The 131,666-nt window shown below is 41.2% G+C and overlaps 6 protein-coding genes, 1 long non-coding RNA gene, 2 other non-coding genes and 1 pseudogene across 13 annotated transcripts; 5 read left to right on the forward strand and 5 right to left on the reverse strand.

The window, feature by feature from the left end:
* Positions 1-1,354: 1,354 nt before the first annotated feature.
* LOC148349165 (Na(+)/citrate cotransporter-like) lies at positions 1,355-34,966 on the reverse strand. Its single transcript, XM_088321345.1, has 13 exons — positions 34,816-34,966; positions 22,128-22,256; positions 19,783-19,919; positions 17,440-17,657; positions 17,251-17,349; positions 15,911-16,070; positions 13,606-13,728; positions 12,667-12,879; positions 8,104-8,210; positions 6,231-6,352; positions 3,812-3,973; positions 2,566-2,703; positions 1,355-1,735 (listed from the first exon to the last, which is right to left on the reverse strand). Exons 1-13 carry the CDS (start codon positions 34,927-34,929, stop codon positions 1,607-1,609), a joined length of 1,851 nt encoding a protein of 616 aa, XP_088177471.1. The 5' UTR covers positions 34,930-34,966; the 3' UTR covers positions 1,355-1,606.
* A 2,404-nt stretch (positions 34,967-37,370) lies between these two features.
* nsrp1 (nuclear speckle splicing regulatory protein 1) lies at positions 37,371-46,129 on the forward strand. Its single transcript, XM_088321531.1, has 7 exons — positions 37,371-37,432; positions 39,848-39,938; positions 40,003-40,059; positions 40,124-40,252; positions 43,034-43,241; positions 43,549-43,651; positions 44,823-46,129. Exons 1-7 carry the CDS (start codon positions 37,413-37,415, stop codon positions 45,343-45,345), a joined length of 1,131 nt encoding a protein of 376 aa, XP_088177657.1. The 5' UTR covers positions 37,371-37,412; the 3' UTR covers positions 45,346-46,129.
* Positions 46,130-47,830: 1,701 nt separating this feature from the next.
* On the reverse strand, positions 47,831-48,630 carry LOC148349167 (uncharacterized). Its single transcript, XR_015847420.1, has 3 exons — positions 48,578-48,630; positions 48,335-48,386; positions 47,831-47,932 (listed from the first exon to the last, which is right to left on the reverse strand). It is a non-coding gene; the product is annotated as an uncharacterized LOC148349167 (long non-coding RNA).
* LOC148349168 (small nucleolar RNA SNORD65) lies at positions 48,007-48,078 on the reverse strand. Its single transcript, XR_015847475.1, has one exon. It is a non-coding gene; the product is annotated as a small nucleolar RNA SNORD65 (small nucleolar RNA).
* On the reverse strand, positions 48,470-48,541 carry LOC148349169 (small nucleolar RNA SNORD49). The gene has a single exon (XR_015847474.1). It is a non-coding gene; the product is annotated as a small nucleolar RNA SNORD49 (small nucleolar RNA).
* A 4,622-nt stretch (positions 48,631-53,252) lies between the features above and the next one.
* On the forward strand, positions 53,253-56,922 carry LOC148349170 (ras-related protein Rab-34-like). Of its 2 annotated transcripts, XM_088321673.1 has the most exons (10): positions 53,256-53,599; positions 53,766-53,857; positions 53,923-53,988; positions 55,442-55,543; positions 55,610-55,674; positions 55,732-55,783; positions 55,859-55,940; positions 56,003-56,093; positions 56,155-56,256; positions 56,321-56,922. In XM_088321673.1, exons 1-10 carry the CDS (start codon positions 53,552-53,554, stop codon positions 56,380-56,382), a joined length of 762 nt encoding a protein of 253 aa, XP_088177799.1. In that variant the 5' UTR covers positions 53,256-53,551; the 3' UTR covers positions 56,383-56,922. The 2 variants fall into 2 exon arrangements, with proteins under 2 accessions (XP_088177798.1, XP_088177799.1); XM_088321672.1 differs by having other exon boundaries at positions 53,253-53,599; positions 55,610-55,783.
* On the reverse strand, positions 53,635-77,684 carry supt6h (SPT6 homolog, histone chaperone and transcription elongation factor). 2 transcript variants are annotated; one of them, XM_088321671.1, is made up of 37 exons: positions 77,129-77,684; positions 71,076-71,186; positions 70,842-71,015; positions 70,697-70,764; positions 70,369-70,546; positions 68,263-68,344; positions 67,913-68,168; positions 67,599-67,700; positions 67,417-67,530; positions 66,998-67,087; positions 66,744-66,886; positions 66,528-66,673; positions 66,352-66,459; positions 65,990-66,270; positions 65,760-65,914; positions 65,489-65,684; positions 65,212-65,351; positions 64,889-65,006; positions 64,742-64,818; positions 64,439-64,574; positions 64,236-64,373; positions 63,893-64,060; positions 63,696-63,823; positions 63,418-63,625; positions 63,199-63,346; positions 62,810-62,952; positions 62,591-62,731; positions 62,325-62,520; positions 62,105-62,250; positions 61,946-62,038; positions 61,530-61,643; positions 61,299-61,423; positions 61,101-61,213; positions 60,024-60,107; positions 59,347-59,528; positions 59,021-59,250; positions 53,635-58,004 (listed from the first exon to the last, which is right to left on the reverse strand). In XM_088321671.1, the coding sequence occupies exons 2-37, from the start codon at positions 71,173-71,175 to the stop codon at positions 57,797-57,799; spliced, it is 5,229 nt and encodes a 1,742-aa protein (XP_088177797.1). In that variant the 5' UTR covers positions 71,176-71,186; positions 77,129-77,684; the 3' UTR covers positions 53,635-57,796. The 2 variants fall into 2 exon arrangements, with proteins under 2 accessions (XP_088177797.1, XP_088177796.1); XM_088321670.1 differs by lacking the exon at positions 77,129-77,684 and adding an exon at positions 71,789-71,910.
* sdf2 (stromal cell-derived factor 2) lies at positions 77,389-86,695 on the forward strand. The gene is made up of 3 exons (XM_088321674.1): positions 77,389-77,635; positions 82,015-82,211; positions 86,359-86,695. Exons 1-3 carry the CDS (start codon positions 77,452-77,454, stop codon positions 86,653-86,655), a joined length of 678 nt encoding a protein of 225 aa, XP_088177800.1. The 5' UTR covers positions 77,389-77,451; the 3' UTR covers positions 86,656-86,695.
* Positions 83,023-83,936, forward strand: LOC148349173 (peptide chain release factor 1-like, mitochondrial pseudogene; annotated as a pseudogene).
* Positions 86,696-98,030: 11,335 nt separating the features above from the next.
* On the forward strand, positions 98,031-109,693 carry LOC148349174 (interferon regulatory factor 1-like). Of its 3 annotated transcripts, none has more exons than XM_088321167.1 (9): positions 98,031-98,148; positions 98,471-98,565; positions 101,210-101,309; positions 101,371-101,535; positions 101,619-101,650; positions 103,744-103,972; positions 104,082-104,104; positions 104,180-104,270; positions 106,221-109,693. In XM_088321167.1, exons 2-9 carry the CDS (start codon positions 98,479-98,481, stop codon positions 106,379-106,381), a joined length of 888 nt encoding a protein of 295 aa, XP_088177293.1. In that variant the 5' UTR covers positions 98,031-98,148; positions 98,471-98,478; the 3' UTR covers positions 106,382-109,693. The 3 variants fall into 3 exon arrangements, with proteins under 3 accessions (XP_088177293.1, XP_088177294.1, XP_088177295.1); XM_088321168.1 differs by having other exon boundaries at positions 101,371-101,532; XM_088321169.1 differs by having other exon boundaries at positions 106,188-106,333.
* The last annotated feature ends 21,973 nt before the right edge of the window (positions 109,694-131,666 follow it).

Genomic DNA, 131,666 nt, shown 5'->3' on the forward strand with positions numbered 1-131,666 from the left:
GCAGTGGTTAGCACATTTCCTAAACATGTAAAAGTCCCCAATTTGAGACCGGGTGGAAGCATATGAGGGTGCTAATAGATATTTCTTAATAACTGAAAGCTTCATTTCAATGGTTATCATCTTCTGACTAAAAAAACATCCATTGTTTTCAAATAAATTTTTAAAACAATGCTACACAAGATAAGATCTGAAAAGAATATAATATTACTAAATAATGTCAAAACAAATCAATCTGTAATAAATGTATCCATACTTTGCCTGGGTCTACATTTAGATCAAAGGGACAGTGTGTGTTTGCAATAATCTGTGGTCTGTGCAGCCCTTTGTATCCCGATCCTGTCAGTTGCTCGCTGATTGCCCGCACTTGCGCTCACTCCTTCAGCCCCAGCTGCCACTCGTTTCCTAATTAAGCGCTTCCTTTTCGGTGACTCTTTGTCAGTCCGTCAGCGAACCTCAGCACATGCAAGGCAAGCACTTTTGACTCCGGCTCCCGTTTTGATTCCCACCTGTTCCTGCATCCTGCTTCCTGCTATCGATCCCCTGCCCCTGGCTTCCCGATCGTCTCCGGTTCCCTGACTTGTTTGCGATCCCCAACTGCGCTTTTGTTCTCTTATACCGGCTACCCAATTTGTTCCGATCCACGACCACACTTCGTTCTCCTGTCCCAGCTATCCGACTTTCTCCGATCACGCTCCTGTCACCGGCCGCGAGGGCTTCCAGTTCCACCTGCCCAGCGAGCACCAGATCGCTGTTTACTCCTCTCTCCCGGATCCCCCCCGATTCATTAATAGAGTGTTGTGTGAACATTACGCATTTGGGTCCCCTGTTTGTTCTGGGCGTGACTTTTTGAGACGCCTTGTGATTAAGGGCCAGGACAGGGATTCACATATTATGATTTTGTTTGATTTCCTTAGCATTTCACCTTACATCTCATCTCATCAGCTGTACCGCTTATCCTCATTAAGGTCGCGGGGGGGCTGGAGCCCATCCCAGCAATCATCGGGCAGTGGGCAGGGGACACCCTGAACTGGTTGCCAGCCAATCGCAGGGCACACGGGGACAGACAACTAACTCGCTCATTCACACCTAGGGACAATTTGGATCGGCCAATTCACCTGAAATGTATGTCTTTGGAATGTGGGAGGAAACCGGAGTGCCCGGAGGAAACCCACGCAAGCACGGGGAGAACATACAAACTCCGCACAGGAAGTCTGGAGCTGGATTTGAACCCACGCAGGAGGTTCCCATGACATGAACTGTGCCGCACATGCGCTAACCACTGCGCCGCCGTGCTGCTACTTGCTAATTCTTTTTCTAATAATCATAACAAATGATTGCTGGAACACCGCCGCCATTTTGTTGGAAAACTTTATTTGAAAGTCTTGTTAACATCCTACACATGTTTCATAATATACAACAGAGACAAATTCATATTTCAAACGACACCGATATAAAAACCTCAACGCTTGAATCGAAAACAACAATCACATGAATGCGTTAAATACAAAGGGAATAATATTACACGAAATACACTCTTTGCAATAAATACAAATGATAATTATTATTTGTATTGGAATAAAAACTTGGTCCGGGGGCAAGTTAGGAGCTAAGCAGGCGCGGTGACGTTGGCCCACTCGGGGAAAGAATCGAGAGAGAAAAGGATGCGACCCCAAGTGTTGATGGCCACGCTGATGCAAACGATGCCGATGATGTTCATGACCATGCCGGTTTTGGCCTGCGGGGGAGAATGAGCACAGCAGCCGCATTAGTCAGTAGGATGCTTACCATTAGCATAGTAGGCTAAACCAGGCATGCCGAACGTCCGGTCGTTTCTGAGAATTGAAGCATTTTATACATTTGACCATAAAGGATTTTATACAATTGAATACAAGTTACATTTATTGAGTTTAATGCTGTAGTTATTTACTGACTGTGCCTTTATTCAATGAGCAGTGAAAGAAAGGAATGGCGGAAACGGGGCGTAAGGCTGATAAGATAATCAGCAGATCTGACGACGCAGAAAGGCCCTGATGACGGAGGACGGCAGGCATTGTTTCGAGAAACGCTCGGTGCTGTTTTGAGTTTTCCAGACATCGCGGCGAGGTGGTGGAGCTCACGTTGGGCTTTATTGGCACGCCCATGAGAGGAGTCGGCACACCATCTTGCGGGAAGACATGGGCCGAGAGGAGAAGCGAGAGGACTTGAGAAGGCTTCCCGGAGACTCCGACGACACTAATTCAGCCATTTTCGACGGAGTACACTTAGTTAAATTGCTAATGAAATTAAATCTGCCCCCGAGTGGAAATGGCGGTTTCTTGTTCATCTTTTCCATCAAGAAACGAGCGCGCATTGTTGGGTGAATGTAGGTTGTGTTTGGTTAACAGATAACTAATTCGAAAAATTTGGTAAACGGTACATTTTGATATTTAATTCCCAACAGTATGACGAAAAAAGTAATCAAGTTAAAGTAACCCTACCCAACCCTGACTATTAGTTCTTAACATGGCAACAGAAAAGTGTGTTATTAGCGACCCGTATCGTAGCTAATTAGCATAGCAGACTCGCCATATCGGCTACTTTCAGGTAGCCGGAAGAGAAGACGATAGCGTTGGGGGGCGTGGCCACGGGTAGCATGAAGGCGAACGAGGCGCTCAGGGTGCACGGGATCATCACGTACAAAGGATTCATGTTGATGGACTGACTCTGCCGGAACAAAAACCACAGAAGAAGAAACAAGCCGTTAGCGCATCCATGCACAGAAAACCCTGGGATACGGCGTTTTCACCTTGCAGTGAAAATAAGAGGTTTTTCGGCCCCTCTTTGTGGCATTTGCCTCACTATACGAGATCAATTAGAAATCATGTCTCCATTGGTCGACGCCGTTTAAAATGCTGGTCTGCCATCGGTTTGTATCACAGCAACATGAAAATACTGATGAATACTGGCTTTTGGCTGAATGACTTCCCACAATGGCTTTCTCTCAATTTGTTCATCTCGTGTGATCCATAAAGAGTCTGCGATTCAAACCTGTATTTTTGTACTCTATTTATTAGCGATTGGTCCCAAGTTTTGCAGTGATGCTAAAAGGAGAAGCAATAACATGAAAACCATGGAAACGAAGCTTGTGATTTTTAGATTAGGCTTCCTCGAGTATTAGCTAGATGACTTAAGCTGACCCACTAGGTTGCTGTGACCTTTTCCGTCCATTAAGTCTTAAAATGGGTGACGTTGAGTTCCCCCTCCCACTGCATGGGTGGGCGGCTAAGACAGTATAAGACTAGGCACTTAAAAGAAACTAAAGTTAAAAAAAGGAAAAAGGAAAGAAAAGAAGGGTGTAAAAAGGAAAATGGGGAAAAAGGAAAAAAAGTAGAAGAGAAAGAAGCCAGAAAAAAAGTAGGGAAAGAAAAGCAATGACAAAAAAAGGGGAAAGGGAAAAAAGAAATAAAAGAAAAATAAGTAAAAGTCAAGAGAGACTTCTTGCACATCATTTTGAAAAACGCTCCCCAGATGTCTATTCAATCTTTTTGGCATCCAGTAAATAGTTAAAACGAAGCTTGCGATTATCAAGAAATATAAAGAAGACAGGTATCATTAACCAATCGACGATTTTAAGTACTATAAAAAAGAGAAGGAGATGATTAACACAAGGGAATCTTCAAGAGCATGATAATCCTCGCAGTTGAAAGGTTTCCTTTGTCTCCTCCACCCTCTGCATCCACCCGCTACTCCATTGTACCAACTGGAGTCACGTCACACCAAAGTTGAGTACAATTTGAATTTTTAAATCTTAATTGAAGTTTTTATTGGTTACCATGGATGCCAGGATTGGCAGGAGGAGCGTTGCCGTGGCGACATTGCTAGCGCACTCGGTGAATGTGGCGGTGAGGAGGCAGAGGACCACGGTGATGGCCCAGGGAGGGATGGAGTGAAGAGGCGTCATCTGGGAGCCCAACCAGCGAGACAGGCCTGATTCCTGACACAAGCACACCAAAAAAATCCTTAAATACAGTTGCACCTCTACATACAAGCTTAATTCGATCCAGGATCCTGCTCGTAACTCGAATTAATCATGTAACGGGCTATTTTTCCCGACGTGGAATAATAAAAAACTAATTCTAGACTTCACTTCTAGTGAACTCTAAATAGCTATATGAGACATATATACCTGATCACTAGAAACCCATTCAAAATAAGTAATTAAACATAAAAAATACCGCAATAGATACATTGTTCCCCGTTGGATTGTTGAACTACCCATGCCTTTGTCTAGTTAGGACTACATTTCCCCATTTTAAAGTATCATTTATTTACTTTTTTCTTGTTGATTATACCGTCTTGAAACAAGCCACAGACAGACTGCGCCCCCTAATTGACCATTCCCGGACCTGAAATCATTCAGGGTTATGTATTGATGAAATAATTTCCCATTATTAGTAAATGTGTCGTTTGGGGGAAATTCCTGCATACAGATTCAGCTCAATTTCCGCCCAACAATCCTAATGGGGTCCCATTGGCCCACCGTCACCAAGATCAGGAGACAGGTGCCACCTTTCCTGAAAAATTGAATCACGCCCAAGATGTGCGATTTTAAGCCAGTGTCACTGCCCCTTTAATAAGAAATGCCAACCAGAGTTCTTCCTCTCCTTGTTTAGTCTCGTCCTGCATTGCGGCTTTCCATTGACATGCTGTGCATACGCTGAAACCTTTCCAAGCAGGGCGATTCAACCCAAGACACTCAGCTTCTAAGGTGACGGGTTTAAACTGAACATCATACTGTTGGTTCTTGGGGAATTTTCTGTACAAAGAATCTAACATATTGATTAGCATCACAGCAGGAAACTTTTCATTTCTTTTTGGTTGTAACTTGACCATCTTACTGTTCGATTTTTTTCCCATCGACACAGAAGTGCCATTTCCGCGTTCCCAGCGATCTGCAACCCGTGACCGACAATCCCCGGATCGTGGGTGCAAGTCCTTCCCTCCTTCTAAATGAAACTGAGTAAAACGAACGCAATTGGGTCCCGTCTTCGTTCCTGGTCCGTGACAGCAGGACTTTTGAAGATACATAAGCACTTACCGTGCACTTAAAATTAAGGTTACTAAATGTAAACAATTTACGGCACCATTTTCTTCTGTTTCAGTTTTCATTCATCATTTTCATTAGCCCTCTTAGCTGAACTCACAACACTATCACTGCCTAGATGTCTTAAAAAGGACAAGGAGATTTGTCTCTGCCTCCCATTTTAATAATACGGAAATGCAAAAGGGAAGTGTCATTTAAGAGAGAATTCACACAACCATTTGCCACTTTTTCTGGATTTTATTCAACGAAAGCAGCAACTTCTTTCCACTCTGCCAGCACCATTCTAATCTTCTTGGTAGACGCCAGCTTTCCTGGTTCATCCTCTTACTCGCTGTTTTTTTTTTTTTTTTGCAACAATATAACTTCCCACAAAAACTATGGCAGCGAAGCGCTCCGTAAATCTTTCTGCGGCTTAGTGATCGGCACTCGCTGCTTCCTGATTGTACTCCTTGGCTTGGTCTATCACACTTCCTATATTCATCCAATGGTAGGATTGAGTTAGTAGAATATATTTTCCTTTGTTTTTTTTCCAAAAACAAAATGACTAGCACAATCCAAAACGACTTCTAGTACTGTATATAAGTACATCGCATACAAGCAACTCCCTAAAACTTCTTTGAACTAGCCAAATAAAAAAAAAAAATCAAAATATTAATTAGGCTTGTACCTAAACGTAGATAATTATTCAATTATGTAGTTAATACAAATTAATATAATGGTAAAAACCTTAAAATACAACATTTTTAAAACTTTTACTGTAACGTCTAGCAGCGCTTCAATGTCACTCGTACACCATTTTCATGTTCTGCATTCGTGTCCTTCTACAACTCGATCGTTCTTGTCGCTGTTTTCCACTTTTCCTTTCATAGCTAGCTTTCTTGGGATTCATTTTTATGAGTGAAAAATGGAAGTAAAACCAATTAAATCACAAAAAAATGAGATATGGTCCCTCTCACTAAATAGGTAGAAGAGCAGGGGATTATCGCCATCTACTGTTAAGGAGTGTAATTGACTGCTCGAATTGTCTTTATATAGCATTATTTTGCCAAGGGAAAGGCCTGCAACCCAATCTTGGATCCCGACCCACCAGTTGAGAAACACTGCTTTAGAGACTTTACATGTCCTGACCGAGCCGCTTCGCACTCACCTCGCTGCCTTTGGCCAAAGCGAATCCTCCGCCCAAGAGGAGGACGATGTTCCAAGGAATCTTTGCTTGTGCCACCTTCCATGTCATGAGTGGAGGGGCGGGGCCTTGGGACATCTGCGAATCTGATTGGACAGGAGTTCGATAGAGAGGAAGTTTATATTTTTGGTAATTTTCAGAATCAATTCAAATTTGAGTAGGGGTATTTGATAATAAACATCATTTTCAGAACAAAAGTATATATTTTGTTTAAAAATGTCATGATGATCTTGTTTTAAAGGAGCTGTATGGAATTGTGAACTTTGTGACTCTGCTGGCTTAAAGTCACGATTGCAGCCTTAGTCAGCTCGTTCATGATGCGCGTGCAAGTACATGCATTTCTTAGACGCGCTGGGATAAGCTCTTCTTTTTTTCGTCTTTCTTGGGGTAAGGTTTGGACTCAACTTAAAGAAAGCCAATTCTTACTTTCACCATTTTCGCGCTATACAAACAATAAACCGCTGGGACAAACATGACGAAAATCCCCCTACCCCCTTTCCTGTTTCCTGATGTGCTCTCCTTCTCAAACAGGGTTGCTAGAAGTAAACTATACAGATATGCACGATGACAAAATAATTAAAAAGGCTATTTGAACTGAGTTGGGCATTGTTAACACACACTGAAGGGAAAAGTTGCGATATTTAAATCAATAATTTTAAACGTTTTTAAAAAATTGGTCAGAATATTTGATTGAGGAAAATTATTTTAGAACCAAATATATACATATACGTATTTAATATTCATGATTCTTTTAAAATATTTATTGGTCTTTTTATTTTAATTACATACTAATCAGTACAGTATACACGATAAAAGACTTATTCATATCCATTATTTAAACAGCTTTGATTTATTTTATTAGGCCGTATTTTATTTATAAAACATCTTATATTTAAGAGAAAATACACAATTTTTTCAGAATATATGCATATATATATATATATATATATATATATATATATATATATATATATATATATATATATATATATATATATATATATATATATATATATGTAATTGAAGGGGCTGAAATGACAAAAAAAACGTCAAAGTAGAGCATTAACCTAAACACGCAGATTCTGTCTTGGTGTTAATTTAACAGTGCCCCTAGTGGACAAATTAAGTAGCACATTATCCTGTGATTTGTTTTAAAATATTTATATTTGGTATGTTTTAGAAAATAAATCTTATTCCCCCAAAATATATACTTTTTCATTATTCTCTTTATTCATATATTATATTATATATAACAAATTAGGGGTCACCAAGCTAAATACTGCTTTTTGGTACTGATTGACGCAAGGGGCAACCATTTTGATTTACATTATTAAAACAATAACTAACGTTATTACTTTGTTGTTACTATGTTATTACTATGTTATTACTAGGTTGCAATTAGTAGACGTTAACATCTAAAACATCATGTCAGTTAGCGATAAAATGCACTACAAAGGGCAGAGGTTGGTAGTAACAGAGTACATTTACTTCGTTACATTTACTTGACTAAGTTTTGGGAAATGTTGTACTTTCAGGAGTATGTTTAAATCCCCAGACTTATACTTGAGTAAATTTGTGAAGAAAAAAACTCTACTGCTTCATTAGGCAACATTGAAGTCGTTGCTTTGTTACTTAATAAATCACCTCCACGTAAGTACGCGTCTGTCCGTCTCTGCCAAGGCCAACTATTTTGACGCAGAACTCTGCCAGGCTCTACCATGTTTAACCAATCAAACGTAGCAGCCTCGTCACGTGACCATATTCAACTTCAGCAGGGATAATTTTGTTTACGGATGACACAGATGGAAAATGTCGCTTAGCAATAAGCGTAACTAACCTGTGTCCGAGGTTTGCCTCCAGCAGCAGAGATATTTGGGCGGCCGGGACGGCAAAATGAACAACAGGAAGGCCACGAAAAGGGCAACGGTGGCATCCGTCACAAACCTGAACAGAGGCCAAAATAGTTTCTTAACTTGTTCAATACCATAACGTATAAATATCTTTACGAAATAATTGCCCCTTATCGTAAAAATGTAAAAATATGATTTATTGCTATATTTAAAAAAACTATTAAAGGATTTGGTGCTGCTCATGGGTAAGTATCAAGCCTCTGGGAAAGGTTTCAATATGATAAATCACTGATTGATGGCAGGAGTGGCATTGATAAGATCTTTGTCCACACATCGAGGAAGCTCAATTCCTATATTTGGTGAACGAGTTGTCATGATGACTGATTAGGATCAGCTGTGGGCTACCTGATTGGTTCCCTGTCCTTTTTAAGCCCAGTTCTTTCTCCTGTTGTCAGTCTGTCAGCGAACCTCTGTTTCTACAAGGCAAGCGTTATGACTCGGTCCCGTTTTTTGCACCTGTTTTTCCACCCGTCCGTTCCTGATCTCCCCGTTTGACCTGTTTTTGACCCCGACCACATTTGCTCTCCCATCCCGGCTTACGACCCGTTTTTGATCCCGACCTCTTTTTGCTCTCCTGTCCCGGCTATCGACCGGATTTTTTCGTCCCTGACTCCGCCAACTCCCGCTCCGGAAGATTCGCTTCCGTATTCGAATCACGATCCGATCGCATAAGCGGCTTGCTTCCCACGTCGAACGAGCACCGGATCGCGGGCGCTGCCCTTCCTCTTTCTATCAATAAACTGGTGGTTAACGCTATGCATTTGGGTCCTGATTCCGTTCTGGTCGTGACATGAGTGTGTGTAGGCGGCCTCATACGGCAAGTAGGCGTAGTGAAGCTGTGTGGTGGGAGTCACGAGACATGGAGTCCATGGACAAAAACGAGCAGTTAACGCTTCAGCAGAGCTTTTTCCTCGTGCTGAGGTTTTGAGTTTTTCCTTGCCCGCATGACGGTTTAAGATCAGGGGATGGTGTCATTCTAACCTGTGCAGTCCTTTGAGACATCTTGTGATTAATGGCTATACAAATAAATGTGACTTGACTTGACATGACTAAGTCCCGTCGTCATTGTCTGGTCAAAGAGTGGTGACGTTACATAGACATCCGCTGGTAGACGGTCGCTCGAGGGAACACGACCGCCATGGTGACCGAAATCGTGGGAAAAGAAAGATAGAAAGAAAGATAAAAAAAAAGAAAGATAGAAAAAAAGATAGAAAGATAGAAAAAAGAAAGATAAAAAGATAGATAAAAAGAAAGAAAGAAAAATAAAAAGATAGAAATATAGAAAGAAAGACAGAAAGACAAAGATAGAAAGAAAGAAAGAAAGAAAGAAAGAAAGAAAGAAAGAAAGAAAGAAAGAAAGAAAGAAACCCACAAATGTGGCTATGTTTTCAGGAACGCCGTGTGCCACTGTTGTTTTTGGCCACGTGTCACCGAGGTCACCATCACTTCCTATTACAGCACAGCGCAAATATTGAAAGAAGTCACGCGTGCACACTGTGTTTTCGCCAAGTGCAGGTGAAAAGTCCTCTTATGTAAGCCTCTTCATGAATGGACATGAATGGGGGCCACTTTCGTCTGCTTTTGAGGTTCAAAGAGTTGGATGGACTGCAAGTGAGGCTTACTTAACCGTTTGCTTCCTGAATCCTAGAAAGTACACGATTAAGGCAAAATGAATTGAAAATAATTAACGTTGAAGATCGTTACATTAAGTCAAAAGTACAGGGGTGCCTCTACTTACGAATGTCTCTACATACGAAAGTTTCAGGTTACAAAGTACCTGAACGGGAAAATATTGCCTCAGGTCAAAAATACAGTACAGTACGTGATGTTCCTCGAGTTTCCCGAACGTAAACATACTGCCTATCGCTTCAAATCTGCCAAGTGCGCACGAGTGCTCCTAGCATCCGTCACGGTTCAAAGTTCAGGGACGAGGAGGGGGAGAGGTTCCGGCATGATGGCGAGGAGGAAGACGCAGCTATCGTTCAATCAGCCCAAATGAAAGACATTTTAGTAAAATTCCATGAAGTCTCGGAATATATGGAAAAGGATCACCCGGGAAACGTGTTGGCAAGTCGGGCTATCGTTCAATATGATGATGTTTGCCTCGCGCATTTAGGGCAGTTTGTCAAAAGCAGACGTCGTTGGATCAGTTTTTCAAGAAACGCGAGGTAAAAAGGTAAATAAATATTTTCCTTTAGTCTTTGTTTATGTTTATTGTGCGGTAATCTAATTGCAACATGTATTTGTTTTATGTTCTGATGCTCTTTTATGATTTCCTAAAAAAATAATGTACTTTTGCTGGGCAAGGAACGGATTAGCGCATTTATATCCGAAAAAAAGGCTCTAGTTGCGAAGTTTCCAGGTCATGTTGCTACTCCCAGAAGAAATTAAATTCGTTAATTCGATTATGTGAATGATTTTACAAATGTTGAATATGAGCACCGCCTGAGACACAAATCGGTACTACAGCTCCTGCTAAACACGCTAAAACGTATCTTCGGTAACAGTCTCCAGCAGATTACTATTTAGCAAGCTATCTAGCTGGCTTTTTATATTTTTTTGCATACTATCTACCTATTCCATCAATCTTTACCTTTTTTGCTAGTTATCAAGCTAAATTTTGCCACCTTTCTAGCTAGCTGGTGAGCTAGCTTTGTTTTAGCCTTTTATCTACCTATTTACTTGGCTTTTTTTCCGTACCTTCCAACATTTTTCTGCCCTGTTTTCTCCTGCCTGATACCTGTTGCCGACCTGTTTCCGGACCCGTTTCTGCCCTGCTCTTCTGTCCTGGCCATCGACCTGTTTTGCCCTGTTTCCTGCCTGATACCTGCTGCCGACCTCTTTTCTGGGCTCGTTACCGCCCTTGCTCTCCTGTCCCGGCTATCGACCAGATTTCCCGATGCTTACGACTATCCTTGCTCGACAAGGAAGTGCCACTTCCGCGTTCGTGCCATCAGCTACCCGTGTCCGACGATCATCGTATGGTGGAAGCAGGCACTGCTCTCTCTTTATCAATAAAACTGAGTAAAAAGAACGCTATTGGGTCCTGTCTCCGTTTCTGGCCTGTGACAGATACGGCTATGCTATCGGGAATAGCGACAAAAGAGTCGCTCGGTGTTGTTGGTTCAGCCGCTCTATTTGCTCTCCTCGTGATTCTTGGATCCTGTATCTAAAGTGGGCGTGGCTTAGCGCTCTCTGTCCAATACAGTAGAACCTCGGTTTTCGAACGCCTCTCAGTTCGGACAAATCGGTGTTCGACCAAAAATTTCGAGAAATTCTTGCTTCGCTGTTCGGTCAAAAAATCGGAGTTCGAACGCCGGTACGCTAGGGTGCGATGCTGAGCGGCGTACGGGTGTTTTAGCCCCTAATTATGCCTCCAAAGAAGGTCGGTGCAAGCAGGACAGGTGAAAAAAAAACAAGTTGTTCGTCCAACTATTGCCTTTAAGAAAGACATACTGGCTAAATATGAAAGAGGTGTACGAATTTCCGATCTTGCTAGTGAATACAGCATGGCTAAATCTACGATTAGTACGATAGTAAAGAATAAGGAGGCTGTGATATCGAGTGATGCGGCTAAGGAAGTTAGCGCTATAAGCAACTGCCGCAAGTTTTGGAAAAGGTTGAAAAACTTTTGATGATTTTTCTCTCCCCACCGTCCACCACAAAGGTAAGAAATCCTATTCATAATCCTTTTTTTATTTTTACACGTTCATGTCAGCGTAATCTTTCGTACGGAAGATTACGATAACGCGAACGTACAATTAGCTTGGGTTAGCTTCATGTTTATGTTCATGGTAAACATTCAGGGTGTTGGAACTGTCACAATCACATGTATTGGGAACACCTGTGCTCAGGTTTTGGCGCCAACAGCCAGGACAGCTGATTGGCGCACCCTGTACATTTAAATCCCCAGCTTCCTGTAACACTTTGTCTGATTGTACTCGTGCTACCTGTTGCCTTCAGCTCAGTAAGCCCGTACCTCTGACTCTTTGCCTGCTCCCTGTTTTCTTCTGACTGATCTCCGTTGCCGACCCGTTTCTGTAATCTGCCCTGCCCGTCTGACTCCTGAACTCTTTTCCGAACACTACGATTACGCCTGTCCGCGACCATTCCCGCCAAGCCTTCACCCGCCTGTCAAGTTCCGTCAATCCGCCAACCAACGGATCGAAGAATCCCACCTTGTCATATCCTTCCTTTCAATAAAACCAAGAAACGAGCGCAAGTGATCTCAGTCTTCCTTTCGTCCTGTCTGACAGCAACGGATTAAAACGATTTTACATTACTTTTAATGAGAATAACGATTTCGGTGATTGAACAAATCGGTTTTCGAACAGGGTTCTGGAACGGATTATGGTCGAGAACCGAGGTTCCACTGTATATAAATTGGTCTGAGGTTGACTGGTATGCTAACATGCTATTTAGAATATGTCCAGTGCTCCTAGTGGCCAAAACGAGAAAGTGTCTGCAAAAAATAAAACATTGCCGCTTACTCGGCATTGGCGTTGAAGGCCCGCGAGGCCCAGCCGTCCACGAAGCGCGGCTCCCTGGTGAACCACAGCGCCACCATGAGGAGGAAGAGCGCCAGCACGCTTCCTTCGCCGTAAGTCATTCCACCCAAGCGCCGATGCTCCTCTGCGATGGCGTCCCGTGCCGCTCGATCCTTCGCCGTTTGCCCGGATCCGCATGAAAACGTACCTCGGAGGCTGACAAGTATTGGGATAATATTGTCATGAATGAAGTTGAGTAAAAGTACCCTAGATGTAATATTAAATCAAAAATAAATTAGAAATAAAACAGATTTAGTATTAATCTCTCTATCCCTATCCCTATCGCTCTCTTTCTCCCTCTCCTCTCTCTCTCTCTTGAAACAAAGTGGAAAACTGGGTAGGGGGCAAAGAGAGAGAGAAATAGCGGGGGTGGAAGAAAGGATGAAGGAGGGACAGAGAGAGAGAGAGAGAGAAGAGAGAGAGAGAGAGAGAGAAAGTGAGAGACACAGAGAGGAAGGAGGAAGAGAAAGCAGAAAAGAGCTAGAGAGGCAGGATAGGTAAATAGAATTAGAGATCAAAATAGGGTGAGAATGAGAGACAAAAGGAAGGAGACAAAGTGTCAGTTGGAAAAGGAGGGAGAAAGAGTGTGTGAGTGAGTGAACGAACAAGAGAGAGAGAGAGAGAGAGAGAGAGAGAGAGAGAGAGAGAGAGAGAGAAGAGTGAGAGAGACAAACAGAGAGAAAGAGAGACAGACAGAGAAGAATGAATGAGATGAGACTGGTTCAGTGACATCTGGTGGAAATATTTAAAACTACAGCTCATTTTCCTCTTGCGCTTCTTTCACTGTTGTCTTGGGGGCCAGATTTAAACCATTGGTGGGCCTGATCTGGCCCGTGGGCCGCCCGTATGACACCACCTGTGGTATGGAGAGTAAATACTAACCCGCGTCCTACAAAGACCTGCTGCAGCAGAATCCAGGCCATGGTGAGCATCATCATCATGGTGGGAAAAGCGAAAAGGAACCAAGACGCCGAATTGATTACACCGCCGCTCCGAGGGAACAATCTGCAGACGCACAATTAAAGGTATTCCCGTTGAAAGTGTTTTTCAATTTAGTGTTTTTCCCCACAATTAAACAAATATGTTCGCAAAATATTCCACGCTCGAGGGACTCGAGAAAGTCGACCCATCTGGCTTGTTTTGTGGATCTGTGTGTCAGGACCAGAACGGAGACAGGACCCACTTGCGTTGCGTTTCTCACAAGTTTTATTGGAAGAAAGAGAAAGGGCTGCACCCAATGTTCCCTCTAAGCTGCCCGCATATTCTCTGCGCACAAGAAAATCTATCCAGCGCAGTTTTTCGAGAACCGGCTTCTTCGGCTCGGCTCACTAAAAGGAACCGGCTCTTTCGGGTCCTAAACGGCTCTTCGGGTTGTTTTTGCTTCTTTCATCCCAACATGACCAAATATTAAGTAAAATTATGCACAAAATGACTTAAAGGAAGGGGGGAATAGAACAAAAAAGAAAAAAAATACCAAAATGAAAAAGCAGTGAAAAGCTGAGGAAAAAACGAAACAAAAGGAAGAGAAAAAAGAAGGAAAAATTCAGAAAAAAGCCAGAAAAAAAAGAAAAGAAGGAAACAAAGGAAAAAAAGTAAATAAAGAACAAAAAGAAAAAAGTAACAGCTAGGAAAAAATAAACACAATGAGATTTTTTTAAAGGAATTAAAAAAAAATAGAAAAAACAGGGAAAAAGAAGAAAAAGTTTGTGTTGCATTCAAATAATTTCCAATTATATCTGTCATGTCCAGCATGGTCGCCGTGGCGACCGGCTGGCCCCGCCCCCCCGGGCACCGGCTTTTGCAGATCGTCTAATTTGCGTGTGTGCTTCTTAAAGGCGGGTTTTGGGGATTGCCGGTTCCTGGTTCATTGCGTTTTCTGTTCTGCATTAATCTGTTCTGTTTGACTTGAGGAAACCTGTGTTTGCCCGTTCTGAGTAAAAGCCTGTTTTGTGAGTATTCCTAGTCTGAGTTCCTGTTTGCCTGTAAGCCTGTTTTTGTTTTGTTTTGTCCCTGAGTTTTGGACAACTTTTATTTTGCTACATAAAAGTAACTGGTTGTTACGCGATTGAGTTCATCCTTCCTGCCTCCGATCTGGTCCGGTCCCCTGACAATATCAAGTCAATCTTGTTGCCAACATTGTACTTCCACTAAAAAATGTGATTAAATACAGTTGTGTATCGTGCAACCGACTAATTTTTTGGCATTGCCGGAAACTCAGCAAAATATAACTTGGTGTCAAGTTTTGGACATGTTTAATAATGACTTAGTTGCCACACTTGGGATTGCTGTTGCTCACTGTTGTTTCAAGCGTTGCTCACCAACTTAGTGTGAATGATCAGACCAGTGGGAAAAATTAGAGGGAACATTGGTTGCGCCCACGATCCGGTGATTGCTGGACGCGGGAAGCAGGTCTCTCTGAACGTGGAAGTGGATCTTCCGTGGCTCAAGATGGCGGTGTCGGGAACGGAAAAACGGGTCAGTAGCCGGGACAGGAGAGCAAAAAACGTGTTTGTGGTCGGAAGCGAGTCATAAGCCAGGAAAGAAGAGTAGACGTGGTTGGGGACAAAAATAAGTCAAAAGCCGGGACGGGAGAATAGACGTGGTCAGGATCAAAAACGGGTTGAAGCCGGGGGACAGACGGGAGCAAAAAACAGGTGGGAGTCAGGGTCGAAAAAGGCTTGCCCAGTGTTAACTGAGGTTCGCAGACGGACTGACAAAAGGGGACAGATAGGAGTGGGTTTAAATAGGGACAGGGAGCCAATCAGTGTCCGAGGCAGTTGGCGCCAAAGGAGCGGGCACAAGTGATTCACATCGGTAATCATGACGCAGTGATGTCATTGAAGGAACACAACCAATGTTGGAGTGACTAATCCGGAAGAACGGGAGACTTCCAACAAGGGCCGGCTTATGTCGAGGCGGAGTTTGGGCTGGCTGGATGAAAAATAATTTGAATATGTATCCGCCACTTGCACTATCCAACCTTACTTGTGCATTCATTCTCTGGTCAGAAATTTGGCCACATTCAGAGCAACAGATGAGGTGAGTTTTACCATCAGGTGGATTCTTCCCTCCTAAATATTAAGATAGTTTGGCCCACCACCACTCTTCTTATCATAAACAAAGTTTCAGAGACCAGTGCTTTGCTTAGGAGGATTTTGATGTTTTAGGACTCCGGCGGCATACTCACTGGCTCATCTGGCCCAGCAGAACCAAATTGGGTCCGGTTCCGGTTAGCGTAGCGATGCCGCCGATGCTAGCCGCGTAGCACACGCTAAGCAGCAGGCCTTTGCTCAGGCGCTTCCTTTCCTCGTCCAAGCCGTCGGCCTCCTCCGCTATCGGGGCGCCCGCTGGAGGTTGCGAAAATGTACACACCCGTGCCCCGTATGAGTACGTTTTTTGGGGGTTCCATTGCTCTCCTTTAGAGTAGAGCCTGGGATACAACACTAAACTGGTCTGGGGGTTGTTAAGTGAAATTGCGAGATGACGGGAATTAGGAACCTAGAAAAAAAAAAGAATGAAAGGAATAAAGGAAGGAAGGAAGGAGAGAAGGAGGCAAGGAGGGAAGGAGGGAAGGAAAGAAGAAGGGAAGGAAGGAAGGAGGGAAGGAGGGAAGGAGGGAAGGAAGGAAGGAGGGAAGGAGGTAAGGAAGGAAGGAGGGAAGGATGGAAGGAGGGAAAGAAATAAGAAAGAAAAAGAAAGAAAGAAAGGAAAAAGGAAAGAAAGAATGAAAGAATATAACAATTTAAGAATGTAAGAAAGAATGTAGGTAAGGATATAAGAAAGAAAGAAAGAAGGAAAGAAAGAAAGAAGGAAAGAAAGAAAGAAAGAGAAAGAAAGAGAGAAAGGAAAAGGGAAAGAAAGAATGAAAGAATATAATAATTTGACAAAGGAAGAAAGTTGGAGTTAGGGAGGGAGAAGAAAGAATAAAGTGGAAGGAAGGAATGTAGAAAGATAGACAGAAACGAAGGAAGAAAAGATGGAAACAACAAAGAAGAAAGAAAAAAAGAAAGAAAGAAAGAAAGAACAGAGAAATGTATAAGGAAAGAAAGAAAGAAAGAAAGAAAGAAAGAAACGAACAAACAAAAAAGACAAAAAAAAAACAGACAGAAAGAGACAAAGAAACAAAGGAGGAAAGCAAGAAAAAAAAGCAAGAAAAGTGGGAGTTGGGGAGTGATAAAATACCTTAAGCTGTGTGTGCTTTTGATGAATTTCCCCCAATTCTCTTTTAATTTCATTTAACGACAATGAAATCATTTTATTAACTGCACTTATGTGTTGTGGGTTAGCTTTATAGTTATTTTGTCACAGTCATAGACTCTCAGTCGGTAATGACACCATCTTGAGGTAAGTTATCCCCTTTTACTTTGCAACTTTTGACTTCTCGCAGGTGGTTTTAACCGCAAAAACCGAGGTATCTCTACACACCCATATCCTTCTCGATAACAATTTGGGAACATTTTTACAAAAGAACTCTGCTAGCACCTTGAACTAATATTCCCATTCCATCTCCCAAATTTGCTTTCTGACCTTTGGGCGGAGAAGGAGGTTTGTCCTGCGGCGGTGGCTTGACCGACGACATGGTAACATCTATTGTCGGAACTCCGTCTTCTTCTTCGCCGCTTTCTCCTGCAAAAAAAAACAACTTCCCGTTTAGTATTTCAATATTCGCCCACCATTGTCATAAAAACACCCCAAAAATCATCAGGGTTACTCTACCCGCTCTTCCGGAACCATCCTCCTCAGACGTCCGGACGACGAAGGCGCTCTGCTCTGCTGCGTCCCGGTCGGTCACCCTTTGCGCTTCCTTGCCGTCGTCATGGCGATGAAGCTGGTCCAGGACGGCGTGCACGATGGGGACCATCATGGCCGCCGTGGCCGTGTTGCTGATCCACATGGACAGGAACGCCGTCACTGCCATGAAGCCTAGCATTAGCCTGTCAACAAACAACATCGTAGAGTCAAAAAATGGACCATTATTGTTGTAATAAAGGGTCTTCTAATCAAATAACCCAGGGGGCGCCGTAGTTAGGTTCCAGGCAACGTGGCGTCACATGGCATCAGACATTCCACTATTCTCAAATATCATTTTTTGGACACAAAAATAAGATCTAAAGATAAAAACAAACTGTCACGAGTTAATGAGAAAGTCAATAAACCAGTAATAAGTAAATAATAATCGAAGTAGAAAGAAGTTGTTCCTTATCTGCCCTTTCTTCCTCTCTGTCAATCATCAAATCTCTCTCTCTCTGTTTCTGTCTCTCTTTTCTTTCTCCCCCTCTCTCTGTCTCTCTCTCTTTCCCTCTCTCTGTCTCTTTCTGTCTCTCCCTCTCTCACTCTCTGTCGCCGTCTCAGTTTCTCTCTCTCTTTCTCTCTCTCTTTCTCTCTCTTCGTCCCCCAGTCTCTCTCTTTCTGTGTGCATCCATCTTTCTCTGTATTCAATTGTCTGTCTTTCTCTTTGTCTCTTTTTTGGTTTCTCTTTCTCTTTCTCTCTTTCTGTGTCCATTTGTCTTTTTCTCTGTGTTTCTGTCTCTCTCTCTCTCTCTCTCTCTCTCTCTCTCTCTCTCTGTCTCTCTCTCTCTCTCTCTGTCTCTCACACCCTGTCTCCGTCTCTGTTTCTCTCTCTCCATCCCCCTATGTCTCTCTCTTTCTGTGTACATCCGTCTTTCTCTGTATTTAATTGTCTGTCTTTCTTGGTCTCTTTTTTTCTTTCTCTTTTTCTCTCTCTCTCTTTCTCTCTCTCTCTCTCTCTTTCTGTGTCCATTTGTCTTTTCCCCCTGTGTTTTTCTCTCTCTGTGTCTGTCTCTCTCTCTCTCTCTCTCATTATTTTTCCATCTGTCTATTTCTCGTTCTCTCTCTTCCTGTCTATTTCACTCTTTGTCTCTGTTTCTCTCTCTCTCTTTGTCTCTCTCTCTCTATTTATTTGTCCATCTGTCTATTTTTTTGTTCTCTCTCTTTCTGTCTATTTCACTCTTTGTCTCTGTTTCTCTCACTCTCTCTGTTGGTCTGTCTTTCTTGGTCTCACTTTGCCTCCTTCTTTGTCTCTTTCTGTCTGTCTCCATCCCTCAGTCTGAAAGAAAGAAAGAAATAACTAAAAGAAGAAAGAACTAAAAGAAGAAAGAACAGAGAGAGAGAGAGAGAGAGAGAGAGAGAGAGAGAGAGAGAGAGAGGGAGAGAGAGAGAGAGAGAGAGAGAGAGAGAGAGAGAGAGAGAGAGAGAGAGAGAGAGAATTTTTATACCGAAAATAATACTTTACTTGGCCTAAAAACACGGAAAAATCCCACAAACCTTTTATCGCCACCAAATGTCAAGGGTGGAACTAAACCTAAAACAAAGAAATTGTGTTTGCTTAATACTAACACAACTCATAAAAAACGTCAATGAATGGCCACGGATGCTCAAGTCCACTTTTAGAGACCCTCTACCCAACCCACTGCGATTGCAGCATAACTCAAAGAAGGGCAATATTTTTGAAACACAACTTTTTTTCATTTTCATAAGTTAGTACTATATAAAATCTTGACTACATTGGGTTTCCCATCATGATTGCGTCTCACATGTTGTGATTCTTAGAAAAGATCTAGATTTTTTTATCTATTGATTTGAACCCTGAAAATCTCATCTCATCTCATCAGCTGCACCGCTTATCCTCAGTAGGGCTGCGAGGTGCTGGAGCCCATCCCAGCAATCATCGGGCAGTGGGCAGAGGACACCCTGAACTGGTTGCCAGCCAATCGCAGGGCACATAGGGACAGACAACTCGCTCGCTCATTCACACCTAGGGACAATTTGGACCGGACAATCCACCTGAAATGCATGTTTTTGGAATGTGGGAGGAAACCGGAGTGCCCGGAGGAAACCCACGCAAGCACGGGGAGAACATACAAACTCCGCACAGTAAGTCCGGTAGCTGGATTTGAACCCACACAGGAGGTTCCCAAGACCCTAGAACTGTGCCGCACACGCGCTAACCACTGCGCCGCCGTGCTGCCCGAAAATGGAAATATATCACCAAATTCTTGGGGGGGGGCGACACTTTTGCAAGAGCGACAGCGTACTCACAAGGCGGGTCTCACGCCGACCACCAGTAGAACTTTGAGCGCGATGCGTTTGTGGAGGTTCCAGTGCTCCACGGCCACGGCCACCATCAGGCCTCCCACGAACAACATGTTGCTGTCTCGGAGGTACTGCATGCAAACCTGCGCCGGGAAAAAGGTTTCGCTATAGTCACGTTTTTGCACACTGCCACTTTAGTAGGGGGAGACCCTCGGAGTATGGGGACCCCGACTTGTGACGGTTTCACTTGACAGGGGGAGCGAAAGCATGGGAAATACAATAAGAGAGAGGGGGAGGGGGTGTGAAAGAGTATGAAGAGAGAGAAAGGAAGAAGGAAAGAAAGAAAGAAAGAAGGAAAGAAAGAAAGAAAGAGAGAAAGAAAGAAAGAAAGAAAGAAAGAAAGAAACAAACAAACAAACAAACAAACAAACAAACAAAGAGAAAACGAGTGTAAGGGAAAGAGAGCAAGATAGATGGGGGGAAAATGAGAGAAAAGAGTGTAGGAAATAGACAAAAAGAGAAAAAGAGTAAGCTAGCATAGAATGAAAGAAAGGTAAAGAAACAGAGGAAGAACTAGATCGTGTCGAACATGAGAAGACAGAGCCAAAGAGTGGAAAAGAAAGAGAGAGAGAAGAAAGAGGGAGGGAGAGAGAGAGAGAGAGAGAGAGAGAGAGAGAGAGAGAAAGAAAGAAAGAAAGAAAGAAAGAAAGAAAGAAAGAAAGAAAGAAAGAAAGAAAAAGAAAGAAAGAAAGAAAGAAAGAAAGAAAGAAACAAACAAACAAACAAACAAACAAACAAACAAAGAGAAAACGAGTGTAAGGGAAAGAGAGCAAGATAGATGGGGGGAAAATGAGGGAAAAGAGTGTAGGAAATAGACAAAAAGAGAAAAAGAGTAAGCTAGCATAGAATGAAAGAAAGGTAAAGAAACAGAGGAAGAACTAGATCGTGTCGAACATGAGAAGACAGAGCCAAAGAGTGGAAAAGAAAGAGAGAGAGAAGAAAGAGGGAGGGAGAGAGAGAGAGAGAGAGAGAGAGAGAGAAAGAAAGAAAGAAAGAAAGAAAGAAAGAAAAAAAGAAAGAAAGAAAGAAAGAAAGAAAGAAAGAAAGAAAGAAAGAAAGAAAGAAAAGAAACAAACCAACAAACAAACAAACAAACAAAGAAAAACGAGTGTAAGAGAAATAGAGCAATATAGATGGGGGGGAAAATGAGGGGAAAGAGTGAGAGAGGATAAAAAGAAAGAGAGGGAAAGAAACAGAGGAAGAAGTAGATAGTGAGGAATAAAATAAAAAAAGACAGAGCTAAAGAGTGGAACAGAAAGAGAGAGAGAGATGGGATAGACAAAGAGAGAGAAATAAAGAAAGAAAGAAAGAAAGAAAGAAAGAAAGAAAGAAAGAAACAAACAAACAAACAAACAAAGAAACAAACAAGCAAAGAAACAAACAAACAAAAAGAAAACGAGTGTAAGAGAAAGAGAGTAAGATAGAGGGGTGGAAGAATGAGGGGGGAGCGTGTGGGAAATAGACAAAAAGAGAAAAAGAGTAAGATAGCATAGAAAGAAAGAAAGAAACAAACAAACAAACAAAGAGAAAACGAGTGTAAGAGAAATAGAGCAAGATAGAGGCGATGTAAGAATGAGGGGAAAGAGTGTAGGAAATTGACAAAAAGACAAAATGAGTGAGAGAGGATAGAAAGAAAGAGAGGGGAAGAAACAGATGAAGAAGTAGATAGTATGGAATAAAAAGACAGAGCTAAAGAGTGGAAAAGAAAGAGAGAGAGAGAAGAAAGAGAGAGGGAAGAGAGAGAGAGAGAGAGAGAGAGAGAGAGAAAGAAAGAAAGAAGGAAAGAGAAAGAAAGAAACAAACAAACAAACAAACAAGCAAATAAACAAGCAAACAAACAAAGAGAAAACAAGTGTAAGAGAAATAGAGCAAGATAGAGGCGATGTAAGAATGAGGGGAAAGAGTGTAGGAAATAGACAAAAAGACAAAAAGAGTGAGAGAGGATAGAAAGAAAGAGAGGGGAAGAAACAGATGAAGAAGTAGATAGTGGGGAGTAAAAAAGACAGAGCTAAAGAGTGGAAAATAAAGAGAGAGAGAGGAGAAAGAGAAAGAGGGGAGAGAGAGAGCGAGAGAAAGAAAGAAAGAAAGAAAGAAAGAAAGAAAGAAAGAAAGAAAGAAAGAAAGAAAGAAACCAAGAAACCAAGAAACCAAGAAACCATCTAGCAATGTTGATTTTAGAAATATGCCCTTTGCTCTAATTAGTATCGAAAGGTTGCTACAGAAGAACCACCAAAAATAGTATTCACTAACAAAACTTCACAAGTTTATGACATTTAAGTGCAGGGTCTTACATCTTTGGACTGCATGATGCCCAGAACAGGAAACAAAATAGTTGGCAAAAGCGCTGTGACGGCCAGTGGGAGAACCTCGGTGCACCAGAACAGCGCCATCAACAGGATGACGTAGGCGCATGCAGCCTCCTGCGTACAAAAAATAAAGGGTTAGTTCAGTTCATTTCAAACATATGGCCCCCGGGCCAGATTGAGATATTCTCTGACTGAATACAAAAAACCCCTGTGACAGAAATTCCCCCCCTGTTTGCATTTTTCTATAGACTCAAGTGCCTTTACTCTTGTTGATTGAATTACTGGAGCCGACTGACAGAGTTTCCATTGAAATTACAGTGGAACCTCGGTTTTCGAACGCCTCTCAGTTCGAACAAATCGGAGTCCGACCAAAAATTTCGGAGTTCGAACACCGGTAATGCGTGAGTAAGTGCGCTAGCTTGCGATGCTGAGCAGCGTACGGGTGTTTTAGCCCCGAAGAAAGTCAGTGCAAGCAGCAAAGTTGCCACAGGTGAAAAAAGAAAAGTAGTGCGTACAACTATTGCATTTAAGAAAGAAATAATAGCAAAATATGAAAGAGCAATCATTTTCCTTCCTCCTCCATCCCTCTCCCCTCCGTCCACCTGCGCCTTCTGCTGACCACCACAAAGGTAAGAAATCCTATTCATAATTCTTTTCTTTATCCTTTTTTTTTATTTTTACACGTTCATGTTAGCGTAATCTTTCGTACGGAAGATTACGATAACGCGAACGTACGATTAGCCTGGGTTAGCTTTATGTTTACGTTAAACATTCAAGGTAAACATTCAGGGTGTTGGAACGGAGCCCAACATTGAGGGTGTTGGAACGGAGCCCCCTTTCCAATGAACCGCTCACCACTTGTTGTGGAGACCCGGGTGCTAAATGACTTGTAAACGACCTGATTTTTTTATTTTGACACGTTCATGTTAGCGTAATCTTTCGTACGGAAGATTACGATAGCGCGGACGTACGATTAGCCTGGGTTAGCGTTATGATTACGTTAAACATTCAAGGTAAACATTCAGGGTGTTGGAACGGATTAAAACGATTTACATTATTTTAAATGGGAAAAATGATTTCGGTGATCTAAAAAATCGTGTTTCGAACAGGGTTCTGGAACAGATTATGGTCGAGAACCGAGGTTCCACTGTAAATCATTTTATTGCTGTGTGTTTCCACTTGGGTGGATTCCACCCAGCTATAAAAGCTGAATGCATCTACCCCTTAGTCTCTATTTTCTCCTTCGGACGAGGAACCATACACCTCCCCCCCCTCAGGGTGCAAGCCCCACCATGCAAGATGGCTACCTAGCCTGTGGGCCCCCAAATGCTTACCGCCGCGTGCTAGGATCTGATTCAAATACTCAGCCTCATTCATCAAGGTAACCTGGGTATAAAACAAACAATACAGTATGGTGGATGGTTTTTGGTTAGCTGTTAAACTTAGCACAGATTTGTTAGGAACATTTCTCAAACAATACAGTATCCTGTGTTTCTCTAAGAGCTTACAATGTTGCCAGTTTTACTTAACTCTTTTTCCCACATGGTTTCTCCTTTGTTATTTTTAAGTAATAATCTCTACAAGATGACTCAATCCGTCCCGCCATACTTTTCTAAAAAAAGATGCTAGTCTCTAAGTCAGGGGTAAACTACGGCGTGAGGGCCAAAATGGGTCCAAATGTTATAACAATATATACATATAATCGTAAATACTACTAAAAATGTTTTCAGGTTCCAACTGTGTCCTCATCGTCCTTTTGTGTCTACAACAGAAATATTGCAAATTACACCAATAGTGATACTAAAAAAAAATACATCAATTATACTTGTACTGAAATACAAGAGAATTATAAATACTATAATGTAAAAAACTGCTAGAAAAATATTCCTACAAAAATACTACAACAAGAGGTTTACAACAGAAATACTGCAAGTTACACTTAGATTCTATGGAAATATCACAAAAATACTGCAAAAATAAGACTACAGTAACACTGTACAACAAAAATATTCCAGAAACACTGCAGATATCCAACAAACATTGTTATATGGAAATACTGCAAAATGCAACGGAGATAGTACAAAAATACTAAAAAAAATGGTACAACAGTAATAGTACAAAAATACTATTGTCATAAAACTACTGTAATAATACAAAAATATTATGAAAATACTGCACATATACAACAAAATTCTATTTTCGAAATACTACATAAATAATAAAAAAATACTACTATGGAAATACTATGTAAAGATTCTTCAGAAACACTACAAAAATAAAACTACAGTAACACTGTACTAGAAAAATACTACAGGTACACAACAAAGATTCTAATATGGAAATACAACAAAATACAACAGAGTTAGTACATAAATACTACTATAATACTGCTTAGGAAATACACCAATTATACTTTTACTGAAATACAAAAGAAAATACCAATACATAATACTATAATGTAAAAAAAACTGCAAGGAAAAATATTACTACAAAAATACTACTGCAAGAGGTTTACAACAGAAATACTGCAAGTTACACTTAGATTCTATGGAAATATCACAAAAATACTGCAAAAATAAGACTACAGTAACACTGTACAACAAAAATATTCCAGAAACACTGCAGATATCCAACAAACATTGTTATATGGAAATACTGCAAAATGCAACGGAGATAGTACAAAAATACTAAAAAAAATGGTACAACAGTAATAGTACAAAAATACTATTGTCATAAAACTACTGTAATAATACAAAAATATTATGAAAATACTGCACATATACAACAAAATTCTATTTTCGAAATACTACATAAATAATAAAAAAAATACTACTATGGAAATACTATGTAAAGATTCTTCAGAAACACTACAAAAATAAAACTACAGTAACACTGTACTAGAAAAATACTACAGGTACACAACAAAGATTCTAATATGGAAATACAACAAAATACAACAGAGTTAGTACATAAATACTACTATAATACTGCTTAGGAAATACACCAATTATACTTTTACTGAAATACAAAAGAAAATACCAATACATAATACTATAATGTAAAAAAAACTGCAAGGAAAAATATTACTACAAAAATACTACTGCAAGAGGTTTACAACAGAAATACTGCAAGTTACACTTAGATTCTATGGAAATATCACAAAAATACTGCAAAAATAAGACTACAGTAACACTGTACTGTACAACAAAAATACTCCAGAAACACTGCAGATATCCAACAAACATTGTTATATAGAAATACTGCAAAATACAACGGAGATAGTACAAAAATACTACTATAAAAAAAAATCAATACATAATACTATAATGTAAAAAACTGCTAGAAAAATATTCCTACAAAAATACTACTACAAGAGGTTTACAACAGAAATACTGCAAATTACACCTATATGCAATGGAAATATAACAAAAATACTACAAAAATAAGACTACAGTAACACTGTACTACAAAAATACTCCAGAAACACTACAGATATACAACAAACATTGTTATATGGAAATGCTACAAAATGCAACGGAGATAGTACAAAAATACGAAAAGAAAATAATGCAACAGTAATTGTACAAAAATACTATAATCATAAAACTACTGTAATAATACAAAAATATCATGAAAAATCTACACATATACAACAAAAATCTATTTTCGAAATACAACAAAAGTACTACAGAAATACTACGTAAAAAAATATTCAGAAACACTACAAAAGTACTACAAAAATAAAACTACAGTAACACTGTACTACAAAAATACTACAGAAATACCACAGATATACAACAAACATTCTAATATGGAAATACAACAAAATACAACAGAGATAGTAAAAAAATTCTACTATGATACTGCGTAGAAAATACATCGATTATACTTGTAATGAAATACAAAAGAAATACCAATACACAATACTATAATGTAAAAAACTGCTAGAAAAATATTCCTACAAAAATACTACTACAAGAGGTTTACAACAGAAATACTGCAGATATCCAACAAACATTGTTATATAGAAATACTGCAAAATGCAACGGAGATAGTACAAAAATCCTTAAAGAAAATAATACAACAGTAATAATACAAACATACTACACATATACAACAAAACAACAAAAGTACTACAGAAACACTAAAAAAAATTTACTCTGGAAATACTACATAAAAAAATCTTTCTAAAACACTACAAAAATAGTACACAAATAAAACTAGAGTAACACTACAAAAAATACAAAACTTCCATAAAAATCTGATTTCAGAAATACTAAAAAAAAACCTACAGTGATATTTCAAAAATTATATGACAAATGAAGTACTTAAAACAGGGAACTAATAAACTATTTTGCTCTAATTGTTTCAAAACCAATTTGCTAAAACAAATCTATTTTTAAAAAAGTACTATATGTCAGATGCGGCCCCCGACTCCAAATAGTCGCCCACCCCTGGAGTACAACATGAAATGAGTTCTAGTATGGAAGTGATAGGGCGCCCCAGATCTAATTTTGCCTAGGGCCTCATGCAGGTGCTGGCCAAATACTGAAAATTCATAGCTGACTCTCTTTGACTTATCCGGCCCGTCTAAGAACAGAATCTGAGTTTGACAACCCTGACTTATTTGTCGACGTCACTGTCGGATGGCGTGTGAGAGAAATCAGGTGTTTGGTGCCACGTTTGGACGGAAAATGTGACACTTTGTTGATTTAAACGCCGACCGGGAGACTTCTCGCTGTGATTTCGTCTTTATTTTTCTTTGATCACGTTGATAAAACAAGTCAAAGAGAGGACGAATCACGAGTTCGCCTCATACCTGTTAACCTCAGCGAGTCGCTCCCCTCATTAATGATTGCATTTCCCCTTATAAAACGCTAATAAACCTTACAAAGACCACGCGGTGCCTATTTACTCACAGCAAGACAAACAATGTAGACCAGGGGTCACCAACCTTTTTCAAGCGTCGAGCTACTTATTGTGACTAGTTAGCGCAACGGTCACCCAATTCATAAAACAGCAACTTAGCTAGATGGATTGCTAAATAGCTAAAAATTAGCTTGATAGTTGGCTAACTTGCATTGGCTCCCAGTTAGCCTTAGATGTGATTTCAAGGTTCTCTTAGTATTATACAAAATCATACATGGACTTGCTCCCTCTTATCTTTCAGATCTGATTTCCCCCTATGTCCCGGTCCGAAGCCTACGATCTGAGAGTGCCGGTCTTCTGGCAAAGAAGTGTTCTGCTGGTTCGAGAGGGTTCTCCACCCGGGCACCGGTGCTGTGGAATGCTCTTCCCCCTGAGATCCGATCTGCAACCTCAGTGGAAATGTTTAATTCTAAGCTTAAAACTCACTTCTACTCCATAGCATATGAATAACCTACTCTTCTCGTCGGCTGAAAAATAATCTGTGTAATATAGCGTAATAATCTGTGAAGCCCTTTGAGACTCTTCGTGATTTAGGGCTATACAAATAAAAATGACTTGACTTGACTTGACTAGAAAAGAAAACCGGTAAAAAACTAAAATAACACTAGATCGCTAGCCGAAAAAGAAAACTAAAAACAGAGCTAGATATAGTAGCTAGCTACAAAGGAGCAAAAATTAGCTGGATAACAATCAAAATACCGTAAATTCCGGACTATAAGCCGCTACTTTTTTCCCAAACGTTCAACTCTGCGGCTTATTCAGTGATGCGGCCAATTTATGTAAATTTTCTAACAGCGGCCAGCGGCGCTCGAACACAAAAGGTAAGATTTAGACCGGTGGAATATATGCGCCGAGGAAGACTGCAACTTCTTAGCTTGTGCACAAATTAAATTAGCGTAAACTTACCCTCATCATGCAAATTGCAAAAAGAAAGGCACATGACGCAGCTTTCAAGCTAAACGCAATCGAGCAGTCCGATAAAGAAGGAAACGGAGCTACTGCACGTAAACTTTACTTTACGAGCGTGTTGCTAGCGTGTTTTTGAATAAGAGAGCGTGGGACGACGTCTATATGACAAAGTCTCTTTCCCATACTGAAGGAAGATGACTTTGATGACGTCAGTTATAAGGAGGAAGATGAGGGCGGTTTACTGTGATTTCTACATGTACGGTATGTTTTTTTTAACAGACCCATTTACTGTGTTGCAAGTGTGTTGCTAGTAGCGTTTTGCTACCCTTCACAGGCACGGTTTGGGATGAAAGTTATAATATTATTATTAAAGCTTTGAAAACTCTCTCGGTGTACCGTCTTTCTTTGTAAATATGTGTAACCATGTATAATATGTATTTGCAACTGTATTTTTTTGTAATGTATTTATTTTAGAGACTTATTCTGATGTTTTCCCACGGGCGAATCAAAAAGAAGGGGCGAAAACAACGGGGGCTGTCGGGAAGTGGAGTAAAGGTGAGATGTGTTTGTGGACGCAGCGGACAATAGTGGATATATATTTTTCCCACCCTTACCTTTAGAATTATACATTTTTTTTCCTTGGATTATTTTCAACAGGACCCGGACTCTGCAGGTCTGCATCAAACCTTAAGTACCGGTATCATTTTCCGTTAATTTTGCCGGCTGTGGTTTTTGGACAGTGTACTTTATAATTAGTTACAATTGCGGGACTCAAAGTCGAGTTTGGGTTAATTTTGTGATTGTGTTACATGTTTTAATGTGGGCGCATGCGGCTTATATACAGGTGCGGCTTGTGTAAGTACAAAAGCGCTTATCCTCTTAAAATGTGGTGGGTGCGGCTTATAATCAGGTGCGCTCTATAGTCCGGAATTTACGGTAGTCAATTTTTTTTGTCATGATTTGGGGCACCTGCGGCTGCCTCGTTGGCGCCAACAGCCCTGGTCGCTGATTGGCTCCCTGCCACTTTTTAAACCCCCCGGCTCCCTGTTCCCAGTGTCAGATTGTTTGTGAACCTATGCTCCCAGCTAGGCAAGCTCCATACCTTCCGATATTTTCCTGTCCTGTTTTCTCCTGCCTGATACCTGTTGCCGACCTGTTTCTGGACCCGTTTCTGCCCTGCTCTTTCATCCCGACCATCGACCTGTTTTGCCCTGTTTCCCGCCTGATACCTGTTCCCGACCTCTTTTTTGGACTCAATACCCCCCTTGCTCTCCCGTCCTGGCTAGCGACCAGTATCCCTGCTGCCTACGATTATCCTCGCTCAACACGGAAGTGCCATTTCCGCGTTCCAGCCATCAGCCAACCGTGTCCGTCGATCATCGGATCGAGGAAGCAAGCACTGCTCTCTCTCTCTATATCAATAAAACTGAGTAAACGAACGCTACTGGGTCCTGTCTCCATTTCTGGCTTGTGAAATTTTTGCTTGATAGCTTGCTAAAAAAATGTCAAAATCCAGCTAGATAGCTTGCTAAATAGCTGAAAAGGTAGGAAGATACCTAGCTAAAAAGCGCAAAAGGTAGCCAGATAGCTAGCTAAATAGCATTCGCTTTATAAAACCCTTAGATTGGAATTTAATTTGTTGTATTTCCTGAAAAAAAATCAATAAAATGAATAAATAGATATGTTTAATACACAAATAGATTCTCATTCCACTAATTATCAATACTTGAATAGATTTTTTTCACATCTAGGGTAACCTACCTAAGTGCCTGTAAAAGATGGCGGTCATTTCTAAACTCTATCTTCCTTTTCTTGAGTGGACAAACCAACAAACACACAGACAAACACACAAATAAAAAAAACCTCAATCAAAACATGCTGAATCTAAAAAAACAAAAGTTCTGAGTCAGCTTTTTGGGCATTTTCACATCTAGGGTACCCTACCTGACTGCCTGTGAAAGATGGTGGTCATATCTAAACTCCATGCCCCTTTTCATGAGTGGACAGACAAACAAACAATCAAAACATGCTAAATCAACAAAACCAAAATTTCTGAGTCTCCTTTTTGGGCGTTTTTCACATCTAGAGTAACCTACATGGCTGCCTGTGAAAGATGATGGTCGTATCTAAACTCCTTAGCCCTTTTCTTGAGTGGACAGACAAACAATCAAAACATGCTGAATCAATAAAATCTACATATTGACAGACAGACTAACAAACAAACAAAGAAAAATACTGAGTCAACAAAACTAAATGTATTTTGGGTGTTTTTCACATCTAGAGTAACCTACCTCACTGCCTGCAAAAGATGGTGGTCTTATCTAAACTCCATGCCCCTTTTCATGAGTGGACATACAGACAAATTGACAAACAAAAAATCAAAACATGCTGAATCAACAAAACCAAAATTTCTGAGTCACCTTTTTGGGCGTTTTTCACATCTAGAGTAACCTACATGACTGCCTGTGAAAGATGATGGTCATATCTAAACTCTTTAGCCCTTTTCTTGAGTAGACGGACAAACAAACAATCAAAACATGCCGAGTCAACAAAACCTACATATTGACATACAGACTAGCAAACAAACAAAGAAAAACGCTGAGTCAACAAAACTAAACGTCTTTTGGGCGTTTTTCACATCTAGAGTAACCTACCTCTCTGCCTGCAAAAGATGGTGGTCTTATCTAAACTCCATGCCCCTTTTCATGAGTGGACATACAGACAAATAGACAAACAAAAAATCAAAACATGCTGAATCAACAAAACCAAAATTTCTGAGTCACCTTTTTGGGCGTTTTTCACATCTAGAGTAACCTACATGACTGCCTCTGAAAGATGATGGTCATATCTAAACTCTTTAGCCCTTTTCTTGAGTAGACGGACAAACAAACAATCAAAACATGCCGAGTCAACAAAACCTACATATTGACATACAGACTAACAAACAAAGAATGCTGAGTCAACAAAAATAAACGTCTTTTGGGCGTTTTTCACATCTAGAGTAACCTACTTCTCTGCCTGCAAAAGATGGTGGTCTTATCCGAACTCCTCCCCCTTTTCATATTAAGTGGGAAAACAACCAAATGTGTACATATATATATATTCTTAGATCCAGTTTTCCCACCTCTGATCAAGGGGATGGAAATGAAGACGAAGACGAAGTAGGAGAAATGAGATTGAACTTGAGGATGAAGATAAAAAAAATGAATAGATAATCAATGAAAATAATGCCGATGAAAAGAGGAGCGTGAGAAAGAAGTCAAAATGCCGCCAGGGGGTCGCAATAGCCCACTGAGCGCAAACACGCGTGTTTTTGCATGCACACGTGCAGGGAGGGGGGCTCCTACGTCCCAGGGAGCCCCCCTTACGTCGTAGGGGCCCCCCTCAGGTGGTGTAATGGGGAAGGTGAAGGTCGCTCTACTTGGACCCGATTTGTTTGCTCGTCAATCAGTGACAGAAGAGTTCAACAAGGGGAACTTTTTACATTTTCTTTTATTGACTTTTTCGGGCCACATTGAACCATTACACCAGGGGTCGGCAACCCAACGTTTTGAAAAAGCCATTACGGACCCAAAACCTAAAAACATATACGTCTGGTGCCGCAAAAAAAATGAAAAAGCCTTTTCAATTAAAAGAATAAAGGGATTTTTTTCTCTACATTTTTGAGAAATGGAAAACATTATGAATCTTTGTGTAATGTTTGTCCAGCTACAGAAAACGATCACCTCGACATATATAGGATAGCAGGTTTGGGTAGGGTTACTTTAACTGGATTACTTTCAATTACTTTTGGATTACTCCAATATAATAAAATGACTAAATTTGGGGGAGTAACGGAATACATGGAAGGGCAAAAATGATGTTGGCAAGCTGTTTGGATTTATTTTCATTTTGTTTCTGTCGCATTTTTTGCTAGTTTTGTCGGAGATCAAAGAGATCAAAGCCAGGAGAGAAAGCTTACCACGTGTTGTGAGTCATCATTTTATTCATATTTAGTTTCTTTTGTCTTTTATTAGCATATTTGGTATTGGAGTAATCCAAAAGTCATTGAAAGTAATCAAGTTAAAGTAACCCTACCCAACCCTGTAGGATAGTGCCATTATTAAGGTGGCCCAAGAGTTTGGAGTGGAAACTCACATAGTCTTAGTCAACTTTGTGACACAAGTACACACAAATATAATTTTTCATCCATTAAGTAATTCCTTGGACCACAGACAAGGGTCATAGGGAAATTAATTTTCATATCCTGAAGAGATTCTCCGCCAGAGCACATGATACTGGTTTCTTTTTTAGAAATTGAATCATTTTTCACCGACCAGCTTTGATCAACGGAAATACTTTTGAACAGTGTTGCAGTAGTAAAAATGATACCTTCATTACTTTAGTCCATTATTTTCCATTCCATTTTCCAGTGACTGGTCTCTAGTAAATCTCAAGGCACCACAAGTACTTAAAGAAAAAACTTTAAATTTTACTTAAATTTTACACAATTCTACTGTCCTCGATGTATCCCCTAAAATTAAAATGCCACAGGAAGAACCTTTATACATTAAAGCAGCCAACAAGATTCGAACACTGACTTTATCTGCTTTGTTGGTCATGTAATATCAACTAGGTGTCCATGCTGCTCTACCTAATATCAATGTAATCCATTTTAAAGGCCATTTAAGAATTAAAGGTGCAGTTCAGAAGAAATTACCGGGCCGCAACATGTCCCTGAAGCAGGGATGTCAAACCCAATTTAGTTCTGGTGCCAGATCCAGATTTTCTGTTCTCAGGTGGGCCATATCAGGTTTTGCGTTTTCCCTTGCCCTCATGCAGGTTTTAGATCAGGGGATGGTGTCTTAATAGTCTGTGGTTTGCAATAAATGTGCAGCACTTTGGGACTCCTTGTGTTTTAGGGCGTCACAAATAAACATGACTTGCCTTTTAAAGAATCAAAGTAATGTAATAAAAATAATATTAATTACACAATTATAAATTAATATTCATTAGCAAAATAGACAAAGCTTACATTTAGTTCATAAACTTCCAAAATATAATTAAAATATATTTTTGAAATTATTACATTTTAAAAGATTACAGGTCAAAATCATAAAATGTCAAACATTTGTTAAAAATATATGTATTTTAAAGTAAATTAATGTAACATAAATAATGTTGATCATGCAATTGTAAATATGTATTATTTGGCAAAATTATGGAACAAGTCACAGTTCTAAAACATTACACATTCCAAAATATTTAAGAAAAAATAAAAGAATGTAATAATAATAATAATAATAATAATGATAATGTTGAGGAGCTAAACATGCAAAGTTTGTATATAAATAATCAAGAAAAAAATAATGAAATATCACACATTCAAACACGTTTAAACAGATAAAGGTTATAAATGAATAAAGAGGAAAAAAATAATACAATGTCACACATTTATAAAAGAGATTTTAAATGAAATGGTATTTCTTATCTTTCCTAACATTATTTTTTAAATTTATTTTAATTTTTTGTTTGTTTCTTTATTACATGTTGTTTTACAGGTCAAATTGATAAAATATTAGACATTTTAAAATCAAAGATAAAACAATGTACCATTAATTTTAATTACATCATTATAAACACATATTGATTTGCAAAACAAGAAAAGCTTATAAATAAATAAAACAGTTGTAATAATTGAACAAGTAATTTAAAATATAAAAGGAATAAAAATAATTTCATGATAATAATAAATGTGATTATACAAAACAGATTAAGGTTATAAATAAATAAACGGGAAATAAAATATCAAACATTTAAAAAATACATGATAAATGAAAAATAATGGAAAAAATAATAATGTTGCTTATTTATCCTCATATATTAAAAAAAATATATAATCTTTATTGCATGTTTGTTTCTTTATTACAAGTCAAATTAATAAAATCTTACACAATTCAAAATACTAAAAATAAAAACAAAAAGTAATATTAGTTAATGACGCAATCAAAAATATGTATTCATTGCCAAAAAGGGCAAAGATTATACCGTATAAAAATAAAACAGTTCTAATGATTATACAAGTCAAAGTAATACAAAATTACACATTTTAAAAAATATATAAAAAGAATAAAATAATGTAATAATAATCATAAATGTTAATGAGCAAAACCTGCAACGTTTATAGACATATACACTGGAAAAACGAATATAAAAATAATATATTTATAGTATAAAATAACATTTTAAATAAAACGACTTAATGGAGAAGCTTATATATCCTAATATGGATCTTTTTTTATTTTTTATTGAATGTTTGTTTGTAAACAGTATTTAATCCATCCTAATATTTATTTTTCTTTCTTTTTTAATATATTACATTGTGCACAATGTAAACTATTTTTACAATGAAAAATGAACTGATATAGAATAAATAAAAACAGTATTAATTTAGAGAAATTATATGGAAGAAATATACAAAAATATACATTTTCCTTCTTTAAATCAAATAAATTCAAATTATATTTGTAAAGCAATTTAGAGCCAATAGTTGCCAATCAAAGTACTGCTGGATAAAAATTCTGTGTACAAAATGACAATAAAATCCTGTCTTTTTTTCTTTGTTTTCTTAAATAAACTCCCTTTGATATGTCATTAAAATTTCAAATGTTTTATTGTGTGACTTTTACTTCAGAGACAATTTTTTTAGGTTAATTCTAAAAATTCACAAAATTTTGGGGCTCAAAATTCCAATTTAAACAAAATCCAAGTGTTTAAATTTTTCGAATCTGTGTGCTTTTTTTGTGGAATCTAAAATGGAGAAAAAAAGCGACCCCGGAGAAGTTAAAGTTCTCACCTTGGTACTGAGAGCGAGGGGCATCAGAACCAGAGGTCCGAAAACCAGAACCAGGACACTCCGAAGACGCCAGAGCGCCCGGAACATCCGAACCCGAAGGGGAAGAACCGCCATCGATGAAGAAATCCGAGGATGGAGTGGCGACTTCCTACTTTTCTTTGACTCTGACGAGACCCTAAACGCGCTCCGGATATTAACCTGACTCGAAAGCACCCACCCCCCCTTGCTAAATCCTCCTTAAAGGGACAGTGTGTAATATTTGACCACCGGATGTCGCTGTGCTGCGGAAGGGGGTCTCGGACTCGCGGCCCTCGGGACGATAGTTTGGGGCCTTGGGGCCTTGCTATGAACATTAAAGGGAGTCAGTATTGCGTGGTGTAGTTTAACCATTAACGAGTGCTACAAAGCACAAAGAAAATAAAAGAAATTGAGACTCAAACTGACCACCTCGAGTGAAACCTTATTACTTTTGAAAAGAAGAAAAATAAATAGACAAAAAAGAAAGACAAAAGGAAACGATAAAGGTCATAATTATAATAAAAATAATAATAATAATAATAAATCTAAAATGCCAGGTCAAGTTATGTTTAATTGTGATGCCCTTAACCATGAGGGGTCTCAAGGGCCTACACAATCCTCAGATTATTGCAAACTACAGACTATTATGACACCATCCCCTGATCTAAAACCTACATGAGGGCAAGGGAAACCTCAAAAACCTCAACATGAGGAAAATGAAGAAACCTTGAGAAAGGACTGCACATCAGGTAATCCCCCTTCCAGGATGACCAGGCCAAAATGGAAGTTGCATTAAGAAACAACAAAAATAAAATAAAAAATAATAGAAGTATAATATAAAATAAATAAAAAAGGATACAAAAATACAGACAGACAGACAGACAGACAGACAGACAGACAGACAGACAGACAGACAGACAGACAGACAGACAGACAGACAGACAGACAGACAGACAGACAGACAGATAGATAGATAGATAGATAGATAGATAGATAGATACTTTATTTATCCCTGTAGGGAAATTCACACTTCCAGCAGTATCCTTGTGTTGAAAAATTAAATAATAAAATAAAGATATAGAATACAAAAATACCCAATATAACGTTTTGCTATAGAGTATTTAAATAAGGCTACGGAAAATACACACTGTAATGAAAATATGGTAATATGCAAATGTTGGCGTGGGGTTTAATGTGGGCTTTCACTCCCCCAGGTGGAGTTAAAGAGCCTCATGGCATGAGGAAGAAATGATCTCCTCAGTTATTGTCAACATAAAATATAGGTAATACTACCAAAAAACACTACAGATATACCACCAACATTCTTAGGAAATACTACAAAAACACAACTGCAATAATACCTAAAAAAATACTACTGATATACTACAAAAATTCTTCAATGGAAATACCACAAAAAAACTAGAGGAGTAAAACTAAAGTATTAATACAAAAACCTGGCTGCAGAAACACTTCACAAATACTTCTATGGAAATAATAGATAAGATAAAATGTTGTGTATTACTGTTTTTGAGTTTATATTCACAGCTGATTGAAGACACCACGTGTTACCTGAAAGCTAACGCGTTAAAAGCAATATTGTTAGGTAGTATCGTTAGCTTAGCTTCCTGTTTACCTGTATGTACTCGAAAGAGTCGTTGTTGTATTGGTAAGGGCATTTTTCGAGTAAAACTATCAAAAAGGTCATGCTTTTTTCATATTTAATTGACGTAGTCCGCTTAAAAAAATTGTCTTGAGAGTCTCTCAAATACGAATATCTCAGAAAGCGAATAAAATAAATAAATAAAGAATTAAAAGAAAGATGGGGGAAAAAAGAAACTAAAAGACAGAAACAAAGACAGAAGATTTAAGGGAAAAGAAAAAAAAGAAGCAAAAAAGAAAAGTAAAAAAGGTAAAAAGAGCAAAAAATAAAGAAAAAAACAGGTTCGAGGCAAGATGGCCGACAACACAATCAGCTCCTTTAGATAAGCCTCTTATTGTGTTTGACAAATGCAAATCTCCCGACCTACCAGTAATAAAAAAAACTTTTGTAAAATACTTTATGTATTTTTGCTTATTATCTACTGTAAATCAATGTTTTTTTGTTATTTTAAAAATCAGTTTATAGAATTGCAGTATTTGATCTGTGTCAGTATCGTACATTATGCCGGCAAATGTGAGGAGTAGCGACATCTAGTGGAACATAACAAGAAAACTGTACCCACCAATTCAACGTAAGTTTATCAACTAATTTAACTCATCAATTAAGACATGTTCTTTAAAAGTTTTCAAAGGTTTTTGTCAATGTACAAAGAAAATTACGTACTTGAAATAATTCACAAATCCTGCCTAAAACTAATGATTCACCGCTGCTCGCACTTTCACCATACATTAACGAACTTGTCATGTTGACCCAGAGCAAATTAAGGAGAAAATATTGTCACATTTTAAAGTTGATATAAATTTATCCATCATTATTTCTCACCGTTATCTAGGATTTTTTTTTTCAAATTCCCATTATCTTCATCATTGCACCCTTTTGTGTCGAATCTGCCGCGAGTTTATAATACATAAAAACAAAGATGGCGGCGCCCGCTAAACAGTAAGCCAGAGCAAAATGCTCACACATTTTTTATCAAAATCAAGGCTAATTTATAAATTAACAGTACAAGAATTATCTTGTTGATTATATAATATACTCTTACTTATATCTGTGGTGAAGCAGGTTGGCAATTTTACCCCCATGCCAATCCAGCTAACGCTAAATGCAAAGACGGAGCTCACATTGAATTGTTTGTTGTCATTTATATCAACGTTGTAAAACTTTTGTAAACGAGATTAGACATGGCACTCTAGAGTAAACATGAAATAAAGACTTTAAAGAGAAACACAACAAAAGTTTTTCGGTAGAAATAGGCAAAATATTTAAAACGTAGAGCTTTAGAGACTGGCTTAAGTAATAATTGTAGTGCAATGAAAGAATGGTGAATCGTAACAGTAGTGCAATAAAAAAGCGTAAAAACATTGAGCAGCAATAAAAATCCCCTAATAAGTTGCGAGATGTATATTTTCACAGTTTTGTGCAATCAACTTTGAGCAGCAATAACAAACTAAGTCACAAGCTATATTTTCACAGTTTTGTGCGCTTGTTTAGGGTGGTGATGGCCCTGGGGAAGAAGCTGTCTCCGAGCCTGTTTGTCCTTGTTTTAAAATCTTAAAGGGACATTGTGGGTCTTCAATTTTGAATTTTAACTGTCATCTTTGGCTTAATGCATAAAAAGGTCTGTTTGCATGCAGGTAATGGATCAGGATTCAGGTTTTTAGGCCAATACTAATAATCCGTTTACATGACTAGTGACATTGCATACATAGCATTTGGAAATAACCCAAGTTATTGTGAAAAAAAGTCATTGTTTTGGCATTTTACCTTTGACATTAAATATGATTTTATGATGTCACTGAACACAATCGATGAGAAGCTTGTACAATAGTTTCTTCCTCGTTCCAGAAATGTCCTTTGTTGCTGTGTTTCTTTTAAGGGTGCAGTTTTGGCATGAATGGATGTGTCCCCACAAATATCAAGCGATTATTGTTTTATCCCCACCGATACTTCGTCCCCACCAATATTGAGAATTTATCGCTTAGTCCCCACCAATCATATGTGATTACGGGACCTGTAGCGCCTACCAGGGGGCAAAAGGCTCAATGGTTAGGGTTCGTACGTAAAACCATAAAAAATCGTTGAATTTTAATGTTGTGTTGTCAAGGATTGGAAAGTGTTTGGATTTTGGGTAATGTGCTTGTAAATGCTTAAAAATGGTGCCATGTTTCTCCACAAGTCTGCTTAAAAATGACGCTGACATCGCTCTCTGGTGGGTTTGCTTTGCCAGTTCTTCTTAACTCGTGATTAATGGTAGGGCGCATTAGTTTGTATGGCATTGTCCTATGAAGCGTCGGCGCGCCCTAGAGGACAGGTGCATACTACACCTAAACATGGCACTATGAAAAGTGTATTACGTACAGGGTTGGGTAGGGTTACTTTAACTTGATTACCTTCAATGACTTTTGGATTACTCCAATACCAAATATGCTAATAAAAGACAAAAGAAACTAAATATAGATAAAATGATGACTCACAACACGTGGTAAGCTTTCTCTCCTGGCTTTGATCTCTTTGATCTCCGGCAAAACGAACATAAAATGCGAGAGAACCAAAATGAAAATAAATCCAAACAGCTTGCCAACATCATTTTTGCCGTTCCATGTATTCCGTTACTCCCCAAGCCTCCACAAAATGTAGTCATTTTATTCATATTTAGTTTCTTTTGTCTTTTATTAGCATATTTGGTATTGGAGTAATCCAAAAGTCATTGAAAGTAATCCAGTTAAAGTAACCCTACCCAACCTTGATTACGTATCAGTTTTGGAGATTTATTATGGACCATGCAAAGAAATGAGGTAGCGTTTCACAGTGTTAAATTCTATTGGAAATAACTTCCTGCAACTGAAAATGTAAGCTGCATTTTACTGTCATTTTTACCCAACACCTAATTGGGAAAAAATGGTTTTAAAAACAAATACATTCGGGATTTACTCCAGAACTAAAAATAATCTCATATGTTTATCACAGATATATTTGTGGCTCTGTCAAAATACATGATTCACACCAGATATCTGCTTTTAAAGGTAGTGGAGACATTTGGAAAGTTGGTTTTGAAAGTCCTTAAAAAGAGCTTGAATTTGGCCATGTAAAAGGTGTAGAAACCCTAAAAGAGGTGGTGCCTCGGTTAGGGAAGAGTTCTTTATAATGTTGATGGCTTTGCATGAATATTTTGTGACGTGTTGTTCATTTGGGGCTCTTTGTTTGCCATTCTTACCACTAAACTACGTTGAATTTTCAAAAGATGACTAGCTATCCGTTATGATGCTTTTCCCTTATGATTTTTAGTTGCAACATTTCCTCTGCTGTCGTTTACCTTTCGATTCATCTTATTGAAAATATCTTGCGCTTATTTAGGTACGGGCTCATCTTGCCGCAGAAGAAAAGCTTAATGAAGTCAACCCGTCTCCAGAAACTCAATGTTTTTGGGGATGACTCCGATGACGAGGTAATCCGATCAATCCCCAAAAATTTGATCGCTGACGTGACCTTCGACGCTTGTTTTGAGTCAGACGACTGTCGGAGAAAGCCTGCAAAAAGAAGCAGCCAAGAAGAAGACGATGAGGCAGGTGAGACAAGGATTCTTTGGTTTCTTGTAGTCTTGGCCTGCGGTGTGACTATGTGTGTTCACAGACTCAGCTGGAAATGGAGAAGGCCCTGCAGGAGGACAACACCGTGTATGATTACGACGCCGTGTACGATGACATCCAAAAGAAGAGGCTGGAAAACAGCAAAAAAGTCTTGTCGGGCGCAGAGAGGAAGGTCATGTCGTCACTTGAATCAATCTGTGTACTGTAGACCCCCAGGATACGACATGAATCCATTCTGAGGTGGGGATCGTATAGTGAAATTGCCTTATAGCGGGGAATAGCTAATGCCTTCTGAATCTGGGCTACCACCGATAAGAATATTAAAATAACAAAGTAACATATATATATCTAGGATGATTAAATCATCTAATAAATCCTCCTCTGAATGAGTGAGGGGGCTGGGAATCCCCTCCTCTGAATCAATCTCCCAAAAAGAGTCAGAAATGACTCTAGCCACCTCCCACTAGGGCAGGGGTGTCAAACTCATTTGAACTCGGGGGCCGCACGATAGAACAAACATTCTGTTGGGGGCCAGTCTAGTAGATTAAAGAGAAAGAAAAAGAGATAAAGAAATGAGAGAAAGAGGGAGAGAAAGGAGAGAGGGGGGGACAAAGAAAGAAAAAGAGAGAGCGTGAGAAACAAAAGTCGTGAGAGAGGGGGAAAAGAAAGGGAGAGGAAGAAAGAAATCCAAAGAGAAATAGAAAGACAGAAGGAGAGAAAAGAGAAAAGAAAGCGCAAAGGGTAGGAAGAGAGAGAGAGAAAAGGAAAAAAGGAAGTAAGAGCAAAAGAGGTTAAAAGACACAGAAAGAGACAAAGAGCAACAAAGGAAGAGAAAAAGAGAGAAACAGAAAGTGAAAGAGACAGAGACAGAGTGGGAGAAAAGGGGTGGAAAAGAGAAAAAAGAAAGAAAGAAAAAAAGAAAGAAGGAAAGAAAGACAGAGAAAGAAGGAAAGAAAGAACGACAGAAACAAAGAAAGATAGAAAGAAAGAAAGAAAGAAGGAAGGAAAGAAAGACATAGAGAAAGAAGGAAAGAAAGAAAGACAGAAACAAAGATAGAAAGACAGAAACAAAAAAAGAAAGAAAGAATGCAAGAAGGAAAGAAAGAACGACAGAAACAAGGAAAGACAGAAACAAAAAAGAGAGAAAGAAAGAGAGAGAGAGAGAGAGAGAGAGAAATAAATACAAGTACAGTGTCTTTGTTCGAGGCACCTGGCTTTGGCAACATCAAGTTGACATATTTCAACCTGCAGCTTGTTTTCCTCTTGCGCTTCTCCGAGTGTTGTCTCGCGGGCCGGATTCAATCCCTTAGCGGGCCTGATCTGGCCCGCGGGCCGCATGTTTGACACCTGTGCACTAGGGGGATATGGCTGTGATATATATATATATATATATATATATATATATATATTAGAACACAGATCCCTTATCGGCCACAAAGCAAATGACAAAATGCACAAATGAACAAATTGCATTTATGTCATTTATTGATGTTTTCATTTATTTATGTGGCATACATATGGCTGGGTTGGTCCCCCATTATGAACCACTTAATGTCCATTCCTAATGATAAATAGTTGCTTTTTTCCCCCCAAACTGCTTTACAACTTAGGCCGAAATGTGACTCTGTGTTTTAAGGGGCATACTTTCTGGCAGTAATTGCACACATAAATGTATTACTATTTGTCCATCCATTTTCATCTGGTTATTTGGGTAAATTACATTATAAATAATTGTACATGTAAAGAAAAGGGTAGTTTTGTCAGGATTTGGCATGACGTGACAGAGCTGGTTAAGTGGAGTTGAGGTTGGATGCAAAGGGAATGAGGAGACGGCGACGGTGGATTAAAAAAAGGAAACTGATTTTGAACCTTTTACTTGGGAAAATTTTCCTGCCCTAGAAGATTTCCTTGTTTTAATCGCCTCCCTATTTTTAATAACAGTCCCGATCTTTAATTGGCAATGCCCATGCAACACGGCGAAAGTAGCCCTTTATGTCCCTTATTCATATCTCTTGATAATCGCAACCTTCTTTTCCATAATTACTTCTCCCTTAGGTATCAGTGCAAATATTGGGACCCATAGAAAATAAATACCGTGTAGGAAATGACAGTATTGTATCGCAGACTCGTAAAGTCTTTGCGAACATACATGGGATTCTAAATTGAATGAATGAATGAATGAAAAGAAAGGCATTGGGGTAGGTAGTTTCCACCAATAGCATATTGGTATTCACATGAGGCACACTGACGGCAGACTACCATTTTATAGCCACAAGCTGGTGGAGTGGAGTTCGAGGATGGATGCAGAAGGGCGGCGAAGATGGCGACAAATGATTCAAAATGAATCCTATTTTAAACCTTTTACCTTTGAGGGTTGTCATGCCCTTAAAAAGACTTTTGCTTTATTTGCCCACTTACTCGTAATAATCCTGATCGTTGAGTGTAGTTGTTTGTGTGCCTTGTTTGTATTTCTTGATCATCGAAAGCTTTGTTTCTATGGTTATCATGTTTTTGCTTCTCCCTTTATCCTTACTGCAAGCCTTGGATCCATAGCAAACGAAAGCAGTACAAACAATACAGTATAGTATCGCCGACTCGCACATGAGATGGTGAACTGAATTGAGAAAGGCATTGTGGGAGGTAGTTCAGCCAATAGCAAATTGGCATTTTCATTCTGCCCTGACGCAAACCAATAGCATACAAGTATCATATATGACATCGACTAACAGTCATACATACGAACAACGCAAAGTTAGGATTTTATACGTTTTCGGGCACGGAAAAAAAGTTGTTGGTGTCGTATGGTGAGGGGAAAACCTGTTCAAGAAGAGCGGAAAAAAACGCCTTAATCCACACCTTGAAGTAAAAATTACTGTATCCCAGGGATCTACTGTTATTTGTTTAATAAAGCCTTGTTTTGTTAAAAAAAAAAATAGCGTTTTTGTACTTGCAGCCCAAGTACATCCATCAGCTTATGAAGGCGGTGGACAACCGCAAGAAGGAGCAGGAGCGGCGTGACGAGCGCAAGATCCAAAAGGAGCGCGAGGCGGAAGGAACCCAGTTCGCAGACAAGGAAGCGTACGTCACGTCGGCCTACAAGCGAAAACTCCAGGAACAGAAGGAGGAAGAGGAGCGCGCCAGGAGGGAGGCTGCCATCGAAGGTCCGAGTCAAGAAGATACTGTCATTAAGCCTGGGCGATAGAACCAAAATGGATATCCTTTGTCTCTTTGTCGCTCATTTTCACCATTTTGTCGTCCCTTTTGCTTTTCACCCTGAGCCGCTTTACTGCTATTCCTGCAAAACGATTGGCTGGTCCTCGTCACCTTTAGAGTTTAGAACTTGCGGTCTCATTGCATTTGCGCCCCCAAATTATTGACTTTTATCGAACGTTTTTAGCATTTATTTTTGAGGATAATTAGCATTGTTTTATCACCCAGTCCTAACTGTGAAGTTTGTTCTTTTTGTAGCTGCTTTGGACGTGAGGAAACAAAAAGATCTGAGCGGATTCTACCGGCATCTCCTCAACCAAACCGTAGGAGAGGAAGCCATCCCGGATCGCTCTGCTATCAAGTATGTGCTTGTTGTTGAAATAACGAATGTCGAACTATAATCCCTCGCGTTTATCATGGAAAATGGGGGCCAGAATTCCCAGGGATAAGAGAAAATCCATGAAGCAGCCCCTCTTTTTTAATATGTTTTCTGCTGGCCCCTGCTCGCAGCAAAAGTGGATATTGGATCGCGGTCGCGCTGGTGCAGATTAAAGGAAAATAATGAGCGGCCACAAATTTGCGCTCTCGGCCTCCGCTCTCAGCTATAGGCAACTGGGGATAATGGTTCGCGGGCATAAGTGCAGTTCATTCGAGGCTGGCCTCAATGGCCTGCTTGAGCGTGCCGACGCGATTAAAATGCTTTTCCAGCCTTTGCTCTCTGCAATCGATTGAGGATAATGGATCGCAACTGCACACGTGCTGTTTATTGTAGGCGGCGCAAGGAACAGAAAATAAAAGCCGTGTCGCTCGTGACACAAAAATGCTCCCTCAGCCCGTCTTCAGCAATAGGCGTCTGGGGATAATGGATTGCGGCCCACCGCCGAGCAGTTCATTTTAGGTGAGCCACAATGGCAGGCTTCAGCACCCCGATCAAAAAATACTCTGCCCTCAGATATAGTCGATGCGGGATAGAAATATATATGAATAGAAATATGTGGTCATGCATGACACACAGTTGCTCTTGATCCCTGCTCGCGGCAATAGGCGACTGGGGATAATGGTGCCCAGCCAAAACAGTGCAGTTCATTTCACTGTCACCTCGGACCCAAAAAAAATAATTCTGCCACCTCATTCTCTTTTATAGTCGATAACAGATTGGAGCTGCATGTGTGCTGTTCATGTAGGTGTCAAGGATGGGAATGACACAAATTTGCTCAATTACTCTACACTCTCAGTTAGACGACCAGGGATAATGGATCAAGGCCACAACCATGCATTAATATTAGGCAGGCCATATCGACAAAAGGGCTCTGTTAGTCCCCGCTTGCAGCAACATGGTATTGGGGATAATGGATCGGGCCTGCAGGGATGCATTTCATTAAGCAGGCCAGAACACCATAATAGACCTGCCATTCTTGACCAAAGCGCCCTGTCGCTTGCAGTAATATATGATCGGGGATAACGGATCGCATCATATTTTTCAACCTGTGACGCACCGACACCATACCCTTACATCTTCTCTCTTACTACAGATCAGAAGAAGTGAAGAAGTCAGAAGACGAAGGACCTCCCGAAAAAGTTGAAAGGAAAGTCTCCCCCGGTCCCGGAAGTGACGAAGACGAGCGCAAGGAGAAGAGCGGACGCGACAAATCGTCGCGTCCCGAGCGCCACTACAGACAAAGGTCGTCCTCTTCCAGCAGCGGCGACGAGCGCCGGAGCAGGAGAGAAGCGCGAGAGAAGGGCGAGGGAAAGAAAGGAGAGAAGGAAGAGCGAGAGAAAGACAGCGGAAGGAAAGACCACGACGGAGGGAGTCACGCCAGCGACAGCACATCAGAGAAAGAAGAGGTGAAGGAAGATAAAGAAGCAGACGGGAAGGAGGCAGAAAAAGAGAAAAAGGAGGAAGGCGACGAGGAGGCGGACGAAGGTCAACCCAAGGCGAACAAGTTCGCCAAACGATCCAACGAGCAGACCATGAGCTCGGCCAGGGATCGCTACCTCGCCCGCCAGATGGCTCGCTCGGCCTCAAAGAGCTACATCGAGCGGGAAGAAGACTGATCATATTCCAGACTTTTTAAGTCTTCATAGAAAACACATTGTATTTCAAAACAGTCGATACAAAAAAGTACTGTTGAAAAAGAGGGATTATGTGAGGAAGCACATTATTGGTATGCACCTTTAAAAAGGTTTACAAGTTGTAAATCAAATCCGCTCTGATTAGTGTGGTCCTAATGAGATATTCTGATCAATATTGGTAGAGGAATATGGGTTATCCTTCGACTCACATTCTTAGGTTTTGTATATTTCCTCGATTAAAATGATAGCAGGTATCACAAGGGGGTTCGTTTCATTTAGCAGGCATTTTAAAATCAAGCAAAAGGTCTGAACATGTCCTCCCGGTTCTTTAAAATTCTCGGTATATCCTAATGCAGGAACCGGTACTTGAAGTTTGTTTTTAGCATGAAAAGCAATTGCGTTTAAAGGCCAGGCTAAATTTAAAACAAGACATTTGTCTGAATTTAGTTAGTGGGCATTAAAAAAATAATAAAAAAGGTTTTGTGGGTGTTATAGTTCCATACCTGTCAACCTCCACAGCTCCATGCTTGTACAAACTGTCGTATTTTCCCGTACAAAATAATCGTACACCATGTTATTTTTCTGAATGATGCATGATGGGAAATCCCCAGGCGGCAGACGCATGCGATTTGACAAATTTGCATTTTTTCCGTACATATTTCCTTGTACGTCGTACTCGTCTTAAAATGCATAAAACCGTTAAGGTTGCAGGTATTTCCCTAAACAATTTGTATTTTTTTCTTTAATAAATTGGAATGAAGTTTGATACTTTAAATTGTTTTGGTAGTATCTGAAACTAATGACAAAGTTTCAGGACACTTTGAAAGGTTGACTGCCCAGCCATAGTTCTCTACCCCATTTTTCACAACTTGAAACACAGTAAGACAACTCAAAGCAGTATTAAGGATAGATAATCCGAATAACAGAACACTAATAACTACTTATAACATTCATTGCATATATGAATATATATATATGACATTGCTGTTTTCCATCTGGTATTAGTATGTACCTGTATTGACTCATCTTCATTTATGCGTTGCCTCGTATGCTTCAAGCCACGTGAAGTCTTCCCACGATGCTTTATATGTACGTTTACCCCTTGTAGCATCAAGTTTGTTAGCTTTTAAATCTTCTGGGGCTAAGGTTTTGGCTTAATTCCCAACCACTTATCCATTTTTCTAATGTTCTACGCGTTTACTTGGGGAAATGATATGCAAATGCACAGTTTTTCAACCTATGTGCAACCAAATATTGGCAGATACCCCACGTAATTTGATGCAGGCTTCTTATTGGTTGCAGATTATGCAAATTGCCATACTGAACAAACATTTCGAAAATTCACATTTCCAGCAGCATCCCTGAGCTGAGAACAATCGAGAACAATCGAAAATAACACGGGAGCTGCTGGAGCGGCTGCCATTCGTGACGGCGCCGGAAGAAAAGATTCAATTTGAATCATGTACAAACAAACAAACAATTGAATCATGTACAAACAAACAAAATATTCATGTTTCAATAAGTGGAGTTTTAATAAAATGGGGGGAAAATAATTTCTGATACTGATATAACCAGATAAAACTAATTTAAAGTTACCTGTCCAAATGAATGTTGTGCCATCTCACCTTTCCCACTCTCTCTCCTGCAGTTGACTTGCTGCTGCTCGCTCCTGAAACTAATACTTACCTCTTTGTGTATTGTGCAGTCCCTTCTCATTTGAGGTTCACTGTCAGTAATCCGTGTATGGCAAGTTGAATTCAAGACTTTTTAGTGCCTTAGGAAATCAAACTTGAGACCAAGTAGACTAGGTCAAAGTAAAAAAAAAAAACAATGCTAGCTGCCGTTCATCAAGAAGAAATCCAATGGCAAATGCAAAGCCACGAGAGAGCAGTGTTGGCGTCATTTTTAAGCAGACTTGTAGATACATTTGGGAACAATGTCAAGCATTTTCGTCAGACCTTTACCGACTCACTGAAAAAGTCAAATACAGATCTGGAAAACCAGATCAACCATTAATGAATCTATGAACGCCTACTGCTCCCTGCAAACATTTGAACAAAACAATTTCCTTGAAAAAGTGGTCAGCTAATACAGGTTTGATGATTTTCCTGGATGAAATCACTCCTTTAGAGCAGGTGTCACAAACTCACGGCCCGGAGATCGTGGACCGTTTTAGCCTCAAACATTGAGTGGGTGCTGGAAGTTCTACGCACTATGTCAAACTCTCGGGGTAGGTGCCAATTCAGACAATATGCATTTGTACGGATTCTTTTGCTCTAAAGCCATTAGTTTCAAAATTGGTGGTTAACATTTTGGAACTTAAATTTAGAATAATGCCACCCTGAAAAGCACTTTGGACATAGTACTACACCTTTCAAATTAGATCTGGGCATTTGTTTATCGCGTGTCGTAAGTGATCGGCACCCTCTAGAACCAGTTCTTGTATTTAGAACAAAATCAAAACACATTTTGTATTTCACAATGCTTTATTTCAACTTCAAACTTTTAACTCCACACACATTGAACTTTCAGGGAGGGACGTCGTCGTGCTCCTCTCACAGAGGATCCTCTGGAAACATAAAACGTGGAATATTACATACTGCCCAACATGCCATTTTATCAGAGCAAGGAAATTAAGCAAATGTTCAGAAACTGAGTATCACCAAGAAATATCTGACGGTAATTCCAGCTTTTTCAGTTATAATTTCATCACAACATTGCTTAGCAGACATGGGGACTTGAGACTCGAGTCGACTCGAGTCGCTGTTTTTATGACTTGTGACTTGACTTGGACTTGGCAATCTAAGACTCGGGACTTGACTTGTGACTTGACTTGCCCAAGAAAAAAATACTTGGGACTTACTTGGGACTTGAAGGTGAAGACTTGAGACTTACTTGAGACTTGCACATGTGTGACTTGGTCCCATGTCTGTTGCTTAGCATATTCATAAATCCTGCGTGTTAAATTTACCTTCCGGGTGGAGACTCAAGAACACCGAAATGTCACAGGAAACGTCAGGTTTCTGTTGGGAGGAAATAACATTTAAATTAGGTAAAAATCATCATTGACGGGGTATACTACTATCAGATAAATTACAATGACTCAGAACAGTGATTGATAAAAATCGTCAGTTATCGCATCGGACGGCACTTCCTATTCACTAGTTTCATCAATGTCATAAATTTTAACACTTTTAGGCGGGAAGGGACTTACCTAGACAAGTAGAATATAACGGAATGCGATGGCGTTCTGTAGATGACGAAAACATTTATAAATAAAAATGTAATTATCTAATCGTTTGCACAAGGAATAAAAGATTAAATAGTGTACAATAAAAACTTACCTTTGAGTCACACCACGTGTTCCATCACGACCACGTGTTTAGCGAAAATGTTTTTATCTATCTGCCATTATTTGAATGGTCTACTGTCAAACGAGGCCGATATCTTCTATTTTAAAGATTGTTATGTCCTCCTTAGGCTTCATTTTCCACTTTCTTCTTTCCATCATCGATGCAGCTTCGCCAGATGAGAAGTCAGCACAGAAAGACCGACTAACGGCGATGGCGCTCTTTATATAGCCATTGGCGCATGCATATGACGTCACATCAAGTCGCAGGACACATGACGCATACAGAAATAAAGGGGCGTAGGGATTTTTTCCCTTGATACCAGTTTTTCGAAATAGGCAAATTCTGAAAAAAAATCTGAAAATGTTGCATTATACACCAAATTACTTTTGGGGGGACATATAAAGTCAAAAGGGAAAAAAGACAACAATAAAAAAAGAAAAGAAAAAAAACAACCCCTAGACGATAAAAATTAAATAAAGGCAAAAATAGAGGAAAAAAGAAGAAACAATTATGAAAGGAAGAAAAAAAGAATTAAAAGGATAGAAGAATCAAAAGAACACAAGGAAAATAAGAAAAAAAAATTGAAAAAGCAGGAATAAATAGCAAAAATGCTAGAAGAAAGCTTGAGAAAGATAAAAGAATAAAAAATTAAAAAGAAAAAGTAGGTCCTCACAATGTAACCTCCTCACAGATGCCTACCATGTCATTAGACTGGTAAAAGAGTTCTGTTGAGCCTTTCCCGTACTCAGGTTGCATATGAACGGAGCTTCTCTGCTTTAAAATGTGTAAAAACTGGGTTAAGAATTTCACACACTCAGGATCTTTTGAGGGCCTTCATGCTGATGTACTCTAGCTGGAAATGTTTTTTTTGACAACTGTTGAAAATAAGGTGCCTACCGATTTGAAACAGGCACTTCCTGTCTTAAAAAAACACACTTTTGGTTTAAAACAGGTAACTTATGGTGAATTCTTGTTGAAAATAGGTGAGTTCTGGTTTAAATACTCTAAAGCAGGGGCCTCAAACTCAATTGACTTGGGTAGCGCCAGAGCTGTCTGGATGACGTTGGGCAAAATGGGATTTCCATAATAAAATAAAAATCTTCTCCACTGTTCTCTCTCTCTTGTTCTCTTTCTTTAACTCTCTCTCTTTTTCTTTAGATTTTTTTCTCTTCCTCTCTCACTTTTCTCTGTCTCTCTCTCTCTCTCCCTCCTTCTCTCACTTTTTGCTCTCTCTCGCTCTTCGGCTTCTCTCTTGCTTCCTCCACTTTCGTTCTCCCCTCTCACTGTCCGCCCTCTCTCTCTCTTGCTTCCCCCCCCCTCCCTGTCTCTCTTCTCTTGCTTTTTGCTCTTTCTCACTCCCACGCTTTTCGCACTCTCTCTCACCTTACGCGCTCTCTCTCGCTCTTTGCCTTCTCTCTCACTTCCTCCTTTCTCTCTCGTTTTCCCCTCTCTCTCACGCTTGCTTTCCGCTTTCTCTCTTCCTCTCTCGTCTCACTCTCGCTTTACGAGCTCTCTCTCTCTCTCGCTTCCCCCCTCTTATATATATACTGGACTGTCTCAGAAAATTAGAATATTGTGATAAAGTTCTTTTTTTTCTGTAATGCAATTAAAAAAACAAAAATGTCATACATTCTGGATTCATTACACATCAACTGAACTATTTCAAGCCTTTTATTATTTGAATATTGCTGATTTTGGCTTACAGCTGAAAAAAACTCAAAAATCCTATCCCAAAATATTAGAATACTTCCTCAGACCAAGTAAAAAAATAATTTTATAACAGCAAAACTAAATCAAACATTTGAAACTGTCCATTGATGCACTCAGTATTTGGTTGGGAATCCTTTTGCACGGATTACTGCATCAATCCGGCGTGGCATGGAGGCAATCAGCCTGTGGCATTGCTGAGGTGTTATTGATGCCCAGGATGCTTCGATAGCGGCCTTCAGCTCATTTGCATTTGTAGGTCTGGTGTCTTTCATCTTCTTCTTAACTATACCCCACAAATTCTCGATGGGGTTCAGGTCAGGGGAATTAGCAGGCCAATCAAGGACAGTGATGCCATGGTCAGTGCACCAGTTACTGGTGGTTTTGGCACTGTGGGCAGGTGCCAGATCATGCTGGAAAATGAAATCCTCATCTCCATAGAGCTTTTCAGCAGATGGAAGCATGTAGTGCTCTAAAATCTCTTGGTTCACAGTTGCATTTACTCTGGACTTGATGAAACACAGTGGACCAACACCAGCAGCTGACATGGCTCCCCAAACCATTGCTGACTGTGGGAACTTCACACTGGATTTCAAGCAACTTGGATTTTGCTCCTCTCCAGCCTTTCTCCAGACTCTGGCGCCTTGACTTCCAAATGAAATGCAAAACTTGCTTTTGTCTGAAAAGAGGACTTTGGACCACTCTGCAACTGTCCAGTGCTTCTTCTCCATAGCCCAAGTCAGACGCTTCTTCCGTTGTCTTGAGTTCAGAAGTGGCTTGACCATGGGAATACAGCTGTTGTAGCCCATTTCCCGGACACTGTGGCTTTTGATACCTGGACTCCAGCTTCAGCCCACTGTCTTTGAAGCTCCCCCAAATTCTGGAAGCGGCTCTTCTTCACAATTTTGTTAAGGCTGCGGTCATCTCTCTTGGTTGTGCAGCGTTTCCGGCCACATTTTTCCCTTCCAACAGACTTTTTGTGGATATGCTTTGAAACTGCACTCTGTGAACAGCCTGCTCTTTGAGAAATTTCTTTTTGTGTCTTACCCTCCTGATGGAGGGTATCAATGATGGTCCTCTGGACAGATGTCAGATCAGCAGTCTTCCCCATACTTGTGATTTAGTTTACTGAACCAAGCTGAGTGTTTTTAAGGCTCAGGAAACCCTCGCAAGGTGTTTCGAGTTAATTAGATGATTCAGGTGATTAGTTGAATAGCCTACTTGTATACTTTTTCATGATATTCTAATATTTTGAGATGGGATTTTTGAGTTTTCTTAAGCTGTAAGCCAAATTCAGCAATATTAAAATGATAAAAGGCTTGAAATAGTTCAGTTGATGTGTAATGAATCCAGAATGTATGACATTTTTGTTTTTTTAATTGCATTACAGAAAATAAAGAACTTTATCACAATATTCTAATTTTCTGAGACAGTCCAGTATATATATATATATATATATATATATATATATATATATATATATATATATATATATATATATCTCATCTCATCAGCCGTACCGCTTATCCTCATTAGGGTCGCGGGGGGGGGGGGCTGGAGCCCATCCCAGACATCTCCGGGCAGTGGGCAGGGGACACCCTGAACTGGTTGCCAGCCAATCGCAGGGCACACAGGGACAGACAACTCATTCACACCTAGGGACAATTTGGACCTGAAATGCATGTTTTTGGAATGTGGGAGGAAACCGGAGTGCCCGGAGGAAGCCCACGCAAGCACGAGGAGAACATACAAAGGAAGTCTGGAGCTGAACCCACGACAGGTTCCCATGACATGAACTGTGCCGCACAAGCGCTAACCACTGCGCCGCTGTGCTGCCCATATATATATATATATATGTATATATATATATATTATATATATAATATATATATATATTATATATATATATATATTATATATATAATATACATATATTATATATATATAATATATATATATATATATAATATATATAATATATATATATTATATATAATATATATATATATATATCTGTGTGTGTGTTTATACTTACACAACTACGCCAAACAGTATCTAATCAATCAGTTATTATTTCCAAGGCCCGCACTGACCACTGCATGTTGTTAGATTGTGTAGTCTTACCGAAAACGTGCTAAAAAGCATAACGCAGAATACAAACTACGGAGACTCAAAGTGATCAAAACACTGCATTTTTCTTCTCAATTTATTGCCCAACCTTGAACAAATAGAGAAAAAAAGAGAGAAAAACAAGAGGAAAGAAAAGGGTAAATAAGACAGAAAACCGAACAGGAAAAAAGGAAGAAGATAAAAAACCTTTTTGGCTTTTTTCCAGGTACCCTTGCCAGCACTAAGGTGGAAAATGAGTTTATGTTATATCAAATAAATGTAATTTCCCCCACCTACGAGTATTTTAAAGCATGCATGTTAAAAACATAGTAAATGTATTTTTAAATGAATGACTTACCACCAGGAGACTCTTCACAATACACACTGTCCCTTTAAACTTTCATATCAAAGCGGGGGTCTCAATGTTTGAGGCTCAAACTGCCCTTAAACGGACCCCAAATTACTCCCCGGCCCGTGAGTTTGTGACACGTGCTGTAAAGGGGTGTAAACAAGAAAAGTGTGAAGCACGTTGTAAAGCGCTTTGGGAAATCTTCGTTGACTTGAAAAGCGCTGTATAAACGCAGAACATTTACATTTTAATCATCCTGGAAAACCAACGAACGTGTATTAAAGCAACGTTTGCGTCTGACGTCATCAAGTAACGCGCACACGGAATCAGCGAGAACTTGTCAATTCCATTCTCAGCCGCGCGATGTCGCCGTTTACCCTGCGTAACTTGATTGAATTTGAAAAGAAAGTCTCCTGACTTGATTATGTGGCGTCAGCTGCCCCGTGTAGCTTTTCCCCATTTGACTTTCTTTCCCCGCGCTATCGCCACTTTTCCTCTTCTGCGTTACGGCCGCCAAATAGCAGGTAAACTTTCCTTTTCTTCGATTCCCGTTTTTGGATAAACGTCTATATTTTGGAGCTTAAGAAACGCGGGGTGGGGTGAGGCCGAATTAACAGGGGGAATTGTGTAGGAAATCTAGACTATAGCCCGGATCTCCTGCAGCTTCGTCATGTTACCTCCTGCCAACAACGACAGGATCATAACGCACCTGCCCAAGGTGACAAAAAGCAAAAAAAACAAACCACACTGATACTCAATAAAACGCAACACTGTATTAACATGGCAACATCATAAAACTCATGCACGACTCCAGCACTTTTCCCCACGCGCACACAAAAAAAATGCGATGCTTAAAAGTGGGCGTGTCTTGATGTCTGCGTCAGTGTTTCAGTCCCCAAGCCGCTCTGCAGACCAAAGACTTTTTCCATCCTCGGGTTCGAACCGTGTGCGAGACACAAAAGGAAGCTGCAGTCAGGTGAGTTCAAACGCGGCGGGTGTTTTGCACATCGGTCGGGTTTTTACACCATTTTTTTTAAACAGCTTCAACGTCGGAAAAGTCATCGTGGTGGGCGACGTCTCCGTTGGGAAAACATGTCTGGTCAGCAGGTAGGATGCTTTTCCCATGATGCAATACTGTTCGGACATGAACCCAACTACCAAACGGACGCACAAAATGATGTAGAACTGTACATTCCGGACTACGAGCCGCTACTTTTTCTTCTTCTTGCAGTCTACAATACAATAAGCATCCCTAGCAAGTTACCCCGTAAGGGTGCCCGAAGCTGGCTAAGAACTGGTGTGGACCAGGGAATCTAAATGTTACATTAAAACAATGCACTGCGAGGGCCCGCAGCGGATGATGACACAATGTGATTTCTGCCCATGGCTCTGAATGTCAAAGTGAGAAAATTCAACGGAGCGCGAGTAAACGGCGGGAGTAACAATGACTCCCATCATCTGATTCGCAACACGCGTGAAAGGATAAACGAGTTACTGTCCCTATGGAGTAAGAATGCAATGTAGGCAGAATGAGCAGGGAAATGTCTAGTACAGAAAAGTAACACATACTGTAAGTCCGTAGGTGTCCATCTCAAACGATGATTCAGTCAATAATAAATAAATTGGCCTTAACATATACACAGAGGTGTGACAAAAACATTCAAAAACCAAACTCACTGTACTGTACTGACAGCCGGTACACTTAAGCTCTCCCATCCCTTGCTCACAAGACCAAGGGATAGAGAGTAAAAGTGTTGCTGCTACTACTACGTTTAAAAGTATCATTAAACTTGCCAACATGAGTTACTAATGAGGGGTTTACAATTATTATCGGGTTATCTGACTGATAACATACTAATATGATGTCAGTTTTTAGCCTGATAGAAAAATACACCGGTACTTCTAAGCATTTATGTACGTAAGTTTTTTTTGCCATATATATGCTAATGCCGGGGCAGCACGGCGGCGCAGTAGTTGGCACGTGTGCGGCACAGTTCTGAGGTCATGAGATCGAACCTCCTGTGTGGAGTTTGCATGTTCTCCTTGTGCTTGCGTGGGTTTCCCCTGGGCACTCCAGCTTTCTCCCACGTTCCAAAGACATGCATGTCAGATTAAGTGGCAGGTCCAAATTGTCCCTAGGTGTGAATGAGCGAGTGAGTTGTCAGTCCCTGCCCACTGAAAGATAGCTGGGATGGGCTCCAACACCCCCCGCGACCCTACTGAGGATAAGTGGTGCAGATAATGGATGGATATGCTAATGCCAACGTAATTCACATCGACTGCTGCGCCAATTGATTGACAGCTTCGAACAGTACACAAACGTGTATCTCAATCGCAGCACCATGTGGTACTTTTCTGTACTAGACATTTCCCCGCTATTTTTTTTTTTTTTTTTTAAATCTGAACTCATTTTTACAAAGTTGAGTTTCTTCCCTACAATTACTGAGTGGCTTTTAATACGGTGTGCTCTGTAGTCCGGGACCTACGCTTAATAAAATCAAGTTTTTAAAGTTTTCCTGAACACAAGTACTAAATATTGACACAGAGTAATTCTTCAAAGGTTCTGCAAGCAAGCTTTCAACAAGAACTACAAAGCTACCATCGGCGTGGACTTCGACATGGAACGCTTCGAGGTGCTTGGCGTCCCCTTTAGCCTGCAGCTGTGAGTACAGAGTTTTTATCACCTCCAAAAAGGATTTTGAGGGACTGGTAGCTCCATTTGTTGCAGGTGGGACACGGCCGGTCAGGAGCGCTTCAAGTGCATCGCCTCGACGTATTACAGAGGCGCTCAAGGTGAGTCCCGTTCGCCTTTTCGAATCCAATATTTTCATTTTCATTTCGCTCCGGCAGCCATCATCGTGGTATTCGACTTGAGCAGAGAAGGTTCCCTCGCGCACGCCAGGTGATACGCTCCTCAAAATTCACATTCCGCGAACCTCCGTGTTTGGGCAGTCTTGAAAACGAGATATGCTTGCAGAGAGTGGCTGCAGGACGCCATGAAGGAGAACGACCCCTCCAGTGTTCTACTCTTCCTTGTGGGCACCAAGAAGGACCTCAGCGTGGGTGAAGATGGACCAAAGATTGGAGAAAAACACATTTAAATGTTCCTTTTTGTTTCCAGTCTAGTGAGCAACTGGCTCAGGTTGAAGAGGAAGCCGTGAGAATGTCGGAGGAGATCCGGGCAGAGTATTGGGCGGTGTCGGCCAAGACGGGTGCGGTATGAAGCGGTTTTCATGGTAAACATGACATCAATCGATAATATGTCGGCTACAGGGGATGGCGTCAATGAGTTTTTCCTGCGTGTTGCCTCCTTGACCTTCGAGGCGAACGTCCTGGCCGAGTTAGAGAAGGGCTCAACGAGGACTGACGTCATCAGTGAGTGGCATCGCACTCCCTCAATGACCCGATGTGTTTTTAATGACATTGTTTGTCTCGTTAGAGATCACAAACAACCGCAAAGATGAGAACCAGACACCCAAGAAGAAACCAGACTGCTGCTGACGTCGCCATGTATTAACCAGTGTTGGGCGCATTACTTACTGTTACTAGGTACTCCATTTATAAAGTAATTACATTACGGCCCCAAATTACTGACACCCAAAAGTAGTGTGTTACTCTGAAAGCAGCTATCTAGTTTCAAATTACCGTATCTACTCGCATTGAAGCCAACCTCCTAAAACAATTTAGAACCGCCACGTGATTATAGAAATATAAGAAAATGTGTGCACCAACCTGTGGAAGGGGTTAAGCATTCATATTTCTTTGGCTGGCTTGTAGAAATTTGAGAGGTTGCAAACTAACACTCAGCTGAGACACCCCATATCCATATCGGCTTCGGACGACTCAGAGATTAACTTTTTCATTTCTAAGTCCTGCCCATGATGTTTTCTTTTTTCGACCAGGCGTAGTGTATCGCAAAAGTGATTTTACAAATAAAAATACCAAAAGTTCAGCTGTTTTAATGTGAATTCTGTGCTCACGTTTTTCCCATTGATTTCCCGTTTCTGTATAAGCCAAGTACCATCTCGACGTGCTGCCCAAAATTAGACACACTTCCAAATATGCTCGGATAAACTGACCTTCTTTTTCAGTATTTTGCTTCATAGTTAGAAATACGGCTTAGATGAGAGATTCTTCATGACGAAAAACTCAAGTTTCCTCGCATTCTCTGCTTGAGACAGCGCCACTGTAACTAATCCGGTGCACTTTGAAGGTATATATGAACTTGCTTGTGATAACTGATGTTTTTTTGAGCGTCAGCATATTGTAATGGCATTTGAGATTTAATATTTTACTAGTAAAGCCTAACAGTACTGGCAAAACGTAGGAACGTGTTCCTTTGGAATACGTGAGTCCCAACACTGGTGTTAACTGGCGCAAACTGCGGTGTTGTCGTGTAAATTAAAAAAAAAAAAAAATTGTCCCAGTGCATTCCCGTGTGGCTTGTTGACTCCCCGGCACACGTCATGTGCTTCGGATGTGACTTATCTGGCATCTCATGACTGGCGTGACATCACAGCTGGACAAAAAAATGGAAGGATTGTCCGCCGGAGGATTCTGCACACTTCTCATTGACGCTTACTGGATTTTAAGGCCATGCGTACGTCAAAGAGGTGCAAAGTGGAGGCTTTTAAGATTCCAACAGGTTAAAAAAGAAATTGTCTTTATTGGTTCCATGCAAAGGTTCACTCTCCTGGTGGGTGTGGCCCCGGAGGGTGGGCGTTTCCCTTCTAGCCCAACGCCGCGGAACCAACTAAAAACGGCGTAAATGTTGGATGACCCGCCCTCGGTCCCTTGTGTACACGCAGGGAACACTGTGCGGAGTCGCCTTGGCGGCAGTACAAAGTAGGTCACGGTAGAGCATTGTAGGGGAGGGGGGCGCTTGAGGCGGCAAACGGACGCTACACCAGGCGTCCTACCGGTCCATTTCGTCCAGCAGGGGCGTGGCATCTCCGGCGATGGACATGGGCGTGCTCTCGATCATGGGGCTAGGCGAAGGACGAGGGGTCATCCTCTGAGCCTTCTTACGCCCTTCGGCCTCCTTCTCTTTCAGCCACTGCTCGGCCATCTTGCCCCAGTCCACTGCTGCCGTGGAGCCACTGGTTCCTCCGCTGCTGCTTGGCCTAGGAGAGAGGAGACATTTAGCATCACCTGGTGGACACTCTTGGTGTGAAAAAGCAAACGTGACAATGTACAGGCAGTTCCAAAAGTCTTGAGAATATTTGAAGACCCATATTTCCCTAACTATGAATGCTATTAAGATAAAAGTTGTACCTTTTTTTTAAAACTAATTACATCAAGTTTTTGTAAGGGTGTTGATTTATTTTCCCTTTTCAGGCCAATTACTGGCGTTCACTCAGCCAAAAAAGGCCTTTTCTGTGCTTGAATTTGAGAAAACTGAATCATGGACTGTTATTCAACGTGCATTTTGCAGGAAATTAAGAAAAGAAGCCACAGGAAAGGGAGTCCATAGTGAGGTGGCATGGTAAATTCGTAACAGATGAGCGTTGATGCCCAAATTAAAGAACGAAACACCCTCAACTTCAGAAGATGTTATAGAACAAGTTTGGACTGCTTTTCAGCAGAGCCCCCGAAAATCCATCGGACGATCCACTAGGGAACTTCAGTGTCCTAGAACAACTGTTTGGTGTGTCTTAAGGCCTTAACAGTATTTTAAGCCAAGTTTTGGTCGTTTTTGTGGCGCATGCCTGGGCGTTGCGTCGCAGGTGGGTGCCACAGTGGTACAACAAATGGCGAGCAGCCAAAATGGGGCGAACTGGCAAAAACAACACACAGAGCTAACCTGGAGGTAACCCAGTCGGGACAAGGCAGGCTACCTGGCTCCTAAAGGGGGCTAACCGGGATTGATTGTCGGATAATCGGGAGTCTGGCCGACCAAAAACATGCAGTCGGCAGCCAGTCTACCCAGGATACCAACAAACAAAGACCAATTTCAAGCGCTTCACCCAAAATTCAAGCAGTTTTCAAACCTTCAAGACACAACATTAAAATATTTTTTTTCAAGAATTTCAAGCACCTGAATGAACCCTGTATGTATGAGATAATATATGAAAACCGACTATTTTAGGGTGCGGCTTACGTTATCTTTCTATCAAAAAAATTCTCAGTTGTGACTCACTTCGGCTGTTGCTGCTGAGGCGTCCGGCCTCGTGATGACGAGACTGTTGAGGTCGGTGTACTTGACGGGTGACCGTGATGGCCGGCGTGGTGGTTAAGGTGCGCGTGCGAGGATTGAGGGGTGGACCCCGGGTACTGCGGTGTGCCCAATGCTTGCTGGCTGGGTGTCGTATAAGAGTAGCTCGGCGTCATCATGGGCGTCGCCATTGGCTGCTGGGGCGTGGCAAAAACCTTTACAGGGGAAAAGAGCAAGAAGAGCACACATCAGTCGACATAGTGATGAAAAAACAAAACAAACCCTGCTTATTGCTCGTGTGGCCTACTGACATGATAGGCTGAAGAACTGCCACCGCCGCCTGTGCTGCCTCCGTAGCCGTACTGGCTGGATCCCCAGTGTGCCGGCGTGGTGTTGGGGTTCTGGTTTTGACCCTGGCCCGTGACGGCGGCAATGGCATTGAACATCTGCGAGGTCATGTTTCGCGGGAGCGCATTAACAGCTCGCGTCAGGTCTGCAGAGAAGCGAGAGTTAAAGTGATGGCTACAAAGTGAGACTCAAAAGGCAAGGACTAGGGCTGCACGAGTTTGGGGGAAAAACAAAAAACAATTACGATTTTTAGGACCAATATTGCAACTTCGATGCGATTTTGAAATAAAAGTGCATTTTCTGTGCTAGTTTTTTTTTGGTGAGTACTTAATCATATCAACACGCTTTGACCTTAAGAAAACAGCGTCCTTTTCTGGTGAACTTCATTATGGTTTCTGTCTACTCACACAAGCCTTTATTGTCTAGTGCCGTTAAAACTTGCCTAATTGGCCAGCGTGGCTAAAACCCAAACTGTGACAATTCTGGTTGGCCAAACATTGATCACTCGCAAACATAGAACTATGAATCCTTGAAAAAAACGCAGTGTCTTGCGATTACAAAATCACACTACATCCCATCATAATATCAATTTGATTTTGGTTAATTGTGCAGCCCTAGTGAAGACAGAGACGACACTCACCGGCGATGTTGATATTGGCAGGCGTGGCGTTGAGGGAGGCGGGCGTGCGTGTTCGGGTGCTGCTGCTGTTGGTGGGCGTGATGCCTTAACAAGCAAAATGTGTTGTGAGCATGATGATACAACTCAGCTGATTGACCGTATAATCCAAGGGTCCCTAAACTTTTTCTGTCAGGGCCATTCAACTTTTCCCTTCTGTGACAACATAAGCCAGAAAATAATTTGTAACAATATTTATGAAATGAATAATAACCAAATAACAGTGGGTGGGTTCCTCACTCTTTCAGGAGCCTGGACCGAATATGGAGGCGGGCCATATCCGGCCATGGTCTGTAGTTTGGGGACAACTGGTATAATATTATTAATTACCTTTTCTGCATTTTTAACTGATCAAAATGCTTTAATATCTGGAGTCACCTAAATTTTCCAAGAAGAAAACTACTACAGCAAGCAGTTAAATATACAATTCAAAAATAAGTTACGTTATTATTATGTTGTTAAAATGTTATTACCAGGTTGTAGTTATTAGAAGTAGGGTAAAATAAGCTCAGTCAACCACTTAAACATGCCAATTAGAAATCCAATTCCCTAGAAAATAACAATGACACATCATTGGTGAGCCCTTTTCAGAAACACTCTGCAGGCTACTCTGGTGTTTTTAGGGGGGTACCTAGTGCCCGCAGGCACAACGTTCAAGACCTCTGCTCCATACTGAATCTGTGTGTTTTTCATCACCCAAGTGTCAGGGGGACAGTTTGTCCCTATAATTAAGGATCAACTACATAATTGGCAAAGGAAGTGGGACAATCCAAATGTAGGCACTACATTAACATCGACAGCAAAACAAACCTTAAGAATTAATTTACGTCCAATATACGCAAGGTTTTTTTTTTTTTGCATAGAAAATCTTAAGTTGAAGTACTCTGTAAAATTATGTCTCATGTTTGTGTTGTCGATAATGACTCCGTGTTTGGACACTTTGAAGTTATTCTTGTCTCAAATGCCTTAGGTGTCTAAATTAAGGTGAAATAAATTTGTTCTGCGGATAAAACAATTTTCGTTTGTTGATCTTTCCATTACCTGGTACAGGCTCCTGGTAGTGATCCTTGAACCAGCGGAACAAGCCGTTGACCGAGGGAAAGATCTGCGATCGGTATCTGAAGCCGTCCGGGGTGATAGTAACGTACTCAACACTGCAAGTTCAAAACAAACGTCTAAGATACTTTAATTCACTGAGCGACATTTAAACTAGAATCTAGACTCTAGATGGTTACCGACCGTGGCTTTCCTCGAGGTTGATACCCCAAGAGAAACTTTCCAGGCAAGGCTTTACATGCAGATACAAAGTACGGAATGAAGGTTGGCTTTTCCCTTTTGGTCCGGATGAGTAGCTCCTCCATTTTCTAGTGTCAACAAAACAAGAGCTTTTGATTACAAGGTCATAAATTTCCCGCTGAGTCGCAGGGGGAATGAGAAAATCTGATCAGAATGGATGAAATTGGATCTTGCCTCCTTGCTACCACCGTTACATTCTTGAAAGTATTTGTGGCTCAGCAGGTCGCGGGCAAATGACGCCATGGGCTGAATAAAGCGCGCTGTGATTTCATCGAGGTCTTCAAACTCCTGCAACAGTCCAGTAGTTCATCATGAAAATAACAAAATATTGGCAACCCATTCATTCAGGGCACACTGGGTAAAGAAGGGGTGTGAAAAAAAAATTAAATTAGAAGTACACCAGTAAGGTTGAATGTAACATTTTAACCCTGAAAGTCAATGCTCATTCACTTGATGCTAAGTGATGCAAGTATGAGGGCAAAAAGTAAAGTCATTTAGAAACGAAAACAAGATTTCTGAAATTCTAGCACAGAAAGCTTTCTTTGGCCTGTTGCGCAATCTAGACTGGATAAAAAAGTGGACATGTGTACCTCATTGTTAATCCAGAGCGTGTGCCCTAAGCTGAAGGCGTTTTCTTTGCCTTCTTCTCTCACATCTACATGCTGGTAGATGCCATCAGCCACCTGACAAAAACGAGATTTTTTTTTTTAAAAATCTGGATACGCACTGAGTTACTTTCTTCTCTTTACCTTCCAAGTGACAGTGAGGTGGTTCTCCCCCTTGCTGCTGGGCCTGATGATCAGGTCTCCTTGGTCCAGTGTCTCCATCATCTTCTCGGCTTGGTTGAAGCTGATGTTGTGGAAGTTGGGGTGAGCGATGACGCGCTTGATGTAGGCTGCGGAGAGGACGCAGGAGAGTTAGTCGCCTCAGCCTGGATAGCAAAGAGCCAAGGATCTTCTACCAACTGACGTGTGCGCTGCTGCTTTTTCTTAAGCTCCTCATCCATCTTGTGGTCTTCAGATTCGTTGTCAAAGTCGTAGTAGGTGTCCTTGGGAAGCTTCCACTCGTTGCCCTTGTCCATCAAGTCGGAGGTGCGACATGTAAGGTCCACGCTGAACTTCTCAATATCGATCTTCATAATACGACAGTGAACTGTCATTCCAACCTGCATTAGGGAAGAGATGTCTTTGAGAGGTCTGTGATGGTAAAACAGGCAGAAACAAAATTCATTCTACCTTGACCCTTTCCTCAGGATGCTTCACCGATTTGTCGCTCAGGAACTTAGTGGGAATAAATCCTTGCACGCCGTTGTCCAGTCTGGTCCGCACCCCAATGGCCTGACCTGGACAGGAACCACTGTCAAAGTGGTTCCATACCTATAGATTGGAAGTGACATCAGGACAGAAGCAATTCACGGTTTTTCCTAGTAGTCAAAGAGAAATGCTGTTTGTTACCTCGCTAAGTTCAGGGAAATTGTCCTGTTGGCAAAAGGGGCACTGCCAAAGACCTGTCGCGTCATTTCGTATGGCCTGGTCATAGCTCTCCCCCTGGGGGCGCCGGTGAGCGATGCCAGTCACCACACTGGTGATCAGCTTACCTGGGTCACAAAAAAATGGTAACGTGATGGGGCCTCGTAGTTTTAAAATTGTGTTGAATGAGCAGCATGGAGAAAAAAAAGGCGTCTGTATTTATAACCGAGCAAAGAGCCCAATTTGAAATTCACTGTTGACAATAATTTGATCACAATTAACTAGATCAGTCTGGAATACAGATGTATTATTTAGATGAAAAGGATGTTAATTTCTGAAATAGTTAAGACAGATGTGATTTTGCCACCTCTCACCTATGTAAAATGTTTCAGGTGTCTCCTTGGTGAGCAGGTTAAAGACCTCCTCTGTGTTGGGGACTCTATAGGGAACTCGGAGGTCTTTGTATCTGCAGCTCAGCTCAGCTCTGATGTCATACAGCGTGATGCCCTTGTTACCGTAACCCTGAGGAAGACAAAGTATGAGAAGACGCACTGCGGCCGGGAGTTCCCGCTGGTTAGGAAGTACACGCCCACCTGTCTCTCTAACTCCTCGGCAAAAGCATCCAAGTCAAGGTCTTTGAGGCGCTCAGGGTTCTCCAAGATCTCTTCCAGTGCACCTGCCGGATTGGCGTCTTCAGCGGATTCGTCATACTCCAACGCGTCCACGGCCATCTTGCGTGCCCACTCGTATGTCTCGGGATGCACGCGAGAACCATCCAGGACCTCAATGTAGGAGTCGGTACTATAGAGCGAAAAGGAGAGAAGTCCTGCAGAAGTTCGTATTGGTGTGATTACGTGACGAACACACAGACCTGTCCCCAAGTGACGCCGTGTCAATCTTTATGAACCCGGCGCAGTTGATGAAAACCTTTGGACCCATGTGACACATAGTGACCAACTGGGTTCTGTTCTCCAGGCGTGTGTTGTTCTGCTTCAGGATCTGTTTAAAGCAGGGGTCACTAATCAGCCCTGAAAGAGGCAGTAGGAGGCAGAGGAAACCCATACAAACCTTGAGCAGATGAGAGCCCTTCCTGGGGCCGAGACCGCACACATACTGGACCAGACTTTGAGTGTGAGGATGAGCGATGGCCCGGTTGACATCCACGCCAACCTCGTTGACCCGATTGATGAACTCGCAATAGAGGGCCGAGAGCAGATCTTCCTTTACCACATGTTCCTAAAACCCAGTGGATTGCAAAGACTGTTCCATCACATGAAATATCGACCCAAATCACATCAAATATTCAGACTTCTTATGAAAATCTATGCTTCAGAAAAAAAAATCAAATACGTTTGTCAAATCTTGTCTGAAGAGTAAGCCACTTGGACAACTTCAAATGCCTGTGCCTCACCTGCAGGGTGTGCAGCTTGAGACACAGGATGTCTTCGTCGGAGCTGCAGACCTGCGCAAATTCCACTAGAGGATCTTGGATCTTCCTGGCAATTGACAAAGCCTGACGCAGCAAGGGTGGGTAATCCCGAAAGTCCGTCTGCAAGGACCACAGTAACAAGTCAAGCTGAAAATTCCCAAGATGGCACGGGGCAGTAGCTATACCTCAGATTTCTTGCTGTTCATATAGAGCGTGGCCAGCTCATTGTCAACCAGCTCCACGCCAACAGACGGTAGAGACGATTCTTGCTCCAGCTCGGCAATTGTCCTCTTGATGTCCTCGATGATCATCTGAGCGTCTCTGCACATGACACGGTCACAATTATTTTAAGCGAGGCATTCATCATCTGATGAAATGTAATATTTTTATTTGCAGTGGTACAATAATGAGTTAAATCGGTTCCCTTTAGCGAGAATCCGTGAGGTTTTAAAGTCCAGTCAGAGGACAAAGGGGGTTTAAGATCTTACCGACTTTCCCCAGCAACAGCGACCACGTGAGGCTTCTTGCTGGACAAAAACTTCTTTAAGTTTTCAATGTCGTTAGCCTGAAGTTGACAAAGCTAGTGAGTAAGGCTAAGATGCTTATGTTCATTTCTGCACTCGCTATATGCACACCTTCTTCTCTCGCTCGTCTTCCCTGAAGGCATTCCTCCTCTTCATGAAGTAGGGTAGGCGCAGGAAGTCTACCACCTCGCCTTCGCCATTAATCAACGCGCAGAAGACAGGTGTATCTCTGTCAAAGGAAAAGCAAGTTTCCCATTATCGCTCCATCATCATTGAGAAGTGTTTGTTTATAGGATAACATTTTGAACTATGTTGTCTGAATATCATCTCCACATGATAGGTTTTCATGGAACCCAAGATCTTGGATTAAGTGGGGTTCCATGTTTAAGTAATTCAAGTTCAAACAGACATTGACATGTGGATGTTGCGTTTACCTGCTGGGCGCATAGGCTACCCCTAGGACCCTGATGCCCTTGCCCTGACTCTCGTCCATCAGGTCGTCATCTTCCTCAAGCTGCTGGTCCGGCCTGTACGGTGACACCTTTAACCAGTTGTACAGACGACGGCAGCATGACTGTGGGGAAAAAGTAAGTCGTTGGACGTGCCAGGAACATCTTTTCCTTTACTAAAAATACAAAGTGGGTGTGTGGAGCTTTCTCTGATATCAGTGGCCAATAGATCAGAAGATCCATGGTTCAGAGTTCAGCCTACCCGTATAATGCTTTCTTTGGCTTCAGCGATGAGCTTGCTCTTGAGCTCTTTGGCCATCTGAGGGTAAAGGAACTGTTTGAGGGACCTTGCAATGGCTGCTGTTCGCTGCCTGTTCCACTCTTGCACTTGATGGCTGAACTCGTCTCGGTAGTAGAATTGCTTGATCTCGTCAAAGTAGGTCTGGTCGCCTGCGTATCTGAAGAGAGAAGCAAAACACAAATGCTTTGGGGATCATGTTGCCTTGAGGAACTCGGGCTCGTCCTTCATTTACCCTTTGACGCCAATTAAGTCAATGCTGATGTCAATGGACAGCAGTCCCTCGTCCTCAGCCAAGCACATCTTCAGGAACTGATCTCCGTTCAGCTCCTTGACTGCCTTGTTTTTCAAGTACTTGAAGGAGTAAGCAAAGTGAGCCTCGTCCACTTCCTGCAAGGGTGAACATCAAAACCCATGAGCGCTGGCCTGATCTTCCAACAGTGCGAGTGAGTGAGCATGCTTGACCTTTTTGCCCTTCTTGGTGGGCTTGATATTGATCTTAGCCCTCTCCTGGAAGGTCTGGCGAAGAACGTGTCGGACCAGAGGCTCGCGGGCAATCTGCATGGCCACCATGTAGCCCGCACCCTCCAGGACGTCCTCTGGGTTTGGAAACTGGCTACACACGTAGTCTTTGGCCAACTCCACAGGTTCTGCGGGGAACTGCTCAGTCTCGTGCCGCTGGTAGCTGTCTCTCAAATTCTCACCAAACTGCTCGGGTGTAAGGCCAAACTTTTTTGCGAGACCATCTGCGACCGTAAAGGTAGGACATTAAAGCTTGATTGGGGGGAAGCCATTAAAAAAAGGATTAAGTAAATAGGTGGACAAACCTAGTCCCACGCTCTGACAGATGCTGTACATGTCTCGGCGGGACGCCAGCTTGAGGTCTGGACCCTTTTGCTCTTCTTCCTCTTCAACTTCTACTTCTTCCTCCTCTCCTACAGTTACAGATTGTGAGTAACGGGAATGTACCACACCCTCCTTAAAAAAAAAAACCCCACCTTACCGTCTTCATTGACTTCCTTAATTTTTCTGAGCCTCTTTTTGCTGCCCTTGGCTGCGTTCTGCATCTTTGGAATGTCTCGGCCATAGTAGAGCAGAAAGTGGTTGTATACGTCACCAAGCTCTTCCAGTGACTGAACATCTTTCAACCTGTGGCACCAACACAAACATAAGCGCTTACAATCTACATCAAGAGAAGTACAGGTTCAAGTACACGCACCTCTCCATGTCAGCTGTGTCTAGCGGACGTATCCCATCAGCCAAAGGTTTGTCGGGGTCAGAAGAGATCTGCTCAAACTGGTAGGATTGCATCTTCTGAAAGAGTCGAGTAAGGTTCTGCTTGCGGGTCTTCAACTGAGTCCACTGATGAGAGAAAACACCCCCATGAATCTCATGTTCAAAGCAGACTTTTGTCAGTCTCACTTTTGATTAGAACGGGACCTGAAATGTTTTTTTTTTAAGTATCTAAGATACCTTTTCGTCCCACTGCCACACCTTCCACAAGTCATTGATGTTCAGTTCTGGTTCCACATATTCTTTTCTGTAGAATGCTATAAATGGAACCTGAAAGAACAAGAAAATAGTTATAGGTCATAAAACAGCTACACCATATTTCAAAATAGGGGTGGCATTGACCTCAATAGCAATAGCTCTGCCTCAATTGGTGAAAATGAGAACTAGATGTCGAATTGTCTTATGTTCCTATCATCAAGATTGTAAATGTTCGTATCGATACAATTAACATTATGGTTAGCTAAGCTGGACATGAAGCTTATGCATGCATTAAAGCTGTAGTTCATGCAAACCAAATGACAAAAAGGAATCAACGTACAGGCAAAAACATTAAATATGTGTTATTGGTGCTAAAAAAGAGCCAGTGACTCCAAACAAACCTCAAACTGTTGATTCCTCATGAAGTTGAGTGCTTCTTTGATTTTGGCAATAGTGCTGGGGCCTTGGCGGCTGAAGTTGGTGGACGTTCCGCGCTCCAGATAATCTGCGCTCTCCTGCAGGAAAACATGCTAACCTTGAGAGACTGTGCAAAGGCGGCTTTGGCGAGAAGGGCGTCACAAACCTGAATGGAGATGGTGAGTGTGGAGAAGCCATGTCTGAAAATCCACTCCGCTTCCTCTTCAAGTTCCTCGTCTTCGGCCGGTTTGACGGGGATGGATCGCAGCTGCAACACACAAAAAGAATTTGCCACATGCTTGTTCAAATAAAGGCCAAACATATAGATTTGTTCAGTCTTTTTTGAGGGAAAAAAACTAACTATATTGCAAACAGCTATAATGATAACGACTAAATCCTAAAGCCTTTTTCACATGTTTACAATTTTGAAAACTATTTACTGTCAGTAAATCCTTGAAAAAGAAAAAAGGCAGCATCTACCTGAAAGCGCTCAGGCATGTCAGTTGAGCGTATCTCGTTGTCCTGGTCAGTCATGTGACTACTTTCCAGCTCACTGGGCTCGTACAGCTCGAAAATACTCTTGCGGCCCTGTCGCCTCTTGGTCTGTTTCTTGGGGCGGTCCCAGCCCTCCTCATCCTGGTCCTCTTCCTCCTCCTCACCTTGGTCATACGCCTCAGTGTCAAATTCCGCAAAGTCAAAATCGCCGCCAAAGATCTCCTGTGCTTCTTGGAGGGCTCTGTGGGAAGGTGAGCAAGAGGTAATCAACCATTTATTTGAGTAATTGATTTCCAGAACAGAGGTAATAACATTTTTTTTTAAAAAACACTCACGCGTCGGTGTATCCTGAGAATTTTTTGCCTCTTTTCTTTGTGATGGGTTGCCCATCATCATCCACAATAAAGTCATCAATATCTGTGGAAGTATGTACAAAGGAAGTATGTTAGATTTTAACAACAAATACTTGAATCAAGACTGGGTCATAGTCCTTTAATAGTATTTTCAATGTTTATGGAAACCTTTTTTAATGTTGCTTCAACTTCAATACAATTACCTTGTTTTTCTTTTTAACACACAAAAAAAAAATCGTGTGAAGAAGGGGTCGGGAACGAATTGCTCTTTTCATGAGTAAATCTGGCTCAAAGATAAAATTTAGCTTGTGCAAATTTTTGCCTGTGTTGTTTCAATTTTAGTATGTGCGCAGCAATTTTAGTACACATGAAGCCGAAGCAACACTCAGATTATAATTTGTTCGGCCTAGTATATAGAAGACACAGTTTGAACAAGGGCTGCACGATCAACAGAAATCTAATTGATATAGCGACGTAGTGGGATTGTGTAATAAGACGCTGCGGTTTCCCCCCAAGGATCTATAGTTTGCTATTTGATTGATGGAGTGTTTGGCTAACAAGCATGGCGCTATGTAATAGAGCAAACGCGCAGATGTTTTCACTAACGGGGTTTTTGTCCTCTCATTCCCTATTTGGGATTAATTGGTTTATTAACATATCTATGTATTGTTGATTGGATGATAAACATGGTTTCATCTCACCACTGCTCTCCACGACATGTTGCTGTATTGTGTAGTGCAACCAAAAAGAGTGCAAGGAGGAATACAAACAATACAAAATGCACTATTTAACCTCCCATTTTCTTGCCCAGCCTTTTTTGAGGTTTTTATTTACCCTTAGCAACAAGATGGCTGACAATTAGCTCATGTTATGTAAAATAAATGCACGTTCATATCATAGTTCATGTATTTTGAATTATTTTTTAAATCAATATTCTTTTTAATCAATTATTTTCTTCTACCACTAGGAGGCGCTAAATAACACAACTGTCTTTTTAAACTTTCATATCACTGTGGGGGCGCCAAACAATCACCCTGCGGGTGACAATTGGCCTCAGCCTTCGTGTTAAAGACCCCTGCCCTATAATGTCCACCCACGGGGTTCTCACAAAATTCTATGGGAAACACTGCTCACTATGATTAGGTACTCACAAATAAACGCACCTTTCTTTTAAAATCGAAAATCGCATAGAAATTGCAATACTGGTCTGAAGAATCGAACTACGTTTTTTTCCCAAAATTCTACAGCCCTCGTTTGAACTACAGTTTACAGTCAGGGTATCACACCAACAGACACTTTTTTGGGCTGTACATAAGTAAAGAATCCTTTGTATGGAAGTTCATTAAACAAGGTATGTCCAGTCTAGGATGAAAACCCACGGAACAAACTGTAAACACGCTAAGGAATCTTTTGTATGGAAGCTCATCAAACAATGTATGTCCAATGTATGATGAAAACCCAAAGAAAAAACTGTAAGCACCCCAAAACACCCGCAAAACACCCAGAGCAATTTGATTGAGTGTGCGCTAGCGATCGGCGGAGTTATGCACACGCACTCCTTACTCTCGCCGTGTGCCACCCGCGCTGAAGGTAAATACTGCTTGTTTGCAGTATTTTGTGACATTTTTACAAAATAACTTAGCTAGACCATGTTTTGAAACCATTATTCAGAACAAAATTACAAAATGAGCCTCAACACTCTTAAATAACTGTAGGAGGGAGACAGAATGTAAGAAGTATGTTTATATTGATATGGGACAGTATTATCATTATTTTCTAAATGTGTATCAAATTATCAAAAGTGAAAGTAATATAATGCACTTAAGAATTAACTCTTTCTAGAGCAGGTTTTGAAATTTGCCTTAAAATATATGGTGTGGATCTAAAGGGAAAAAAATACCGATATATATATATATATATTGCTTTTATGACTCTTTGGGTCAATTAGGTTCAGGACCCCTGATGTAAAGTATTTCATGGGTGAACCAGTTAAAAGGTTTTAGGGCCGGATTTATGGACAGAACAAGACTCGAATGTGCAGACAGATGGAGAGTGTTAAGTCTTCAGAATCAAACACTTGGACTTTACCAGATTCCTCATCCTCTCCTTCCTCTTCATCGTCCGCCTGTTGGAGAGGCTCGTGGACAGTTTCGCCCTCCTCAAGTTCGCCATCTCCATCGCCGTGAAAGATCTCATCGGCGATCAAGTCCTTCTCATCATCGTCGTCGTCATCATCCAGTGTTTTCACACGGTCATATTTCTTCTTCTGTTAAGAAAAAAATTCAACAGAGTTGAGTTTTCTGCCAGTTCAAAATGAGAAGCCAAACTCGTACAATAGAATAGAACGCCTTTTATAATCACAAAGAGTGTTAATGGAATTCAAATCTGCCCCAAATACACTTAAAAAGAAACTTACCCTTCTTTTGACTTTGACGCCCAAGTTTTCCTCAATGAGGTCGAGATCAGCCTCATCCAGGTCGTAATCTATGAGAAAAGGGTAACCAAAAGCTCAAAACAGGTTTTTCCCACCCCAAACCTTCACTTTTGCGAAACAAACTCACGTCGTTTATTGCGGCGGTGCCGTACTTCCTCCTCAGAGTCACTTTCATCTCCGCTCGCGCTTTTCTGATTCCTGGCATCAGCGTCATCTTCTTCCTCTTCATCACCATCATCGATGAGCCCGCGCAAGTTGCCCCGCTCGTCTTGGTCCTCTGTATTCTCTTCTTCCTCCTCATCTTTTGGAATATCTTGTATGAGTTCTCTGCACATGACAGTCAAAGAGTTTGGCGACTCACCGTCATCCTCCAAGAACCTCTGCGTTTTCTTGGGCTTCAGGTCTTTCTCTTCAAACTCCTCCTCGGACTCCTCTGCCTCGCTCTCAATGAAGTCCGACATGACTGCAGGTCCTATTCCCATTTGTTTTACAAGCGCAGCAGACATACATTGACAGATACGGGATAGTGCGTTATTATAAACTGAATGCGTAAAATCTTGAATTTAAAACAGGTATTACATCTTCTGGCACGCGATGACGCAGTGCGCACAGCATCAATAACAAGTGAGCAACTTTAGACTGACGTGATCATAATATATTACTTTTGCACATTAATTTAAATCATAACAGCTTGTGCACAAAAACGTTAGTCGGATTTCAACCAAGTAACGCAGAACATTTCACCCAATTTAAAAAAATGACCCTTGGAGTTAGCGTGCTAGTATGGGTGAGTTGACTAGCACCTATATGCATGTTTGAGGGGGACAATATCCACGTTTGAGTTGGGAGAATAATTGTACAAAAACGACACAGGAAAACAAAAACAAGAAAAAAATGGAGGTAGAAAGGAGGCCTCCGAGAAGAAAATACCACCCACAACGCGCTTGGATAAGTTAGCATTAGCATTAGCACCAAGCACAACAACAAGCACAATTTGGCGTGCGGCAACAACACCAAAATCGACGGTTCGCTTGCGGGTTTTACCATAACGACAAAAAGGCAATAGTAACTTACGCGGGCGTTTCGCAGAGGTGAATGTTAACGTAAAAGTGGAAGGAATTTATTCGGGTTTTGTGTGCGTTTTGAAGAAATATGGCGGACTGCGTGACAACTTCCGGGATGGGAAAATTGAGTTCCGGCGTCTTTATTTTTTTAGACTGTCGCCTCCTCCTGGTTGACTCTAACGTTAAATTCATCGTTCACGGATTCCATAACCGCCTGACTATCTGAGGCACCATTGTAGACGCAACTCTGGACATTTTTCTCCAATGCTTGCACCTGTCCATTCCTTGATGTTGTCGGCCCAGTTCGTTTTCGATCTTCCCATACCTGTTAAGCTCCAGGGCTCCATGCCCTTACAAACTGTCGTATTTTCCCTTACAAAATACAAAATAATCTAACACCATATTTTTTTCAAACGTGTTTATTTATGTAGTTTAACATGTTATATTGTACATGTGTTTCGTTATATCATATATATTGTTAATGAACATTTTGTTGTGAGATCCTGAGTTGCTCGACATGAATGAGGTTCATTGTAGAAGGAAAAATACATGCAAATATAATTAAGTAGAATAATGCATTTTCTTATTCAAATTATGATTTCATTTTCTGCATCGGTGAAGGATTTTGTACATTTTATAAAGGATATTATAAAATTAACTACAAAGTAAGTACATGTACTCAGTTTGATGCAGTAGAGAGATTCACTGACTGTTTTCTTCAAGGTACATTAGACGGTTAGACTGTCTGGAATGCATCAGATATATTTTGATAACAGAATTCCTGTGAGTGCTGACGGGAGAAGGCCAGACGCACAAGGACAAACATTGCGACGCCCTTCGACGAGGAAGTGGTGAAGCTGGCACCTGGCGCGCCCATGGGAGGAGTCGGCACGCCCATGGGAGGAGTCAGCACGTCCATGGGAGGAGGAGCCGGCATGCCAGCTTGTGAAAAGACGTGGGCTGAGGAACTTCAGATGATCGGGGGACAATCGAAAAAGGAGGCTCGATGAAGCCTCGAGCGACAATAATTCGGCTAATTCGATTGAATTCACTTAGTTTATTATTTAAGAAATTAAATCTGCCCCTGCTTTGAAATGCCGGTCTCTTGTTATTTTTTCCATAAAGTAACGAGCATACATTGTTAGGCGAATGTAAGTTGTGTTTGGTTAATAGAGTCAGATAAGTAATTCGAACAATTTGGTGAACGATACATTTTGTAATATTTAATTCCTAACATTGGTAATATACTGATTAAAATGATAACCACAAACCTGTCTTTTTTCGCTTTCCTCTTTTTAAACTTCCTTTATTTTCTTAACTTCTTTATACAACACAATAATTTGTAAAATAATGCATCAAAGCAAGTGAGCCGTTTTAGAGCCGGCTCTCTTTAATGAGTTGAGCCGAAAAAGCCGCTTCTCTAAAAAGAGACGGACTTCCTTTCACTACACCACTACCATATTAAATCCGATGTTTTTTAAGACCACATGAATTTCAAATTTACTCAATCAACCCCGCCTGTTGTTTTCAGATCAGAATGACTTACGGCGTTTTAGTTCAGGTTAGGCCATTGCGACTTGATGATTGTATCCAAAGAAAATTCAAAACTAAGTTGTAATGTAGGCCTACTGCTCTACTTTCGCTTTGTTCACGTGTGATCGGAACGATGCATGATGGGAAATCCCCAGGCGGCAGACGCATGCGCACAGTAGCATCAAACCGCTCGCTTCGTTTGCAAGGAAAAAAACGATACCGAGATAGAGGCTACCGCGGCGAACTGGTTTGACTTGACTGATTTGCCATTTCGTGATAGTCGGTGGTACCCATCATTGACAAATTTGCGTTTTCCCGTACAGATTTTCTTGTACGTCGTACACGTCTTAAAATGCATCATAAACGTACTTTCTACGGCAAAAACGTACAGGTTGACAGGTATGTCTTCCTCTCATCCAGGCTCCTGCCCCCTGGGACTATACCCTGGGGAATGATCTAGGTCAGTCCTGATAATACCAGTGAAGTTTTATAGCACAGGTGTCAAACAGGCGGCTCGCGGACCAGATCAAGCCCGCTAAGGGATTGAATCCGGCCCGTGAGGCAACACTCGGAGAAGCGCAAGACAAAAACAAGCTGCAGGTTGAAATATATTAACTTGATGTTGCCAAAGCCAGGTGCCTCTCACAAAGAGACTGTACTTGTATTTATTTCTCTCTCTCTCTCTCTCTCTCTCTCTCTCTTTCTTTTCCACCCCTTTTCTCCCGCTCTGTCTCTTTTACTCTCTGTGTCTCTTTTTCTCCTCCTTTGTTGCTCTTTGTCTCTTTCTCTCTCTCTGTCTTTTTTAACTTCATTTGCTCTAACTTCCTTTTTTCCTTTTCTCTCTTTTCTCTTTCTCCCTTCATACCCTTCGCACTTTCTTTTCTCTTTTCTCTCCTTCTGTCTTTCTATTTCTCTTTGGATTTCTTTCTTCCTCTCCCTTTCTTTTCCCCCTCTCTCACGACTTTTTATCTGTTGTTTCTCACGCTCTCTCCCTCTCTCTCTTTTTCTTTCTTTGTCCCGCCCTCTCTCCTTTTCCCTCCCTCTTTCTCTTATTTCTTTATCTCTCTTTTTCTTTCTCTTTAATCGACTAGTCTGGCCCCCGATAGAATGTTTGTTCTATCGCGTGGCCCCTGAGTTAAAATGAGTTTGACAACCCTGCTTTATAGGGTCCAAAATGCCTTCTGATGGTGTTGTGCACCGTCCCATTTGTCACATTGGCTATGTAGCTGATGCCTAGAAGTTTCCTGTAGTATTGCATCTCCATGACCTGGATTTTCTTCTCCAGCTTTGCTGTAAGACTCCATATCTCTCAAGCGTAGAAGATGGAAATCACCAGTGCTTGCATGAGTCTAATCTTTGATTGTAACCCCCCAAATGGGTTTAAGTCTGGCAAGTGGGACTGTGCTTTAAGCTACCCTGGTTATGATTTCTGGTTCTGACCCCTCTTCTTATATGACATTGATTGATTGATTGATTATTGCTTCAGCGAAGGTCGGGGGGTCCCGTACCTCTGCGTTGAGCCGACCAGATGAACCAGGTTTTTCCAATGCTGGCGGTCTTGTGCCAGCTGTTCTGCATCCTCTACAGCAACTCCGTGTTGTTGGAGGTCACCCCCAACGACGTCGAGCCATCGAGTGCGGGGTTTCCCTCGTGGTCGCCTCCAGCCTGTGGCCTTTGGCTCAAACTGGAGAATGGCTCGTGTCGGATGGTCTGGTGGTAGACGAAGGACATGGCCAAACCAGCGGGTGCGGCGTTGTGCGACCAAGGAAGATGCTCAGGGCTGGCACGTGCGGCCTCTGAGGTTTTCATTGGAGACTCGCTGGGGCCACCTGATGTTCTCGATGGTTCTGAGAGCCCTGCTATCAAAACCGTCGATTCTTGTGGCCAGGGTGTCGTTCAGGGGCCATGTTTCTGAGCCATAAAGCAGGATAGAGAGTACGGCGAGGTTGTAAATGCGGAGCTTCGTCTTGCGTGCGATGGTCTGGTGCCGCCAGAGTGGTTTCCAGAGAGACTGCTGCCAGGGCTCTTCTGCAGAGAATCTCTGGTTTTAGGTCCCCATTGTCTGTCACCATGGACCCCAGATACACAAAGCTCTTGACAGGCTCTACGATGTCATTACCAATTTGGGTGGGAGGTGGATCTGGTCCATCACTGACGTACATGAACTTGGTTTTCGTACAACTCACTTGGAGGCCAAGCCGCGCTGCCTCTTCGCTTCGCTCTTATATAACAGCTTGAAGATATTTAAGTTTGGTTAATGGTGATGTTTGTGGTGATACCTTGGGGATTGTTGGGGTTTGTCTTCGTCCAGGCGATTGACCAGATCTCTGAGTTCCTGTTCGTCTCCTGCCAGTCCGGCAATATCATCAGCAAAACAGAGGTTAGGGATGTTGTGTACCCCAATGCGGACTGTACCTTCATGTTGTTCTGGTGCTTCGGTCGTGATCTTTTTCCTCTTCTTCTTCGTTTCTTTCTTTCTTTCTTTCTTCCTTTCTTTCTTTCAGGTCGGCGCCTTGCATGTTTGCTTGGCACCTATTGGTGTGTGAGTGTGTGTGTGAATGGGTAAGTGTGAAGCACGTTGTAAAGCGCTTTGGAAGGTCTTCATTGACTTGAAAAGCGCTATATCAATGCAGACCATTTACCATTTTTTTCTTTCACCTTCGTTCGTTTGTTCGTTCGTTCTCTTTTTCTACTGCTTTATTTCTCTCTCTTTCTTTCTTCAGTACTTTCTCTCTTTCTATTTTTCAACCCTCTCTCTTTCTTTCTCTCTTTTCTCTCTTTCTTTCTTTCTTTCTCCTTTTCCCCCTCTCTCTTTCTTTCTCTCTTTTCTCTCCTCTCTTTCTTTCTCTTCTTCTCTCCTCTCTCTCTTTCTTTCTCTTTTTCTCCCCTCTCCTTTTCTATCTCTTTTTCTCCTATCTCTCTCTTCTCTCTTAAATCTGTTCTCTCTTACTTTATTGTGTTCCCTCTTTCTCTCTTCCTCCCGCTCTCTCTTTGAATCTGTCTTTCTCTCACTTTTTCTTTCTTTATTTCTTTCTTCCCCTCTCTCTGTTTTCCTTTCTCTCTTTTTCTCTCCTCTCTCTATTTCTTTCTTTTCCCCTCCTCTCTCTTTGTCTCTTTTTCTTCCCTCTCTCTTTCTTTCTCTTTTTCTCCTATCCCTCTCTTCTCTCTCAAATCTGTTCTCTCTTACTTTCTTGTGTTCCCTCTTTCTCTCTTCCTCTCGCTCTCTCTTTAAATCTCTGTTTCTCTCACACTCTTGCTTTCTTTATTTCTTTCTTTCTCTTCCTCTCTCTCTTTTTCTCTCCTCTATCTCTTTCTTCCTCTTTTGTCTCCTATCTGTTTGTCTCTTTCTCTCCCCTCTCTCTTTCTGTCTCTTTTTCTCCTATCTCTCTCTTCTCTCTTCCTCTCACTCTCTTTTTAAATCTCTCTTTCTCTCACTCTCTTTCTTTATTTCTTTCTTTCTCTTCCTCTCTCTCTCTTACTTTCTCTCTTTTTCTCTCCTATCGCTTTGTCTCTTTCTCTCCCCTCTGTCTTTCTATCTCTTTTTCTCCTATCTCTCTATTCTCTCTCAAATCTGTTCTCTCTTACTTTTTTGTGTTCCCTCTTTCTCTCTTCCTCTCACTCTCTCTTTAAAGCTCTCTTTCTCTCACTCTTTTTCTTTCTTCATTTATTTCTCTCTCTTCCTCTCACTCTCTCTCTCTCTCTCTCTCTCTCTCTCTCTCTCTCTCTCTCTCTCTCCTAGTCTGCCCCCAAGTAGCCCCCGAGTAAAATTGTTTTTTCTACCCTTGTAAACACACAACCAGTTCAGGGTGTCCCTTACCTCATATGCGGTCCCTTCTCAAGGTTTCTTGATTTTCCTCATGTTAAGGTTTTGAAATTGTCCTTGCCCTCACGTAGGTTTTAGATCAGGGGATGGTGCCATAATAATATGGAGTTTTCAATGGTCTGTGGTCTATGCAGCCCTTTGAGACTCCTTGGGATTAAGCGCGTCACAAATAAACATGAGTTGACTATCAGGACAAGAGTGTTCCATTTCTGTACAGCAGATGACGCTACGTACTAAGGACGTCGCTTGCGTGCCGCCACTAAATCAAAAGGGACGAAGAAGAACGTCAGCAAGAAGGAAATTGGTGGCAAAAAATAATGGAGTCGCTCAAGCGAACGTTATTTCCTCGCGTTTTTGCTTGTCTTACAGTCTTTTGGGCGATTTTCTTGCGAAGTTCGCTCGGCTCGGAGTTGACGTTTGTCACTTGTGGTTCTGTGCTCAAACTTTTAAACGTTAAACACAACGTGAGACTTCATTCGCACGACGTGCGCTACGGATCAGGTCTGTGTGTTGGATTTTGGTCCAAATGGAATTAATGCAGATCTTGTGAATTTTGACGACAACTATGGCGTAGGAAACTATTTCTGAATATATTTAAGCTTGCTTCGCAAGCGCCTATGTTGACACCTTGTAGGCTTGACGTGTGAGAACATTGCATGACGTGTCCGTTTCATTTTCGAATGTAACACTAGGAGTGTTGACAATTCCCACTATTTTGCTTCCATTGATTGAAATGAAATGAAATGTTTGAAATGAAATGTTTATTGAAAGTATTGTTAGATACATTAATCAAAACATTGACACAAAACTAATGCTGAGTGACCATGGCCAAATTTGAAAAATCTATTTCTGCCAACCTTTGCTTAAAAGTTTGCACCGAATTTGCACTAACAACCCGGTCAGGCAAAAAAATCCAAATTTTTGGTATCCTGAAAGAAATAGTTTCCATGCAAGTTGCTGGTAGGTCTAGGCACCTGTAACTTATATCTGTGACCACGTAAATGGTCATCAGCTTGCCACTAGAATATACCTTTATTGTCATTGTTGGCAAGCTGGCAGGTATATTCTATTCTATTCTATTCTAAACCATGAACACGACAGAACTAAAAATAATGATCAAAGGGCACATCGATCATTCCATGTAGTACTTTGAACACAAAAATTAAATCAAATCGAATTCTGCGGAGCTCCAAAAAGTCCCAAGTTCAGTCTTTGTAGTCTTTCTGGATATGACAAGTTGTGCATCCCAGGTATCCGCTTCGTATACCGACGTTGAACTCCTTCCAGTAGGTTAATGTCTTTGAGTAAGTAAGGGTTCCACACAACGCTATTATATTCTAACCCGGGTCTAACATAAACGCAAAACATTTGAACTACGAATGCTGGGTTCTTGTTGTAAAAATGTCTATAAATGTTTGATGCTATGTTATTGGCTTTGTTGGTAATTTTGGCGATATGCATGATAAACTTTAGGTTTGAAGTAAGAGTGACACCCAGATCCTTATGATCATTCATGCTATACAGCGGAACAGAACCATGAAAAAACGACTGCTGTTGTGAGTAACTGACGACACTGGACTCAGATGTCCATGTCTGTCGGAATAATAATACTTTTGTACGCATGTAAAATAGTCAAGTCATGTTTATTTGTATAGCCCTTAATCACAAGGAGTCTCAAAGGGCTTCACAGACCATACAAAATATAGCACTGAAGCAACTTAAGAACCAATTCAACTTATGAACCATCTCATTCGTAAGTAGGGCAGCGTCTGTACAAAAATAATATTACTTGATTTCTTTCTTCATGTGTTTCGTAATTAGCTAATAAATGGCATAGCAAACTAGGTAAGGTTCTTAATATTGGTAACACTATAAGAGTAGCGGGTTTTTGAAGTGGTGGATTAAAAAGAAGACCTCGTTTTTTTCTGTGGATTAAATGGTCTGCATTTCTATAGCGCTTTTCAATTCAATGAAGACCTCCCAAAGCGCTTTACAATGTGCTTCACACTTACCCATTCACACCCACACATACACACTCACACATCAATAGCGGCCATGCAAGGCGCCGAAATAACACGGTTTGTTTGATAGAAAATAATTTGATTCTGTACATGAAAATGATAAAAATTGGGGGTAGTTGTGGAACAAACTAACCAAATTTGTAAGGCTGGCTTAAACCAAATTTAACGATTTTTAAGGTTTATTTTACAACAAAATTTGCGTAGGTTGTGTTTGAAGAAAACACATTATTTAGATGGTTTTGTATGATGAGTTGTTGAAGAGGATGTTGAAAGAAAAACGTTTTTTGTCTTGAACAAAGTCAAAAAGTATATTCGGAAGGTTATTTTAAACAAAACAAAAAAAAACACATTTAGTTGGTTGTTGGAAAAAAATCAAATACTGAACAAACACATAAAACTGCCAAAATATCTTTCCCATTGATGGAAGATTGTTTTTTGCATTTGATTTAATCTCATTTTTGCGCAATCCTTGTATAAAAGTCAAGTCATGTTTATTCGTATAACCCTTAATCACAAGGAGTCTCAAAGGGCTGCACAGAACACAGACTATTGCACACTACAGACTATTATGACATCATCCCCTGATCTAAAACCTACATGAGGGCAAGGAAAAACTCAAAAACCTTAACATGAGGTAAATGAAGAAACCTTGAGAAGGGACAGTCTCAAAGGGCTGCACAGAACACATACTAATGCAAACTACACTTATTACACCATCCCCTGATCTACAACCTACACGAAGGCAAGGAAAAACTCAAAAACCTCAACATGAGGAAAATGAAGAAACCTGATGTAATCCCCCTGTTAGTATGACTAGGCTGCAATGGATGTTGCAATAACAAATAATACACAGATGTTGTTAACAGGAAATATAGGTCAATCATAACCTAGAGAATAGAAGAATGTCCTAAGCCTAGATGTAAACAGTTCACATCTCAGGGGGAAGAGCATTGGGGCCCGAATGGAGAACGCTCTCGAACCTGCGGTTCTCTTCTTGGCTCTTGGGATCACTAGTAGACCAGCATTTTCAGAGCGAAAGCCTTGGACCAGAACATAGGTGGAAATTAAATCTGAAATGCCCGTCTATCATGATGTTCATTTTATTTTATTTTTCAAGTATTTTATTACATCTCTACTCTGCAGTGCCACGTCTCATTTTTTTGTAAATAATGCACACTACCTTGAGTAATCAATGGCAAAAAAGACAACTGTATTCTACATTTGTAATTAATCTAAAAATACCTTTATTGTGCATGTAAAATAATTTTATTATCACTACTGTATACTCAAAACCATTTGAAAACTTGACACAAATGAAATGTTGTACATGAGAAAAAAATACCCCATTAATTCATGTTTTTTCTAAGTGCAGTGATTAGCACATTAGGCGACTGGGTGAAAACATATATAGGCCCGGAGAGGCATAGGCGCCACCAGGCTGTACTTGCCCGAGACACACCACAGGATATGGTGCCCATTCAACCCTAGTGGTTAAGGGATCCAATCAACCGTTATCTATTTGATTGCCTATTTTATGATGTATCAACGTGTAAACTTTTGAAAAGCTAACTTTTTTTTAACCGCGGCCACCATCTGTGTCATCATTGCAGCTGCTGTAAAGCATGTTCCGAAAGAAAATAAAGCAAAATTAGGAGATTGGACAGGGATGCGAGGGCACACAAATGTATGCAACAGGGAGACCGGATTACCCAACCAAACGTGCATTGATCTGTTAAATTAGCTAAAGGCTACCTGGTGAAATTTTGGATTATCGTGGATACATTCTGCCAACCAGCAGGATTGATAATGAATTACAAATCCAGCAAGGGCATTAAACATCTTACTTGCTATCCTTGTCATGAAATCACTTTCTTTTTTTGTCATATTTGCTCTGTGCTGTTGGTGCACGCACCAAAGTAATAATGCACATATAATCTACTTGAAAGTAGGCCTATTCTTTTAGCATTTTCTATGGTTGCAAGTTGTTTGTACATTTCTCTATAAACCTATGCCTCGCGAGCCATATATGATTCTTTTCATGAGTACATATGGCTCTTTTCATGAGTGCATATGGCTCGGAGATAAAATAAAGCCTGTGCAAAAGTTAATAAGAATGTTACTTTTGGAGCCAATTCACATGTGCTAAGCCAATACGAGTAAGTAATGGGTTCAGTCAAGTGTATAAAGGACACAATTCTAGTTCTAGTATACAGTCAATTTGTCACATCCACAGACCCACTTTTATATGGAAGCTCATTAAACAATCAATGTTCATTTGTTTGCAGTATTTTGTGACATTTTTCTTTGCTCGCATCTTGTTTTGAAACCATTATTTAGGACAAAAATGACATGTCAAAATAAGCCCCAAGACTTAACTGTGGGAGGAAGACACATATTAAGTGGTATATTTGTATTCATATGGACACAGGCTACACAGGACAAAATCTATAAAATAATTTTAATGCCAGACCATATTATTATTTTATAAATTCAATCAGATCATCCAAAATCACACAGTGAAAAAAAATGCGCTAAAGAATTAGCATTTGTCTGGAGAGCGGGTTTGGCGGTTAGGTTGAATTTTGTCTTAATACATATGGTGTGGCTCTCTCTTCCCCCCCAAAAATAAAATAAAAATATATTGCTTCTACGGGTCTTTGGGTCAAAAAGGTTCACGACCCCTGCCATAAAGTGTAGCAAGCTACACTAACAAATAGTGACAAAAACAAGAAAACGTATAACGTCACTCTCCACCCATTTGATTAAAAGAAGAAAAAACAAACCGGGAAACTAAAATATTCAAGTTAATTATTATTGCGATGTCTCAATTGTATTTGCTTTTATGCGTTGATGACCCAGGAAGCGGTCAGCAGTCCGTGACAGGTGTGACCAACGTGGAAGACAGCAACAGCTACTGGAGCGTGCGCGGGACCCGCGATGCTAGCTGCTTTCGAGGAAACGCCGTCAAGTGCGGCCAAGAAATCCGCTTGACACACGTCAACACGGGACGCAACCTGCACAGCCATTACTTCAGCTCGCCGCTGTCCTCCAACCAGGTAGGCGTTCGCCCTCCACCACCTTACGTAGATCAATCAGAAATTATTTGTAAAGCACTGGTGGACGTACGGGTGCTTGAAATCCTTAAAAATGCTTCAATTTTAAAAGTGGTGTTTTCAAGGTTTGCAAAGTGCTTGGATTTTGGGTAAAGTGCCTGTAAATGTTTGAAATTGTTTCTTGGCAATTGATAGACCACACAATAAATGAAGACGGATAAAACAAGTCTGCTTAAAAATGATGCTGACACTGCTCTTTGGTAGCCTCGCTTCGCCATTGGATTTCTTCCCTCGTGATTGAGGGCAGCTGTCAATAGTTTGTATGGCATGGTCCTACGAAGCGTCATCATTTTAGATCAAATATGGTCAGTTTTCGGAATATGTATCGCGAATTTATGAATTATCCAGTCCCTTGCTTAGGTACTTTAAAGGTTCTTCCCCCTTAAGTTGCGAATTTAGCCTTATAATTTATAATACGTTTATTTTGTCACTGCCAGCAAAGCTCGACTTTCTATATTATATTCTCAGATTAATGTGCAATTTTGTAAACACCTTGCAAATCCATATGAAAGTTCTTACCCTTGCAAGTAATGCAAACAATCACGATGATAGGGATTATTTTTGACCTGCAATGAAATAGAATATCTAGTCATTCAGTCATAGCTTTAAGAAGGGCTCCTCACCTCCTACCTAGAGAAATGGAATCAGTGTTCAACTCGCTCAGTTTGTGCTTTATGAGTTAAGCAAGTGTCTTAAAGATGTCAGGTTTGGTGGTCACTACATCAGAATTGCAAGGACTATTCACACTGCCAACATGATGAAGGTAGCAAAGTTATATCCTACGATTCATTTTTGTCAGAGATCCTTGTTGGACTACCTGAAAAAATGAGACTTTTAGTATACTGAGTAGTTGAGGGCAGTAAACCGTAATGAGCAGGAGCAGACGAGGATCGGAGTGATGAAAGCTTAGAAGACCAAAGTCCCATCTTGCACCACACTTTCAGACCATCAGGGATCAACAAGAACTGGCTGAGTAGGAGAGGGAAACCTCTTTGCAAGATGTCCATGACCTGAGCCACTAGATTTTTGATCATAGAGGATGACGACGATTTGAGCGGCCTTGTCACGGAAGTGACAGCGGGAGTTTGTAGAGAGGAGGCCATGCTATTCACTGCTTATCAGTTCGTCATGTATGAGGGCTTTGCTCGGCACAACGGCTGGTGCTTTAAAGTTCTAGAACGCATGGAGAGTAACATAGGTGCACTGCGTCCGTGAGCATCAGCGCACTTCAGAGCTACAAGAAGATGAAATTTGAAAGCGGCGTTCATCGCATCCAGCAGGTTCCCAAGACGAAAAAGCAGGGTCGCATGCACACCAGCACAGTGGCTGTGCTACCCCAAACCACAGTCTTTCACAATAAAGCAAAAGGACTTGAGAAGCGAAACAACACGTCATCACCACAGACAGTGCTGTCAGAATCCTGCACTTGCCCACTCATGTTGTAGCAGAGTGCCAAATCAAAAACAAGTTCTGCTGGCAAAACTCTACAGTTTGAAGCTTGAGAAGGAGACCAATAAGCGCTACAGTCGATGCAAAGTACGGATTAAAAATAAAGGCAGGTCTGAGAAAATCAATACGTTCCCGCTGTGAGAGGATTTGACAGCTGATGTGAACTCTTCCCTTGTGGAATTTTCTAACCAGGAGGAGCTCATGTTAATAGTGGAGTAAAAGTGGGCACCATAGAGAGTATCCTGACCAACTGTATCTCTGTGTGGTGTGGAGGCTGCAGCGCTACCGACTGGGGTAGTGTGAGGAGGGTAACGAGGACAGCAGAGAAAATAATCGGGACTACACTTCCCTCCATTCAGGACATTGGCCAGAAGCACTGCCTATCCCATGCTAAAAACATTACCGGGGACCCCTCTCACCCCCATCATGGACTGTTCACTCTGCTAGCCTCTGGGAAGAGGTACTGCAGTGTGCGGTGCAGGACCACCAGGCTCCGCAATAGTCTAGTCCCCCTGGCCATTAGACTGTTAAATGGTCAATCTAACATATAGTTAACTTAAATCTAAACGGCTGCTAATCTGACTTTTGCACTACTGGCAGTTTTTTTTTATAGCTTGCCACTCCTTGCACATTGCTCTCTGCACTATTGTAATTACAGCGTTATTGTTACAGTGTTAATGTTACTGTGTACCTGACTTGTTAACCTGACTGCCCATTTTGCACATCTGGTTAGCTACTCTTCTTGCACTATCGGCACTATGGTAAAATACTACACGTAGCCAAAATACAATACAACATTATTTATATCTGTACATTCAAGGAAACTGTGGGGGTCAGATGCATCGACATTTCGTTCTGTATACACGTGTACTAGAATGACAATAAAGTAGATCTGAATCTGAATCTGAATCTGAAATGGCTTTAAAGAAGGATTTCCATGAATTTGGACCCTATTGTGGCCGTCATCGTGTCCATTTGTGTATTTGGTGTTTCTGGTTATTGGGTGGGGAAAAACAATGCGATTTTATTTCCATACTGTACACTGAATCTTTATACATCACTTTGAGTGTCAATTCTGAAAAGTGCTTTACAAATACATTTTGATAGCCCCCAGAAGGACAAGTGAATACTACACCGAATCGGAGCATCATGAAATGTGATTTAGTGCAAGGATTACGTACCAATTGGGGGCCATGCCAAAAATTAGGGTAACGTTTCCCAGTGGTACATTATGGGAAGCTAAGATTTCCATACCTTTTATAACTCCGATGACTCATTATTTGGACTTGCAGTGCTTATTTGAATTTGGGACAAAAAATCAGAGTCATTCCTTTCATGTATGTATGTACCAGAGCCATATCCCCGTAGTGGGAGGTAGCTAGAGTCAAGAAGTCACATTTCTGACTCTTTCTGGGAGATTGATACAGAGGAGGGGATTCCCAGCCCCCTCGCTCAACCTAACGGATGTGTTGGGAGTCATTTGGTGACCAGACTCCCCCAATTCCAACCCCTAATGCCGAGCGCTAACCAGGGATGCAATGAGTAGCATTGTTATAAGTCTTAGGTATGACTCAGCCGAGGCTTGAACCAGCAACCTCCCAGCCTCGGGGCAGGCGCCCTAGCCCCAAGGCCACCGAGCTGGTTATTGGAAAGGTATTGCATACCTTTCAAAAGAAACAAAAAACATCCACATTCCCCAAATGGTTCAAGGACAGCATTCAATTTAATTTGGGTACGTCTTGGATTGGAATTTTGGGAGAATTGTACAGGAATGTTAATGGGAGTGGAACATTTTGAAAATACAGTGGAACCTCTGTTCTCGACCATAATCCGTTCCAGAACCCTGTTCGAAAACCGATTTGGTCCATCACGGAAAATCGTTTTTCCCATTAAAAGTATTGTAAAATTGTTTTAATCCGTTCCAATACCCTAAATGTTTACCAAGAACGTAAACATAAAGCTAACCCAGGCTAATCGCACGTTCTTCCGTACGAAAGATTACGCTAACACGAACGTGTCAAAATAAAAAAATCTGGTCGTTTACACGTCATTTAACACCCGGGTCTCCACAACAAGTGCTGAGCGGTTAAAGGATAAAGAAAAGATTTTTGAATAGGATTTCTTAGCTTTGTGGTGGTCTGCAGAAGCCATGCTCTATTCCCTCCAAAGAAGGGAAACTCTCACATCTTCTTCATATTTTGCTATATAGTCGTACGCACTACTCTTCTTTTTTCACCTGTAGCAACTTTGCTGCTTGCACCGACCTTCCAAGGCTTAATTAGGGCTTAAAACACTCCGTTCACCGATATTAGTAACGAAAGCAAAAAGGAATGCGCGTTCACGTGACAACAGTTCCTTACGAGGGGTGGCAGCAATCTACACCTGTACGCCGCTCAGCATCGCCCCTAGCGTACCGGCGTTCGAACTCCGATTTTTTTGAACGAAAAGCGAAGCAAGAATTTCTCGAAATATTTGGTCGAGAACCGATTTGTTCGGACTGAGAGGCGTTCGAAAACCGAGGTTCCACTGTAGGTCTTAAAAAGTGCTTGAATTTGGCCATGAAAATGATGTATGAACCCTGTACAGGACTTGTCACCTGATTGCGTTTCCAATGCGTTGACGTGTGCGTGTGTCCCCACAGGAAGTGAGCGCGTTTGGCGAAGAGGGCGAGGGCGATCACTTGGACGAGTGGACGGTAGAGTGCAGCGGTGCAGTTTGGAAACGCGCCGAAGCCGTCCGCCTTCGCCATAAAGCCACCGACGCGGCGCTCGCGGTGTCGGGCGAGCAATACGGGCGCCCAATAAGCGGCCAGAGGGAAGTCCACGCCATGGTCGGCCACGGACAGCACAGCCTGTGGAAGGTTATGGAAGGAATCTTCGTCAAGCCCACAGACGGGCCTTTCAACCCTCAGCAGGGCCACCTACACACAGAGTTCTGAGTAGAATTGCCTGGTTGGCGGAATTCCTGCTGGAGGGCGTGTGCCTCTTCAGTATAAAAACATTTTGATCTTTTTGGGACCACAACAAGCTGGGTGTTATTTATTTCCATTGGTGATCTGGACTACCTTGTAACAAGAAGCTTCAAATTCCGTTTTTCATTTATATTGTCTGATTATTGTGCTCCTCGATTAAAATTGTGTGGGACACAGCTGCGCCGACCGTTACTCACATTTTGCCAGCCTGAGTCTTCGATTGTTAGTTTTCGTGCGATGTCATGTGCATCCCCAAATGTATAACAGTCAGCCATATTGAATGGGTCTACCAGATGTGGTTTAATGCTGTCGTGGGTCTACACAAGGGGTCAGCAACCTTTTTGGTGTGGAGTGCCACTTTCAAATTTCCTTGTTAATCAGTGTGCCACACCAAGATTAATGACTCCCACAAATTTCTTTTAATATTCAACAGAGCTGTCATTTTTACACCAGTCCAAATATACAACATGGATATACATTTTAGCCGTATAACTGACCAATTTATCTTCCACTATTGTTCATCAATCAACTAAAAAAAGGAATGTGAATAACAAGTGGAAAGGCCTGTAGCCATTCATGACTTCAACTTTTTGCCACAAGAATTAACCAGAATCAACCATTCTTAATTAACAATAAACTGCAATCAAAAAACAAGTGCCATACATCAATGATATCTTGTTGCAGAAAATATCAAAATTTGAAATAACAGCACGCGCGTGCACACACACACACGCATACATGCACACACATGCTTCTTTAAAATATTTGCCATCAGTAAATGGTTTGCTGTGATTTGCGATTGAGTGAGCAATGTGATAGCTTGCTTCATTGGTGGTGTTTTTAGCAGTGACAAAGGTCTTCAGGGTCTGTGTTTGTTTGCCGTACCTGGACACTGCGCATTTTAATGTCACCTTGTCTCACTTGAATTCATATTCATATTTCGTCTCGTAATGACGTTTAACACTTGCTGTGCAAGGTACAATGCTCTTGAGGCATAATGCACAAAACAGCACGGTCATTTTTTTGGACAAAGCCTCATTCGTCTGTCCACGCTGGCTGGAAAGAACGAGATGTTTTTGCTAGAGGAGGCGTCATGATTCATTCATTTATCGCGCGCGTGTGTTTCGTTGGCTGGGTGAAAACACGGATCTCTCCTCAGCGAGGCGCTGTGCAAACACACACACACACGAAGGAGAAGAGGAGGGGTGCTAACGTAAAGCCTCTAAATAACACGGCGCGCAACTGAAAATGTCTACATTTCAGGTCAATATGCGTATTTTCAAGATATAATCATTATTATTTTGCCGTGCGCTTGCGTGCCACTGCTGGCACGCGTGTCATAGGTTGCCGACCCCTGGTCTACACTAATATTATTGGATGTTCAAATGAAAGTGGAAGGTGTAAGGCTTCAGCCCATTCCTCTCACTTGGCCCTGAGAACCCTCCAGTGAGGTCCCTCCATAGGGAAGTCCCCTCAGTGAGTGGAGTGCAAAGTGAATATTGTCCCCTAAGAAAATGGACGGGACTTGCAAGGCTGAACTGTGATTGGTGCACTTCGTAAAGTAGCGATTTTGCAATGTTCCTGTTTCAACGCGAAAATGTGATTTTCTATTGCATTTATGTCTAACCAAAATATCTCAATATATTTTGTTGCAAATACATGCGTAGTTGTGGAAAACTACTTACATTTGTGTAGTTCCTTTCCAGCCATGTTTGTTGATATTGAGAATTCGCAAAGACTTCTGGGTAGTCACTTCGCTCCAAGTGAGGTACCGACCTACCTCGATCTGAAGTGGTTATATCATGGGTTGAGGGCACTTCTCCCTCGGTCTTGAGAGTATTGGGACACATCCTATTTTCACGTGAACGCTCAAAACCGAGTGACTAGGGCAAATAGCGAGTGAAAGTGAGAAGAATGGGACGCAGCCTTCGTTTTTTGTGACTTCACCTTCTTTGTAGGTACCGTTACTCAGTGAGTTGAGGGCAGAGGGAGAAGACCTAACTTAGTCAATGCGACTTCCAACGTGCGCAATGAAACCTAGAAGAATATAGTGCGCTGTTTGCCAGGTGAATTGAACTGTTGCAAGAACTTGGAGTGTCCCTCATAGGATGGCAGAAAACAGCTATCCCTTATCTGGTGAGTAGAGGGTAGAGCAAGGCCCTGACTTAGTGGCAAAGCAACCTCGGGATATTGCCCGACGCACTGAAACGCTTGGCCGAAGAAATTGAGCCGTGTGCCGGCTGAATCAAGTCCCGGAGAGCCCTAATTAAACCTTAACCCTTCTTCCACTCATGTGTCACTAGCTCATATTGGTGTTGGTTTTCCATCAGTGAACTTTGATCGTCATAAGGTGGCCTGCAACATTTGTTTTACCCACCTAGAGCTTTGTTTGCCAAATTTTTAGGTCAATCAAGTAAACTAAATTCACATTTGTATAGCCCTTAATCACAAAATGTCCAAAGGACTGCACAGGGTACAATGACACCATCCCCTGATCTTAAACATACATACAGGCAAGGAAAAACTCAATCTTAGCACAAGGGAAATGAGAAACCTTGAAAAGGGGCCTCAAAAGTGGTGATCCCTTTTCCAGGATGACCAGGGTGGAGTAGATTTAGCTTTGGGTAACGGTACACAAAACATAGTGAACATCAATAAAAATATAAGTAATATGTAGATTTTTTTTCCAGAAAGTGCATGATCGCAACGAAACCTCTCATCTCATTAGCCACACCGCTTATCCTCAGTAGGGTCGCGGGGGGGCTGGAGCCCATCCCAGCAATCATCGGGCAGTGGGCAGGGGACACCCTGAACTGGTTGCCAGCCAATCGCAGGGCACACAGGGACAGACAACTCACTCGCTCATTCGCACCTAGGGACAATTTGGACCGGCCAATTCACCTGAAATGCATGTTTTTGGAATGTGGAAGGAAACCGGAGGGCCTGGAGGAAACCCACACAAGCACGGGGAGAACATACAAACTCTGCACAGGAAGTCGAGCTGGATTTGAACCCACGCAGGAGGTTCCCAAGACATGAACTGTGCCGCACATGTGCTAACCACTGTGCCGCCGTGCTGCCCGGCAACGAAACCTCAAGCCTGTTAAATTGTCCAAAAAGTCCATGACAACAACAATCCAGCTTCCCATTTCTGCCATCACTAAAACAAGGTAAACCTATCTAATATGGCCGCCACCACTAATGTTTGCCGGATTAATGACGTGATAGGAAATAACAATAGCGACCATCTTCATTTCTTAAACAGAAGAATGTGAAAGAGAACTAGCACATCACAGTATGGTTATTCATTCATTTAGCTGCCTAGGGTCACTAGGGCCAATCCCAGCTGATTTATGGCAGAGGTCAGGGTATACGAAGACAAAACACTCATTCCTTGGATTAATTTTTGACTCGTCAATTGACCCGTTTTGGAAAGGTGGGATAAAACAAGTGCAAGGGAACATGCAAACTACACAGGTAACTTGGATTGTACCCAGGATCTCTGAATTGTGAGGCAAAGGTGCTAACGGGTCAAGTTAAGTCATGTTTATTTGTGACGCCCATAATCACAAGGAGTCTCAAAGGGCTGCACAGACCACAGGTTATAGCAAATTACAGACTATTATGACACCATCCCCTGATCTAAAACCTACATGGGGACAAGGGAAAACTCAGAAATTCCAACATGGAGAAAATGAAGAAATCTTGAGTTTGCAGATTGAATCTCAGAGGGCAGAGCATTCCACAACACCGGGACCTGAATGGAGAACGCTCACAAACCTGCAGATTTCTTCTTGGTTTCTGGGGATTACTGGTAGACCACTATTTTCAGAGTGAAGGCTCCAGACAGGAACATAGGGCGAAATTATATCGGAGAGATATGAGGGAGCAAGTCCCCACCAACGAAATGGATTTAAGGTACAGACTACTGCTTTTCTCCCACGTAAGTTTTCACGAAGACCATTCCTCTTTCAATTAGGAACAAAACGTATATTGTTTTCCCCACAATTTTGCAAATATGTTGTGTTATATTCCACACACTGTGGGACTCAAGGAGGAATCGACAAAAACACTTCACACTCTCCCATGCGCAGACATTGACAACTACAAAGGACAGTCATAATATCTCATCTCATTAGCTACACCGCTTATCCTCAGTAGGGTCGCAGGGGGGATGGAGCCCATCCCAGCAATCATCGGGCAGTGGGCAGGGGACACCCTGAACTGGTTGCCAGCCAATCGCAGGGCACACAGGGACAGACAACTCACTCGCTCATTCACACCTAGGGACAATTTGGACCGGCCAATTCACCTGAAATGCATGTTTTTGGAACGTGGGAGGAAACCGGAGTGCCCGGAGGAAACCCACGCAAGCACGGGGAGAACATACAAACTCCGCACAGGAAGTCTGGAGCTGGATTTGAACCCACGACAGGTTCCCATGACATGAACTGTGCCGCACAAGCGCTAACCACTGCGCCGCCGTGCTGCCCCAGTCATAATATGGAAGTTTGAATTTGGGTTTGTCTGCTGGACTCTTTGTGTTTTATGCCAAAGTTTTCTGGAGTAAATTTTGACGTGGGGCAGCTCTCAGGCAGAGGGAAGTGACCAGCTGTCTGGGGGCCGACAAGCCGAGGAGTCGACGCGCCATTCTTCCGGGACGGGAGACCAACGGGATCCAGCGATGGGGCGGAGAAGATGCTTTGCTGAACAACTCGGAAGAAGGAGAAGGGTTGTTTTTTGGAAGGAGAAGCGTGCAGAGCTGTATTGATTTGTGTGTTAAAAATAAATCTACCCGTGAGTGAAATGCCGGCTTCTGAGAACTTTCTATGCAGAAAAGAGCGCGCAAATTGTTCGGATGAATAGTGATTGGGAAAGGTCACAAATTGGAGTCGGATAATTAATTTAAGTTTGTGTTGATTTAACAAAAGTCATAACCTAAGATAATACTAAATGAACCTTTCGTCTCATACCGAAGTAATACTACTGACATATAGACACGATATACAGTAAAGTGTTCCAAAGCAGGGGTAGCAATAATATAAACAGGGTTGGGTAGGGTTACGTTAACTTGATTACTTTCAATTACTTTTGGATTACTCCAATACCAAATATGCTAATAAAAGACAAAAAAAAAAATATGAATAAAATGATGACTCACAACACGTGGTAAGCTTTGTCTCCTGGCTTTGATCTCCAGCAAAACTAACATAAAATGCGACAGAAACAGAATGAAAATAAATCCAAACAGCTTGCCGACATCATTTTTGCCGTTCCATGTATTCCGTTACTCCCCAAGCCTGCACAAAATTTAGTCATTTTATTCATATTTAGTTTCTTTTGTCTTTTATTAGCATATTTGGTATTGGAGTAATCCAAAAGTCATTGAAAGTAATCCAGTTAAAGTAACCCTACCCAACCCTGAACCAACCAAAACCTTATTGGACATGTCGAAAACCTGAGATCAAATCTAGTTACATTTTGCTGGCTTTCTGGCAACTCGAGTTAGTTTTTCAAATTTGAATAAATTAGCTAATGTAATAGATTACACGGCCCACCCATCAGCATGAGATATCCGTCTTTAAAAAAGTACCTTTTGTTATGTTAGGAATTAAATATTAAAATGTGCCGTTTACCAAATTGTTCAAATTATTTATCTGACTCCATTAACCAAACACCACCTACGTTCACCTAACAATGTGTGCTCATTTCTTGATGGAAAAGATGGACGAGAGACCGGCATTTCCACACAGGGGCAGATTTAATTTCTTGAACAATTTAACTAAGTGAACTCCATGGAATATGGCCGAATTAGCTGAATTCGTGTCGCTCGAGTCTCTGTCAAGCCTCCTCTCTCGATCTTCCTCTCTTCCCACGTTTTTCCGCAAGCCGGTGTGCCGGCTCCTCCCGTGGGCGTACGAAAAAAGCCCCCACGTGGGTTCCACGGCTCCACCGCCTCGCCTCGATGTCTGGAAAAATTCCAAACAACACCGAGCGTTTCTACGTCATCAGGGTTTTTGTTCTCCAAACATCCCCCTTCAGCACAGGTGTCAAACAGGCGGCCCGCGGGCCAGATCAGACCTGCTAAGGGATTGAATCCGGCCCGTGAGACAACACTCAGAGAAGCGCAAGAGAATAACAAGCTGCAGCTTGAAATATGTCCACTTGATGTTGCCAAAGCCAGGTGCCTCGAACAAAGACACTGTACTTGTATTTATTTCTCTCTCTCTCTCTCTCTCTCTTTCTTTTCCACCCCTTTTCTCCCACCCTGTCTCTGTCTCTTTCACTCTCTGTGTCTCTCTTTTTCTCTTACTTTGTTGCTCTTTCTCTCTCTTTGTCTTTTAACCTCTTTTGTTCTAACTTTTTTCTTTTTTTGTCTCTTTTCTCTTTCTCTCTTCATACCCTTCGCACTTTCTTTTCTCTTTTCTCTCCTCCTGTCTTTCTATTTCTCTTTGGATTTTTTTCTTCCTCTCCCTTTCTTTTCCCCCTCTCTCACAACCTTTTATCTTTTGTTTCTCACGCACTCTCCCTCTCTCTCTTTTTCTTTCTTTGTCCCGCCCTCTCTCCTTTTCCCTCCCTTTTTCTCTTATTCCTTCATCTCTCTTTTTCTTTCTCTTTAATCTACTAGTCCGACCCCCGACAGAATGTTTGTTCTATCGTGTGGCCCCCGAGTTAAAATGAGTTTGACACCCCTGCCCTTCAGAGTCCTGTTATCAAAATTCCCCAGCCAAAACATTAAGCATTTGGAACAGCGTGACCTGAAGCCCACTCAGTAAAAATCTTCATTGCACTCAATAAATGTAACTTGTATTCAATCGTATAAAATCCCTTATAGTCAAATGTATAAAATCCTTCAGTTATATAATACTAATATTTTGTGGATTTATTTAGTCGGTTCCACAATACAGAACTGTATTTAATCTCACTTATATATCAAAAGCACAATGTTGGCAACGAGATCAGCTTGATAAGTTTTCATTTTGCAAGAAATAAAATGCCACATAGCAATAACATAATTTATTTTAAAAACGGATATCAAACTGGGTGCCATTTGCGCTAATTAGTAACAAAAAGTAGCTCGACGCTTGAAAAAGGTTAGAGACCCTGCTTCAGAAAGTGATGAATACCATGAACCTACTGCTTCTCCATTATTTTCTGTCAAACTCCCCTAGATTCTAGGTGGACAAGCTGGTGTGCCGGCTCCTCCCGTGGGTCCTTCTAGGGCCTAGAAGGAAGACAACCTCTCACACACGACTAAAAACAGAATCATTTATAAAATTAAGTAGCTGGACGCTTGAAAAAGGTTAGAGACCCTGCTTCAGAAAGTGATGAATACCATGAACCTACTGCTTCTCCATTATTTTCTGTCACCCCCCCTAGATTCTAGGTGGACAAGCTGGTGTGCCGGCTCCTCCCGTGGGTCCTTCTAGGGCCTAGAAGGAAGAAAACCTCTCACACACGACTAAAAACAGAATCATTTATAGAATTAAGTAGCTTGACGCTTGAAAAAGGTTAGAGACCCTGCTTCAGAAAGTGATGAATACCATGAACCTACTGCTTCTCCATTATTTTCTGTCACCCCCCCTAGATTCTAGGTGGACAAGCTGGTGTGCCGGCTCCTCCCGTGGGTCCTTCTAGGGCCTAGAAGGAAGAAAACCTCTCACACACGACTAAAAACAGAATCATTTATAGAATTAAGTAGCTTGACGCTTGAAAAAGGTTAGAGACCCTGCTTCAGAAAGTGATGAATACCATGAACCTACTGCTTCTCCATTATTTTCTGTCATCCCCCCTAGATTCTAGGTGGACAAGCTGGTGTGTCGGCTCCTCCCGTGGGTCCTTCTAGGGCCTAGAAGGAAGAAAACCTCTCACACACGACTAAAAACAGAATCATTTATAAAATTAAGTAGCTTGACGCTTTAAAAAGGTTAGAGACCCTGCTTCAGAAAGTGATGAATACCATGAACCTACTGCTTCTCCATTATTTTCTGTCACCCCCCCTAGATTCTAGGTGGACAAGCTGGTGTGCCGGCTCCTCCCGTGGGTCCTTCTAGGGCCTAGAAGGAAGAAAACCTCTCACACACGACTAAAAACAGAATCATTTACAAAATTGTTTGCATAACACTGTATCCTTATTAATGCATCATAAAAGAAAAGAAACGCGGTTCAACTTGCGACAAAGAATAGCTTTATTAAATGTAACAAAAGATTTAAAGCGCATCTGAAATTCAGAAATGAAATACACGGCCCAATGATTAACCCAACATGTAAGGCTAGATCCATAACAGACAGCGATTGTAAAGATTGTTAGGAAAAGAAAATCTCGTTTTTTTTCACATTTAAACAACCCAAAAATCTGGACTCGAAACTAGTATTTTAGTCTACGGCTGCTTTATCTTGAGTAGGCGTTTGGACTGTATTTGAAACAGATCCTTTTTTACTTTTACCATTTTTATGCTGCACCACAGGTGTTAAGCATGCGGCCCGGGTAACAAAACCTAGAGAAGCACAAGAGAAACATCCGATGGAGTTTGAAATATGTCCAATTGACAAAGCTAGACACCACTTGCAGTAGAGCTATAGTACTCTTACTCCCTCTTTTTTCTCTTTCTTTTTCTCTTCATCTCTTTCTTTATTGCTCTTTCTCTATATCTCTCTTTTCTTTCTCTCCTCTCTCTTGCTCCCACTCCTTTTTCTTTTTTCTCTATATCGCACTCTTTTTCAATGTTGTTGTTTTTTTTCCTTTATTTCTTCTTCATTTATCTTTCTATTTCACTGTCTCTATTTCCCCCTTTGTTTATTTTTCCTCTTTTTTCTTTCTCTTGTTCTTTCTGTCTTTTTCTCCCTCTTCATCTCGTTTCGACACTCTTTCTCTATCTCTTCCTTTCTCTCTATCTCCTTCATCTCCCTCTCCTCCCTCTGTCTCCATCTCTGATTTTTTTTCTCTCACTCTTTTTTCTCCAATGGCTTTTATTTTTCTTATTCTCATTCTGTCTTTAATTCTTTGGTTCTCAACCGCGCTCTTTCTCTCTCTCTCTCACTCTAGTTTTCTAGTTCTCTCAAATTTTCCCCATTTCTGTCTTTTTTCTTTCTCTTTTCTCTCTTTCTCTCTATCTTAGGCTCTCTTTCTCTCTCTATGTCTTTTTCTCGCTCTTCTTTGCTCTTTTTTTCTCTTGCTCTATTTCTGTCATCTTTTCTCTCTTCTCCACTCTAATTGTTTCTCTCCCCTCTTTCACACAATCTCTGGTGCTCTCTTATTTTCTTTCTGACTCTTTAGTTCTTTCATTCTCTACCGCTCTCTCTCACTCTCTCTCATTCTCTTTTTCTTATTTCCAATCTGTCTTGAATTCTTTCGTTCTCTCCCGCGCTCTTTCTCTCTTTCGCTCTCTCTAGTTTTCTCTCAATTTCTCCCCCTTTTGTCTTTTTTCTCCTCTTTTCTTGCTCTCACTCCCTCTCTCTACTAGTCCAGCCCCCCAAGAGAGTTTGCTTTCTACCATATGGCCCCCAAGCGAAAATGAGTGATACATATGTGCTACACTAACAAAAAACACACAAAAATAACCCCCTTGTGGACAAGTAGAATATCACTCTCCAGCACTTCCCGTTCCTCCGATGTAACGTGTTTCGCTCCCAGACCTGGGCTTTGTTAAAACCTCATCTATATAAAAACAATGTAACCAGACTTCCTGTGCGGAGTTTGTATGTTCTCCCCGTGCTTGCGTGGGTTTCCTCCGGGCACTCCGCTTTCCTCCCACATTCCAAAAACATGCATTTCAGGTGAATTGGCCGTTCCAAATTGTCCCTAGGTGTGAATGAGCGAGTGAGTTGTCTGTCCCTGTGTGCCCTGCGATTGGCTGGCAACCAGTTCAGGGTGTCCCCTGCCCACTGCCCGATGATTGCTGGGATGGGCTCCAGCACCCCCGCGACCCTACTGAGGATAAGCGGTGCAGCTAATGAGATGAGATGAGATGTAACTTTCAACTTTTTGAGGAGACTTCGAACAACGTACCCCACTGGAAAACCATTAACAGCTTTCGATGTACTTCTCAAACTGGGCACTAGAGGGCCACTTTGCACCTAGTTCTAATGAATGAGCGATCTTTTGCAAATTACGGATTCACAAGCGTGTGTGACTCTTAATTTTAGTTAGCAATTCTAACAATGATTATGGGGACCAATAGTTCAGTCTTTCCGTGTATAATACACAATATATAAAATATAAGATAACCAGGTTTGGGTAGGGTTACTTTAACTTGATTACTTTCAATGACTTTTGGATTACTCCAATACCAAATATGCTCATAAAAGACAAAAGAAACGAAATATGAATAAGATTATGACTCACAACACGTGGTAAGCTTTCTCTCCTGGCTTCGATCTCTTTGATCTCCGGCAAAACTAACATCAAATGCGACAGAAACAAAATGAAAACTCCAGTTTGCCGACATCATTTTTGCCGTTCCATGTATTCCGTTACTCCCCTAGCCTGCACGAAATTTAGTCATTTTATTCATATTTAGTTTCTTTTATTAGCATATTTGGTATTGGAGTAATCCAAAAGTCATTGAAAGTAATCCAGTTAAAGTAACCCTACCCAACCCTGAAGATAACCTACTATAGTTAATAATCCCTTACGTAAGGAGTTTCTGGAAGTCACCTGACTTATTCTATCCCTTCAACACAAGTGGGAAAAACCGGAGGGGATGACGGTAGGGTCAAAAAAACCCACCATAGCGCATGCGCAAAGTACGCAATGATCCCACCGGGAAATCCCCAAATTGCACAAAATCAGGGTACCCGAAACCGACCTATTCCCAATGGCCGTTAAACGAATGCGCATTATTAAAATGCGCAGAGCGTGGGCGATTTTTGGAATCATCTCAGTTTGTTATTAACATAACGATGGATGCATCCGCACAATGTAATTGTTGAAATGAATGCATTTCAAACCAAAACGTTTAATTATGGATAATAACCTAGAAAACGCCTCCGCGCCTCCTGACGCCACGCTCCACTTCCTTGTCGCTATCAGTCACGTGCTTTCAGTGAAAGGCCAGCGCGTTCCGCGCAAAACTCGCCGGTGCGCATGCGCGGCACGCTGTAAAAAGTAACCACACTCGGGTGTAAAATACCAGACGTTCTTGTTAAAATAAATGACGCACTTATACGAAACTAGTTCGTTATTGTACTTCGAATTGTTTTTGATGTATTTGTAAGGCGATGTAACCGCTTTAACGCGCTTTTCGTGCAACGAAGACGGAGGAGGCCACCACTTTTTACAGCAGGGGCTGACCCACTCTGGTTCGCCTATAAATTGACGGAGTTTTTTATGAAGGGTGCACATCTTTTTCATGCAAACAAGAGGAGTTAAAATAAGAAGGTGCAAGGAAGAAACACTTCGAGAACCAAAATTACTCTTGGAAGTACTTTTTTACCCCTGCCGTGATCACAGAGGACCTGGTAAGTCACGCTGCAAGATGTTTACTTCATGTATAAGTTATTCATATATGAATTACCCCAAAAAATAATTCTAATGCACTTTGCACGATCACAAAGTATTTGAAATGCGATTTAAGATGATTAAAAATGTCTAAAAGTGCTCCAGTTGAAGTCATGAACTATATTTCATGGCCGTGACCCGCTGGTGCACGCTCACTCCCTTTGCTCTCATCCTTAGGGAAAAAAAAGGAAAAAAGATAAGAGATAAATCAACAAGTGTGTGTTCTGCAGCACGCACGACCTACATTTTGTGGATAATAAAAAAAAATTGGCATCTTTCTAGGTTGAAAAATGCCCGTCAACAGGATGAAGATGAGGCAGTGGCTGGAGAAGATGATCGAGTCTAAAAGTGTCTCCGGTATGGCTTGGTTGGATGAGGTGAGGCATTCTTTTCTCTTTTTCAGTTTGCATTGTTAATAATATATAAAACGCATTTTTTTAAAGTTTATATTTCATTTGTGAACGAATTTTAAATGTTTGATGGCGATTATTGACCCTGTGAGGATAAGCGGGTGGGAAATGAATGAAATGGATTATTTTTTTTTTTTTTGCAAAACCATCATGCGTATTTTTAATAAAATGTCATTATTTTTGTTTTAGGGGAAGACGCTCCTATGTTTTAAAATTAGAATCGCGCATTCAACGACTGTCAAATCAACATCATGTGAAATATTATCCCTAGTTAAAAAAGCGTCTGTGTCAAATGCATTCATCAAAAATATAATCTATTTGATTTTGTGACTAATTGATTAAAAGTCAAATTAGGAGTTCAATAATATTCAAACAGAATTAAATATATTGGTTTAAATAAATAGTGAACATTGTTTACAACGAGATTAGACATGACACTCCGGGATAAATATGAAATACTTTAAAAACTCAAACTCAATTGAATTGGGGGCCACTGGAGCTAGGGTCCGAATGAGGTTGGGGCAAATGGGGGTTTCTACCAAAATAAGAGCGCTGGTGAAAATTATTTAACAGTTCTAAAATAAAATAAAAATGAAAAAGTAATATGAAAATCTACCAATGAATCAGTTATATATCAGTAAATCAGTAATTTGTGAGAGTTGCACTTAAATGGAGAGTATTTATTATTTAGTCCTTCCTTGTCAAATAATTTTTCTAGTTAGAATAAATTACTTTTGATTTGAGAAATAAGCAAAAAATACACATTTTAAATGACTCTTAAGTCGAGAAAATTGTGTTTATTTTACCAGGGATGAGGCTCACCGAGAAGAAGCTGACATTTTTGTTGGCTATCTTGTTGCTACGGGTACCTTCCAAAAAACAGTTTTTTGGCTTTTTTTTCCCGTCCTTTTCCCCCTTTTTTGGTTTTGAATTCTTTTTCTCTTTTCGTACCATTTTTTGTTTTGCTTTTTATTTTATTTTATTTTTTTAATTTTCTTTGTTATTTTTCTTGCCTTTTTTCTTTCATTTCCCCCCTTTTTCTTTTTTCGCCTTCTTATTCCCCTGTTTTTAACGTTCTTATTTTCTGTCTTTTTGCCTCCATGTCTTCTTATTTCTCTCCTTTTTAAAAGTAATCACGTTTTGTTTGGTCGCTTTGAGTCGCCGTCATTTGTATTCTTCCTTGTGCTTTTTAGCACTCCTTTTTTGTCATAACACAATACAGAGACATCTCGAGGTCAAATCATACACACTGTGCCTTTAACTTTGAATGAATGAATGAATGAAAACTTTGTTTCGAACATTAAAATAAAAACAGGACAAAAACAACGATCAAACACCAAAATAATGTCACATAACATGTTCGAAAAGGGAGAAGTCAGAAGCAGATGCTTATTTTCCCTACCCCTTTATCTTCCCTATTAAATACATTTTACAAATCCTCTTCTCCTCTTGTGTCTAATATCACAAAATCTCATGGATATACTTATTACATAGGTCAGATATCAATAATTATAATAATTCCAATAATCACATATTTTATACACTAATCTTCGTGATACCCATCCTTCAACGTCATTATGCCACTAGTTACCAAATATCACTGCGGCACCAATGATAATAACAACAATGTAAATAAACATAATATTTATGATAACAGTTATTTCATATTAAAGCGAGGGCCGAGCCATTATCCTAAGGTCCGGAGTTTGAGAGCCCTGCTTTAAAGAATTAGAAATAAGAAAAAACTATATTAGGAGAGATATCTACAAAAGTATCTGTGAAAATTGACTAGTTTTAAATTAGATATAAGTTAATAGACAGACAACATTACTGGACTTTTTGGATGGATACTGAAATTTTTCCGTATTAAGTACGTGTTAACAATGCCAAACTGAGTTCAAAGAGCCCTTTTTTCACAGCGCCTATCTGCCTTCATACTACTGTTCAGGCCACGGAACAGATTCCGTAGCAGGACTGCAGGGAGGGCGGTGGGGTGGAGTGTAACTACATGCTTGTCCCTGCATTTTGTCTTCCTTTCTATTGATTAGTGTAGAATGAAAATGGTGAAAGTAAGAAGAGGCCTATTTTAATGAAAGTCCAAAGCCTCAAGAAATGTTTTCAGATTCAGATTCAGATTTACTTTATTGTCATTCTAGTACACGTGTATACAGAACGAAATGTCGATACATCACAGTTTCCTTGAATGTACAGATATAAATAAAATGTTGTATTAAGTTGGAGTATTGAAGTCCTAATAATATACTAAATAATTATGGCTATATATAGTATTTTACAGTAGTGCAAAGAGTGCAAGAGGAGCAGCTAACCAGATGTGCAAAATGGGCAGTCAGGTAAACAAGTCAGGTAAACAGTAACAATAACACTGTAGTACGATAAATAAATTAAATAAAGACTTTATTTAAGCTCGTCTAAGAAATGCATCACGAACAAGCCGACTGAGGCTGCAATCATGACTTTAAGCCAGGAGATGGCGCCAGAAAGTTGAAACGTTCGAAATTCTACACAGCTCTTTTCAATATGAATTCGAAAATAATTTCACACATGGCAAATCCAGGTCTTGGTCTCCTGACTAAAAGTTGCTGTGTTCTAGGAGAAGACCATGTTCTCAATTCCTTGGAAGCATGCGGCTCGCCACGGCTGGGACATGGACAAGGACGCTTGTTTGTTCAAAAAGTGGGCCATCCACACAGGTAAAGCCCGATCCCGTGCCCACACCATGGCTGAAAAAACTCACCTCGCAGTTTTTTACAGGAAAATACGTGGAAGGTGAGCAACAAAACCCCAAGACCTGGAAAGCCAACTTCCGCTGCGCTATGAACTCGTTGTCCGATATCGAAGAAGTGAAGCACAAGAGCGTCAACAAGGGCCAAATGGCCATGCGAGTTTATCGGATGCTGCCTTCAAAAAAGCTTCGTGGTGGGTCCATTCCTCGCTGTCGCCCTCGACCCAGTTTCCCTTTAAGATGAAATTAACACTGCGATGATTTCGATCTTTTGCAGTGAAGCGCGACAAAGCAAAGTCCTGGAAGGAGGTAAACATATACGTTTTTATACACACTTCCATTCTGCTATACCGAGGGACAGTACACCTTTTCGACCCGAGCTCCAAATGATCGTTAATCAGACACTAAATCCCGTATATGTACCACATGCCGGCCTGGATCACACCAAGACCTTGAACTTGATCTCTAATATGACCGTATGACCCGAGACCCGAATGGGAGATCCAAAAACAGTGACCAACCGGTTCATATTTATATATACTGTTATCTTTTTCATCGGAGGGATTAGTCACGAACCAAAAGATTCGCTCTAAATCAAAAATGTATTTGTGGTGCCCCCATCATTAAATACATGATTAATCCCTCTAATATTCTTTTTAAAATGATCCTATAATTTATATATATATATCATCTCATCTCATCTCATTAGCTGCACCGCTTATCCTCAGTAGGGTCGCAGGGGTGCTGGAGCCCATCCCAGCAATCATCTGGCAGTGGGCAGGGGACACCCTGAACTGGTTGCCAGCCAATCGCAGGGCATATATATATATATATATATATATATATATATATATATATATATATATATATGGATCACACCAAGACCTTGAACTTGATCCCTATATATATATATATATATATATATATATATATATATATATATATATATATATATATGCCCTGCGATTGGCTGGCAACCAGTTCAGGGTGTCCCCTGCCCACTGCCCGATGATTGCTGGGTTGTGCTCCAGCACCCCCACGACCCTACTGAGGATAAGCGGTGCAGCTAATGAGATGAGATATATATATATATGAATCACTCAGTATACTTAAATTAGGCAGATGTTTCAGGGTAGATCTAAGCCTCTTTTAACTCAAATTTTAATAATTATACCCTGGTAATAACATATCAATAACATGGTAACTGGCAAAAATAACCCACGGGGGTAACTGTTACGATTAACGAAAAGCGGACGCAGCCTCGATGGTTAAACCGGGCTAACCGGACACCAACAACACACGGACAGCCAAAGTCAGCCAAACAACACACGGAGGGCCAACTGGGGGCAAACAAAACAGGAAAGCCCTCGGTAGCCCCGGACGTTAACAGAAAGCTAGCCGGACAAAATGATACCAACCTCAACACACGCGCCAATCCGAAACGTAAAGCCACAATTGCCTACCTAAAATGAGATGAAAGCAATGCTGCGAAGGTGGCGGATAAACTTACCCCACGCAGCTTTTGGAGATCGCAGCACCCGACTCCAACAAAACAGTCACAAGGTCCCCAGCGACAGGGTAAACAAAGTTCTAATTTCTCCAAGCAGAAATGAGCGGTATCGGGTCTGTTTAGGAGCTGCCTCACTTGTTGTGTTCATTGGATTTTGAAAGTGTTGGGTTCCTTCAATCACGTCACAGTTCTAAAGGAAACGAGCTAGGTCGGTCAATTTTGAGACTAGATTCCTTGAGTCTTCGGCGGGTAGAAAACATTGCAATATATTTGCGTGATTTTGCATAAGAACACTACAGGTTCTTTGCCTAAATGAAAAAACTAAACATTTTTGATCTAAAAATAAAATAAAATCAGCGTGATCATCTATTACTTGTTTATTCATCGATTCAGTATCTCATCCCTATTTCACAGTAATGAAGCTCTGTTAAAGATAGTCATTATAAAGACTCTTTGGTGGCTGTATTACATAGGTAAAATACAGATATTGTTATAAACTACATCGTGATAGCAGCTGCAAAATACTCACGAGGCTCTCAATTGGTCGAAACAGAACAGCCCCAACGGTAGGCGTGGTTTATTATACGTCAGTGAAAACAGGAAAAGGAACACACATGAGCACGACTTCACAATAAAATAATATAAGATTGATAAACGTACAAAGGATGTCATTAGACTGATTATTGAAACGTTATTTTATGTGTGTGTGTGTGAGAAAGATTGTTTTTATATTTAGGAATATAAAAACAAGTTAATTTCATAACATTGAAATTCTGAGAAATCTACATCTAAAACGGCCAACTTTACAAGCTCTGATCGTTTAAATCGTTAATACCACAGCAGAGTTACTAGCCTAGCATGGATCTCACCATTGATTCCTCCCCCCCCAAAGGTCAAAATGGCGGCAGACGAGACCGACGACAGCGATGGCGTGTCCCCCCCTGAAACCCCTCAGGCCAACCTGCCGGATAGCACGGTGTTCTGCGACTCTCAAGACGGCGAAGAGCGTTTGAGCGGTGGCTTGGATGACCAAGTGAAATGGAGGAACAGCTTTGAGGAGCTTCCGTTCAACTTGGCCAGCTTCCAAAACAGATTCCAAGTCTCACCAGAACGTAGCCCAGGTAAGAATGACCTCAGCTCACCCATCCTTCCACTTTGGATTTCTAACATAAACCTCATACTGAATGCTCATTTTTGCTTTCCCCCCGCGGCGACCCGTCGTCTCTCCAGAGTACGAACAGGACATAGTGGAGGTGAGCGACATACCAATCGCGTTTGGTCCGTCTCCGAAAAGTGCAGGAAGTCCAAACTCCGGTGTTGTTTCGTAGATTTGCCAGCAACTCGAGAGAGAATCGCAGAATTTCAGGAAGCTTCTGGCGCCGTCCACCAGCCCGGGAAGCCAATGGAGCGAGTCTTCAGGTAAATACAGCATCTGAGCCAAATAGACATTCTGAATTTCCTTCAAAATAGTTATTTGATAAGAAATGCGTAACTTCAACGCGATAATAATACACAAGTATGATCTTAAGCCAAAGCCCGACCTGAATTTCGGCCTTGAAATGTCAATCATTAAGTTCGGGTTGGGCCGGGCTTCTCTCTCACTGCCTTTTTTATTAAAGAAATATATCTATTATATATATATAAAATAATAATAATAATTATATATATATATATATATATATATATATATATATATATATATATATGTTTATTAAAATGTATACTAAAATGATGTGTGGATATTAAATTTAAAAACAAAAATACATTTATTGAAAAAGGAAAAAAAATACTTAAATTCAAAAGATTTCCTTCCTGTTTGTCTATTATCCACCCAGTGTTGTTCTTCTTTGTTGTTCTGCCTCTCTCTCTCTTAAAGAGATGTGCTAGATTCTTAAGGATGCACTGCTGCTCTGGTTGATGGCCCAATTTTTATCAAAATGACTGAGGGCCTTAAAATGTTCCCGCCAACTCTTAATAATATGTCGATAATGGAAAATTGTCGGTTGATTTAACCTCTGCAGACAGAGAAATATAAAAGCTCTATATTTTTTTACAGTCTTGTTTGGCTTAGATTTTGTTACAAAAGACAGGCTTCAATTTTGTTATCAAAAATCACCCCTCCTCCCGAGTCCCGTGAGGGCTCAAAATTACTAATTAAGAAGCGACTTAAGTCAAAGTTGCAGTGCATGAAGGTAAAAATACACGGGTTCCCCCGACGTTGTGTCTTAAATGCGATATTTTGAAGTCGAGTCGAAGAAGACAGAAGTTGAGTAAAGTTAGTAGAGTTTGTCGAGAACCGGCTTCTTCGGCTCGGCTCACTAAAAGGAACCGGCTCTTTCGGGTCCTCAACGGCTCTTCGGGTTGTTTTCGCTTCTTTAATCCCAACATGACCAAATATTAAGTAAAATTATGCACAAAATGACTTAAAGGAAGGGGGGAATAGAAAAAAAAAATACCAACATGAAAAAGTAGTGAAAAGCTGAGGAAAAAAAGAAACAAAAGGAAGAGAAAAAAGAAGGAAAAATTCAGAAAAAAGACAGAAAAAAAGTAAAGAAAGAAATGTAGGAAAAAAGTAAATAGAGAACAAAAAGAAAAAAGTAACAGCTCGGAAAAAATAAACACAATGAGATTTTTTTAAAGGAATTTAAAAAAAGTAGAAAAAAAACCACGGAAAAAAGAAGAAAAAGTTTGTGTTGCATTCAAATAATTTCCAATGATATCAAGTGAATTTTGTTGCTAACATTGTACTTCCACTAAAAAATGTGATTCAGTACAGTTCTGTATCTTACAAGCGACTAAATAAGCCCCCAAAAATGTTAATATTATGCCACAAAATATATCAGGAAATAAAAAGAAATGGATATCTTGTGAAAGAATTGTAAGAACAAACGACGTTTGTAGGCCGTACAACCTTTGCAATAGTACATGATATAAATATAAATAATTTTACATTGCCGGAAACTCAGCAAAATGTAACTTGATGTCAAGTTTCGGACATGTTTGATAAACAATTATCTTGCCACACTTGGGATTGCTGTTGCCCACTGTTGTTTCAAGCGTTGCTCACCGACTTTGTGTGAACGCTCAGACCCGTGGAAAATTAGAGGGAACATTGCCCCCTGGCCACATGTTTTAACCCGATGCGGCCCTCGACTCAGACAAATCGCCCACCTCTGCTTTAGATGATCTATTGGGGGTGTCTTTATAATCCAGTGCAGATATTTTCCCCAGTTTGGGTATTTAGAACAAAAGGGGTATGGTAGTCCTGGAATCGGCTCCCATAAGTAAAACCGGGTCTCTGAGGCAGAACTTTTTGGTTGTAATGTCCCCTTCAAGGTCGTGACTGTGCGCCCACTCTTGTTTGAACAGCCGAGGAAGCCGAGGAACTGCCTCTGGTGCCCCAATACACCACCCTGAGCACCGACTTTGCCGTGCCGGTGGACGATGTCTGGAGCAACTTTGCCGTCACGTCGTTTTGCGGCTTGGGACTGGACCAGAATCACTCCTTGGACTTTATGGGCCTTTCGTAACTCACCGCCTGAAACCCGTCCCTGCCGACCCGTGACCAAACTGGGAAGTCAGAAACTGTTTTAGGAAAAAAAGGGATTTTAAAGATTGTGTTTTTGGTGCTCTACGAACAATGTGCTTCTTCAAGAACTGGACCGGATTTGAAGGGACGCTAATAGATTCACGGTACCGTATTTTCCGCACTATAAGGCGCACCGGGTTATAGGGCGCACCCCCCAAAAATAGTTTTTGGTCCTATATTTTCCATACATAAGGCGCACCGGATTATAAGGCGCTACAATGGGAATGTCGACAAAACAGTCAGATACTTCAGTCAAAAAAAGTATTTACAAATACAGAATAGTAAAAAATGTTTTCTCTATGCCGTAGTGCAACCCAACGTGTGATTCACGTTCATCTTTTTCGGCCAATTGCAGGCTTCGTTTCGCCCCTTTAGCCTATGCGAGCCTGTAGATGACAAAAAGGATCCGCCCCCTTTACCTCTGAATAACTTTAGCCAATAGTGACTGATTCAAATGATGATTGACACATTGGTTAGGAAATGAAACGGCGGTATAGAAATCCCAGCATACACCGCGGACGACTTCGCCTTCGGGGGAAAATCGAGTCGGCGGCTGCTTGCTTTAGTTGCAAGACTTTGCGACTTAATATTGATCCATATATAAGGCGCACTGTATCATAAGGCGCATGGTCAGCTTTTGAAAAAAATAGAGGCTTTTAGGTGCGCCATATAGTGCAGAAAATACGGTACTTTGTTTTCCGGACTATAAGGCGGCACACTCAAAATCACAAAAATCGCCTGAAATTTGCACCTTATCAAAAAAGCATACTGGTATATTACCGCATGACTTTGATTATTGATCAGGCGATATTGATCGCTGACCACAATTGCATAACAATGGCGTCAACGGGGATCTAACCTAGTTAGCGACGGTAAGATCACCGAATCCTACCCACCAGGCCATACAAAAGCATTAGTTCTTATCGCATGATCACACCATTTTGTGGTACTAGATAAAAATTTTGAGAAACCAGAAAACAATAAGCGATTAAACAGGGTCCCCGCTGTCAGGACCAGGACAGGAAACAGGAAGCAGAACCCACTCGCGTAACGTTACTTACAGTTTATTGGGGAGAAGAGAAAAGAGCGCACTCTCGATCCGGAGATCGTTGGTCACGGGGAATAGATTGCTCGGAACGCGAAAGTGGTCAAAATCAAACAGATCGTGGCGAGGGCAAGACAAGAGCAAAAACGCAGGAAAAATTTAGATTCTCAGGGCTAGACGTGTCAAAACAGAGTTTCGCAGATGGTCCCACAAAAGGCGACTCACAGGACAGTGTTTAAGTAGTCACAGGGAGCAATCCGTCAACGAGCTTTAGTTGGTGTCCATGGGTAGGACCAATTGGGCGCCATGGCAACCGTGACACCTGCGGATCCTTAAAAAGTCTTAAAAGCATTTAATTCATTATTCTAAGTATAAGGCCTTAATCTGCATTAAAACGTCTTGAATCCAATATTGATAGTCTTAAAAATGGGAACACATTAATAAGATTTATATTTGTTTGAACTAAAAAGATTAAGTAACATTTATCAAATGTCTTTTTAGAATTCACCGATTTACTTTCATGGCAACGTGGCCCAAAAGCTGTGCCAAGGCCCCGATGTATTGAGTGCAAGAAATATATATACATACATTTTTTTCAATTGGGTTTTTTGTTCAACCTGGTCTTAAATTTGATTTCAAAAGGTTCTAAAAAGTCTTGAATCTACCTAAGCTGTAGGAACCCTGTTAAAAATCGGTATAAAGTTCAGTTTTTACATTCTTCAGCTCAAACTAAAGCATTGTAAGTGACACACGGTTTGAATATGTGCTCCCATGCGTTTATTTATACCTAGCAGGATGACCAAATTACTTCCCACAATGCCTTTCCCTTCATTCAGTGCAGATTCTCACTCGCTTTGTAAAGACTTTGCGAGCTGGCAATAATAAATTTCAGTGGTTCCCAACCTTTTTCGTGCCAGTGACTGGTTTGATGTCTGACCCAATAATAACATCAACAATTTGGTACTGTGATTAAAAGTAGTGTGATCGCGACATACAGCAATGTGTCGTCTATGTCCACTGTGGTTCAGTGGATAAAATTCGGTCGTGATGAGGTTTGATTCCTGCTGCATCCAATATAATGCAAATGTGATCGGCGATATATTCCGACTGAACAATCAATCACAAAAACTGTACTTATTTATTTTTTGTGCAACCCAAACCCTTTCTGTAGTGACTCTAATGTCCGGTGCCCCTTTTAGTGCGGAAAATAGGCTACTTCTCATTTGCATCTGACAGTATCACAAATTAATTCCTTTTGCAGAGCGAGTTTTCACAAAAGATGTTATGTAGTCGCTGGAATTGAAGTGAATACAGACGCTCCCCTACTTACGACCATTCGACTTACAAAAAAACTCTAGATACGAACATTTTTGTCGGGATGTCGAAAAATATCCGGACATTTCTGTAAGTTCGATTTTTGTATCGTGTGCATCTTTTTCCGAGTACAGGACATTACTGTAGTGCTTCTTTCCGCCGCCACCAGCTTGTGGTGGCGCTGTGAGAGGTCACCTAGCATCCACACTGAAGAAGAAATCCGACTTCTACTTCCTAGTTCGTGTGTAAACACACTGCACTATATCTCTAGCGCGCCAAGAACTTTGACAATTGTATTGTTTATTTGCATCCATTCTATACGGTTGGTGTAAAGTGTAAAGAAGAGGCGAGCCGTTTCTGTTGAAATGTAAGTGGAATAAGAAAGCTTGATGCGGTTGAGAAAATGCTTGGATCGCTTTTTTTTCGTCCACTTTTTACAACGGAGGAGGAAGTCACCTAACTCTTCCAAAAGTAAGTTAAACTCAACTTTATTTATCTTTATAGTCATGTTTATTTGTGACGCCCTTAATCACAAGGAGTCTCATAGGGCTGCACAGACCACAGAATGTCAGAGCCTAATGTGTAGCTTTGTTTTGCTTTGTTTTGCTTTGTAACGTTATATTAGTTCATCAAACGTTAATTTTTCAGTTTTCAGGTTACTTATATAAATCTTAAACATACATTCCATACAAATATAGCACTGAAGCAACTTACGATCAATTTCAACTCATGTAAGCGGGGCAGCGTCTGTCATCGCATTGGTTTAGTTAAGACTGTGGAAGCCAGATGTTTAAATTCCTGATCCCAAATGTACATACACCCATTAAAACTGTTGTAAATGTTTTTGTATATACGTGTTGATTCTGTTTTTTTCTAATAAAAAAGTGAAAAAGACTCATTGTTATTTCTAACGTTTTGTTTGCCACAGAAAATTGCTCAAATTGTCTTGGCAAAAAAAAATGATGCTGTTATTGTCATGATTACTCACCTGCTAGTTGCCTGATTGATTCCCCTCCTATTTATACCCGGTACTCCAGTCACTTCTTGTCAGTCCGTCAGCAAACCTCTGCATACGCAAGGCAAGCACTTTGACCCAGGCTCCCGTCGGTCTCGTTTTTATCCGTCTCTACTCGTCTGTTACCGATTTCCTGTTTGTCTCCGGCTATTGACCCGTTTTGTCCATTTGACCACGCTCTGATCTCCCGTTCTGGCTAACGACCCGTTTTTGACCACCGACCACGCTCTGATCTCCCGCTCCGGCTAACGACCCGTTTTTGACCAATCATCCCCTTCTCCATAAGGCAGCAGATAACTTTTTAAAAATATACTCATCATCTGTTCATGAAGTAGTACAGGGAAATATATCAAATATTTAGTTGGATGAAGTAATTTTAGATAACATTACAATAAATCAATTAAAGTAAAGATCTTACACATCATTTTGCGGATTTAAATTATTTTCCCATGTTACTAAAATAAAACGAGAACGTAGAATTGATTTTGATAATCTTTGCTCCTATAAAGTATTATTTTTATTATTCTAGAGAATAGAACCAAAATTAGAATATGATAAAACTTAAAATACAAGTGAAAATATCGTAAAATCCCCAAATTGCAGCAATGTTATCAACCTGAGCCACGGTGACCACAAAAACTGTGTATTATCAATTTGGATGACGTATTCATTTAAGCTTTAAAAAACATGAAATTAGCGCCGGGGAATTCACAATTATTATTATTTTTTTTTGCTCTAAGTTTTTGTTTCGTTTTTTATGAAAAACTTAAAAAAACAATTAACATAAACTGCATGTTTTTGGAATGTGGGAGGAAACCGGAGTAAACCCACACAAGCACGGGAGAACATGCAAACTCCACACAGGAAGGTTCGATCTCATGACTTCAGAACTGTGCCGCACACGTGCTAACCACTGCTCCACTGTGCGGCTCAAATCAGTTTTCGCAAATAATAGTGAAAATAATACCTAATATTAGAAAAGCAACACGCCTTCCTATTATTCTTTTAATTCAAACAAGGAAAAATACAAATAGATGAGATGGCAGATACATTTTTCCCTCTTTTTTAAAAACAAATTAAGAAAAATACTTCTACAAATCAGATAATTTCCACATGTTTTTGTTTTTTTACTTCCTGTAATATGAAAATAAGATATTCAAATAAGCAAAATAATCTTCCCAATTTTCAATATAAAAATCCCAAACTAATATATAAAATTGTTTACATTTTTTAGTCATTGTCGTAGATTGTTATTAACTGCTTTAATATATTGTTATTTATTTGTATCCCCTTGGCCTTTATCTCCTGTTTTTCTCAGGTCCCCTTCAGAATAAAGGCAGAAAACAGATCAGAATTCCATTTTTTCTATACAATCTTTGAATACTATTCACGGAATACTACCATTAGAAAAAGAAGTTGTTAATGTAAATGTTTGAAACAGGTTCTATTTTGTGAAATAGTTTCTAATATTCGAACAAAACCCAATTTGTTATGTTCGCTAATGAGCAATTTAAAACTCTTTTCAGCTGATTTCTTGCGTCTTAACTCTGAAAAGACCGAAATGTTAGTCATTGGTCCATCTAAATGCCGTGACTTATTCTCAAAAACTGCTGTGAACATTGACAAATGTCACATCACACAGAGTGACTCAGTTAAAAATTTAGGTGCCATATTTGACCCTGATCTATGCTTTGAAACGCATGTAAAGAAAATTACTAGAACCGCTTTCTTCCATCTTCGTAACATTGCTAAAATCCGTTCAATACTGTCTCAGTCGGATGCGGAAATTATAATTCATGCGTTTGTTACCTCCCGTCTCGATTACTGTAATGCACTACTCTATGGTCTCCCGAAGTCTAGAATCAAGTCTCTTCAGCTGGTACAAAATGCCGCAGCGAGGCTTTTAACTAGGACAAAAAAGTACAATCTCATAACACCGATTTTGGCTAACCTGCATTGGCTCCCAGTTAGCCTTAGATGTGATTTCAAGGTTCTCTTAGTATTATACAAAATCATACATGGACTTGCTCCCTCTTATCCTTCAGATCTGATTTGCCCCTATGTCCCGGTCCGAAGCCTACGATCTGAGAGTGCCGGTCTGCTGGTGATCCCAAGAGCAGAGAAGTGTTCTGCTGGTTCGAGAGCGTTCTCCATCCGAGCACCGGTGCTGTGGAATGCTCTTCCCCCTGAGATCCGATCTGCAACCTCAGTGGAAATGTTTAAATCTAAGCTTAAAACTCACTTCTACTCCATAGCATATGAATAACCTACTCTTCTCGTCGGCTGAAAAATAGTCTGTGTAATATAGTGTAATAATCTGTGAAGCCCTTTGAGACTCTTCGTGATTTAGGGCTATACAAATAAAAATGACTTGACTTGACTTGACAAGCATTCTTTTTTGTCTTTCACTATTAATATTACTTTTTAAGTTTCTGATTCTTTATTCATACAATATATATCGAGTATTATGGATTTAAAAAAAAATCTTAACCCAGGAGAACCCATGGGTCATCATTTCCAAAGAATAAAAGGGTTCTTGGGTTCTCCAGGGTTAGAAATAGGCAGGGTTGGGTAGGATTACTTTAACTTGATTACTTTCAATTACTTTTGGATTACTCCAATACCAAATATGCTAATAAAAGACAAAAGAAACTAAATACGAATAAAATGACAAAATTTTGTGCAGGCTTAGGGAGTAACGGGATACATGGAATGGCAAAAATAATGTCGGCAATCTGTTTGGATTTATTTTCATTTTGTCGCATTTTATGTTCGTTTTGCCGGAGATCAAAGAGATCAAAGCCAGGAGAGAAAGCTTACCACGTGTTGTGAGTCAGAATTTTATTTTAATCAAGTTAAAGTAACCCTACCCAACCCTGGAAATAAGTCTCAACATTTTAAATCTGTTCAAAAATGATAGATTAGACGTTATTTTTCACAAGTTTTGTTTCGAAGCTTCGCAGAATCGACATCTAAAATCCAGCAACTGAAAAACCAGCAGTGTCTTTGCTGCTTCCTACAGCCTAATGGAATTCACTGAGCTGCTATCTTCTGCCTTTATTATTTATGTTTTTTCTAATATTTAAAGTTCTACTATTTTCAAATAGTTGGAAGAGTTGGAATCTACCAGGAGCACGTTTTTTGTTTCGGATCAAATGCCATCAGATTACGAGACACAAATTGAAAACTCATCCGACCCGTTTACTGCCAAGTTTGTTGAGTACATTGTTATCATGTTACATAGTATTATTATGAAATGAATTCAGAGAGACTTTAGCCTTTTTCGACCCTGACTCCCACCTGTCCCGTTTTTGCTGCCGTCTGTCTCCGGCTACGACCTGTTTTGCACCTGACCACGTCTGTTCTCCCGTCCCGGATTACGACCTCTTTTTGTCCCCGACTACGTCTACTTTCCTGTTCTGGCTTACGACTCGTTTCCGACCCCGACCACGCTTTGCTCTCCCAGTTGTGAAAATGCTTGGATCGCTAGTTGTCCTGTGCACAGATTGTCCCACCCCAGCTGCGTATGCCTGCAGGTCATCAAATGTGAACATGGACCTCTTGGTTGCTTCTTTGATTAGTTTTCTCCTCTTTTGAGCCAAATGCCAAATGGTTAGTGAGATGGCCAGGACCAGTTTTTCCATCCCTGACACCGCCATTGCTCACTACGGAAAATCCACTTCCGTGTTCGTATCACAATCGAGAAAACAAGAGCGACTCGCTTCCCGCGTCCAGCGAACACCGGATCGTGAGTGCAGCCCTTCCTCTTTCCTTCAATAAAACTTGTGGTAAACGTTACGCAATTGGGTCCTGTTTCCGTGAAGGTCCTGGTCCTTTACAATTATCATTTTAATCTACTTTCAAATTAAATGTATATTGTTGTTGATTGGATGGACTTTGATCATTTGATGATCTGATTGGTTGTTTTAACAAGAATCAATAAATATGACATTGCTACGGTGACTTGAGTCAATTTTTCACCAAGTACTTTTTTCACTTTTACTCAAGTATGTATTTGGATGAGCCCTGCGACTGGCTGGCAACCAGTTCAGGGTGTCCCCTGCCCACTGCCCGAAGATAACCGGGATGGGCTCCAGCACCCCCGCGACCCTACTGAGGATAAGCGGTGCAGAAAATGGATGGGTGGATGGATGTATCCGGATGACTACTTTTACTTCTGCTTGAGTAATATTATTCTGAAGTAACAGTACTTTTACTTGAGTAAAATTCTTGGCTACTCTACTCATCTCTGTGTGATTTAAACAAATAGTTTTTTTGTGGGCTTGTCTGCTGGGAGGGAGCCTTCCGCCATAAAATTGCTGATAAGAGGCCAAAAGGATGTGGGGACGCCACTTAAGCACCTTTGTTTGACTTGTGAGACAGGAAGCCATGCGTGTGGTACAATCTGACAGCAGCGTGCAAAGTCTCGTTTCTAAATTTGTACAAGTACAGCGCCTAGCCAAAGTGTTGGTCCCCCCGAGTCCCTTTTTTATATTGCCCCATTTCAGGGCAAAACTGTATGCAACATCCTACATGCCCACACGTTCTTGTGTAACTATTGTGTAAATTATAAGCTTTATCTTCTTTGTTCCTTTATCTTTTTGTTTTCCATTATCCTCACTGTAAAATGTGAAACTGGAGTGCCACCTCCAATTTCGTGGTCACAATATGTTAAAACAATAAATGACAATAAAGGTATATTCTATTCTATTCTCATAACATCTCATCTCATCAGCCGTACCGCTTATCCTCATTAGGGTCGCGGGGGGGCTGGAGCCCATCCCAGCAATCATCGGGCAGTGGGCAGGGGACACCCTGAACTGGTTGCCAGCCAATCGCAGGGCACATGGGGACAGACAACTCACTCGCTCATTCACACCTAGGGACAATTTGCAACGGCCAATTCACATGAAATGCATGTTTTTGGAATGTGGGAAGAAACCGGAGTGCCCGGAGGAAACCCACGCAAGCACGGGGAGAACATACAAACTCCGCACAGGAAGTCTGGAGCTGGATTTGAACCCACGCAGGAGGTTCCCAAGACATGAACTGTGCCGCACATGCGCTAACCACTGCGCCGCCGTGCTGCCCTATTCTATTCTATTCTATTCTATTCTGTTCTATTCTATTCTATTCTATTCTATTCTATTCTATTCTATTCTATTCTATTCCATTCTATTCTTTTCTATTCTATTCTAATAACAGAAGGGGAAACATTGCGAAGTGGAACCAAATTTTTATATCATATTTACAATGACAAAAACTGAAAAGTAACTGAATGTTCCAATGTCAACCTATGTGACTAAAAATGACACACAGTGCACCTGTTCTGTGATTGGCTCGGTTGTCTGAGAAAGGAGTCACTGAAGAACAGAGAGCATGTTGAGAATTTATGAAGACCAAAGAACACAATAAGCAGGTACGGGATAAATTTGTGGAAAAGTTCAAAGAATGAATGGAATACAAGAAAATCTCGCAGAACATCTCCCGGAGCACTGTGCAAGCAATTATATCAGAATGGAGAGAGCATAAAACCACTGCAAACCTACGAAGACCTGGCCATCTCACTAAACCTTTGGCTCAAAAGAGGAGAAAACTAATCAAAGAAGCAACCAAGAGGTCCATGTTCACATTTGATGACCTGCAGGCATACGCAGCTGGGGTGGGACTATCTGTGCACAGGACAACTATTAATGGTACTCTACTCAAATCTGCCCTTTATGAAAGATTGGCAAGAAGAAAGCATTGGCAAGACACATGGGAGACACCAAAAACATGTAGAACATGGTACTCTGGTCAGATGAGACCAAAATTGAACTTTCCGGGCTGAATGAAAAGTAACATGTCTGGCGTTAGAATAACACAGCACATCACCCTGAAAACACCAGCCCCACTGTCAAGCATGGTGGTGGTAGCATCATGCTCTGGGGTGGCTTTCGTTCAGAGGGGATTGGGAAGAGCGTTAGAGTTGAAGGTAAGGTGGATGGAGCCAAATACATGGTGATTCCGGCTGAAATTTTTTTGAAGTCTGCAAGAGATCTGAGAACGGGGCGCAGATTCACCTTCTAACAAGAGCACAACCCTAAACATCAAGTCAAATCTACAATGGAATGATTTAAAAATAACATTACAAATATGTTAGAATGGCCAAGACAATGGCCTGACTTCAACCCTATAGAGCATTTGTGAAAGGATCTGAAAAATTCTGTGCACAAACCCTTAAGTAACTCGAGCTGTTTTGTAAGAATGAATAGGGAACTATTTGTTTCAAGATGTGCAAAACCTTTAGAGACAAACCCAAAAAGAAGGTGGCTGTGATTGCAGCAAAACGAGGTTGTACAAAGTATGAACTCAAAGGGGGACAATATTTTTGCTATGCCAAATCTTTAATTTTTAATTTGTTAGCACAAAAGAAAATGTTGAATAAAGTTGGTTTCTTTTCACATTTGTGTTGATTCTTAGAAGACACGTTGAGTTTTTCATACATTTAAAGCCTGAAATCTGGCAATTTGTCAAAATACTCTTGGGGGGGGGGCAATACTTTTGCAAGGCACTGTAAGTTATTGTAATTAGGTGTCACCAATTTATTTGAAGCTGAGAAGTATTCCTTTGTCACAGATTAGTGCAATGGGCTACCAGTATGGTATGTATTTCTAAAACAACAGCTTATCACATTATTAGCATGTTGTTACTATGTCTAAGTTTTAGAAAGAGTAAAAAAACCTCAGATCACGAGCAAAACATCGTTTTCCTTGAAAATCACAATGACCAATCACTGCTGAGCTATATAAAGAATGAATCCCCAGGCTACCACGTTAATGACTCCTGGTGTCATGATTACTCATGACTTTCACCTGTGCCCGCTCGTTTGGCGCCAGCTGCTGCTGGCTACCTGATTGGTTCCCCGTCCTACTTAAGCTCAGTCCTTTCACTCGCCGGTTGTCAGTCCGTCAGCGAACCTCTGTTTCTACAAGGCAAGCATTTTGACTCTGACTCCCGTCGGTCCCGCTTTTTGTACCCGTTTTTCCACCCGTCCATTCCTGATCTCTCCATTTGTCTCCGGCTACGACCTGTTTTTGATCCCGACCACGTCTGCTCTCCCGTCCCGGCTTACGACCCATTTTTGACCCCGACCACGTTTTTGCACTCCTGTCCCGGCTATCGACCTGTTTTTCTGTCCTTGACACCGCCATCTCCCGCTACAGAAGATCCACTTCCGTATTCAGATCACGATCCGATTGCGTGAGCGGCTTGCTTCCCGCGTCCAGCGAGCTCCGGATCGCGGGCGCTGCCCTTCCTCTTTCTATTCAATAAACTTATGGTTAACGCTACACATTTGGGTCCTGATTCCGTTCTGGTCGTGACACAATGTTCAATCCATCCATCCATTCATTCACTCATCCATTCATGCATCCATCCATCCACTCATCCATTCTGTCATGATTGCCAAAATGAAGACACCTGGGGCAATCGTTTGGCGTGCAGGAGCGCGCTCTCTGATTGGCTGGCACTCTCCTCTTGAGCTGTCAGCACCCAGAGGAGAGTGTCAGACCGTACTTGTGTCTCTCTGTGTGTTTTGCCAGATTCCAGCACCAAAGACCTCTCCTGTTTGATTCCTGCCTGCCTTCGGTTTCGACCTGTTTCTGTCCAACGTTTACGACCTGCTATCCTGCCCGCTAAGCCGTATCAATTCTGCCTACCTGTCACGGAACTGCCGTTCCGTTCAACGCTGCTAGCGACCGACAACCATCGGCTTCCAAAGCAAGCTCTGTCAGCTCAATCCAATTAAGATTCCTTTAAAACAAACACAATTGGGTCCGAGATTCCATTCTGGGTTGTGACACATCCAGGCAAGCCTTTTTGATCCTGACTCCCGCCTGTCCCGTTTTTGCACCCGTTTTTCCACCTGTCTGTTCCTGATCTCCCTGTATGTCTCCAACTACGACCTGTTTTTGATCCCAACCACGTCTGCTCTCCCGTCCCGGCTTACGACTCGTTTTTGATCCCGACCACGTATTGCTCTCCTGTCCCGGCTATCGACCTGTTTTTCTGTCTACGACACTACGATCTCCCGCCCTGGAAGATCCACTTCCGCATTCGGAACACATCCCGATTCTATGAGCGGCTTGCTTCCCACCAGATCGCAGGCGCTGCCTTTCCATTTATCTCAATAAACTTGTGAAAAACGTTACGCGATTGGGTCTACCCTTTCTGCTGGTCGTGACACCTGGTTTAATTTATATTTTTTTGTTTCGGACCCCTCAAATTGTTATATTTTTTCACGTTTAAAATCTTCTGGTGCAAAAAATATATTGTGTGGGATCATCGATAAGCCACAAGAGATATTTGAAGTAGATAAGTTCTCCTTTCCTCCCAAAATTTATATTTCATATATCGTTCTAGCATACCTCATCTCATCTCATTAGCTGCACCGCTTATCCTCAGTAGGGTCGCGGGGGTGCTGGAGCCCATCCCAGCAATCATCGGGCAGTGGACACCCTGAACTGGCATACCTTTTACAAGATATTTCAATATTTTGAGATGGGATATTTGAGTTTTTTGCAATAATCAGCATTATCAAAACGTCTTAAAGTATTTTAGTTGATTTGGACTAAATGCATTTTTGTTTAATTTTATTACAGAAAATAAAGATTTGTATCACAGGATTCCAATTTTATGAGGTTGTCCTATAACTGTTTTAATTTTGCCGTAGGACAAAAAAAGAGAGGAGGAAAATCTGTACAACTGATTAAACAAACAGGAAAAACTTGACTCTCCAGCTCTCAACCCCCACCCCCCCTACTGTTTATACTTAGAACATTGCAGTAGAATTGCGTCATTGTATACCATTATTCCAACAATTTAGATTTTTTTTTATATATATATTTTTCTAAAAGAAAAATAAAATACAGAGAACGACAGACAACAGAAAAAAAACAAATTTGTTTTACTTTGCAGATAAAGGAGAAGCCCTCCAAGTCAAGACCGCAGACCCTAACCCTAACCCTAACCCTAACCCTAACCCTTACCCTAACCCTAAACGCAGGTAAAACAAGAAAAGCTCCAGTTTCCTGAATGGCCAGTGCAAAAACTTACTTTCCCAAGGGCCTCAGATTTAGGGGACCTTGGGAAAGAAAGATTGCTTCCTAACCTAACCCTAACCCTAACCCTAACCCTAACCCTAACCCAATTCTATCAGATGTAGACTAGCACAACACATTTACAACATTAGGAACCTTAGACAAATTAATACACATCTTGTTGCACACTTCATTCATCATGGGATACAAGCTTTAGAAATATCGGGCCTTCAAACAAATAGCAATTGGACACAAAAAGAAAGACGCTTAGCAGAAAAAGACTGGATAAAAAAACTAAACACTCTCTTTCCTAATGGACTAAACGAACGCAGGTAAGACACACAAAAAAACGCTATATTTTCCTGTATGGCGAGTGCTAAAAAATTGGTTTCCCAAGGACCCCCAGAAAAATTTTTTTGGGGGGACCTTGAGAAAGTAATATTGTTTCAAAAACCTAACCCTAACCCAAACCACAGACTGTTATTACACCATCCCCTGATCTTAAACTGTTAGGGTTAATATTTTCTTAATAGGTTAAAACTGAAGTGATCAGCAAGAGAGGCAAATGTAGTTTTAGTGGGTAGACTCGAAAAAGTCTCACACCGTTCCCGCGCAGCAGACGGGTTTTGTTCAAAAGTCTGCGCATGCACAGGAAGTATCAATGACGTCACACCTACGTCTACGGTTCAAAGTTCGACATGCGCAGGAATTACCGATGACGTCACTCATATGTCTTCTGGTTCAAAAATAGAAAATACAAAATAGTAAAAAGGAGTTGAAATGTAAGTCAAGCTCATCAGGATTATTTGTAACATAGAACACAGAGAAATACACAGTTAACTAAATATGATCTGCTTTTACATAAACCTACATGAGGGCAAGGAAAAACTCAAAAATCTCAAGGTGAGGAAAAAGATGAAACCTTAAGAAAGGGCCGCACATGAGGTCATCCCCCTTCTAGGATGACCAGGCCAAAATGGATGTTGCAATACACAGATACAGAACATGAAATATAGGGGCCCCCTAGTGGTTGCAGGGCCCTAAGCAGCCGCTTAGCTCGCTTATGCCTTGGGTTAGCACATTCGCCAAATTTATGAAAGGTCCCTGGATATAAGTGTGTTTTAAGCCTCGATTTAAACATCTTCACAGAGGGCAGAACATTGCACAGCATCGGGGTCAAAATGGAGAGCACTCTCAAACTTGCAGATTTCTTCTTGGTTCTTGGGATCACGAGTAGACCAGCATTTTCGGAGCGAAGGCTCTGGATCTGAACATAGGGGGAAATTTCATCTGAAAGATATGAGGGAGCAAGTCCATGCATGATTTTGTATCATCCCAACAGAACCTTAAAATTGCATCTTAAGCTAACAGGGAGCCAATGCTGTCAGGACCAGAACAGGAAAGGACCCAGATGCGTAACATTTACTCACAAGTTTATTGAGATATAGAGGAAAAACAAACGCCAGCGATCCGATGCTCGCTGGACGAGGGAAGCGAGCCGCTCACGGGATCGGAGCGTGTTCGGAATGCGGAAGTGGATCTCCCGGAGCGGGAGATCGTAGCGTGGTCAAACGGGAAAAACGTGTCGATAGCCGGAGCGGGGGATCAGAGCGTGGTCGGTGGTCAAAAACGGGTCGTTAGCCGGAGATAAATGGGGAATCAGGAACAAAATGGTATACGGATGAAAAAAACGGGATAGACGGGAGTCAGAGTCAAAGTGCTTGCCTTGCGTAAGCACAGGTTCGCTGACGGACTGACAAAGGGCGAGTGAGAGCACTGAGCTTAAATAGGAAGGGGAACCAGCAGCAGCTGGCGCCAAACGGTCGGGCCCAGGTGAGTGCAATCATGACAAATGCAGGTTAGCCAAATTCAGGGTCATGTGACCAATCTTGTCTTTGTTAAAAGCCTAGCAGCAGAATTTGTCTATTCATAAAGCCTATTCATTCATTCCCTTTAAAAATCCACAAAATCAAATACCAAATTTGTTCAATTCGAATTGTCTTTATTGTCATTGATAACAACATTGTTTACGACATACCAGAAAATCTGTACGGAAAAACGCAAATTTGTCAATTATGGGTACCATCCGGTATACACCGACTATCACGAAACGGCATATCAGTCAAGTCAAAGGAGTTCGCCGCGGTAGCCTCTATCTCGGTATCGTTTTTTTTCGTTGCAAACGAAGCGAGCGGTTTGATGCTACTGTGCGCATGCGTCTGCCGCCTGGATATTTCCCATCATGCATCATTCCGTGGTAGTTGTGTAGTGAAAGGAAGTCCGTCTCTTTTTAGAGAACCGGCTTTTTCGGCTCAACTCATTAACGAGAGCCGGCTCTCAAACGGCTCACTTGCTTTGATGCATTATATTACAAAACATTATACTGTATAAAGAAGTTGAGAAAAAAAAGGAAGTATAAAAGGAGAAAATGAAAAAAGACAGGTTTGTGGTTATCCCTTTAATCAGTATATTACCAACAATAATTTAATGCAGAAAATGAATTCATAATTCGAATAAGAAAATTCTACTTAATTATATTTGCGTGCATTTTTTCCTTCTACAGTGAGTGTCCAAGCTACTTCATTTTTGAACTTTTTTTATAATAAACCTCATTTTGCACTATGATGACTTTGCACCAAATGCAATATAATAATAATAATAATAATAATAATAATAATAATATTGCACAACCGTTACGATACCGACGTTATCACGACAACCCTGTATGTAACATCCCACATGCCGACATTTCTTGTGTAAATACCATGTAAATTATAACTATAGCCTTATCCCCCTTGTCTTATAACATTATCTTCTCTGTTCCTTTATCTTCTTGCTCATACCTCACTTGAATGTGTAAAACTGGAGTGTCATGCCCAATTTCGTTGTCACAATATGTTAGCCCATTTGTAACAATGACAATAAAGGTATATTCTATTCTATTCTATTCTATTCTATTCTATTCTATTCTATTCATGTCGAGCAATTCAGTATCCATACCTGTTAACCTGTACGTTTTTGCCGTACAAAGTACGTTTATTATGAATTTTAAGACATGTACGACGTACAAGAAAATCTGTACGGAAAAACGCAAATTTGTCAATTATGGGTACCCTCCGGTATACACCGACTATCACCAAACGGCATATCAGTCAAGTCAAAGTAGTTCGCTGCGGTAGCCTCTATCTCGGTATTGTTTGTTTTCGTTGCAAACGAAGCGAGCGGTTTGATGCTACTGTGCGCATGCGTCTGCCGCCTCAGATTTCATGTGGTAGTTACGTAGTGAAATGAAGTGCGTCTCTTTTTAGAGACCCGGCTCTTTCGGCTCAACTCCTTAAAGAGAGCCGGCTCTCAAACGAATTATTATGTTCTATAAAGAAGTTAAGAAAAAAAGGAAGTATAAAATGAGAAAATGAAAAGAGACAGGTTTGTGGTTATAAATGTATTATCCTACTTACCGGTAATTATATTTGCATGTATTTTTTTCCTTCTACAGTGAACAGCCAAGCTGCTTCATTTTTGAACTTTTTTTTATAATAAACCTCATTCATGTCGAGCAACTCAGTATCTCACAACAAAATGTTAATTAACAATATATATGATATAACGAAACACATGTACAATATAACATGTTAAACTACATAAATAAACACGTTTGGAAAAAAAATATATGGTGTAAGATTATTTTGTATTTTGTTGAAAATATAACAGTTTGTAAGGGCATGGAGCCATGGTGCTCGACAGGTATGCGTGACCGGATTTTACACATTGTCTCTTTAACTTTAAGTCGAGGTCATGTCAAAATTGGGGAGTGATCGATAAACTGATTCTTTAAGCCAAGTCTTAAATCACCGCTCGGTCTCACGGTGACACCCGAAGACATCTTTGGCATCGCAATCTGCAGATGAAACTATTTCTCCGAGTCTATTTTTATGACACTCTGCACAACATGGTGGCACCCTGAGAGATTTAAATGGTTATGTTTGGAGGAGACTCAAAGACACCATTGAATACTACGTCTGTTGAACATGAAGAGTTCACAAAGAGCAAATTAGACATTGAAGGGCACACTGCCAAGAATGAAGTAGGAGTGTCGAGAAGCTGCGTGGGCGAGATAGGTCAGCTGCTTTAAAAGAAACGGCAGAGCCGTCGTGGAAAAAGCCAGGCCTCCGAGAAACTATGCAGGGACACGCAAATGCTTGTCTTGGGAAAATAACCAAGCGCACCTTGAAGTGTCCGTGCAAACAAAGTCATTATTTCAAAGATTCCAAACATTAAAGAATCATCTTTCCAGTTTTTCCTGGCAAATTTGAATGTTATTTCATCTCATCTCATTAGCTGCACCGCTTATCCTCAGTAGGGTCGCGGGGGTGCTGGAGCCCATCCCAGCAATCATCGGGCAGTGGGCAGGGGACACCCTGAACTGGTTGCCAGCCAATCGCAGGGCACACGGGGACAGACAACTCGCTCGCTCATTCACACCTAGGGACAATTTGAATTCAGGGGCAGCACGGCGGCGCATTGGTTAGCGCATGTGCGGCACAGTTCATGTCTTGGGAACCTCCTGCGTGGGTTCAGATCCAGCTCCAGACTTCCGGTGCGGAGTTTGTATGTTCTCCCCTTGCTTGCGTGGGTTTCCCCCGGGCACTCCGGTTTCCTCCCACATTCCAAAAACATGCATTTCAGGTGAATTGGCCGGTCCAAATTGTCCCTAGGTGTGAATGAGCGAGTGAGTTGTCTGTCCCCGTGTGCCCTGCGATTGGCTGGCAACCAGTTCAGGGTGTCCCCTGCCCACTGCCCGATGATTGCTGGGATGGGCTCCAGCACCCCCGCGACCCCTACTGAGGATAAGCGGTACGGCTAATGAGATGAGATGAGATGAGATATATATATATATATATTAGCCCCAGCTGCCACTCGTTCCCCCCCCAAAAAAAAAAAAAATATATATATATATACAGGGAGTGCAGAATTATTAGGCAAGTTGTATTTTTGAGGATTAATTTTATTATTGAACAACAACCATGTTCCTAATGAACCCAAAAGTCTCATTAATATCAAAGCTGAATATTTTGGAAGTTGGAGTAGGGCTTTTTTAGTTTTAGCTATTTTAGGAGGATATCTGTGTGTGCAGGTGACTATTACTGTGCATAATTATTAGGCAACTTAACAAAAAACAAATGTATACCCATTTCAATTATTTATTTTCATCAGGGAAACCAATATAACAGCTCAACATTCACAAATATACATTTCTGACATTCAAAAACAAAACAAAAACAAATCAGTGACCAATATAGCCACCTTTCTTTGCAAGGACACTCAAAAGCCTGCCATCCATGGATTCTGTCAGTGCTTTGATCTGTTCACGATCAACATTGCGTGCAGCAGCAACCACAGCCTCCCAGACACTGTTCAGAGAGGTGTACTGTTTTCCCTCCTTGTAAATCTCACATTTGATGAGGGACCACAGGTTCTCTATGGGGTTCAGATCAGGTGAACAAGGAGGCCATGTCATTAGTTTTTCTTCTTTTAGACCCTTTCTTGCCAGCCAAGCTGTGGAGTACTTGGATGCGTGTGATGGAGCGTTGTCCTGCATGAAAATCATGTTTTTCTTGAAGGATGCGGACTTCTTCCTGTACCAATGCTTGAAGAAGGTGTCTTCCAGAAACTGGCAGTAGGACTGGGAGTTGAGTTTGAGTCCATCCTCAACCCGAAAAGGCCCCACAAGCTCATCTTTGATGATACCAGCCCATACCAGTACCCCACCTCCACCTTGCTGGCGTCTGAGGCGGACTGGAGCTCTCTGCCCTTTACCGATCCAGCCACGGGCCCATCCATCTGGCCCATCAAGACTCACTCTCATTTCATCAGTCCATAAAACCTTAGAAAAATCCGTCTTGAGATTTTTCTTGGCCCAGTCTTGACGTTTCAGCTTGTGTGTCTTGTTCAGTGGTGGTCGTTTTTCAGCCTTTCTTACCTTGGCCATGTCTCTGAGTATTGCACACTTTGTGCTTTTGGGCACTCCAGTGATGTTGCAGCTCTGAAATATGGCAAAACTGGTGGCAAGTGGCATCTTGGCAGTTGTACGCTTGACTTTTCTCAGTTCACGGGCAGTTATTTTGCGCCTTGGTTTTTCTACATGCTTCTTGCGACCCTGTTGACTATTTTGAATGTAACGCTTGATTGTTCGATGATCACGCTTCAGAAGCTTGGCAATTTTAAGAGTGCTGCATCCCTCTGCAAGACATCTCAATATTTTTGACTTTTCAGAGCCTGTCAAGTCCCTCTTCTGACCCATTTTGCCAAAGGAAAGGAAGTTGCCTAATAATTATGCACACCTGATATAGGGTGTTGATGTCATTAGACCACACCCCTTCTCATTACAGAGATGCACATCACCTGATATGCTTAATTGGTAGTAGGCTTTCGAGCCTATACAGCTTGGAGTAAGACAACATGCATAAAGAGGATGATGTGGTCAAAATACTCATTTGCCTAATAATTCTGCACTCCCTGTATATATATATATATATATTTATATATATATAGGGCAGCACGGCAGTACGGTGGTTAGCGTGTGTGCGGCACATTTCTGAGGTCATGGGTTCAAATCCAACTACCAACCTTCCTGTGCGGGGTTTGCATGTTCTCCCCGTGATTGCGTTGGTTTCCTTCGGGCACTCCCACATTCCAAAAACATGCATGTCAGGTTAATTGGCCGGTCCAAATGGTCCCTAGAGCTAGTTGTCTGTCCCTGTGTGCCCTGCGACTGGCTGGCAACCAGTTCAGGGTGTCCCCTGCTCACTGCCCGAAGATGGCTGGGATGGACTCCAGCACCTCCGCAGCTAACGAGATTAGATGAGATGAGATATATATATATGTATAATGTCAATCCCTTGGCGGGCCTGATCCGGCCCTCGGGCCCCCTGTTTGATATCCCAGGGCCATACAAATGAACATGACTCGTTTTGACTGTTTATTTGGTATGCATCCAAATGATGTTATCACAATTTTAGCTGCCATGTTGTGGCTTTTTCCAGGGAATCAGATCAGCCAATAATAAAAACAGTGCTTCATTCTCAAAGTCTGATGTCATCCGCCCACAAGTTTGTCTGCATGACAAACATGCTATGTGCATGTGTTGACGTGACAGACCACAATTTAGAGAACGTGTAGGAGGTGTGAAAGAAAGTCAGGTGATTTAGCAGAAGGCTCAAAAAGCCACACGAGAAAAGAAAACTAGGCAGCCACAAACACCAACACAGTTTTGAGTTTGTATCCCATTCGGGACATTTTGTCACTCTAACCTTAACCATCGAAACTTATTGGCTAACCCTTACACTTGTTTAGTTCCTATCTCCCAGACAGGAAACACTGTGTCTGTTACAATAATGCGACCTCTGGACTTTGTGATGCCATCTTTGGCGTCCAACAGGGCTCTGTACTTGGCCCCTTTCTTTTCAGTATTAACTGGCAAGTGCAGTATTAGTTTACATCATCTCTCTCCTTCTTATCTTTCTTATTTAGTTCCTGTTTGGAGCACCTTCTTATAGAATACTGACCTTCTGTTGACCCCAAGAGCCAACAAGAAGTCTTTGACCTAAGTAGGAATGTTTAAATCCACACTTGAGACGTTTATATTCTCTAATTTATGATTGTTGTCGGCCCCCTACTAATGTTTCTTCTCTTGTTCTGCTTCCTTATTGGCAGCTGGGTGAGGGACTCCAATCTCGCTACGCCAGCCCAAATATTAGCGCAAGCTAGCTGTAAACACTGTTGGTGATTAGTATTAGCGATGAGAGGTTGATGCTATGCTTACTTATGCTAGCTGTAAAGACTGTTGGTGAGAAGTTGGGCTGGCTGTGCCAGCCCAAGCATTCGCGCAAGCTAGCTGTAACACTGCCGGCAATGGGTTGGGCTGGCACCGCCAGCCCAAGTATTAGCGCAAGCTAGCTGTAAACTGTAGGCAATGGGTTGGGCTGGCACAGCCAGCCCAAGTATTAGCGCAAGCTAGCTGTAAACACTGTCGGAAATGCTAACTTCTTCATAGTAAAAAATGTTGGTAAAGGCTATATTTTAACGACCTCATATTTACAAATTATGCTAATGGATACATGTTGATGAGTTATGCTAACGGTTACATGCTAAAAAGTGATGCTAACGGCTAAATGCTAACTTCTTTATGCGAAAGATTTTTGGTAATGGCAAAATTGTTACGACTTCAAATTTGCAAATTATGCTAATGGACTCGTGTTGATGAGTTATGCTAATGCATTTTGTTTCACTGTCCAGTGAACTTTTAACTTATTTGAAATATAAACCTTTTAACGCAACTAGAATCCTTGGGTGACAATACAAAATGTCAATCAAAAATATTGACTCCAGTTCAACAATGAATAAACTACGAAATACAAGAATAAACTATACTCTTTTTAAAAACGCATCCTTGAAAAATACTGGAAGCATAAAATCAAATGTTTCAAAATAAAAAAAGGCAAATACCAAAATAATCAACCTTTAACAAAAAAAGTCAACAACACAGAATCCATGGGAAAATGCACATTGACCGGTCTCAAGAGGAAAAAAAGCATCTGGAATGGAGCCTGCTGTCTACTGTTGTACTAAAAAAGCCTCTTGTAAGATTTTTAGGAGGCCATAAGAGATGTGCCCCCCACCCATGTATTTGATATGTCCCCCCTGAGACCCATGTCTGATGATGCCAATTCGCATTTTGATTATTGTAATTATTATAATTACCGTATTTTCCGCACTATAGGGCGCACCGGGTTATAGGGCGCACCCCCAAAAAATAGTTTTTGGTCCTATATTTGACATACATAAGGCGCACCGGATTATAAGGCGCTACAATGGGAACGTCGACAAAACAGTCAGATAGTTCAGTCCAATTTATTACCCCCTTAACATTTCCCAAAGCTTGCAAAGAAGCAAATACGTGTCGAGAACATGTGCGGATGCGGTGTCCGTACGATGTCACTCAAATGCATCGTTCCATCATTCGGAAGGTTAAAGTCTTGGGATTCAAGAAATGCCAACCATTCCTTAGTTTCTATTTTCTTTTTCGCTCGCAACTTTACTGTGCATATGACAATAAACACTTGGAATTGGGTTTAATTCACTCAACTCATCACAGCAACATCAAGATCGTTCTAAAACAAGATACCGGGAAAATATAAAGCCGCATAACTCACCTAAGTTCTCACGTTCAATAATGATACGCAATCATGGTCTTCCTACAACCGTGAGTGTAGTAAATCCAGGAGAGTAAAATATTTACAAATAGAGACTAATGAAACATGTTTCTTTATGGCGTAGTTTAGCAAGCTTGCTATTCAGTCATCTTTTTCGGCCAATTGCAGGGTTTGTTTTGGCCCTCTAGCGTATCCGAGGCTCCGAATAACTTCAGCCAATAGCGATCGATGTAACGGATGATTGACACATCTTTTTCGGCCAATTGCAGGGTTTGTTTTGGCCCTCTAGCGTATCCGAGGCTCCGAATAACTTCAGCCAATAGCGATCGATGTAACGGATGATTGACACATCTTTTTCGGCCAATTGCAGGGTTTGTTTTGGCCCTCTAGCGTATCCGAGGCTTCGAATAACTTCAGCCAATAGCAATCGATGTAACGGATGATTGACACATCTTTTTCGGCCAATTGCAGGGTTTGTTTTGGCCCTCTAGCGTATCCGAGGCTCCGAATAACTTCAGCCAATAGCGATCGATGTAACGGATGATTGACACATCTTTTTCGGCCAATTGCAGGGTTTGTTTTGGCCCTCTAGCGTATCCGAGGCTCCGAATAACTTCAGCCAATAGCGATCGATGTAACGGATGATTGACACATCTTTTTCGGCCAATTGCAGGGTTTGTTTTGGCCCTCTAGCGTATCCGAGGCTTCGAATAACTTCAGCCAATAGCAATCGATGTAACGGATGATTGACACATCTTTTTCGGCCAATTGCAGGGTTTGTTTTGGCCCTCTAGCGTATCCGAGGCTCCGAATAACTTCAGCCAATAGCGATCGATGTAACGGATGATTGACACATCTTTTTCGGCCAATTGCAGGGTTTGTTTTGGCCCTCTAGCGTATCCGAGGCTTCGAATAACTTCAGCCAATAGCAATCGATGTAACGGATGATTGACACATCTTTTTCGGCCAATTGCAGGGTTTGTTTTGGCCCTCTAGCGTATCCGAGGCTCCGAATAACTTCAGCCAATAGCGATCGATGTAACGGATGATTGACACATCTTTTTCGGCCAATTGCAGGGTTTGTTTTGGCCCTCTAGCTTATCCGAGGCTCCGAATAACTTCAGCCAATAGCGATCGATGTAACGGATGATTGACACATCTTTTTCGGCCAATTGCAGGGTTTGTTTTGGCCCTCTAGCTTATCCGAGGCTCCGAATAACTTCAGCCAATAGCGATCGATGTAACGGATGATTGACACATCTTTTTCGGCCAATTGCAGGGTTTGTTTTGGCCCTCTAGCTTATCCGAGGCTCCGAATAACTTCAGCCAATAGCGATCGATGTAACGGATGATTGACACATATTTTTCGGCCAATTGCAGGGTTTGTTTTGGCCCTCTAGCGTATCCGAGGCTCCGAATAACTTTAGCCAATAGCGATCGATTCAAATGATGATTGACACATTGCGAATTTAATATTGAGCCATATATAAGGCGCACTGTATTATAAGGCGCATGGTCAGCTTTTGAAAAAAATTAAGACTTTTAGGTGCGCCTTATAGTGCGGAAAATACGGTATTGATATCTGACCGATGTAATAAGTATATCCATTAGATTTTGTCATTAGACACAAGAGGAAGAGAGGATCTGTAAAATGTATTTAATAGGGAAGATAAAGGGGGAGGAAAAATAAGCATCTGCTTCTGACTTCTCCCTTTTCGAACATGTTATGTGAAATTATTTTGTTGTTGACTCATTGTTTTTGCTCTGTTTTTATTTTTGTTCCAAATAAAGTTTTCATTCAATCATTCGGTCATATGTGCAATGTGAACACTATTGGTCAATCCACACCCATCAAGCCGGTAGTCAAATTCTTGCCAAAAGCGTCCCAGTATTGCATCACCAATGGTCGTAAAATCTTCTGTTATTTGTGCATCCAGCTCATCCACTTCTCTTGAAATAGGTGCCACATATCCAATCTTTTAACAAAACCCCACAAAAAGATATCGCACGATGTGAGATCTGAATATCTGGGGTGCCAGGAAATGAGATTGTGATCATTCTGCCCAAACCACCCATTCCATCTGTCTGGCAGTGTTGTGTTCAGAAACTGTCAAACCAGGAAGCTCCAGTGTGGTGGCGCCTCATCTTGTTGCAGGACTTTTTGGGTGCTTCGCAAGCACAACTATAAGTCCCCATCCGGAATAATGGGTTTTGAAAATCTCCCATCCGGAATACATGGGCCCATTCATTTCTAGGGGTAGTCATGGAAACGAGGGCTTTTTCAGAGGTTATTAGGGACTAAGCAGGGACTGTCCAGGGTGGTTTGAGGGGGCCCGACCCACATTACTTTTAACCATGGGTAAATAGTGAATTCCAAAGAGTGGATGCTAGGGAGAGGATGCTAACAGCTATGTGCGCCGCTAGCAAAGTGTCCACTGATTCCGCTTGAAATGCATCCTTTCACAATTATTTTCAAAAACCTTTGCAATGTTTAAAAGTTGTTTACCAAATAATAGAAACATACTTGTTTCTAATGAAAGATTCGAGATCCAGCTTTCTTTTGATTGTTCTATGGCTTTAAAGCTAGCTGTAAACACTGTTGGTGATTAGTATTAGCGATGAGAGGTTGATGCTATGCTTACTTATGCTAGCTGTAAAGACTGTTGGTGAGATGTTGGGCTGGCATTCGCGCAAGCTAGCTGTAACACTGCCGGCAATGGGTTGGGCTGGCACTGCCAGCCCAAGTATTAGCGCAAGCTAGCTGTAAACTCATTCGGTGATTAGTTGGGCTGGCATAGCCAGCCCAAGTATTTGCCCAAGCTAGCTGTAACACTGTAGGCAATGGGTTGGGCTGGTATAGCCAGCCCAAGTATTAGCGCAAGCTAGCTGTAAACACTGTCCACAATGCTAACTTCTTCATGCCCCAAAATTTTGGGAATGGCTATATTGTAACAACTTCATATTTACAAATTATGCTAATGGATTCATGTTAATGAGTTATGCTAGTGGGTACATACTAAAAAGTGATGCTAACGGCTAAATGCTAACTTCATTATGCTAAAAATTTTTGGTAACGGAAATATTTTAACGACTTCATATTTACAATTTATGATAATGGGTACATGTTGATGAGTTATGCTAATGGGTACATGTTAAAATGTGATGCTAAAGGCTAAATGCTAACTTTTTCATGCTAAAAATGTTGGTAATGACAATATTGTTACGACTTCATATTTATAAATTATGCTAATGGCCTCATGTTAATGAGTTATGCTAATGGGTACATACTAAAAAGTGATGCTAACGGCTAAATGCTAACTTCTTTATGCAAAAAAAATTTGGTAATGGCAATATTTTAACGACTTTATATTTACAAATTATGCTAATAGCCTCGTGTTGATGAGTTTTGCTAATGGATACATGCTAAAAAGTGATGCTAACGGCTAAAATGCTAACTTCTTCATGCTGCAAAATTATTCTAATGCTAACATGCTAACGACTCAGCAAATTGAATGGGCTCGATGCATTCCCGATAGTCCAATTCAAATCGAACGGCCCAT

This window comes from Urocampus carinirostris, chromosome 17, assembly GCF_059441175.1.
Source record: "Urocampus carinirostris isolate Australia breed hairy pipefish chromosome 17, RoL_Ucar_1.0, whole genome shotgun sequence".
Taxonomy (NCBI): Eukaryota; Metazoa; Chordata; class Actinopteri; order Syngnathiformes; family Syngnathidae; genus Urocampus; species Urocampus carinirostris.

What these genes read in the sequence shown, in the direction of transcription:
- LOC148349165 (XM_088321345.1), bottom strand. Translation starts at nt 34,929, where the DNA reads ATGGCGGTTCTTCCCCTTCGGGTTCGGATGTTCCGGGCGCTCTGGCGT. An exon ending in ACCTCCTTCTCCGCCCAAAG is followed by an intron (nt 16,071 to 17,250) that starts GTCAGAAAGCAA and finishes CGCAACCTCCAG; the next exon opens with CGGGCGCCCCGATAGCGGAG. An exon ending in GAGGCAAACCTCGGACACAG is followed by an intron (nt 6,353 to 8,103) that starts GTTAGTTACGCT and finishes CTGTCCAATCAG; the next exon opens with ATTCGCAGATGTCCCAAGGC.
- nsrp1 (XM_088321531.1), top strand. Translation starts at nt 37,413, where the DNA reads ATGGCGGCGCCCGCTAAACA. An exon ending in ATGGCGGCGCCCGCTAAACA is followed by an intron (nt 37,433 to 39,847) that starts GTAAGCCAGAGC and finishes GCGCTTATTTAG; the next exon opens with GTACGGGCTCATCTTGCCGC. An exon ending in CCGGATCGCTCTGCTATCAA is followed by an intron (nt 43,652 to 44,822) that starts GTATGTGCTTGT and finishes CTCTTACTACAG; the next exon opens with ATCAGAAGAAGTGAAGAAGT.
- LOC148349170 (XM_088321672.1), top strand. Translation starts at nt 53,552, where the DNA reads ATGTTACCTCCTGCCAACAACGACAGGATCATAACGCACCTGCCCAAG. An exon ending in GTCCCCTTTAGCCTGCAGCT is followed by an intron (nt 55,544 to 55,609) that starts GTGAGTACAGAG and finishes CATTTGTTGCAG; the next exon opens with GTGGGACACGGCCGGTCAGG. An exon ending in GCACCAAGAAGGACCTCAGC is followed by an intron (nt 55,941 to 56,002) that starts GTGGGTGAAGAT and finishes TTTTGTTTCCAG; the next exon opens with TCTAGTGAGCAACTGGCTCA.
- supt6h (XM_088321671.1), bottom strand. Translation starts at nt 71,175, where the DNA reads ATGTCGGACTTCATTGAGAGCGAGGCAGAGGAGTCCGAGGAGGAGTTT. An exon ending in TGTGGCAGTGGGACGAAAAG is followed by an intron (nt 66,887 to 66,997) that starts GTATCTTAGATA and finishes TTCTCTCATCAG; the next exon opens with TGGACTCAGTTGAAGACCCG. An exon ending in ACGGCGTCACTTGGGGACAG is followed by an intron (nt 63,626 to 63,695) that starts GTCTGTGTGTTC and finishes TTCGCTCTATAG; the next exon opens with TACCGACTCCTACATTGAGG.
- sdf2 (XM_088321674.1), top strand. Translation starts at nt 77,452, where the DNA reads ATGGAGTCGCTCAAGCGAACGTTATTTCCTCGCGTTTTTGCTTGTCTT. An exon ending in CGACGTGCGCTACGGATCAG is followed by an intron (nt 77,636 to 82,014) that starts GTCTGTGTGTTG and finishes TTGATGACCCAG; the next exon opens with GAAGCGGTCAGCAGTCCGTG. An exon ending in CGCCGCTGTCCTCCAACCAG is followed by an intron (nt 82,212 to 86,358) that starts GTAGGCGTTCGC and finishes GTGTCCCCACAG; the next exon opens with GAAGTGAGCGCGTTTGGCGA.
- LOC148349174 (XM_088321167.1), top strand. Translation starts at nt 98,479, where the DNA reads ATGCCCGTCAACAGGATGAAGATGAGGCAGTGGCTGGAGAAGATGATC. An exon ending in AAGCAAAGTCCTGGAAGGAG is followed by an intron (nt 101,651 to 103,743) that starts GTAAACATATAC and finishes CCCCCCCCAAAG; the next exon opens with GTCAAAATGGCGGCAGACGA. An exon ending in CTCACCAGAACGTAGCCCAG is followed by an intron (nt 103,973 to 104,081) that starts GTAAGAATGACC and finishes TCGTCTCTCCAG; the next exon opens with AGTACGAACAGGACATAGTG.